We start from the raw sequence: 144,179 nt of genomic DNA, 5'->3' as shown, positions 1-144,179 counted from the left end.
ATTATTCCGTCCCTTTGGAACAAAATCCCATCGACTGCATATTTTGTGTTTAAAATGCATTTCCCTTAGTTTACAGCAATGATAGTGTGTTTTAAGGATTCCTATGAAATTATAGTCCCGAAAGAGGAAAACAGACCTATGGTATGATTTGTTTCCGATAACAAGGGTTGGGGTGATCAAAGGAAAAAAATCATGAAGCAGTCAGTCTAACAATAGATGACTGATACACCAGTTGAAGCAGAAGGAGAAATTCAATAAGAGTTAAAAGAAATTATATCAGGTTTTAGTCACTTGTCCATATTGCCTACACCCAGGCCACCATTACTGGTATCAGAACAACCTGTTGACACTGAATTGAATCTCAGAAGTAGGAGAAGGAAAGTTAATATGGCTTTCAGTTGGAAGAGGATGTGGACATGGTGGAAGAGGATAGCCTGTTGCAAATTTTGAAGTGATGGAATTTGTGCAACAGATGCAAGCTAGATTGGATGCATTAGCAACAGGGACAAATATAGATGATCAAGATGTTAGTGAGTCTGACTTTGAAGTTATAGAGGGGGAAGCTATAGCGATTACTCCTGAGATGAGATTCTTCCAGTCAGTGTTGAGATCCATAACTAGGCCAAAGACTGAGGTTTTAATATATGCAGGAGGACTGAATCTAGAACAATTGATAGACTGGATTAATGGCATGGAGAAATTCTTCGACTATGAAGAAACAAAAGATGAGAAGAAAGTAAATTTTGTTGTCACCTAGCTAAAAGGCCATGTAGCACTTTGGTGGGATGGTGTGCAGGTAGAAAGAAAGAGACTTGGCAAGCAACCTATCAAGAATTGGAGCAGGATGGTAGCAAAGCTAAGAGGTAAATTTCTACCAAGTATTTATCAGCAAACCTTGTTCACACAGATGCAAAATCTTAGACAGATATCTATGACAGTGAAAGAATACACAGAGGAATTCTATAAGGTAAGCATAAGAGTTGGAGAAACTCATGATACAGATGAGAAAGTGGCTAGATATGTGAATGGTCTTAGGATGGACATTCAAGATGAGATAAGTATACTGTCTCCTAAAACAATAGAGGAAGCTTATCAGATGGCACTAAGAGCTGAAGAAAAACTCATGAGGAAGCAGTCTGCTAGAGGGAGAGGTACTTTTCGAGGAAGGGCAAGTCAAGGTGGTAGAGGAATATCTACAACACCTAAATATGGAGCTAGCAGCAGCTCAACCAAGCATGCACCCACAAGGGGTGATGCAAGAGGCATAGGGAGTTTCTCTAGAGGAAGAGGAGGCAGAGGAAGAGAATGAGAAGTAAGATGTTACAGATGTAACAAACTCAGACACAAAGCTTTTGAGTGCCCAGAGAAAGCATAAACAAATTAGAGGAATGCCATTATTGCTCAAGTTTAGGGAGAAGCAACACCAACAGCAGTGACAGAAGAAGATAATATACCCGAGAGAGGAGAATCTTTGGTAGTTAATAAAGTTTTTCTCAAGAGAGAAAAGGTGAAAGTTGAACCATCACAAAGAAAGACTTTATTCAGAATAGTGTGTAAAGTTCAAGGGAAATGCTGTGAGATGATCATTGATAATTTGGTCTTGATAGAAGTGGTGGAGAAATTGAAGTTGAAGACAATGAAGCATCCAACACCTTACAAGGTGTCATGGTTACAAAAGGGACATCAACTATTAGTAAATGAAAAGTGTGAACTGGAGCTTCAGTTGGGTAAGTTTAAAGATAAAATTGTATGTGATGTGATGCCAATGGATGTGTGTCACATATTGCTTGGAAGACCTTGGCAATATGACAGAGGAGCTATGCATGATGGGAAAAGAAACACCTATAAGTTTAAAAAGGATGGTGTCAATCATATATTGTTGCCTCTGTAAGAAGAAGATGCATCAGGAAACAAGACTAATCCAAAAGCTTTGTTACTAGGAGTGTTATAGACATTTTTGTGCCTTACAGCATGAAGCATGAAATGTCCATAATCTAAGGGATCCAAAGTCCCTAAACATGTTGTTCCTACCCCTAGAGGAACAAGGTCAGCAAACCACAGCACTAAATATCAGTTCTCCACCTGAAAACACTAAAAAACAAGCTAATTCTGGATCATGTCAACTGCTCCACTGAGCATCTGCGCTGAATGTCAACTGCTCCACTGTGTACCTACGTTGAATGTCAACTGCAAAGAAGGCTACCTGCGCTGGGCGAGTTTGGCCAAGTGGCACAGTCATTCCTCAAGGTGTCAATGCCCAGGAAGCTTCCAAAATGACACTTGTATCAGAGAATTCGACTGGTGATGAGTAAGAGGGTCTAGATCTCCAAATGGAAGAAAGAACCTCCAAGTGGACTCAAGAACTGAAGAATAAATGAAGTGGGAGAGGACACTAGTCAGCTTCATGCCAGCCTCAAGCTGACTCATCCTTTCTCCAAAACTCTTATATATAGAGCTCTCTCATGAGGTCTAGGGAGGTTGGAATCTTGTGAATGTAAGGAAGTGCTGTTGGTTTGAGTATAGAACTATTGGGTGATTTTCTTGAAGGAGGTGAAGAGGAGATTTCTTTCTGCTGGGAGGTGATGCTGGATTCGGCCTTTTATGGTTGTATCACTTCCTGAACTTTACTTCTTCCATTAATAAAGCATTTGAGGTTCTTCTATATACATGTGTTCCAATGATGTGTTGTTATACTTGTGTATTTGATTTATTCTAATCCTTGAATCAATTATGAATGTATGCTTCTTGTAGTTTCGCTCTCTTGCCATTTTGCAGGATCTTGTTGTAGCTGGGCCAGTGAAAGAGCAAGGAGCTAGGAGCAAGCAGCAAAGAGAGAAGATTGGATCAATCATTAGCGGAAGACATCGGTTAGTGGATCTCTTTCTCCCCTCTCTTACATCTCATAAAGAAGTAATCTTGAATAGCTTTGCTTTGATTGTTGCTGAGGTACTATCACCCTTAGAGTGGGATAGGGTCATTCCGTATTGGATACTTTTCCCAACAACAAATTGGCGACTCCGCTGGGGACCGTATCTTGTTGGTTGTTTGTGTTTTTGCTATTCATTTCATAAACACAGGGAGTACCGAATCGAACTGCATTTGGATCTTTCAAATGCAAAGTAGAGGGCAGCTACTCTAGCTCAGTTTCTGGGCATGTTTATGATTTGAAGAGCTGATCCACAAGGACTCTGAACAGCTCTTAGTGATAGATTTTCATCCTCCTTTTCATCCCTTAGTGTGTACTTGACTGATAGCTTCTGATTTGGCCAAAAACTGTGAATTTTTTAGCAATCTGTGACCCGGAAACTGAGAAAAACGAAAGTTTATCTCTTCAGTGCAGGCACTGTGAAGGCAGTCTGCATTTTAGCGTAGTTCCCGAAGGGGCTACCTGCGCTGAAGGTCAAACTGACAGTGTACTACCTGCGCTGAACCAGTTTTGCCTTGTGCAACTGGAGTTCCCTGCTGTTTCTTGCCCTGTTTTCATCCTTGTTTTTGCAACCTGTTATCAGTCAATTTACCTATCTGAAACCAACTTTCCTTGCCACTATTCTGCCTCGGTTGTATAAAGAAACTGTATTTGTTCTTTGTGTATTTCTTATATCATTTGCAGTTTCCCATAATGAAAGTGAACTAGTCTTGCTGTGGCCTCTTAGATCTAGACCTGTGATAAAGTGTCGTTTTGATCTTAAGAGTTAGTTTGTTTGCTGTTCATAGCTGATTGAGCATTTGCTTTCGTCATATGGTTTGAATTTATGTATTTCTAGTGTCGAAACAAGTAAATCTTAAGGTGTCTTTTGATTTTGGACAAGCTTGTTAGCTTTCACTTGAAATTGAATTCAAAATTATACAACAGCTTTCTTTTTGTATTACATCAACATTAAGAAAGAGAAAAGAAATACCTGCATTGTGCATGTGCATTTTGACAGCTTGCATGTTGATTTAGGAAAAAGTGCATTAGTGTGTGCTCTATGATCTGTGTGAAAAGATGATGTCTTTCTTTTCCCTCAGTAGTTAAGATTTTCAAAGTTGAAAGATTGAAAAGCTTGCTTATCATCTTAGACTGCATTTACGAGTGTTATCATACATCTCGTGGTGATCCATAAAGGAAAACTGCTAAACAAGATCAACATTAAAATGAATTGAATTTACATAACAACGCATTGAAACATAATGCAAACACATAGAGGTCTAAGCTAGAGACGTGTTCCGGCGTCGTTAAACGTGATATCGTAGCGTTGAGTGGTTGGGTGATTCCTCCACGGTGAAGCGATAAGTATCAATACGGACTTGTGCTCCCACGTACCGTCGCGTATATATTGGGAGACCCCTATAGGAACAAAGCCTTTATCCATAGGAAGCCGTGTCGGCCGCCCTACTGATCGCAATGCAGTGAACACAGCATTCACGAAGATCGACCACTCGTACCGTAAAACGTATTCTGTGGTTTTGCGAAAAGTTTGGCACACCCTCTGCCTAGAACTCCAGAGTAGTTTCTTTTGGCCTTTTTCAAACTCTATAACTGAAAAAGTCCATCCGAGCATTTGTCACTTTGGGCTCGTTAAAACATCGAAGGAGACTAGAGTCATCTTTAGCTTTTTCTCGACTCTTAAAAAGTGAAAAAGCAAGTTGTGTCTAAAAGCATCGTTATAAAATTTATTTTAAACGGAACATAATCACCTCCTATTCCTGCGTTGATCTGTAGGTTGAGAACATGGAACGCCCCAACCAAGGAATTCCACATGATGGAAATCCTAGTCCTTTCTCCTCTTGGGGAGAAGTTGGTGCGCCCCACATGGCCACATTGTCGCTTCCAGGACTGACAATTGGCCTGCCAGTTTGGCTGTTTTCAACCAATGTAGTTCAGAACACCACGGTTCCTGAACAGTCGAGTCAACAGTTAGATCAGTCCAGAGCTACCCACCAGCCTTCTACTTCCTATAACTCTTCCTCCAATCCTTCATCTTCGCAAGGTAGAGCCGGCAAAAGCCAAGCTCCCATGGAGAAGAAGGAGAAGAAGAAGAAAGAGAAGAAGAAGAAGGAGCCTAAGGCGAGTGGGGGCAAGCAGAAGACATCTGACAAAAATCCACACACAGCACAGACCGGGCCTAAATCGCCATGTGTCATATGTAGAGGAGATCACTTCCATAGAGATTGTCCCTGTATTCCCCGGATACTAAGGGACTGGTCCCCTCAGTTGCACAATTCGGGAGCATCAACCTCTGATAGCAATGTTGAATGCTTACCGTCAACCAGCGAAAGTGAAGGTTCAAGACAAAGAGGGGGAACAAGATCCCCCTGCAGACTGTGTGAAGGCGATCACGCCATCCACCGTTGTCCCTTCTTAGACGAAGCGAAGAGAGTTTTGGAAGATCGTCCGGTTTCACCGTTGAGACTTCCTCCTGGATACAAAAAACTTGTTCCAAGTCCTTCGTTGGTTGAGAATACAGCTGGCCCGCTCAAGTGGTCAGCTGAAGCGTCAGTCATTGAAAATGAACCTACTGAATCCAGACCGGACGAAAGTCCAAAGGTCGAAACGACAGTTGACCCGGTTCCACCTTCAGAGGTTTCATCTTCAAATGACACCGTCAATGAAGATTCATCTTCAAATGACACCCCAACTGAAGAGAATAAGGATGACACCATCCAGATTCTTTTCATCAACACCGACTTTGATGAGCATCAGGGCAATGCGCCCATTCCTTTATCGCAGGAAGGAACATCGTCAGGGTCATATCCGGCCGTGTATTCGGTCCCACCACCAAGCAACCTGGTTGTATCCTTTGATTGGAATCAACTAGGCAGACCCCGGTTGCCAGCCAGTATACCATTCAGAATCATAGTCCAAATTTACAGAATGGTAATGGCTGGAACTATCATTGATGGAGGGGCATCTGTGAGTATCCTTTCCTCTATTGCTTGGAAAGCACTGGGTTCCCCGGCGCTTTTGCCTGAGATAAGAAATCTCTCGGGTTTTGATAAAGGAACCAGTCGACCATTAGGGATCCTCCCCAATGTGCCTGTTACATTGAAAGGGAAGACCGTTCAAATGAACGTGATGGTCGTTCAAGGACCCTTGGATTATAACCTACTCCTTGGACGAGACTATATATATTGCATGGGAGCTGTAGTCTCCTCACTCTTTAGAGTAATGTGTTTTCCACACGAAGGAAGAATGTTCAAGCTCGTAGACCAACTTTCATTTCCGGGATCACGCATCGCAAATAGTCACATACCAACCCTGAATGGTCTATTCAATCAAGAAATGTCTCCACCCCCAGTCCTCCTTCCCGATGAGCGCGAGTGATTCGGAAAGATGGGACTGGAACCCAAGGGGCATGCATCCTGGTCTGCTTCGGGCAGAAAGAACCCTGGGTATAAGGTAGAATTTCCGCGAGAGAATTTGACTAGTCCGTACCCCGTCCGTGGATGGAAGAGGGGTTGTTCTGGAATAGGATTCTTTTGTCAAGGTTACTTGTTTGACAAAGGTCATTCACCATTGTCTACTTCGGTAGACAGTGCCGAGGAAATGTTTTCGTTTGAAGAAGTTAACAAAACAATCTTTGGGTAACCAGAAAGAGGCAAGCCTCCCTCAATAACACATATGTTTTGTCTTTGAGTAGTGTTCTTCTCTTGTCGCAAGTAGTTGCTCTCTTGTCGCAAGTAGCTGTTCTCTTGCGATCTTGCAAAAGAGCTGTCAAAAGTTGGGCTGACGGGAAGACAAGTACCGCATAACACTCGTTAAAAATAACGAGAAGACAAGTATCGTTAACATTAGAACTGGCAAGACGACAAGTAGCTGTGAACACCCAAAGAAAAGCAGAGGTGGGGGAGAGGAGGGGCAGCCTTGAAATTGTATTTTATACCTGGGGGCATGCAAACCTTTTGGAGTGCAAGCTAAGAGCGGTTATTTATCTGTTTCTGGGATTAGCCGTTTCCGAACTTGCATGAAGAAAGGATGAGAGGGAGCATAGCTTTGGTAAGGCGCGAGCTCTATAAAAAATGGGATCTTACAGGAGACATTTCTTATCTTATGACTGGTATATCGAGCAGTTTTACCGCGGAATTTATGCTCGTTAAAAAATAGAAAAGCGAGATTCGAGCAGTTTTAGCACATAGTTCATGCTCGTTAAAAAATAAACATAAGATTGAGCAGTGTTTTGGTGCATTCAAGCTCGTTAAATAAAAAATGAGCCTACCCCGGTAAATAACCATTGTGATCGTAAATTTATTAGCCATAAAAAACCTTGGTCGTGTTTGCACCTGCCACCTCCATTCCATTTGGCCGATCGTTCACCTCCATATGATTGTTTACCCATTTTGAGGAACAGCTGCGAAGAGTGATTTCACCTAGCCATCCTTGTGACACTGCCGTGATTGGAAAATTCCAACCTGTACCTGGAATCTGTTGCTATCCCTGTTTATCACTCGTTCCTCAAAAGACGAGTCTTCTTTGAGCTCTTTTCTCTTGACTCGTAAAATATGAAAAGTTTGCCGAGTTTTGGCCTTCCAGCTCGTTAAAAGGACCGGAAGAGCTATCCCTGCTCTAGATTTTAATCTTTTTGGACCTGAGGGATTATTGCACAAAAAGGTCGAGCGCTTGTTTTATTCGGCTCGTTAAAGTTATCGAAAACTCATCCCTTCTGTATTGTTTTATACTTTTTCGGACTTAAGGGATTAGATGACGAAAAAGGAATTTTGGAGTTAACTTTCTGTACCTTTTCAGACTCTCTAAAAATGAAAAGGACCGAGTTTTCCTTGTCGTTAGACTCGTTAAAATGATTAAATAGCGACAAACTTGTCTTTAGACGAGAACGAGTTTCCCTATCGCTAGGCTTGTTAAAACATAGCGATGGGCTTGCCCGAAGGGCAGGTTATAGAACAGGCATATGTTATCCTCCTCAACCTTGACAAAAATAAAGAGGTACTGGTCAGAAATGACTGGGGAAAAATTGGGAGAACCTCAAAGCTTTAATGGTAGCAAGTCGCTCTTGAACATGACACTTTTCCTCCGCATCACATCGGGTTGGGTTGTTTCATTCACCGGTCTCATCACCATGGTCTCGCCAAACCATCCAAATTTGGGGTAATGCTACCGATCCATCGCATCAGTGTCGTTATATGTTCAAGAGATGTTGTTCAGAAAGAGTCAACCGTGTCCCATCCACTGCCATACATTATCCTTCATCCATCCATGATCGCCACCCTGAATCATATGTCACAGATTGTTTTCACCTCAATTAAAATCATTAGCTCCGTTCCGTGTCACTGATGTGGGATTCATTAAGGCCCTCCTTTGACGGATCGCTTCTTGTCGACTTCAGCTCATTATCCAAGAAGTTGATCTAGGAACACCCCCCTCAGTACTTTGAAGCTTGCATGCCTCAATGGCAAGTTTCTCACTTCCGGCGACAGGTATACATTAATGACCTTCGACCAGAAGATTTTGCGCGGTGTTCGATGCCAAGTCCTTTATTCACACCACGTGAATTGTACTGCAGTACCTTGAGGGTCATTATCATTATCGGTGATTCCTCTCGTGCTTGTTAACGGTTTACATCATTGACCGGTAATCAAGCGATGTCTTTCCATGTTCGACTTCAGCGCAATTCTCACATGGATCGACTTGTACTTAGAGTGAAGATCGAACGAGTTTAAAGACCCCGGATCTAGTTCCATCCATCCAGGCTGCGATATATATTCAGGAAATATAAAAACATTTGACATGTACATCATTGCAGCAGATGATCATCCTACTCAAAGGATGATAATTTTAGCAGAGAATTATCAGTCTACCATCAGACGATCGTCTGTTTTATGTACCAAAATGAATTTATAAAGCTGAGCATGGGAATGCCCGCCTCAGCTAGATCATGAAAGCAGAATGAAAAATAATGTATTGTATTGTATTTTATTACAGGTCACCTCTCAGCGATTGAATGAACTTCGGATCCTCCTGATAAAGAATTTCACCCGATAAACGACCTCATACTTTAGGGGGCAACTGTTATAGACATTTTTGTGCCTTACAGCATGAAGCATGAAATGTCCATAATCTAAGGGATCCAAAGTCCCTAAACATGTTGTTCCTACCCCTAGAGGAACAAGGTCAGCAAACCACAGCACTAAATATCAGTTCTCCACCTGAAAACACTCAAAAACAAGCTAATTCTGGATCATGTCAACTGCTCCACTGAGCATCTGCACTGAATGTCAACTGCTCCACTGTGTACCTGCGCTGAATGTCAACTGCAAAGAAGGCTACCTGCGCCGGGCGAGTTTGGCCAAGTGGCACAGTCATTCCTCAAGGTGTCAATGCCCAGGAAGCTTCCAAAATGACACTTGGATCAGAGAATTCGACTGGTGATGAGTAAGAGGGTCTAGATCTCCAAATGGAAGCAAGAACCTCCAAGTGGACTCAAGAACTGAAGAATAACTGAAGTGGGAGAGGACACTAGTCAGCTTCATGCCAGCCTCAAGCTGACTCATCCTTTCTCCAAAACTCCTATATATAGAGCTCTCTCATGAGGTCTAGGGAGGCTGGAATCTTGTGAATGTAAGGAAGTGTTGTTGGTTTGAGTATAGAACTATTGGGTGATTTGCTTGAAGGAGGTGAAGAGGAGATTTATTTCTGGTGGGAGGTGATGCTGGATTGGGCCTTTTATGGTTGTATCACTTCCTGAACTTTACTTCTTCCATTAATAAAGCATTTGAGGTTCTTCTATATACATGTGTTCCAATGATGTGTTTCTTACTTGTGTATTTGATTTATTCTAATCCTTGAATCAATTATGAATGTATGCTTCTTGTAGTTTCCCTCTCTTGCCATTTTGCAGGATCTTGTTGTAGCTGGGCCAGTGAAAGAGCAAGGAGCTAGGAGCAAGCAGCAAAGAGAGAAGATTGGATCAATCATTAGCGAAAGACATCGGTTAGTGGATCTCTTTCTCCCCTCTCTTACATCTCATAAAGAAGTAATCTTGAATAGCTTTGCTTTGATTGTTGCTGAGGTACTATCACCCTTAGAGTGGGATAGGGTCATTCCGTATTGGATACTTTTCCCAACAACAAGGAGGAAAGGAATACTTGAAGTAGATTGAAGAGAATGAAGTAAATTTTGTTGTAATTTGCAAGCCCAAGGTAATAATGACTTCTACTAAAATTTCTAATTTACCCATTGAAATTCAAGAAATCTTGGAGAACTGTTGTGAGATTATTATTGATGATTTGCCTATTGAGTTACCACCCGTTAGAAGAATTAACCATCATATAGATTTGATTACTGGAGCAAGTCTACCCAACAATGTAGCTTACAGAATGACTCCTACAGAAAATGAAGAGGTTAAGAAGCAGGTGCAAGAATTGCTTGACAAAGGGCTGATCAGAGAAAGCTTGAGTCCTTGTGTAGTACCAACAGTGTTGAGTCCAAAGAAAGATGGCAGCTAGAGAATGTGCCCAGATTCAAGAGCCATCAATAAAATCACAATCAGGTACAAATTTCCTTTACCTAGAATTGAAGATTTAATGGATTGCTTGAGTTGAGAAAAGTATTTTTCAAAACTAGATCTTAAAAGTGGGTATCATCAGATAAGGATAAGAGAAGGGGATGAGTGGAAAATTGCCTCTAAGACAAATGAGGGATTGTATGACTGAAGAGTAATGCCTTTTGGGTTGCCAAATGCACCAAGTACATTTATGAGACTCATGAATGAAGTTCTTAAATATTTTATTGGTAAATTTGTAATAGTATATCTGGACGATATATTAGTTTATAGCAGGTCTAAGGAGGAGCACATGAGACATCAGAATTATGTCTTAGAAAGGCTACAACAAGAGAAGTTATTGCTGAATTTGAAGAACTGTTCATTCATGAAAGAAGATCTAGTGTACTTGGGTTTTTTTATTTCTGTTGAAGGACTAAAGATGGATCTAGAGAATATTAAGGCAATCATGGAGTGCCCTTCACCTAAAAGTGTTTTTGAGGTAAGCAGCTTTCATGGTCTTGCTAGATTTTATAGGAAATATATAAATAATTTTAGTAATATCAATGCTCCTATTATTGAGACCATCAAGAAAGATAAGAAACCATTTAGATGGACTATTGAAGTAGGAAAAAAATTCAGCTGTTAAAGATCACTGAAAAGCCTATTTTGGTTGTACCTGATTTTAGTAAACCTTTCCAAGTGAAGTGTGATGCCAGCGAAGAAGCTATTCAAGGTGTATTAAGTCAGGAAGATAGACCTATAGCCTATTTCAGTGAAAAGCTGAATGATTCAAAGAAAAAGTATCCTTCTTATGATAAGGAGTTCTATGCAGTTGTGGAGTCATTGGAGAAATGGAGGCATTATCTAATGTCAAAGGAGTTCATACTTTATTCAGATAACCATGCACTACAGTATATTATGCAGTAGCTAAAGCTTAGTCAGAAACATGCCCAATGGGTAGAGTATCTTCAAGGTTTCCATTTTGTCTTGAAGCATATAAATGGCCAATCATACAAATTTGAAAATGCCTTAAGTAGGATAAGTGTACTATTTCAAGAGAGTAAAATCTAAGTGTTGGGTTTTGATTTTCTTAAAGAATTGTATGAAGCAGATATAGATTTTAAAGGGGCATTTGAAGCTTGTAAAAATCATGTTTTGGTGGATAGGAGTAAATGCTTAGATTACTTCTTACAAGATGGACTGTTTTTTAAGAGAAATCAACTGTGCATACCAAACTGTTCTATGAGGGAGAATTTAATCAAAGAGAAACATAATGGAGGACTTGCGGGACATTTTGTTGTAGAGAAGACTTATGAGCAGTTAAATAGGTTTTATTTTTGGCCGAAAATGAAATATGAAGTGGAAAAGTGTGTGAAAACTTGCAAAGTTTATCAATATGCAAATGGAAGGATCCAAAACACAGGTTTATATATTCCATTACGACTTCCATATAGGCCTTGGGATATGATAAATATGGATTTTGTTTTGGGCTTACCAAGTAATCAAAGAGGTCATGATTCAATTTTTGTTGTAGTGGACAGATTTTTGAAAATGGCACACTTTATTCCATGTTATAAAACTAGTGATGCTTCTCACATTGCTAACTTGCTTTTTAATGAGGTTGTAAGATTGCATGGGGTGGCTAAAAGTATTGTCTCAGATAGGAATTCCAAATCTGTTGGATATTTATGGAGGACATTATGGAAGAAGTTGAGAACTAAACTAAGTTTTAGTTTTTCCTATCATCCACAAACTGATGGATGGACTGAAGTTGTGAATAGGAGTTTGGGCAATATTTTAAGGAGTCTTATTGCAGAACATCCAAACCAATGGGATCAAGTGTTAGCACAAGCTGAATATGCATATAATGACTCACCTAATAGGATTACATGATAGAGTCCATTCCATATTGTTTATGGAATGCATCCAAGAGGAGTATCTGAGTTAAGAAACTTGGGAAAAGATGAGATAATAAGTGCAAAGGGAGAAGATTTTTCTTCAGAAATGCAAGAAATACATGAACAAGTAAAACATCAACTGTAGGATAGTAACATTAAGTACAAAACTAGAGCATACATGAGAAGAAGAGAGGTGAACTTTGAATTTGGAGATTTGGTCTTAGCACACCTCAGAAAGGAGAGGTTTCCAAAGAGGGAGTATAACAAATTGAAGTTCAAGAAAATTAGACCGTGCAAAGTATTGAGGAAATTTTCTACAAATGCCTATGAGATTGAGTTACCCCTTGATGTTGGAATATCACCAATTTTCAATGTTGCTGACCTGTCCTAGTATGAAGGTGAAACTGCAAATGATACAGAAAAGGATCAAGAGACGCAAGAGATTGACTGGGTAAAACAGTTACCCATAGTAAAGGAATTGCATCCAGAAAGAATTCTGGACAAGAAGGTGTTTAAGAAAACAAGGGGACGAGAGTACTTATAGTATTTGGTACAATGGAAGGAACAACCAATCACTGAAGCTACCTGGGTTACAGAAAACATGCTACAGAAACTGGGCAGTTCTGTAGATGAGCTAATGGACAGAAGCCCATGAAGAGTTTTGTCCTAAGGAGTCTAATGCAGGAGCATGCGACATGGAGGGAAAAATCTTCAAACTTATGCCAAAAATGAAAAAAAAAATCTACAGGCAAAGGAGTGGGGTCCTTTAGCCATCAATTTCCATGCTTTTCTAATCTAGTTGTAGTGGAGGTTCTCGATGGGGATGTCTTGCAGAACTCTTACTCATAATAACTAAGTTTCTGTTTTAAGAACTGGTTGCTAAAATGAACCAGTGGACATGTAATTGGCATGCTTTTGTAAAGGGATAAGGACTGACTGGGTTTCATCTATTATTTTCAAAAGCAAATAATGGGACTTCTCTGTGTTGGTTGATCCCAGAGACATTGTAATCTTCGAAGAACTCTCTCTATGCATCTTACGGTTCTCTGTTTACTCTTATTTATGCGTGTATCAGTTTCGGTTCATTTATTCTGAGTCTTATTAATGGTGATTTAGCCTTTGCTTTCCAATTAACATGTAGGTTTAAGCCTGTTGGGGTGTTTTCCTTTCATATCGGCATGCTTGTTCCTCTTACATGCATTATTAAGTTCTGCGGCAGAACCTCTAGTTTACACAGGAAAATGGTGAAAAACTTAACCATAATGAAGTTCTGAACTTAAAATTGTATTAAATCTAGCCCATACCCATACAAAGTCCAAACCATTATCGCATTGTAGAACCATTGTGGAGCGCAAAGGACCTTTGGAACCGCCGAAGTCCAAAACTCCGATAGCTCGGACCCGAAATACTATAGAGCAGGGTGGATAAGTTGTCGGGTTCATGAGGCTTATCGCATCACAAGATCGGAGCGGAAGAAGCCTAGCGTTTGGAATATTGGAATCATCGATTGCGATTTCTGATAACACTACGTGTTATCGCATCTGTTAGAGTCGGTATTTTCATCCCTTCGTCAAAGATCAACTCCTCTTATTGCATTTCATGTTAGGTGTCCCACCCATTCATTTGCATTCCATTAGGTGCATAGATCATTTCATGACAGTGGTGTTCCTCCAGTTTCCCTCATCTTATCTACCTGTTAGCTCATGTTTGTTCATTTAAAAAACATATACAGTATTTTTTATCTTGAAAATTGCAAAAGTTGTCTTTAGGGTTTCATGGTCAATTAGGTCTAGGGTTTCATTAGGGTTTCATCAGGAAATGTGTTAAAATGTCCAATAATTTCCAGCAGGCCATGAGGAGGTTGCAACAACAATAAATTTTATCACCAAGCATTTGAAAATGTGTTTTTCCTCAAAACTCTGTTTTGAGGAAAAAACAGAGTATTTAGTATTTATTGTACAAAATCATGAAAATTTTTCTTTTCACTTTGTAAATCCATTCATCTGTACCCTTGTTTCTTTCCTTAGCCTAAAAAGCTCCAACACTTACAAAGAAAGCAAAATCTCAGGTCATATGGTTCATTGCAAAGTTATAAAGAAGTGAAAAGTCCAAAAAATAGAGTTTGTAAATAAAGTGATTGGCAAAACATTATGAAAGTGGGTTTTGGAAAAATAAAATTGAAAATCTCATGTATAATTCATTCCTCCAAGTGTTTGAAACTCATTTACACTCCAAGAGCCAAGATAAAACAAAGAAAAGTGATTGTGGGAGTTTTGGGTGAAATTCGCTCCAAATCGACCAGCGCGGTGCAGTGCACAGGAGGCACGGTGCATTGGCCAGGTGCGGCGCACTGGGCCTTAGAACCCTTTGTTAAAAAGTATGGGAGCGGTGCATTGGGCGTGTTGCATGGCGCATATAGCCAGGAAGCCCGAAAAACACCAGGACGACCTCCAATTTCCAAAATTGCACGAATTTGCCTTGTTCCAAGTAGGTTGAGCTTAACCTCTGCTGTTTAGCCAAGTTTGGTGTTGATGTTATGATGGTTGATGTGGTGAGTGTTTTAAAAAATAATCAAACCCTACCATTACAAATTCCTCAAACAAAAGTTGATGCCTAGGGTTTGATCATCAAACAAGTTCATCTTCCCTCCATCATTCCCTTACCCCATTTTTCCCTGTTTCATGGTTCCCTAAGTTCCCCTACCCCCTAAACTCACTAATCCCTTATCCCAAGTTCCCTTTCCCAAATTTCCTATTATAAAATCCCAAATCCTAACCTTATACAAAGCCTCCCAAACATCCTATATTTTCTCTATCTAAATTTATCCCAACAGTCCCAAAAATTCCCACTATTTTTCCCTCTCCTAACAGTCCCTTGTTTCATTGTTTTCCCTTGGTAGCAGAGGTCAAACAATCTTCAAAGGCAGTCCAAGACAGTTTGACATATCAGCACCTATTTCTTCAAGACAGTTTGTCCACCAGCAGTTGTGGCATCAGATCCTTCATATGATTATGAAGAGGAGACCCAAAGTGACTCACCCACGGAGGGACATGCACCCAGGAGGCTTCATAGAGGTGGTAGACATATAAGAGAAGAACCTGCCACCCTTACCGAGTTGCAGGCCTGCCCTCTTGCCCTCTTTTGTTTCCAGCATCAGTCATGCTATGAATTTTGCGAGAAGGTCGCTCATATTCAGTTTCATCGTGAGTTGGCCCGCTTATTTGTGTTGCATTTGCATGGTGATCAAGCCACTCTTGCTAGTGTTGTTTTCACATTAACTCCAGAAACCATTTCATTGGCAACCGCCATACCGAAAATTGGAGAACCATGGAATAAGAGACAGAAGATTAGCCAGCAACATTATGAACCATATATCAAACTTGGTTTTCTGAGGCAACTTAAGAGAGTGTTTCCATTTTGGTTTCTCAAGGATGAGTATACTCCTTTAATGAAACTCATCATGAAGTATTTCACCTATGAGGGCCGGTTCTCCCGCTTGTATGCTTATCACATCAGGTTGTTGATGCATTTCACTCAGGTACGGATGATGAACATTCCTTATTTCATATGCCACAACATAGAAAGGATGTCCACCCTTGTGCAACACAAGACCCCTCAGCAACAACTTAACAATGCTTATCATTTTGCTCTCATCAAGATTGTGGTTGTTCATCAGCTTGGATTACAGGGCATCGCTTGGGATGACTTCATCTCACATGAGTTTTTCAAAGCTTCACAGGGACCATCAGAGGTTAAGCATGAGACAGGTGGACCTTCTCATCAGTATGAGGGCCATGAGACCGCTAGTGTGCTCGTATTCATCACATATCAGAGGGGCACTAGACATTTGTTCGTAGCAGCAATGCGAGTGTTATCTCCACCCAGGGTGGAAGGGGCCTTGCTTCCTCCATCAGCACAGCAGGTTCGGGACCGAGGCAAGAGGCCTCTACAAGACGAAGGACCATCAGGTGAGCGAGAGGCTGATTTCATCCTCATTGAGGGTGATGATATTGACATGGGCCCACAAAGTGCAAATCTTAAACAGATCATCAAGAAGCAACAGGCGGACATTGATGCCTTGTCCACCAACTTGGATAGAGCCCAGTGGACTATATAGTATTTGGAGCAAAGGAACAAGTAGCTTGAAGATTAGCAGGTGGTGATGGAGTTACAAAGCATTCAACAAAACCGCCAAAGTGCCCGAAGGAGGAGGATTGAGTTCACTTCATTGGAGCAAGAGATTAATGTAGATAGGGAGTCATTGCTTGAAAGAGCCGACATCCACTTGGAGAGGAAACTAGAGAAAGCCATCAATGAGAAGAATATTCTCAGAAACTTGTCATATCATTATTTGTCCCAAAACTTGGTGTGCAAAGCAAGAATCAAGAATTTGAAAGCAAAGCTAAAGAGAACATCAAAAAGGGAAAAAGAGGATGAAGGACTTCAAAGATTAGCTGAGGCTTCCTTGGCCCATCAAAGCACTTAATAGAGAAGACTCAGCCCAAATTTCAAAAAAATTGGAGCAATTTTTTCATTTTTGTAATTTTTTGGCACAAAAAATAGAGTTTTCCTCCCTATGCGTCGCGCCACGTGGTGCTCGCTTTTGCTAGAGGGCTCTAAATCACAAAAACTTTCCATTTCTGGATTTTTCATGGAAAGTTGTGCTTGCCTACCTATGGCCAATAAATTTGGGTAGGTTTTGAGCCCTCAAAAGGTAAAAAAACACTCAAAAAATGACCTCACTGCCCCTATTTTGACACACAAGAAGTAGTGTTGGGAGAATGGACGTTTGGAGGGGCAAATGGAGGCCAAATTGAAAAATTCCACTTGGGTTGGAAAGTAGACAGACAGTCCTTTCCAGAAAGTACACCTGGAGTGCATTTGGACATCGCGAGGGCCTCCAAAAGTGGGTCCAAACAGGTGCTATGCATAGAGAATCAGGCGCTACGCATAGAGGAAAATTTGCCAATTTGACCAAGTTTTGCTCTGTTTTTCACCCAGTTTTGCCTAGTTTGACTTTTTCACTTTCTTAATGGCAAATTTATGATGTAATTTGATGAAATTTGATGGATTATGATGTAAATATGTTGAATTTTCACTTGTAGAGGTAGATTCATCAGTTTAGAGGTTGTTTCAAACTAAATGGATCAGTTTCCTTGTTTTTAGAGGCATGTTGTTATGTTGCCTAGTTTCTAGTTTTCAGTTTAGAATCAGTTGGATCAGCTCCTAAACTCATGAGCTCGACCCCTAGAGGAAAGGATGAGATATGTTTGTCTATATTATGTCATTTTCCAGTCATTAGCATGGTTGGACTCTGGAGAAAGCCTTGAGCTTCATTGTACATTCATTTTCAGTATTTTTGGCTGAGGAATTGAGACCAGGATTTGCAACACTCCTTGGCATTCATGTGGAAATTTGTATTGGTACAGTGCTTCTCTTTGTAATTGTGAATTTTGTTTATGTATGTCATCATCTATCTTATTTCTTTTGAACTAAGCAAAGAAGAGTGTAAGTAGAATTCATTGAAAGTGCAATGCTCTACTTGAGGTTTGTTGTAGTTGTTTGATGTTTTCAGCTGTCTGAGGAGGATTCAAGATTGCCCTTGCCCTCTTCAACACCTCACCTATCCTTTCCATCCATCTCATTAAAATTTAAGTGCCAAAACGATTGCCTACCTTGCCCCATCGAGATCTTTGCAGAACTGAGCCTCAATCCCTGCACCCCAAAATTTGCTTTCCCCTTGATTCCAACAAAACCCCCAAAAAATAAAATCAAAGCCTTGTACTTCATACCTAGCCTAAAATTAGTTTTAATTTCAGTCATCTCAAGCCCCGTCGATTATCTTTTGCTGAGGTTGACCTGGAGAGAGCCCTCTCCTGTCCTCATAGGGCTAGCTACGAGGCTAAGCGTGGTTTGATGTTGGCCCTGGATCCTACCTTTTTAGCCTGAGGTAAATCTAGGCACTAACAACATCGGGGAAAAGAACATTGAAAGGCTTATAATAATCGTCGATAGTGTTATTTGCGTATAACACATTTCTTTGAAATCTTGCGCCGATAGTTAATTCTTTGGAAGTAAAACTATAGTGGTTTTAAAAGAACCGATAATATTATCTCGTTCCTTTGGAACAAAAGCCCTTCAACTGTGTATTTTTAGTTTAAAACGCATTTTCCTTAGCTTACAGCAATGATCGTTTGTTTTTAGGATTCCTATGAAATTATAGTCCTGAAAGAGGAAAACAGGCCTATGGTATGATTTGTGTCAAATAACAAGGGTTGGGGTGATCAAAGGAGAAACTCATGAAGTAGTCAGTCTAACAATAGATGACTGATACACCAGTTGAAGCAGAAGAAGAAATTTAGCCATAGTTAGAAGAAATTATATCAGGTTTTGGCCACTTGTCCATATTGCCTGCACCTAATCCACCACGATATTTCTCCCATGAGGTGTATTGAAAAAAGACTCATATTGAGCACTATCTTCATGCCAATTCCCACCATTTTCCTCCTCAGAAGATAGGTGTTCTCGGCATGTTAGCCACTCGTGCTGTGAGAATTTCTCATGAAGACCACTTTTCTAAAGAAAGGTCCCATCTCCTTAATGTCTTTGTCCAGAATGGCTATAGTAGGTAGCAAGGTGTCAAAGCTTTCCTCAAAGCGAGCAAAGGTCCCAAGGTCATGAAAGAACCCATTGATCGCAGTTCAGGAGTCCACCTCCCCTTCGTCCAAGGGACGATAGACAAGATTGCAAGAATCCTGACGAAGCATAATATTCCCTTGACCTTTAGGCCCCTCATGACCATTAGAAGTTCCCTTAAGTCTGTTGAAGACCACGTGAACCCTATGGATATGAAAGGTGTTTATATCATCCCTTGTTCCCATGCAACCTCATACATCGATGAAATGGGTTGTTCTATTAAACAGAGGATTAAGGAACATGTTGTTGATATCAAGCATGGGAGGACCAAATCTTCAACTTCGGCCAAACATGTAGAGAAGACCAAGCATCATATATGTATTGAGGAGGCTAGGGTTATCGTTAATATTCCTCATTTCCATCATCATAAGTTTAGGGAAGCCATTGAAATTGAGACGACGGCTGGAAAATTAGTAGATGTTAGATTCCCGCCCTCTGTTCTTAGTTTTCTCTGTCTTTGTCTAGGACTCCACACCACCTGCCCCTCCCCCCTATTTTTTGTAGGATTAGTATTAGTATTAGTACTATCATTATCATTATTATTATTAATATAAATATTAGTATTATTAATATTAATACTAGTGTTTAGTAATATTAAAATTACTTTATTATTAGTTTTTAATCTTTAGTTATATATATATATATATATATATATATATGATATTATATATATAAACATTATTTATTAGTATAGTATAATATAATATAATATAATATATATATTATTATATATTTAATATTTATTATTAGTTTTTAATCTTTGGTTATATCAATATATCTATAAGTAAAATAAAATAAATAAATTATTATTAAAACCCTAATCAAATATAGCTGTTGATTTAAATTAATAAGTTCCTATATATATAGTAATGAAATAGAAATATAATAAATAATTAATAAATTAATAAAATTTACCTAAATATTATTAAACATTTCCCCTTTCCCTCCCCGAGTCGAATATAGTTGTTTTCTTTTAGCTGTTAGGTTGATGTGTCTCCCTATTTAACCTTCTTCCTAGATCTATTTATTCATCATGTCGTGAATATGAACCACACTTGTTGGTTCAAAACGCGTCAACCAAAATCTTCAATGTGATTTCTTCCAAAAAATTATTTATACATTATTAATGTTTTTTTAATTACGCGGTTTTTTTGTAACTTAAAAAAATTGTTTTAGATGTATTTTTTTTTGGTTAATTTTATTTTATTTTTAAATTATGTGTTTTTCAAAATATTTTTCTCATTTATTTATTTTTCCTTTTTTTTATTCAAATGTTTTATTTTTATAAGTTAATGTTGTTTTCCTTTACATTTTTATGTTTTTCTATTTAAATATTTTTTTTTATATTTGAATTTTTTTGTCATTTTTTTTACCAACATGAAAATCACCAACATTTGAAAAAAATTATCCCCGCTTAATACATTAGAAAACTTAAAGTGTAAAAAATAAGTTCTCTAAACAAAAAGGGTTGATGTTGCATTAACACTTTTCAAAATCAGCATGAAAATCACACATTTTAAAAATAATGTTCATACTTGATATATAAAAAAATTTAACTTGTCAAAAATAAGCCATGTAAAAAAAATGGGTTAATGTTGCATGAACACTTTTCAAAATCAATGTGAAAATCACTAACATTAAAAAAAAGGTTACATAAGAAATTTGAAGTGTCAAAAATATGCTCAAAAAAAAAGTTGTGTTGTGAATAACTACTTTTCAAAATTTGGTAATTTTTTTTGCTACCTCAAGAAAAAGGGTAATTAGTGATTTTCTTGTTTGATCGGTAATTATGTTAAAAATGTAAACATAAATTTAAAACTCTAAGTCATAATAGTGAAGAAATTTTGGACTATATTCGTTCTGATCTTTGGGGACCATCTCGAACTATATGTTATGGAGGCGTGTCATTTGTCATAACATTTATTAATGATTTCTCGAGGAAAGTCTCGGTCTATACGTTGAAAAGAAAAGTTGATGTATTTAATTTTTTTAAACAATTTAAAGCTATGGTGGAAAAGAAAATAGGAAAATCAATTAAATGCTTGAAAATTGGCAATGGTGGTGAATTTACTTCCTTATAATTTGAACAATATTATAAGGATGAATGGACTATTAGACATAAAAATGCTGTCTATACCCCTCAGCAAAATGGCATTGCTAAACGTATAGATCAGAATCTTATGGAAAGAGTGAGAAGCATGATCAATAATGCTAACCTGTAGAAGGAGTTGTAGGAAGAAGCAATATCTATTGCTTGCTATTTGGTGAACAAATCACCTTTAGTTGCCATTAATTGTAAAATTCCTAAAGAAGTTTGATTGGGTTACTATTGTGATTATTCACATTTAAGAATTTTTGGTTGTGATGCCTGTGATCTTATTCCAAAGAGTCAACATTCAAATTTAGATGCAAAAGAAAAATGTTATGTCTTTGTTGGGTATGATTATGCAGTGAAAGGATACAGGTTGTGGGATCCTTCTTCATGTAAGATAGTCACTAGTAGATATGTAACATTTAATCAATATTCTATTCTAAAATCAGATGTTGTAAAAGTTGAATAGGAACAGGCATGGCCAAATCAACAAATTCAGTTGAAGGCTTAACCTTTTCCAAAAAGTCGAAAGGACGAAGAAACTTCTGAAGAAAAAGGTGAATATGATGCAAAAGAAACTATAGAACATCAAGAACCTGTTCAACAACTAGTCACTCTAAGGAGGTCTTTAAGGGAAAGAAGAACACCCAAAAGGTATGAATATTCTTCTTCATCTATTGCATTGATCATTGAAGATGGAGAACCTTCTTGTTATCATGAAGCAGTGGATGATGCAGACAGAAAAAAGTGGAAAAATACTATGGACAAAGAAACGGATTCCTTAGCAAAAATCAAAACTTGGGATCTTGTAGAACTTCTTGAAGGGAGAAATGCTGTCAGATGCAAATGGGTCTTCAAATTGCAGTGAAATGTTGATAGAAGTATTGAAAGGTATAAGGCAAGGTTGGTAGCGAAAGGGTATTCTGAGGTGTAAGGTACTGAATTTCATGAGATATTTTCACCAATAGTAAAACTTGTTTCTATTCATACTGTGTTAGATTTAACTGCATTACTTGACCTTGAGTTAGAACAGTTAGATATTAAAACAACTTTTCTTCAAGGTGATTTGGATGAAGATATTTATATGTAACAACGAAAGGGTTTTGTACAAGGTCGCAATAGAAGATTAATTTGCAAGCTCAAGAAATCATTGTATGGCCTAAGGATGTCTCTGAGGCAATGGTACAAGAATTTTGACTCCTTCATGATGAGCCAAAAATTTACTAGATGTGAGTATTATCATTGTGTATACTTTAAAATTTTCAATGGCATATTCATTATCTTGGTCTTGTATGTTAACGATGTGCTTATTGTGAGAAAAAACATAGAAGAGATGAACAAGTTAAATTTTGAGCTCTCTAAGACATTTGATATGAAGGATCTTGGAGTGGGAAAGCATATCTTGGGAATGGAGATACACAGAGATAGAAAAAGGGTAAAGCTATAGTTATCACAACAGAAGTATATGGAGAAACTACTTGAAAAGTTCTGTATGAACAATGTGAAACTTGTTAATGTTCCATTAGCTTCCCATTTTAATCCTTCTTCGGTTTTGAGTCCTATAATTGATGAAGAAAATAAGTATATGTCTCGTGTACCATATGCAAATGCGGTGGAAAAATTAATGTATCCGATGGTATCTACAAAACATGACATTTCACATGTAGTTGGAGCTGTCAATAGGTTCATGGAAAATCCAGACGAAGAACATTAGCGAGTAGTGAAATGGGTGCTTCGATATTTGAGAGGCCCAAGTGCCCATCGTATCATATTTAATGGTAGTGAATGTTCAACTTGCGGATATGTGGACACTGAGTATGTAGATGATTTGCATAAGAGGAGATCTACTATAGGATATGTTTTTACTTTTACAGGTGGAGAAATTAGCTGGATGTCAAAGCTTCAAGAAACAATTGCTTTGTCCACTACTGAAACATAGTATATACCTACTTCAGATGCCAATAAAGAAGCAATTTGGTTGAAACGTATGCTTGATGAGCTTAGAAGGACGCAAGAGAAAGTGGATGTGTTTTGTGATAGTTAGAGTGTTATTCATTTGGCCACGAATCGAGCTTATCACAACAAGACTAGGAACAATGATGTAAGGTATCATTTGATGAGACATATGATAGATGGTGGCAAAGTAGCAGTTAAGAACGTCCATACACAGGAAAATCGTATAGACATATTCACGAAGCCAATTTTAGTAGAGAAGATGTGATGGTGTTTGGGTTCCCTTGGTTTGTAGAAGAGAAAATGCATGGGCATGGGCAAGGGATTAGGGAAATTGTTGTCAATGTGGAGATTGTTAAAAAACGACAACAATTAATGCAAATGATGTAATTATTTGGGCAAACATATTTTATTGTTCAGTTAGTTTTTATAATGAAAGGATGCTATTTAACGAAATATCGCATATTAATTAGTGGTTGCTAGAGAGGCTCGATGTAACTTGGAGATTCATTTTGGGAAATACGAATTCCAATCCCTTGCACCGTGAAGGTTTCCTTGACACATTGTCAAGGTTTTACCACATAATTCCTTGTGTTAATTTTGTTTGATTCAATTTCTTTTCCTTGTGCATTTCTTTCTCAATTAAAAGCTAAATGGATCCAAAATACCAACAAGTTTCAGACACAAAGTTATGGCCTGGTAATTCTATCTTAATAATCATCAAAATCTATTAGTTGGGTAGCTAGAATCCACTGTGGAGAGTTCAAAATATCAGAATATCTAATATTGTGTTATGGACATTTTCTAATTATTTTGTGGTGTCTGCGTGATGTATTGTAAATTATGATAGCCCAAGTAACAAAAATTGTTTCCTTCAACAGATGGAATCTAGTGGCTTGAATGTGGTGGAGTAATGGTGAGAATATTGATGGAATCTTATGGTTGGTAAGATTTTTTTGTTTATTTATTCTGATTTCATATTAAATATTGCACACATATTATTGTATCTATATCATGATAATTAATGCCCCGTCGTATATTAGAATTTGAAACTCTAGAATGTTCAATAGGATGACGAGATGACAATGTATCTCTCTAATTTCATATTGGCATGGTTGTTCAACCACTTGGCATCTTTGTTAATTTAAACATGAAAAAGACCCAATGGCTATATAGCCCCCAAATGTAGAATATTAGACATACTATCAAAAATATCATGAAGCAATTGAGAATAAAATACATCTATTTAAAATTACAATTTGTTGTAAGGATGGAAAGAGATAACAATGAAAAAGCATTTTTCAGAACTTGAGAGGTTGGATTGAAGGCAGGAGAAGGTTTGTGCTATCACATTTCTTCCTTTAAATCTTTTGTATCATATGTTGGAAAGGAATAAGTAAACCTTGCCCACGATTGTCAAGGCCATAGAGTTTTTGGAAAGCCATTGATATCTAACATAGTTACTAATCAAATGAGAACTATTTCCTCAAAATGGGTACTCAAGCCCAAAAACCCAAAAAAAAAACATGAAAAGACAACCCAAAAATAAAAAGTGTTCATTGCATCACCATTTGTTTTTGAGAGTAGTTTTTCAATCTTTTTTAAAAATAACAATAAAAAATAATAAAAGTCATTTTGTTTGGTGCAAAAACACCTTGAAATCAAAAAGTGTTGATGCTCGAATAGTTTTTTGTTTTCAAGGTACATTTTTGACATTTTTTAATAATTATGTTAAAAATAAAATTTCACGACTCTTAAAAACTTTAAATTTCCAACAATTTTCAAGCATGACATTAAAGATAAAATATCACGTCTTTGAAAAGCCTTAAAATTTCAACGATTTTTAAGCATGACAATAAATTTAAAATATGACTTCTTTGAAAAACCTTAAAATTCCAACAATTTTCAAGCATGGTGCTAAGAAAAATTACTTATAATTGCTTTGAACCATAGCATTAAAGATAAAATATCACGACTTAAAAAAAACATTAAAATCTTACAATTTTTCAACCATGGAATTAAATCCAAAGATTATAACTACAAAACAGTCTTAATTTTTCAAAATATTTGAACCATGACATTATGGAAATAATGTATGACTAAAAACACTTTAAAAATGAACAACTCAATGAAAGAGTTATCATACCAAGAGTACTTTTAAAAAAGTGCTAAATGTATAACGATTTTAAAATGTTAGCCTAAGACAATTTGATACATTGCAAAAAAAATTAAAATTAACTATCGAATTGCACATAATGGGATCGAGTTTCTAGACAAGCAACGACACAGGCCCTACATAAAATAGAAAAGAGAGAATATATATATATATATATATATATATATATATATATATATATAAAATAAACTAAAAATAAAAATAAAAATAATAACAAGTAATAAAACATAAAAAACATGACCAAAAAATCAAATATATAAAAATGACAGAAGAAACTATAAAATGTAAAAATAAAAATAAAAAATAACCCAAACATCTAAAATTTAAAAAAAAAAAGAAAAAGAAAAAAAGAGAAATGAAATAAAAACCAAATAAAAAAATTAGAAATTAGAAAATAAAAAAAATAAAAAATATATATATAAAACTAAAATAAAACATTAAAAAAAATAAAAACTTAAAAAAAAAAATTCTTAGGCTACCCAGCCTCATTCATGACAAAAAATAAATCAAATATCAAAATATATAAAAATAAATAAAAAACAAAAGAAACATAAAAATATCAGAAAGAACAAAAGAAAAAAATAAAAATAAATAAAAGATAAATAAAAAACAAAACACTAATATATATATATAATTAAAAAAGAAAAAAAAAAACATTTTTTAAAATAAGAATAAAAATAAAAAATAAAATCATTTAAAAAAACTAAATAATTTTCATGAAATTTTAAATAAAAAAATAAAAGAAAGAAATCTAAATTTAAAACCATTAAAATTAAAAAATAATATAATAATAATAAAATAAAATTCAAAACAATTAAAATGATATATATATATATATATATATATATATATATATATATATATATATAAATAAAATAAAAATAAAAATATATAAAATAAAAATAAAAATAAAAACCTCCCACCCCTCCTCCCATCCATCCCCTCCTCCTTGCTACCTTGATAGCATAACAATCCATCCCCCTCCTCCTTGCTACCTTGATAGCATAACAAGCACCTGCACATGAAAGATTTGCATCGAACCAAATCTAATTGAGCCATGATGTGACTTGTATCGAATAATCATGTGAAAGATTTGCATCGAACCAAATCTAATTGAACCATGATGTGACTTGTATGGAATAATCATGTGGAATTTGTGGTGGATGGTATATGGTTGACCCTCGATTCTGCGTTACAACTTAGGTTATTATAAATCTGAACATTCCTCCTACCTTCCTTTATACTTAATAATACTATAGATGGGTCACCACCTAGTTTCTACGCTATAATAAAATTAAAATTAGAATTAAAATTTTCAATTAACTATTAAATTAAAAATAATTAAAAAAAAATACAATATTAATAATAAAAATAATAAATGATCTCCATTTGAATATAATAAAATTAAAATTAGAGTAAAATTGAATAGGAATATTTTTATAAAAAAAATTAATATATATAAAAATATAAATAGTAAGTAGATTTTTTTTGGCATTCAATTAGGTAAGTAAGTCATCTATGGTCATTTTCATGAAAGGTAGTTATAAGTAACTAATTTCTAATGATTTTTGAATAGTCCACTAAACACTCATTGTATAGGATGATGCTCACATGGCCATTTTCATGAAAGGTAGTTATAAGTGACTAATTTCTCATGATTTTTGAATAATCCACTTAAGACTCATTAAACAGGATGATGCTCACATAATTAATTATAAATTATAAAGTATCATATAAATTAAAATAATAATTATTAATAATTTTATATTTAATTTTAACTAATAAATATATAAAAATTTAATATATCTAAAAAAACTGATTTTTTTATAAATATAATAATAATAATAATAATATATATGAAAGAAAAATTATTATTAATTTATTGAACATATATATTTAATTATATATAGTATGAAAATTTTAATAAAATAAAAAATAAAATATACATATAAAATTTCAAAAAAATAATAAAAAGAATTCTAATTTAGATAAACATAAAAAAAATAATAAAAAGAATTCTAATTTAGATAAACATTAAAACTGACACTTTATTTTCTCAAAATATTTCCAAAAAACTTTCACATTTTAATAAATACCTAACAAATCCCACATTAAAATATACGTATACTTATATATATAATTAAAACCACAACATATACTTTAAAAGATTACAAAATTACACAGAACAACTCCCATAAACATGGGAAAAAAAAATATTCCACAAATTTGAAATCTCAAGTAAAAATTGTTAAGAGAAAATATGCGCCCGTGCATGAAGACTTACGAGAGGGCCCTGTAAGCACATAAACAGGATGCGCATCAGCGAAACATTATATTCCTCTAAATAAAATAAAATTGCCATTTCGCATCATTACTATGTTAATATATATTTTTTTAATTTTCAAAAAATTAAATTGATGAAGATGAAATTTTCAAATATATATATATATATATATAAAATGTCACGAGTTTGTCTGTTTTCTTGCGGAGGAGTGAAAATATGTTTTTTATAAAACAATTCACTTTTTAATAGTAACTCTTCGGTTTATATAATATTTTCATTATTGATTTGATCACTAAATTATCATAAATTTATTTATATATATATATATATATATATAAATATAAATATAAATATAATATTTTAATATTTATTTTAAAAAACTATTTTAATATTATCTTTTTATAACATGTTAAAAATGTATAATATTACTATATATATAACAATGTTCTAACTCAATTTTATTTAAAAAAATTGGAAAAAATTACTCATATTTTCAATTACTTTGTATTTATATATTCACTTAAACTAATTATAAGAATATTAAATTTAATTTATATTATTAATATTTTTTAAATGTCATTTTTAGGTATATATCAAACCCATAAAATTATTATTATTAGAGGTGCTACATAATTTAACATAAAAGGAACACTCCTATTTTAATATTACTTTGGCATTAAATTTTAATTTTAAAGAACTTATTATATTGTTTTCGTTAATAAAGTACAAATTTCTTTTCACGAAGGAAAGGAGGGTGCCATTTTAATATTACTTTGGTATTAAATTTTAATTTAAAAAATTTTATTATATGGTTTTCATTAATAAATTACAAATTTCTTTTTGATAAAGGAAATCATAAGGTGGGCGTCAATTGGAAAATTGAAATCTTAATGATTCTTAATTGTGATATTTGAGAATTTCTTTTTGTTAAATTTAATTAATAATTATTTCAAACTTTAATATTATTACAATAATTATTTTTGTTAATATATATATATATATATATATATATATATTTATTGTAAGTTTGGGAAGATTTTGTGGAGTGCCAAGTGGAGAGCACTGCGGACCGACGTATCAGAACTAAGTGCTTGCTTTTTTCTGTCCAATATCAGAAATACCTGAAGCTACAACAATCAAAGGGCGGATCCATGAAGGCTATGTGCATAGTAAGAGTTTGTAGTTTTGGTTTTTTTAGCCTCAGACGTGTCACCCTCTCAGAAACAGAGGAGCTTCAAGACGAAAGGCTACGTGCACAGACATGGTTGATGCTTGGTTTGTAGGCTCAGACGTGTTATCCTCTCAGAAAATGTGTTTTGTCCAAGGAAACACGGGGTGTGCAAGTTTCGGACATTCCCTTTCTCGCCATTTTTCACTGATGCTGTGAATTTCAGTTAGCTCAAATTCTTGACTTATCTTTTGTCTTTCTTGCTTAGCCAACTTTCCTTTGTCTTGAGTCTATAGTTTTCTCCCAGAACCTTTGGCTCGTTTTGTTGCATGTCCCTTGCTTAGTTTTCGTCCTATTTCATCCTTTGGCAAAGTGCTGGTGGGCTCCAGTATTGTAGCAATAATGCTCCAACTCCTGGGGCTCCCTATCTCTAATTTTATCAACCCGGTAGTTCGTACAAACTTGGAAGCGACGGTGTTGTATGCACAAGTACTAGCTCTTGTCGCAGCTGTCACTTGGTCAGCTGGCACAAGTCCGCTAGGGCTCAAGCCAACTTCTATATGCTCTCAGAAGAAGCTTTCTAAATGATGGACGAAGGCTATCTCAAGGGAAATTAACCTACTTTGCAACAATGAATTGAAAGCCAACCAAAACATGGAAACCCTAGTAAACCCTAATCTGACTAGCTTAACCTCTAGGATGCAATGGGTGGAGTGCAAGTGTCTGGAAATGATGCCATTACTTCTAATGATGTGAAATGCATGAACTTAAACTACTTTGATTGAAAAGAACATGTTTTTGGATTTTCGCTTAATTGGTTGGAGTGATGATGATTTTGTTTCTTATTAGGGTTTGGTCGTGCAGAGGTAGTGCGAAAGGAAGGAAAGCGTGGGAAAGGTCAGGGGGGCTAGGAGAGGTCCCAGAGGGTCCCTAGCATTAGTCCACAGAGGTCTACAACATTCGGATGCTCGGCAACCGAGTTTGCAGGCCTCTACAGGATGTCTGCAGGGGATCCTACAGGAAACTAAGGAATTCTACAGGAAGTCTGCTAACTTCTACAGGATGAGCTGTAAGTGGAATTTTTGGGTGATGGTGAAGTGATGGGATGGTTTGGGTGGATAGGTAAGGTGGAGATGGAACTTGTGATGACTCAGGGGCAGAGAAATAGGACAGAGAATGAGTGCACGAAGTTGGTTGGTGGATAGAAGGATGGCAACAACGAAAGGTCAAAAAGATGAAGCTACGTGGCAATGGATGAGTTGGAGGGTAAACGAGCTGGACAGAGGTCGAGTAGGTGGCTTGAGGAGAGGTCAAGAAGAAGAAGAAGGAAATGCAATGATGTGGAGTAGTGTAAATAAAACAAATTGCTTATGACTGTCACCAAAACGAGAATTCATTAACCTATGATACCTGTGCCATTAAACCTATGAACAGAAATGTAAAACCGAGAAAAGAAGTCGTGCATGGAATGAAAAATGTAGAAGTATGGTTCAATATCAAAAGTGCATGGATGGATCTTCAACGAAAATGACTATGTTGTAGCTTGCATGGAAGTAAAAGACTGCGTTTCTTTTTGGTGGTTGATATGGACTGCACCCCAATCCCTAAACAGAGATGGCAGTGATTTCTAACAACCTTTTTCTTGGAGCTCCTGTGTATTACAAACCTCCTATCGAATCTAAGCAGCTGAAAGCAAAGTAACCATAAGCTAATCCTACTCAATCACACGAAAACTAAATCAGCAGACTGTAAATTCGAATTGCATGTCAAAGTAAAGGAACAAAACGCTGGAACGAAAGGCAAATAACACTACAAAACAGAGGAGGTCTATTGCTCTCAGGTTGGGCCCTAACCTGAGAGCTATAGCTCCGTTAAAAACTCAGAATTAGATCCAAATCTGCTTGCCTTTATTCATAATCAAAAGTCTAATGTCATGCCAAAACTGGCTTACAAAATAACAAAAACCGAGTTGTAACTCGTGCTCAAAGATTACAATAGTAATTCCAAAAGTCAAAAAGCTTCTAACAAAGGCTACGGCCTCCATATTTATACAAAATGAGGATCAAGCTGGCTGCCTTCATTCGTGGAGCTTGGCTGTCTAACTGCAAGTCAAACTGCTGTAAAACTGTTGATCCTGTAGAACGTGTTGGCTACCTTTGAGCTCGGTGGGGAGAGCTGTTAGAGCTCGGAGTTAAGGTGAAAAGCACGAGGGAAGTCATTTAAAGCTGCAGACAACCTCCCTATAAACATGCAATGCCACCTTTGCTGTCTCCTTGTCTCCTTTTGCGTGGTCTTTTGCTCTCTTTAATGCCAAGAACCTGAAATCATCATGTATTAGTCACATAGATATAATGCATGCCCTTCTTCCTACAAACAACACGAATATACTAAGAAATGAATGCATAAGTGGTAAAAGATGAATGGTTGAACAAGGTAAGTAGGCCAATATGAGCCCAAATTGTACCAAAAATTGGGGCTCATCATCACCCCCCAGCTAAACTATTTGCTCATCCTTGAGCAACTTAGTCCAAATCTTCATCCTTCATTGCTTTCACTGCTTCCCTTACATCCCAAGGCTCTGTGGTAGTGTCCTCTTTGTGGATATGAAACCCTGCTTTCCTGTTCACCTCTTCCCATTGTTGACTGTCATCCTCCTCTGTATTGCCTTCAGTCAACCCTAGCAGTAGTGGTGGGCTGAGTTTAAGGCCAATCCAGCTGGCCTGGAGGCTTTGCATGGATTTCTTGTAAAGGTCAACCCTTGCCAAAGCTTCCCTCATCCGAATGGGGGTATGGTATTCTCGGATTTTCAAGCTGTGTGCCAAGGTATTCCATCTGCGTGTACATGCTTGGGCAGCACTTTCTCCTAACAACCTTTCCATGTCTTCGAAGTGAGCTATGGCTTGGGCCTGTTGATCCATAAATCTCAAGGAAGTTGTGGGATCAGTAGCCAACTGTTGGTGGGCTGAGATGAGTGCCACCGGATCCTCTGGTTCTGCTTAAATGAACAGTGGCTCGCTCACTTCTCGGTTCATGACCGATTTTGCTTCAGCTGCTCTTTGATCCTCATGGTTCAACCATGAAGCGAATGCCATCAATTGCATATCACCCAAGGCAATATTGGGATCCCAGGAGACTTCATTAGGCAAAGCCAAGTTGTGGAGGTAAAACTCTGCTAATTTGGCTTTGTCTTCTGACGAACTGGTACTGCACAATTCAGAAAATTGTTGTGGGTTTTGGATATGTGAAATACCTCTTTGTGCCAAGGTGTTTATTTGGAACTGCAGCCATTGATCTTTTAAGTACAATCCATAGGATTTTGCAGGTTGTCTGCACTGTATTGCCTCCATGGCCCAACTAGCCATGCAGGCCAATTGTGCTTCCTTTTGTTGCAGCTGTTCTTTTAGAGCTTGCACTTCAATTTTTGTTTGCTGTTCTGCTTCCTGTAGAAGTGTCATTGGCTCTTCAAGACCGGTGGTCAGCTCCTTTTTGTCTTGTTGTTCTTTTGTGATGTCTTTGGAGGATGTTCCTGCCCCTGCCCTTAGTTCCTGTAGCTGCAATCTCAGCTTTTGATTTTCTTCCTGTAGAAGCACACGTTGGCAATTAGCCACATGTTTAGCCATGGTGAATTCACTCCTAACCTCCTTGAGTTGCTCTTGTAAAGGGCCTATGTCCGCCACAACCTTTGATTTGGCGATCTGCATCCATGTGTGGGAACGGACTCTTTCTTCCTCTAATGCAAAAAATAAGGGTATAGTAAATTTCTGCGGTATGATTTTGCCTGCCTCTAGAAAGGTGTAGTATGAACTCAGATTAGGCGAAGGGCTAGGTTCTGGTATATGTTCTCTTTCTATCTCTTCAGGTGGTTCTACCTCACCCTCCCTTGGTGGTGATGAGGGTCCTTCTCCTTCCCTCTTTTCCGTTTCCTGTAGCCGGGCCAGAGTGTCCTGTAGAACATTTTCAGCTTCCTATAGCCGAGTTTTTTCAGTCAACAGGTCTAACCTTTCTTGCCACGTATTTTTCTTTGGACTCCCCTTCTCGTAGGTGACTGTGATCCTGGAGGGTGACTTTTCCTTGGGAGAAGCAGGTGTATCGTCGATGACAATCGGGCTGCTGGATGGAGGCTGTGGCTTACCCGTCTTTATCCTAACACTTCTTCGAGCTTTAAAGTATAGAGGGGTCTCCCTCTTCCTCTTTTCTTTTGGCTTAGGTGGCGTGCCGAGGCCAGCTAATACAGCTGCTGCCTCCCGTGCCAGAATATCCACCTTCTTCTCTTTGGGTTTCACCTTTTCGGGGCTTCCTGTAGAAGCCCCTGTTTTGGTAATTTTCGGGCTTCCTGTAGAAGACCCTTTCTCTGTCTTCGGGCTTCCTGTAGAAGCCTGTTTTTGCTTTCCTGTAGACACGGGTGTCACCACCTTTTCTTGCTTAGCCGCATGGGTTTTGCTTTTTGCTTTGGTTGCAGGTGCTGATGAGGTACTTGGGCTAACGTGGACCACCTCAGCTTTTTCCATTCTGCTCGTGTGAAGAGCTCTACCACTTCCTGGTTTTCCCTTAATTTGGCTGAATCAGTGGGTTCTCATCTAATAAACCCACCCGGCATGATAACACAGTTTTGTTAACCAGAGGTGGTGATTGTGGAAGAGGTTTTGGTTTACTGAGACAGAGCGTAGGATATCATGCACATAACCCACAAACTTATCCCTGAGGAACTTTGACACAATTTAATTACTCGACATCCTGTAGAATGACGGTATAGGCACAGCAGACAACAATTTCACCGTTTTTCTATGACTGGACTGTGGACGACAATCTTGCCACCTTTACTAACTAGTTGCATGAAGAGTTCAGGGTTACCTCTTTAATTGGTCACCTTTTTACGTGAGGCACCCGCTTTCCTGTAGAAAACTGTGTTCGTGTAGGATGACAGTGTTCCTGTAGAATGCAGCGTTCCTGTAGAATGACAGCGATCCTGTAGAATGCAGCGTGCGGATTTCGGGAGAGATTGCAGTCGGTCTGTGCCTTGAGCGTGCTTCTCAATCGCTCTGATAGCCAAAAGCTCGGCGTATCACCCTGCAGAAGGATCAGGATAGCCGCTCGAGTTCAAAACCGGTGGGTGATAAATGCATGAATGCGATCTAGCCGATTAGATTTCAAATTCGGAGGAATCCGTGGCGCGGGGGGTGAGCTGTCCCCGCCGGACCGTTGGGTGATGTCACCCCATCATTCAACTATGCGTTCACTTGTTGCCGCATCAATTCTCGCGGATCTGCCGCCGCCTCTCCTGTTGAACTCGTTTCCTCGACGGGATTTCTCTCACGTGCATGCTGCCCATTCTCTTTGTCATGGCCGCCACCCACACATCCAACTAGACCATTAACTGGCTGACGTGGCCGGCCAAATGGCCACACAGTCGCTCAACTAATTCACCTTTACACTTAGCAATCAATCAAAGTAACATTCATGCATTCTGATGGAAGGAAGGGTCGAGACACTTACCTGCGTGGCTGTACACGATGTTTCAGCTCTGTGGACGCTGATGAGTCGATTTACCTACTGCTGGCGGACTTACACAGGCCCGGAGGTCCATGTTCATGAGCTGCCGTCGATGGATGGGATGCTTCAGTTGCATGCGCCCACGTTTCCCTTCAGATGGCCTGCGCGGTGAATGGTATCCACTCTAGCAGGTTTAACTGTTACAGGACTCCCGCGGGATGTCTTGGAATAGTTCTTCCTCCTTGGGTGCATGCTGCACGACGATGGATGGCCTCACGATCATGCTCTCGGAGCCTCGGGCTGACTGTGATGAATATGGTGTGAGATCTCTAGCGCTTTTTCCATTTACAGGTTGCTTTTTTCCTCAAGACTCATCGATCTGCTTTGCTGGTGCAGGTACTTGGTTGCATGTCGACAAGGATGGTGGAGCAAGATAACAACAATGTGCATGGTTGACAACCGTGGCATGCATGCATCCAAACCGATCCTTAGCCGTTAGATCGCCTCATGAAATGAATTCTGGCCCGTTTTGAGCTTCTATAGGAAGCTTCCTGTAGAAATACAGCGTTTCCTGTAGAAAGGATGTGTTCCTGTAGAGAGTCTGCACCTTCCTGTAGAAACTCTGCATTTTCCTGTAGAAAATCTGCGTCTTCCTGTAGAAGATTGAAGCTGGAATAAAATTGCACATACCTTGGAGAAAATGAGGATTCTTGGAGGAGGTGCTGGTGAGGTGTCCTTGCTGCATGATGAGGACCCTTGGCTTTGAGTTGAGAGGCTTCCTCTCCTCCATAGAACACCTGCATGCAATTTTACATAAGGAATCTGCTGACTTTGTTTTTCTTTTGTTTTTTTTCTTTTTTTCTCTTTTTTTTTTTTTGAAAGATAACAGGGGCGCCTCATTGAGGTTTTCACCCTTGCCATCTGCCTTGAGCGCCTCAAAGAGGTTTTCACTCAAGGATCTTTTTCCAATCTCTTTTTTTTTTTTTTTGAAAAGACAATAGGGGCGCCTCAATGAGGTTTTCACCCCTATTACCTGCCTTGGGCGCCTCAGAAAGGTTTTCACCCAAGGATCTTTATTATTATTATTATTATTATTATTATTTTAGATCCATCAGGGTATGCCCAAAGCAGAGGCAGAACCCTTCTCTATGACCAACACTGCCTTCTCCATAGTTTTGATGAACTCTTGTCTTGAGGGAGGCTTCCTGTAGATCTTCAATCGATGCCCATTGACAAGCATGGGGATGGCTTCCTCATCAATGGTCCTAATAAGCACAGATCCATTGTCATGACATTTTTCTACTGAATATGGCCCTAGCCATCTGGTTCTCAGCTTCCCTTTGAAATCTTTGTATCTAGAGTCATACAACAAAGCCCAATCTCCCGGCTGAAATTGCTTGTCATGGAGATGTTGGTCATGCCACACCTTTCTCTGAAGTTGAACCACTTCTGAGTGAAGGAGGGCCTGCATTCGGTGCTCATCCAGGCCATTCAGCTGTAATAGCGTTTCTTGTTGTGCATGGCTGAGATCTAGGTCCAGCTGAGCTGCCATCCTCAAAGTGTTGTATTCAAACTCAATGGACAGCAAAGCTTTCTTCCCATAGACCAGCTCATAAGGTGTGAAGCCAGTGGTGGTCTTCCAAGTGGTGTTGTAAGCCCATGTGGCTTCAACCAGGCGATCTGCCCAGTCCTTTCTTCTGATGCTCACCACCTTAGTCAAGATCCCTTCTAATGCTCTATTGGTGACTTCCACCTGCCCATTTGCTTGAGGGTGATAGGGGGTGGAAGTCCTATGCTTGATCTTGTGATGAGCTAGTACATCTTCAACCAGGTTGGATGTGAACTGGCTCCCTTGATCGGTGACCAGCTCTCTTGGATAGCCAAACTTATAGAAGATGTTTTCTCTTAGGAACTCGGCCACCTTTTCTTCTGTTGCTGCTTTGATTGCTTTAGTCTCTGCCCACTTTGTCAAATAGTCAGTACACACAATGATGTAAGACCTTTGCCTCGAAGGAGGGTTGATTGGGCCCACAAAGTCCATGCCCCACTTCTCAAATGGCTCAAGAGTCACTTGAGGTTGGAGAGGCATCTCATCCCTTTGGGTCGGTTTCCCCATTCTTTAGCATTGGTCACACTGACTGACATATCTTCTGACATCTTGATGAAGTGTGGGCCAATAGTAGCCTGCCTGCAGGATTTTGAAGGCAGTTCTCTTTGCTGCAAAATGTCCTCCGCAAGGCCCATCATGACAAGTGAGGAGGATATCAAAGACTTCCTCCTCCCTTACACAACGCCTTAAGGTCTGATCGGGGCCAAGCTTGAATAGATTGCCCCCAATCCAAGTAAATGAGGCACTTTTTCTGATGATTCTGCTCTTCTCTCTGGAAGATAGGTGCGGAGGGAACTGTGCTGAAACAAGGTAGTTTGCTATATCAGCAAACCATGGAGAGAGCACTGAAATAGCAAACAGATGTTCATCAGGCATCTGGTCATCCACCGTTCCATCCTCATCTGCAGACAAATCCAATCTAAATAAAAAGTCAGCAACAACATTTTCTCTACCTGGTTTGTCAACAATGGTCAAATCAAACTGCTGCAATAACAGTAACCATCTAATAATACGGGCATTCACATCTGGTTTATTCATTAAATATCTAATTGCAGCATGGTCTGTATGTACAAAGGTCTGGTAACCAGTAATATAATGTCGGAACTTGTTCAGTGCATGGACCACAACCAAGAATTCTTTCTCGGTTACAGTGTAATTCAACTCAGCTTTGGACAAGTTTTTGCTAACAAAGTAAAAGGCATATGGAAGTTTTTGCTCAACTTGTCCTAAAGCTGCACCTATGGCTTTGTTCGAGGCATCAGTGTGGATGTGGAAAGGTAGGGCCCAGTTTGGACCTCTCAGGATTGGGGCTGACACAAACTTGTCCTTTAATTCATTTAAAGCCCTCTGACAATCGTCAGTCCATTTAAACTCCACATCTTTTGCCAACAGGCCAAACAATGGCGAGGCTAGCTTGCTGAAATATTTAATGAATCTCCGGTAATATCCTGCTAATGCCAAGAAACTCCGGACATCCCTTACCTTTTGAGGAGGTGGAACCTTCTTGATGAGAGCAATTTTGTTAGGATCCACTTGTAACCCTTGGCAAGAAATGGTATGGCCTAGCACAGTCCCTTCAGTCATTAGGAATTCACATTTTTCAGGACTAAGGGACAAATTCATCTCGATGCATTTGGTTAGGACTTTTCCCAGATTGGACAATGCTTCCTGGAAGTTGGCCCCATAAGGAGTAAAGTCATCCATATAGATTTCCACTGCATCATGGACCAGCTCCGAGAAGATGCTCAAGACAGCTCTCTGGAAGGTAGCAGGAGCATTGCATAGCCCAAAGGGAAGAACTCGGTAGGCAAAGGTACCCCAAGGACAAGTGAAGGTGGTCTTATCTTGGTCTTTCGGGCTGATTTGGATTTGGTTGTACCCGCTAAACCCATCCAGGAAAGAGAAGAACTTCTTTCCTGCCAGTCCATCCAACACTTGATCTATGAAAGGTAGAGGGAAATGGTCTTTCTTGGTAGCTTTTTTCAGTTCTCGGTAGTCCACACAGATTCTCCATTTCCCATTTTTCTTGGGAACCAACACCAGAGGGGACACCCATTCACTATCTGAGATGGGGTAGATGAATCCTGCATCCAACAGTTTTTACAATTCTTCCTTGACAATGTCCTTAAGATCTGGATTCATTCTCCTCTGGGGTTGCCTAACCAGTTTACAATCCTCTTTGATGTATATATGATGGGTACAGAACGAAGGATGGACTCCTTTCATTTCCTTATAGCTCCAAGCAAAAGCATCTAGGTGACTGGCCAACAGACTACACAGCTCCTTTTCCTCGGAAGGAGATAGGGAGGAGCTGATCTTCAATGCTTTCTCAGGGCCGAACTCCACATTCTTGACTCTGGGAGTAACAGGGTTGGTTGTACAAAGATCCACTAAGGTGCTAGCTTGGGCATCCTCCACCAATTCCTCTAAGGATAGTGCACTGGAAGGTGGATTCTGGATCAAGGTCTCAATCAAGTCATCCTCGGTTGGGGGGTCTCTTCTAGTGGTCTCTAAGGTGCACAGAGGTGCTGAGTACACCTCGTCTTCCTCTCCTTCTTCCAACCAGAGTGGTAAGTCATATTCTAAGGAGGGTTGGGCAGGAGGGTATAGGACTAGCTGCTTGGACATGGGACCATTTTTTATGGTCATGTTTCCTGCACGACAACTTATGTAAGCATCTGCAATAGCTAACCAAGGCCTTCCCAAAATGAGAGGATATCCAGTAAGCTTTGCCTTTGGTTGCAGAACCAGGAAGTCTGCAGGGTATTCCCAAGAGTCAATAGAGACCAAGACATCCTCCACAATCCCTTCGGGAGTCACGGTGGAGCGATCTGCTAATTGCAGCACTGTCAAGGTCTTCCTCAAGGAACCCTGAAGATTGAGTTTGAGCATGGTATCCCTGGTCATCACATTAATGGCAGCCCCCAGATCAATCAAGGTGTGAGGTATGATGGTGCCATTGATGTGGAAATCTACTACAGGACTTCCAGGATCTAGGTACTTTGGGCAGATGACTTGTCCTAGAATCAGGTCAGACAGTTGTCCTATGACATTAATGGTTGAAGCATCTTTCTTCCGCCTGCCTGGGTGTTTGAAGCACTTTTCCTTAACCATTTTGTTGTATATTGGCACATCCTTGATGGCTTGGAGAAGTGGTATTTTTACACACAACTGCTTGAGCTCACCCAGAAGCTCATCCTCCTCTGGGTTGGGTTGTGTGGTGGCTGTTAGTCTCTCAGGAAAGGGTGTAATAGCCTTTGGTTCACTTTCCTGTTTATCTTCCTCATCCTCTGGGGTAGGAGGTTGGCGATCTGGTAGAGTCTTTCCAGATCGAAGATTGATCTCCTGTATCTCCACAACATAGGTAGGGCATGAGGTTTCCCCAGTGTATACCTGCTGGGCCTGTCTATTGTTGGGGTTCGGGTTCAGTTGAGCAGGCATTTGAGGTTGCCTTGGAGGAGCAGGAGGTAATGGCTAAGGTTGAACTGGTGGTGGAGGCAAGATGGTAGGAGGAGTGCTGTATTGGGGCCTCCACCCTGACTGAGGTGCATTCCATTGAGGTTGTGGCTGGGCATGTGAATGATATCAATGAGAAGTAGGTTGAGTGGGGTACTGAGGTGGATAAGACCATGGAGGAGGCATGGACCATGAAGGATGAGCAGGGGGGCCCCAGGAAGGCATAGGAGTCGATTGGTTGGGGCTGTAATAAGCTTGAGGTGCCCCTTGCATCCCCTGCTGATAAGGTCTAGATCCTTGTGGCCTCCTTTGGTTGAGGTAATAGAGAGGTTCAGTGGGAGCTTCTGTCCCTTGGTACATGGCTTTAAACCCAGGTAAGGTTGGACACTGATTTGTGGGATGGTCCTCCTCACAAACGAAACATACTTCAACCGAATGCAATGGGCATTCGTTCTTAGGGTGTCTCCTTGTGCACCTAGGGCAGAAGACAGCCAAGGCTCTCTCAGCTTCTTCTTTCTTCTGCTGGATTCTGAATGTGTCCAGCTACATGGCAATGGTCTGTCTCACCTCACTCTTGAGATATTCTAATTGATTTGCAAGCTCATGTTTGGAGAAAGGGACACTAGTTGAGAGGAGATTTCCCCTACCTCGTTTCCTAGCTGCCCTGGAGTGGTTTCTAAACACAGCCTTGATGTCCTCATAAGGCAGTTGGTAAATGTCCCCCCCAGCTAACATGTGAAGGGTATCTAAGAGGTCTTCAGGGACTCCTCGGAGTAGGACCAACTTGAGGGATTCAAGGTCAAGTGTGAACCTGGCCCGCTTATAGCTTAGTTGGAACCTCTCCTCATAATCCTCTAAGGACTCATCATTTCCCATGGACATCTGAAAGATTTCTCCCTTGGTTTCCTTAGACCTACAATAATCCCTGTACTTGGTATTGAAAGCTTGCTGCATCTGAGCCAAAGTGGTGATACTATTCCCAGGTAATCCCATGAACCAGCGCAATGCTGCATCTTTAAGAGTTGAAGGGAAGAGTTTCAGCTTTTACTCATCTTCAGTATAGTCATAGGTTCTACAAAGGACAGCAAACTCAAACAGGAAGGTATCAGGATCTTCAGTAGTCAGTCCATGGAAGTGAGGTAAGGCGGAGGGGCTAATGTTCTTCATTTTCATTTCTCCATTGGTCTCTCGGATGGGGAAGGCACCTTCTATTCTCTCATCTTCTCTTCTATTGTCAGCCATAGCTTCAAATGGAGTGGTCTCTAACTCTTCTTCTACTATAGGATCTTTGTATATCTCTACATGTTCACCTATAGGTTCTTCTGGGTCACTGTCACCAAAGAAGAGAGAAGGGTGACTCAGTGATGTGGTGGGGGTGTTGGGTAGGAATTTGCCTGATTTATCTCGGTTCCTACGAGGCATGAAAGGGAAAAGACTTTCTTTTTGATTGTTTTTCCTTTTTCTTTTGTACCAGCAAAACTGAAACAGATTGATCTACAGCTAACTAGAAAGATGCAGAATTAAACTGAAAGCAGGAAAGAACTAATCTACTTTTCTCAAATGAAATTGTAGGAATGGAAATGCTAGTCTACGCTTGCAGAAAGGAAATGCTAATCTATGAAAGCAGGAAATGTCTATGCTACTTTTGCAGAATGGAAATGAAGTAAACTACTTAGCAGAAGGCAAGAGTAAGAAAATAGAAGAAAAGAAACAATTACTAATACTCTGACGCTTCCCCGGAAGCGGCGCCAAAAAGATGGTGGGCTCCAGTATTGTAGCAATAATGCTACAGCTCCTGGGGCTCCCTATCTCTAATTTTATCAACCCGGTAGTTCGTACAAACTTGGAAGCGACGGTGTTGTATGCACAAGTACTAGCTCTTGTCGCAGCTGTCACTTGGTCAGCAGGCACAAGTCCGCTAGGGCTAAAGCCAACTTCTATATGCTCTCAGAAGAAGCTTTCTAAATGATGGATGAAGGCTATCTCAAGGGAAATTAACCTACTTTGCAACAATGAACTGAAAGCCAACCAAAACATGGAAACCCTAGTAAACCCTAATCTGACTAGCTTAACCTCTAGGATGCAATGGGTGGAGTGCAAGTGTCTGGAAATGATGCCATTACTTCTAATGATGTGAAATGCATGAACTTAAACTACTTTGATTGAAAAGAACATGTTTTTGGATTTTTGCTTAATTGGTTGGAGTGATGATGATTTTGTTTCTTATTAGGGTTTGGTTGTGCAGAGGTAGTGCGAAAGGAAGGAAAGCGTGGGAAAGGTCAGGGGGGCTAGGAGAGGTCCCAGAGGGTCCCTAGCATTAGTCCACAGAGGTCTACAACATTCGGATGCTCGGAAACCAAGTTTGTAGGCCTCTACAGGATGTCTGCAGGGGATCCTACAGGAAACTAAGGAATTCTACAGGAAGTCTGCTAACTTCTACAGGATGAGCTGTAAGTGGAAGTTTTGGGTGATGGTGAAGTGATGGGATGGTTTGGGTGGATAGGTAAGGTGGAGATGGAACTTGTGATGACTCAGGGGCAGAGAAATAGGACAGAGAATGAGTGCACGAAGTTGGTTGGTGGATAGAAGGATGGCAACAACGAAAGGTCAAAAAGATGAAGCTACGTGGCAATGGATGAGTTGGAGGTAAAGGAGCTGGACAGAGGTCGAGTAGGTGGCTTGAGGAGAGGTCAAGAAGAAGAAGAAGGAAATGGAATGATGTGGAGCAGTGTAAATAAAACAAATTGCTTATGACTGTCACCAAAACGAGAATTCATTAACCTATGATACCTGTGCCATTAAACCTATGAACAGTAATGTAAAACCGAGAAAAGAAGTCGTTCATGGAATGAAAAATGTAGAAGTATGGTTCAATATCAAAAGTGCATGGATGGATCTTCAACGAAAATGACTATGTTGCAGCTTGCATGGAAGTAAAAGACTGCGTTTCTTTTTGGTGGTTGATATGGACTGCACCCCAATCCCTAAATAGAGATGGCAGTGATTTCTAACAACCTTTTTCTTGGAGCTGTTGTGTATTACAAACCTCCTATCGAATCTAAGCAGCTGAAAGCAAAGTAACCATAAGCTAATCCTACTCAATCACACGAAAACTAAATCAGCAGACTGTAAATTCGAATTGCATGTCAAAGTAAAGGAACAAAATGCTGGAACGAAAGGCAAATAACACTACAAAACAGAGGAGGTCTATTGCTCTCAGGTTGGGCCCTAACCTGAGAGCTATAGCTCCCTTAAAAACTCAGAATTAGATCCAAATCTGCTTGCCTTTATTCATAATCAAAAGTCTAATGTCATGCCAAAACTGGCTTACAAAATAACAAAAACCGAGCTGTAACTCGTGCTCAAAGATTACAATAGTAATTCCAAAAGTCAAAAAGCTTCTAACAAAGGCTACGGCCTCCATATTTATACAAAATGAGGATCAAGCTGGCTGCCTTCATTCGTGGAGCTTGGCTGTCTAACTGCAAGTCAAACTGCTGTAAAACTGTTGATCCTGTAGAACGTGTTGGCTGCCTTTGAGCTCGGTGGGGAGAGCTATTAGAGCTCGGAGTTAAGGTGAAAAGCACGAGGGAAGTCATTTAAAGCTGCAGACAACCTCCCTATAAACATGCAATGCCACCTTTGCTGTCTCCTTGTCTCCTTTTGCGTGGTATTTTGCTCTCTTTAATGCCAAGAACCTGAAATCATCATGTATTAGTCACGTAGATATAATGCATGCCCTTCTTCCTACAAACAACACGAATATACTAAGAAATGAATGCATAAGTGGTAAAAGATGAATGGTTGAACAACGTAAGTAGGCCAATATGAGCCCAAATTGTACCAAAAATTGGGGCTCATCAAGTGCTCTAGGAGAAAATCAGCATTTTGGTTGGCGAGGTCTATAGTTTTCTTTTTGAGCGATAGTAAATGGCCAGATAGTGCTGAAACTTTATGTTTTTTGTGGAGTATCGCTCCGCTGAGGCTTCCTGCTCGGTTTGGTGGTGCTCTTCACTTGGATAAACGCTCACTACTTTACAGGTCAGTCTTTTTTACCATAATATATCATAAAAGGATAGACTTTTTGTCTGTATGGAAGCTGTAAATTTAGGGAAAAAAAGGATTTTTAGACTTCATATGAGTTATGAACTCTGAATTACTGTTTCAATTTTCTGTCTGAATTCTGTTTCTTCTAGAAGTCTGAATTTACCTTCCCTCAGCCTGTTATTTTCCTGGTTTTATGCTCAAATCCTTATGTTAAGGTCTGTAAATTTGGTCTGGTCATGGTTTTCCATTGATAGATTAAAGAATTGTTTTGGAATATACAAACCCTGTCAAGACATCCATTTCAAATTTGGTTCATGGTGGTGTGTTTTTGAGATATATTGTTGTTGCACTAGATGCTCTGAGGTTTCGTTCTGAAACTTTCAAAAAACAAGGATAAGCCTGTTTTCTCCTGCCTCCTGGTTATTCCGGCCAGGCTTCATCTTTCCGAGAACCGGAAAAAATTTTGGTTTATTTTCCTTTCTTCCCTGAATCTGTCTCGGGCAGAGAGGTTCAGCCTCAAATCTTTTGGAGGAAAGAATTGGTACCTTTCGGGTTAATGTCTGACATCTTGGGTTGATAGAAGCTGTCGTTTTTTAAATCTTCCAGCCTTTCCGTTGCTTACTACCTCATGTAATCGTCACCTTTCCTTAAATTCAGAAGACAACTGGACTTTTGGGAATTTATTATCTTCTAGGAAATTAAAAATTCTAATTCCCGAGACTTCCTGTTGTCAGTCATCCAGTCAGCATAGTCCTTGTTTTCTGGTTTGGGTATTTACTCTCTGGGTATTTTAATCAGAAAGGGACAAGTGTACATTCACTGCATGATTTATTTCCCGATCTGGAAGATCCTAATAAGGACTCTCTCAGTACAACCTTTAGGACAGAAGGGGATTTTGAAATGATGGATCTCGCGTCAGATGCATCGGTCACAGAGGCAATGATCCTAGCTGCCATTCAAGCCGAAAACCGTCATAGTGTTGCCATGTTGTCAAACGACTGGAAAGACACATTGGATGACGTGGTTGTACATCCGTCCTTACCTTCTAAGGACGTGGATAGTGGTGGCCTATCAAAGGCTGGAAATTTTAGAAAAGGCAAACAAAAGGTTGTTCAGCAAAAAGACTTTCGGCAAAAGAAATATGCTGATTTCGAGGCCTCAAACTGCTATAATAAGAATACAAAACCTGTTAAAACCGCCCCTCCTCCAGCAGCGATCAAGCTGGATAGTATCCACCTGTCTGATCACATAGAAAGTTTGTAGGATTTAGCCCTCGTGGGCCGATGGCACTTTCCAGAAATGGACGACTCAGAGATGCGGAAGTGGATAGAAATTAAATGGAAACCTCTGATCGGATATTCCCCCATTATAGCGAAACTGATGAAAGAATGGTATTGTTTCCATTTTTTGAGTGCAAGCGACCTGGCAGCTATCCAAAACCGTCCATGGGTACAGGGAAGGAGTTTTCTTGCACTTTATAAGTGGTATATTGGCTACAACCCGCTAAAGAACACCCCCTCTAATAACTTAATTTGGGTCAAACTTCCTGGTCTACCACTGGAGCTGTGGTCGAAGGAGACCTTAACAGAAATAGGAAATGCAATAGGAAAATGTGTTTATGTCGATCCCAGATGTTTAGGGGAAAAAGACAAACGTGTAGCCTGGGTACTCATAGAGAAAGCCTACAGAGGAGGATTTCCTGACAATATAGAGATATCTTGGAGAGACTTAAAAATTAACCAGAGACTGGACTTCTGGGGAGTCCCATTTAGATGCTCAGCATGCCATAGGATGGGGCACCTAATCAAAAACTGCCCTCGGCACCCTGTTCTTTTGAATAATCTACATCATGGAAAATCCAAGTTTGGATTAAATAATCATAGGAAAGAGATTCCATCCCCTGCAATAAGCTTATCTTCATCAGAATATAGTGATCTGCAAGGAGCTATTAATCCAGAAGAAAACCTTTGTATAATTTCTCCATCTACACACCCTCAGAGTCAGAGCATCATCCCGGAAACCCCATCTGATAAAATGGCTGACTATCTCCCTTCCATGCCTCCCCAGGAACCCGCTATTGATAAAGAAGTCCCCTCCCCCCCTCCGGTTCCTCAGCCATGCAAAGTTGCAAACCTGGACCCTCATATCACCTTTATTCCTTCTTCCTCATCGTCTCCAAGAAAGGAAAGATACCTATCTGAAAAAGGAAAGGAACCTATGGTTTCGCCAACACCGCTAAATTCCCCTGCTTCATCCCCATCAAATTCAATTGGCAGTGATCTGGACTATCTCTTAAGTAAAAAATCGCTTGAATTTGAACCCTTAACCATTCATAAGCCTGGAAAACCATCCTCTCCTCATATAAGTCCAAATTCTACAAAAAACATTACAGTGAGAAGGAAAAACAATAGGGGAAGTAGACATTTCAGGGGAAGAGAAGATGTAGCTGGCAGAGCAGTCTAGAATCTTTCCCTCGTTGATGTACCCATAATTGATATGTCACAAGAAGGGCCTCTTAGAGCAAGCATGGCCGAAAAGACAACTAAATGACTTTCATTATATCCTTGAATGTAAGGGGTCTGGGGGCAGGCCGAAAATTTTTGGAACTAAAGAATTTTTTCTATTCAGAACAACCAAAAATAATTTTTATCCAAGAAACCATGCATAACTCTCATGTATCTATATCCTATTTCAGGAAAATGTTTCCCTCTTGGCATATGTCTGCTTTGAATGCAAATGGCCTTTCTGGGGGCCTGGTGGTCTTATGGAATCTGGATTGGGTCAGAGCAAAGGCGTACAGATGTTTTGCGGGCATTCTTATATCGGCTTCAATTAGAGGGAAAGAATGCCCAATCAACATTCTAAACATTTATGCTCCTTACAAAAATAGAATACCATTTTGGGAAAAACTTTTTGCATCAGAAATCTTAGAAATTGAGTTTCTAATGATTGCAGGAGATCTAAATGCTACTTTAAATGCTGATGAATCTTGGGGAATCAGCAGGAAGAAAGACCCTCTAGCAGACCATATAAGATTTGAATTATTACACAGAAATCTTGTTGACATTAGACCGTCCAAAATGCTCCCGACATGGGATAATGGAAGGAGTGATGGGGCATATATAGCAAAAAGACTTGACAGGTTCATTCTACATGTCAGCATAATAGATAAACTGGGCATGCCCTTCTCAACAATTGGAAATGTGTTTATCTCAGACCATAGGCCGATTCTATTAAGCTGGAGAGAAAAGGCATTCAGAAGGGGGTACTCTTTCAAATTTAATAGGTCTTGGCTAGAAGAAGCAGATTTCAATGATGTTGTGAAAGGAACTTGGAAAGAACTGGCTGCAACTGGTAATAGACCCCCGTTTTTGACCTTCAGGGAAAAACTTTGTCATATGCAAAAGGTTGTCAAAGAATGGCAGATCAAAAAGAGGATTCAAAATAGAATAAACCTTACGGAGATTCAAAGGGAGCTGAACAACTGTTCTGTGGAAATGGCTACACATTCACTTCCTTTCAATACAAGATGTCGCATGAGTGAGCTTAAAAGACAAAAACAAAAAATCCTGGAGCAGGAAGAAGCTTTTTGGAGACTAAAGAGCAGGGCTATCTGGTTAGAGGAAGGGGACAAGAACACAAAATTCTTCCACAGGTTTGCAAGCTCAAGGCGTGAAAAAAACTCAATTTGGAAGATCAGTGATGGAAAAGGGGGTTATCTATACTCTCAACAAGACATTTCAGATGAGGCTGTGAAATACTTTCAAAATCATTATAAGAGATCAGAGGATTGCAGAATCCAGGACATCTTATGGGGCATCGACTTATTTCCAAAAATGTTTGATGATGAAAAAAATGAGCATCTCTTTCAGCCAATCACAGAGGAAGAACTGCTAGAAACAATGAGATCTTTCAAGAGGGATAAATCTCCAGGCCCAGATGGCTGGACCATTGAGTTCTTCATCCACTTTTTTGATCTCATAAAACATGATTTGCTAAGGATGGTAGAAGGTACCAGAATATCAGGAAGTATTCACCAGAATATCTCCTCAACTCTAATTGCCCTCATCCCAAAAAAAGGGGAAGCAGAATCTTTTCAAGATTTCAGGCCGATATCCCTCTGTAACATTTCTTTCAAAATCATCTCGAAAATTATTGCTGAAAGAATCAAGGTGACTTTATCAAATTTTCTAACAAAGGATCAACATGGATTTTTAAAAGGAAGAAATATCTTGGACGCTGTTGCAAACACACAAGAAAGCTTATTTTCCATGCAGTCTAAAAAAAGTGAAGCAGTTATCCTCAAAATTGATCTTCGAAAGGCATACGATTGCCTGGATTGGGGCTTCATCAGATGCTTACTTGCAAAGATTGGTCTCAATGCAAAAATAATAGAGTGGATCATGGCATGTGTTGAGAGGGTGAACTATGCAGTCATTATAAATGGGATACCATCCTCTTATTTTCCAGCTGAAAGGGGACTGCGTCAAGGATGCCCACTTTCCCCTCTATTGTTTATATTGGCAATGAATACTCTTAGTCTCCATATAAACAGGGCAGTTAGTGAAAAAAGGTGCCAGCCTCTGAGGATCTGCAGAAGCAATTATATCTCACACAACCTTTTCGTGGATGATATACTCATTTTTGCAATGTTATGCAGACTCACCTGGACATGCTTATATGACATCTTAAGACGTTTTCAAAAGGCCACAGGAATGCAAATTAATGAACATAAGTCAGTCTTTCTCCATAATGATGTCTGCATGGATTTAGTAGATTGGTTATCTTCTCTCTTTGGAATAGAGGCGCGCTCCATAAGGCATGGAATAAAATATTTAGGTTTCCAGCTAAAAGCAAAAGGTTACTCAAAATTGGATTGGCAATGGCTAATAGATAGGTACTACAAAAGGATATCGTTATGGGAATTTAAATGCCTATCAATGGCTGGAAGAGTTGTTTTATCTCAGTCAGTTCTAACACAACTAGCTGTTTTTTGGGCCCATTTATTCTTTCTTCCTGCAAGCATTATAAAGAAGATGAACAAGTTAACTGCTAACTTCATATGGGGCGGCCAATCAGAAAAAAGGAAATTTCATTTATCTAAATTGTCTGATATTTCATGGCCGAAGAAATTAGGTGGATGGGGCTTGTTGGACCTGCGAGATTTTGGTAAGGTGCTGCTATGCAAATCACTATGGAGAGGGATTTATGGAGAAGGCCCCTGGAGCAACACAATAAAAAAGAAATACATGGCAAGCAAAGATATCTCTTACTGGTATAGACTGGGGAGGATTGGATCCAGTTATGGGTCAGCAATATGGCTGAGTTTTCGTAAGGTTGAAAAGTACTTTTTAAGCAACTTAACTTGGAGCTTTCAATCTGGTAGCCGGATTCTCATTGGAGTTGATCCATTCCTGGGTGGACAGGAGGAAATCATCCCGCCTGAATCCCTCCTAAATTTTTTCCATAGAAAAGGAATTTTCACTTGGGACAAACTGATAGCTGAATGGCAGGGCCCTCTCCCTCTTTGGAAAGAGGCGGACAGTATGGGGATGTCGGATCTCTTAGCTCGGCAATGGAGAAATCTCAGAACTTCTTTGAGGAACTGTGGCATATTCCATACGTGGGATGCTGATATCCTTATTTGGAAGGATTTTAAAGGAACCTCCCTGATTCGTGTTAAGGATATATATCAGAATCTGATTGGGATAAAGAATGATCCACCAAGGCCGATTTTCCCACCAGCCTTTTGGAAATCGGGATGTCCTTCCAAGGCGATTCTATTCTCCTGGCTCGTATTCCACAATAAAAATTTAACATGGGAGAATCTGAAAAAAAGGAGTTGGCATGGCCCGGGTCTCTGTTTTATATGCAAGTCAGATGAGGAAAGCAATTTCCACATGTTCTTCAACTGCTGTATAACTCAACAAATATGGAAAGATCTGGCAAAGTTATATAAATTTCCTCACATCTCTCATGTTTCTACTAAAGAAGCTTTCCTATGGTGGAATGGGCAAAAGGAATCCTGGAGGCCTCTTATTATCATTTCTCTATGGTGTATTTGGAAATGGAGAAACAAAGCTATCTTTAATGACAGTAAAGAGCCTTTTATGGGAACTCTTCAAAACATCATTGCTCTTTATGACTCTTTACCACAGAAACCACAAAAGCAAAAAAAGTGTAATCAGAAGGAGCAAGTACAAAATCACTCAATGCTTCCAAGAGCGTATTTCGATGGTGCTGCTCAGAATGGCACATGTGGTTGTGGCATTCACATTATCATAAATGAAAAAGATCAATTTCTCATTGCCTGGAATGGAGGAAAGGGCACGAATAGTAAAGCCGAGGCGATGGCCCTTGCAGGCCTTTTATCCTTTTGTCGTTTCTTTAACATTCAGTTTGTGTCAATTTTTGGAGATTCAAAAGTCATGGTTGATTTTGTAGCAGGAAAGAGCCACATCAACAGCCCTCTCCTTATAGGTTGGCTGGACAGAATCAGGTTCCTTTGGAAGAAATTGGATGGATGCTCCATCCAGCACATTTTCAGATCACAGAATCAGCAAGCAGATACCTTATCAAAGGAAGGTCTCCTTTTGGAGCAAGGTATATGGTACATGAAGGTAAAATTTGGCCAGGTTTTTAATTTCAAATCCTTTTGTTTTTAGTTTTGCATCTGGCTTTAGTTTTTTTCGGTCTTTTCTTCCATACAGCTCTGATTATGCCTGAAGCAATTTTGGAATCTCCTTGAACAAGTTTCTGAATACTGTTTCTCTCTTTGGAGAGATCTTTATGCTTCTATTTTAGCAATGTATCTGGTTATCATGCTTTTTTTGACAGCAACTTGTGTCAGCTCAATGGGCTGGTCAATTTCTGAAAATCCAAAGTCAGCTAAAATAGCCCCTATGAAGATCTATCTGTAAAATGTATCTGTCCATTATATATCTTATATAATACATCATGCTTTTTCTTTCTAAGAAAAAAATGGTTTGGGAAGATTCTATCTTCATCATATCTAATATATTATACAGATTGGGCTGAGAATTGAACCGGTGACTTCACGTCAAGGATACCATACAGATCGGGTGGGGAATTGAACCGGTGACTTCAAGTCAAGGATATGATACAGATTAGGTGCAGAATTGAATAGGTGACTTCACAATAAGGAGTGCCTTAACAGAGCACCCAATCACCATCTATCCAAGACCTTATAGGCATAGTATACTAAAATTATATTAAAAAGAAATAATATATATCTATATATATCTATATATATATATATATATATATATATAGATAGATAGATAGATAGATAGATAGATAGATATAATTTTAAAGTATTATAGATGTTGTATTTTAGTGAAAAGTATAAATTAGTTACTGCTAGAACGGAACATGAAGTAATCTTAGAGAGTAATATGTATCATACAAAAGAGACAGATAGACATAAAAGTAATAGAGAAAAGACAAAACCATGCTTGTATTAGATATATCTCAACATGTAACCAACCAATTGCAAGGAGCCAAGTACATACATATTTATATCCTTGTAGACAATTACAACCTTTTAATTGTCTCAACTAGTTATGTTGGTTGATTGAACAAAAGATCTAGTTGACTTATAATACATCTTTAATTTCTTGACTCCACTAGGCTAGTCAACTAGGTCGACTAGCTCCTCCAATATCTAACCCATCCTTTATGCTTTCTTTCGTTCAAAGAAGGGGGAGACTTGGATATATATAAAATTTTAGACTGAAATTTCAAAACTGATAAAGTGAGAGAATAAGAGAATGAGAATGAGTTGGTTGATTCTTTGTTTGATTGTTCAATATGGAGTCGCTGAGGATATAGATGACTTTGCTCGAGTATAGAACTCTGTTGTTGTAGTTTAATTGAACTAATTTGTTTCCCTCAACTTGACTGTGTTTTCCTCATTGTAAACATGTATGTACCTTCTCATTTTGAAATCGTCTTGGAATTCTTATCTACTAAAAGAGTTGAGGAGATAAGAATCTTAATTACCCAAGCTTGAGATGTGAGGGATTTTGGAGAACTTTGTACTTGCAATAGATAACAACTTAGGCACAAGAATGGGTAAATTTGGTGAGGCTCGCAATTTCATGTGCAGACTTGGTATGTGCACATTGTTATTAATTTCATCTATGATGTCAAGTTATGTTTATGCCATTGCATTTATGTTAATTGTTTCCTTTAATTTTGACTCTTTGGGGCACGTGGCTAGACTGCTTTGGTGTTTTTCATGGTAGGTGAACTTTTTTAATATGACAAGTCACCATATAAATTAATTGTGTTGAGTAAATTATGTCCATTGGTTTTAACATATAGGTTAGGTAAGGTCCTTTTTCTAGCTTGAGAGTTGAAGTCGAATTGTGGTCTCCCACTTGTGTTTTTGGTCGAATTGAATTGTCCATTTTTTTAGAACATTGTAAAAGCCTATATCGGTCAGCAATATTTTCTCTTCTCATGTTGATCCAATCAATTATTCCCTCCTATGTTTTGATGTGATCTTTTGCTAGGAATTTTTTTTTAATCTTTAACTCACTCCATTACTATGACATGCAGTTGGCATGTTGATCCTTTTGATGATACTTATTTAATAGCATGCTTGATCGAGATGGGATAATTATGTTTTTTGTCATCCATCTCGATGCATTCAAAGTGGAAAATTTGGAAGAATCAGATCATGGGACCTTTTTTACAATTTGGACCTACTTTGGCAAAACAGGGTCTGAAACTTTCCGAGAGCATTTTGAGACATCAAACAATGTTTTTTGGGGGTAAAAATTTGTTTATTTAGTGTTCCAACATTTCATGTTTTTCTATATAGAAGGTGTATGAAATGCGTCAATCAGAGTTTGTATGCAAAAGTTATGCCACTGAGGAGTTGACCTTCCTGTTTTCACTCCTATTGTTTGGGAGGATATCGCGTCAGCCCCCATTATTCATGGAAAAGGGCCTAGCCATGTGATTATGGCGTAAAATAATATAGAAGAGTTTATATTGCATCTCTAGTTAAGTGTTGATGTAGTCAAAATTAACCACTAGTAGACTATTGGGCTATGTTATGATCATACCACTAAGAGGAAGAGGCATTCCATTCTTTAGAAAGAATTTTGTTTTATAGTTGAGCAAAGATAGCATGGAGAGATAGGAGCTAGAGCACATAGAGAGGATCTATGCACTGTAGCCGTGCATGGGCCTCAAACATTACTTATTTCTACCTACAACCATACTTCTAGGCAGAGAAAGGGAGTGAAACGACCTCACCTTCCAGTTGGGTTTTCTCCCAAAAGGGTTTCCCAGAGAGTATATATTATGTCTTTTGTGTTTGTGTGTGATTATTTTCTCATTCTCTATTTTTCTGCATAATTTTCATTCACATTCATGCACTAATTATAGTTAAATATACAGATCTTAAATTTTAATAAAACTGTAATAATATAGAATCTCATATTTTTAATATAATATTATTAGATCTATTGTGATAAACCATCTAGTGGAATATCCACAGTATTTTACAGATCAATGCTTCTTACTATAACTAATTCTATAATTTCTTCATTTATTAATAATTTTTACTATTAACTTATGTTTAGTTACGAATTAAATTTAAACTACCATACATAAAGTCAAGAGGCTAGACTACCACAATGTGGTTCTTAGTGTAGCCCATGTTCACTAACACCTCGACAAGGTTTTCATAAATAGGCATGTCAAAGTTATGATATATATATATATATATATATATATATATATATATATATATATATATATATATATATATATATATATATATATATATATATATATATATTCAACTAAGAATTGTTTACTACATATTCAAATAGATTACCTTGAATTGTCTTCACCTGCACTACACCTAAAGGTCATATGTCTTCTACTACAAACACCCTTACCCATGCAATTTTTAGTTTTCTTTCTTTATGCATTACTTTACTATCATACAAAAGTGCTAAATATCCTACTTTAAGTGCTTTTATTTTAAATTCTAGTCAAGAAAAGCCTTTTGCTTTAGTTTCTTTGCTTCTTGTTGGTGGAATGCATATAATTTGTCTTCTTCTAGTTCATGAAGTTGTTCAAGCCATTCTCTTCTGACATTTTTGATGGAATATTCTAGAACAATTGACACTCTTCTTGAATTTGTTGTATAATACAATGGTATTATTGTTTATTGTCCATAGACCACCCATAGACTAGCTTAAAGGGGATGTGTCTAGTAGATTGTTTATATGTCATCTAATACTTCGATAAAGTTGATGGGATTTGATATGATCATCCTAGTTATCTCTCATGATAATACATATATTACTAAGTCTTTTATGTAACATTTTGTTAAATGACTCTAACGCGTTGTTATTCTATGGATGTGTTGATGTTGCTGGATGTCACAAACATTGTATGGGGATCTCCCCAATGTGAAGTCCCAAACATACCTCACAACATTTGGTGTAGGAGTCTAATTGAGTCATACAGTCTGAACACCATTGGAAATGTTTCAAAGATATGCCTTGGTTATGATTACGCACAAGAAAATACAACACCTCTTTGGGGCAGCAAGTATCTAAGCTTTGTGAGACACCTAATGTAAGATGCATGAAGGAACATCCATGAATGGTAAAGGAAAATGAGCCTCCGATTAAAAAAATAGTAGTACTATCCTTAAGGAAGACTAGAAAATTAAGAGAAAGACTTGTCGAATACCTGTAGATTAGTCCACATAATAAACAACAACCATTAAAACATAACGACACTCATCAAATAACAACCATAGCTAAGAAATGCATTAGTTCATTCACTTAGTATTTAATTAAAGAAACATAAATTGTAAACATAATAAGAATAGTCCTATTATATCTATGGTACATCTATGAAGTGTTGGCTCATAGAGATTCTAATTAAGAGTGAAATATCCCAAGTACATTATGACATGAATGAAACACTATATTCAGTAGTGGAGCATGAAGCCACAACTTGCTTCTCCAAAGAATGATATATCCCTATGCACTACAACAGAAGACAAGGCAAGACTCCTCCAATCCAAGCCCCTAGCTTGAGTTGTAAGGAGATATTGATAACAAATAACAATTACCTTTGAGATTCCTCATGACTCTTCCACTCCTATGACTATTCATTTTCTATTCATGAAATATTAAATTCCATATGTAACTATTCACATTCCACATGTGTCCCTTGGGCTTCATTACATACCATTTATTACATAAGACAAATGACATATGAGATGGTGGCTATATAATACAAAATTTATAATGGGACAAATTCTCATAAAAATAATAAATCATTTTCTTCCTCATAGAGCTCATTTGTAATGTATGTGTGACATGCTCTAAACTCCATTGAGATGGCTTTGCCATGAACTGGAAACTTACATCCATATCACATATTCACCTCCAGTGCCTCAGTTAATAGAGTCTTGGAGCTTGATTTTACATTATTCCATAAACATGAAAGATTCCTACGAGCTTTCACAGGTGCGATGACGTACTTTAAAATAGTTTTCTTGGCTACCTTCAAGCCTTCCTATTATGTTGCTTGCTTGATTGTCAATGTATTGTGCGTTCTCCTTGAATATTATCTCTCTGCCTTTGATTACTTCAAGTGTTCCTATTGTCGGCATCCCATGTTTTTGTGTGAGAGACTTGAAACCATTATACAGTTGATTATAGGAAACAATAGTACTAACTAATTGTTCTCCAAGAAGCATGTAATTCTGATGGTGGAGTGTCAATTGTAATTTTTTTATCTCTACGAAAATCCTGTCTTTCTTTACCAAATGTTGTGGAGCATATGGATACTCAGAAGCCCACTCCTAAATACGGACAACCACTTTGTTTTCTACTTTTAGAATTTTTACCACTCCTGCTTTCTTCTGAATGCCAATGAGAGGAGTCACCACCTCTTGTATAAGTATCATCTCATCATATATATATGCCATGGTTTCCTCCATTGTCCCTAGTTCCTCCTGCATGTATGATTGTCATTTTTTAGTGTTGAAACTTTGTGATGATGTGTGTTAATTCTCTACCACAAGATCTTTTGCTTGTTGCTTCACTACAACAAGTTATTTCTTCAATCTAGCATTCTCACTTAGTAGATATTTGGAGTTGTCCTTTGTTTTTGTGGTAAAAGCAAAATTTCCTGCCATGATTTCCCTAAGATTACTTCTATTTTTGGTATTTATCACATTCTTTGCAGAAACTAAGACTCATTTTGAGGATCCTTCAAAAACTATCGGTGCCTCTAGTACACGATCCTCTTCTTAGGTTGATCAAATTTGACATTGCAGAAATCCATGACTCTAATTTTTGGTGGAGGTGTTATTCCCATTTCTCCGAATGGAAGATGAACACCTGTGAGAGGAGGCTGCTATGGGGAACCTAGTTCATCATCCATGGGTTTTATGGTATCTTCCCCCTCTAACTCTTCCTCTTTTATGTCCTGAGTCAGTTGTTCTTCTTCCTATCTCTATGAAGCTTCTTCCTCCTAGAACTGACTTTGTTGTTCTTCTTACATTCTTCTCATCTCCTCTTCTTCCTCTTGTTGCTTCTCAAGAAACTCATATTACTTACTCTTTTCCTCTTCTTCTTCTTATCTCTTCCCCTTTTCTACTTGAATAGCTCTTGAGTTCTAAGGAAAATATTTCTATTTCCTACTACTCTCTCCTTTCGAATCATACTTGATCCTCTTCTTAGGATCTAATTTCCTAGATTGAGGGGTTATCTATTTTTCCTCCTGGACCTGCGTAAATTATGTTGGTGGTTCCTGGGGTGAACTAGTCTCTGCTACTAGATCTTTCTTTCTAACTGCATTGTACTAGTTCTTCAACTTTTCATCTTCTATCATGCACGTCGATGAATACCTTGTATTGAAGCTAATCCTTTCACAATTCTCATTGCATACTCTCTTGGGATCATATCCATGAAGGTATTTAGTGGTGAAGTGCAAGCAATCCGACTCTTGTATTTCTATTGTTGTCACTTTGTGGCTCTTCAACTCATATAATTTGATCCTCCAAGGGAAGTTGGGCCAAGGCGATTTATTCCTCTTATGAAGAACTCCTGACAATCCCTTGTCCAATTGATTGGCTACTTCTGACATGATCATCATATTGATCACATATCATGGCATGCGATGAGGGGAAATCCAAAAACCAAAACATCTTATGTATGTTCCCTCAGGTGTTGCAAGCTAATTCATGATATCTCATAGTTACTCCTTCACCTGATAAGTCATGCAAGGAGGATCGATCTCGAATATCATATGGAATATAATTGCAAAGAAGTGCTTAGCCAATCTGTGATATGCGCCAGTTCTAGTACATTTATGCGAACATATATTGTGCATAGATTCCATCTAGAAGAAATGGAGACATGTAGAATTATAGGGCCTAGTTCACCCTCAAGGATGCTTTTTCCTACCCCACATGATGTTGCAACTCAATGGCAATATATCTCCCCATATATATCCAGTTTCCCTCAAACACATCATTGTTCTTGCAACCATGCAACTAGAAACACACATAAATCAAACATTGATATACATCTATGAGGATCTTAGTCAGATAGACTACATATCCTAAGGGGTCCAATTCCAATAAATTCCTGGGAATGCATACTATGCACTGATTCCATCAAAAGAGAAATTTAGACATGTAGAATTCTGAGTCCCGGTTCACCCTCAAGGATGCTTTTTCCTACCCCACATGATGCTACAAATCAAAGGGCAATATATCTTCCCAACTAAAAACTCTTCCATGGGTCACCACCACATTGTTCATTTTTATCCTATTTTCCTCAAACACCTTAGCATTCTTGCACCCATGCACCTAAAAAAACATGGTTATCAAATGATTTATACATCTTTGAGGATATTAGTCAGATAGACTATGGATAGGTGATGGTGAAACTTAGCATGCTCTTGACACCATGATTTGATAATATCCCTTGTGTCAAGGTTGACCCATCAAATATGGAAGTCAACATTTGCATATTTTATGGGCTTAAGCATCTTGTAGTACATATACATGTCTTCTCTATAATAATTGGAAAGCTAACCACCACTCTCACTGCGAAGCACAAGATGAGTGTCATCCATATGTGTAATAATCCACTCAATCACTTATGCACAAGGGATGACCGGGAATATGCATGTGATCTTATGCATATGGGACTTCTTAATGTCGATGTACACTTCCAAGTCCTCCAAGTTCTCAAGAATTTTTTTATGTATGATTGTGTTGTATATACCACTTCATGTGACCTCAATAGACTTTCAATGAAGCATTATGTTTCAATGTAAATGGGAATGGTTGGCTTGGTAACTTCAATAGTTTCCTCAATGCTTGCTTCTAAGACTTCTTTGGAAGCCACTTTACGGGCAAGCATGGCTCCAACAAATGATGAAAAAGTGACAATACTTGTAGCTTGAACATTTGTTGGTGTAAAAGAACTCATAATGACAAGATTAGTTTAATTCAACCAACTATGCAACAATACCTCATAAATCATGTACAAGTAGCCATCAAATCTGACCAATCATGAAAATATGTCAATGATAGTGAAAAATCACTTGCATGCACAAGAAAATAGACATGCAAATTAGGAGGTCACACTTTGAAAGCATAAAGGAAAGTCAAAGGTCATTTGAGGCTTTTTAATGTGCTCATGCACTCAAGCAAGGGAAGGAGAGCATCAAGGGTGCACTAGCTCACTCCGAAGGGTTTAAGGGTGTGTTATCGGACCTTCAGGCCTTCACAGTGTGCTCATGTGCTCAAGGAGATAGAGAGGGCACACTGGCACACTCCTAAGGGACAAAGTTACATGCCTTCAATCCGTTAGCCCTTTAGGGTGCACTCATGCGCTCAAATATAAGGAGGGTGCATTAGCACATGCGAAAGGGATGAAGGAAAATCATTTGAGTCCTCAAGGTGCACTCATGCACTCAAAGGAAGGCACAATTCTACACGATGAAGGAGTGTGCTCAAGAGGGAAAATTGGTCATTCAAGGTGTAGATTTCAAGGTTGATTGATCTTTGAGTTCCAAAACTATGCTCTACCCAAGTAAACCTGAAGAATAAGTTTGAAAGCAATATTTTATGATATGAATGAGAAGAAGAAATATATGCAAGATTATATGTGTCTTGTTGCATTCATGGTTAAATGTGAAAGGTTAAGGAATGTGCGGAGTCTCTACATGTGACAGAAAATTAGAACACGAAAAATGAAGATTAAACAGAAATGCTAGTAAATAAACTGAAAAACAAAGAAACAAAAGAAATAAAAGCAAGATTGGAAGTGAAATCATGAATGACAATGAAAAAATTCGACATGAAAAACTTACCGGTAATGCAGGTTGATGAAGTGTTTCTTGATCCACATTTGTGTGCCGAACCTAGATGAGAGTCATTATGCAAATGAATGATTAACCAGGTTAATTTAAAACACACTAGTAGAAAATGATGAAATTAATGGCTAGGTAACTTAAAACGTTAGTCACTATATCTTTTCTAATGAAATAATACCAAAGTGAACAATATTAATTGATTAACTAAAAATGACTAGAATAAATGACTAATTTAGTCCCAGGTTAAAATATACGACTAGATAATAAGTAATACAACTAAAAAAGACTAGCGTGAATTACTAATTTAGTCTAGTAACATAAATATGACTACTTATTAAGTAATACAATAATACAAATCAATGGTCTATCTTAGCCATTTTAATTATGTCACTTCAGAAATCTAAACATGCAAGTGATAGGGGATTCAAAATTTGTTATCTATTAGCTAAAATGTTATACATCCTTAAACACTTATTTACTACATCAATGGACTATTAGAGTTATGAAGCTGACTAGAACCTTCATAGTTATACCTTTTAATCACATTCATAGGGAATTACATTAAAATATTTATAGATTCTCCAAAATTCAAGTGTTCTTATCGTTGGGTCAAATACATTATGAGGAATACCTACAAGGAGAAGTGTTGAGTAATTAGTAGAGGACACATTTCCTTTAGTTGAAAACTTAACTTTTCATGCATATCGACAATTTTTTATTATTAGGTTCATATCCATTGAAATTAGGATACTAGTTTTTAACTTGGATACCATGTTATTTATCTCGTTTGAACATACATTATGGACATAGAAGTACTAGGATTTTGATATTGCCTGAACATTAGATGTAGAACATATTACAATATCATTTCATTTAGGTAAAGAAAATTTAGTGTATGTTAGATGATGTAAATTACATCTTTGCATTAATATTAATACAAAATAATGTCGTTTTCTTATTGGAAAAACAAATTATGGCATTTCCCACCACCTAAGTTATTAGACATAATTCACGTAGGAATACATGCAACTACAAGATTTGTTTCTTAGCTGCTAAAGATGGTTTGATTTCATAATAGCGATGATCATTATTTGTTTTCTTGGTACCATATGTCAATTTTGGGCTTCCATGATGTCTCTATGATGGTTCAGATTCCTCTTAATATGCATGTGAACCCCTAGGTGTGCACACAAATTATTGAATGTGAATATGGGGTTTGAAACTGGGTAGGCACAATGTTGTCTATGTTGTATGAAAGATTGTTGAGGTTTTAAGACATTACCTTGAATCCTACAAGAACATTGTGCCACCCCTTAATCCCTATGTTAAACACTCCATGCTTTTGTATTGATGTGAAAAAATAAATTTCATGAAAAATATATATTTATAATTTATACAAAACCATATATCAAATACATGCAATTATGCTAAAATTATACAAAATGTCCAAGTATGATTTTCCTCATAAAAACTTGAAATACATATAACTAGCCTAGATCCATCTTAACCCCGGATCTATCAAGCATCGAGAGGGATCCAATCTCTCGAGGTGAAAACCTCTTTTTTTAGTGCAAAACTTGAGGAAGAGTGTGGACCTCGAGACATTTGATCCCTCTTAGTGCTTGATAGATCCAAGGTTAAGATGGATGTATGCAGGTTATATAATACTATATAATATCTATTTTTGTATTTATGTGTCTCTTTCTTATTAAATCTCCCTATTTCACCGCTAAACATGCATGCACTCTCTCAATATTTATATATCTCTCTCCTTCTCACTCTTCCTCTCTTCCCACCTCTCTCTCTCTCTCTTCCCTCCCACTCTCCTCTCTCTCTCTCTCCTTTCTCCCCTTATGCATTTCTTCTTCCTTCCCTCTCTCTCCCCCACCAACTCCATCTCTCTCTCCTGCTCTCTCTTCCTTCCAAAACTCTTTCTCTCTATCTATCTCCAACTCCATCACTATCTTCCTTTCTCTTCCCTTTTATCTCTCCCCTCCATATATTTGTCTCCCTCTTTATCTCTTCTCCTTCTCTCCATAACACTCTCTTCCCTCCTCTACTCTCTCCCTCGACCTCTCTCTCTCCCCCCCCCCGCCCTCTCTCTCTCCCCCTCTTCCCTCCAGATTTGTCACTATCTCCCTCCCCTTACCTCCCCCACCCTCTCCCCTTCACTTTTAGTTTTCTCATCCCTTGGATGCTTAGTTAAGATGCATCTGTGTTTGTGCTTACTAACACTATTTATATTATATAAATTTCACATCTTTAAATATAAAAGTTTTCTCATTTTTAATTTTATTAAAACCTTAATTTAATTTATATGCGAATATTTTTAGTAGTGGTGATGATAAAGATTTTAGATATATCTCAAAAGTAATTATAATATTTTTCCTTTTAGCTTCAATTTAAAAAATGTTATAAAATTAAAATAAAATCCATTATTTTTATTGTGAAATATGTTATGGTTTTTGGGCATGTGGTACTGATAACCCATGGTATTAGCACATAGTATTGTAACAATTCCTATTTACAAGTTAATAATATCCATGGTAAACTGGGGGTGAATATCCATGGTTAATAATCTTGTCATATTGTTGAAATATATTTTGATTTTGAAACAAATTATGATTTTTTGGCATGTGGTATTGATAAGCCTTAGTATTAGCTCCATACTATTATAACAAAGCCGATTCACAAGTTCATAATATCAATGGAAAAGTGAGGGTGAATGTTCATGATTAATAATCTTGTCATATTCTTATAAAATATTTTGATTGTGAAATAAGTTATGTCTTTTGGGCATGTGGTATTGATAGGAAATGGAATTGTTTCATGGTATTTTAACAAAACCTATTTACAAGTTAATAATATCCATGGTAAAGTGAAGGTGAATATACATGGTTAAAAATATTTTCATATTGCTTTAAAATATTTTGATTGTGAAATAAGTTATGTTTTTTTAGTATGTGGTATTGATAAGCCATGGTATTGGCCCATGATATTGAAATAGAGCCTAGTTTTTACAAGTTAATGATATCCATGGTAATGTGGGGGTGAATATCCATGGTTAACAATCTTGTGATATTATTATAAAATATTTTGGTCATGAAATAGGTTATGGTTTTTGGGCATGTGGTACTGATAAGCCATGGTATTGGCCCATGGTATTGTAAAAAAGCCTATTCACAAGGTAATAAAAAAATCAAAATAAAAAAATTTGATTTTTATTATTGTGAATTTTTATTATTAATTAACCCAACATTTAAATGTTTATAGTCATCCCCAATATCACTTTAATTTTTTTCTATTTTTAAATTAAGTTGATATTTAAAGTTGTTTAATATCTAACTTCTTTAGTAATTAGTCCTAACTTTCCAATGGGTGCTTCGTAGACAAGTCCAAATTATGTAATGGAACCTCTTTGGAATGATGACTTCAAAGCGAAACCAACCAACCATAGCCATCAAATTTGAATATAAACCACTTAAAAATTTAAATTAGTTTACCAATAAAAAATGGCATCATCTACCAAGAAGATGGCAAAAAACGTGTGGGAATGGCCCAAAATTGGCCTGGATCTTGCAAACACCCTATGCTACCTAAATTCTTGAAAATCCCAAAATTGTCTGGGATCTTGCAAATTATTTTTTTTTTCAGAGTAAAATTGTTTGAATTATATTTTTACCGGGGAAATTCTAAAACCGTATGTCACCTAAATTCTTGAAAATCCATAACTATAACCTAGATTTACAAATTATTCTACAAGAACCATAGGAAGTGTATATTATTCATAAAGTTACTTAAAATTGTGAATAATTTGAAAAACCACTTTACATTTTCAGCTACAAAAAATATACAAATCGATACAGAAAAGTTGTTGACACCTAATCATCAGGATTCAGTGAATATAATGTAAATAAATAAATAAGTAATATGAACAGTCATCGGGAGATGAAGTGAACAGTATCTCTCATTTATATAATGAAGACCTACCTGAAGGAATATGATATACGAATCAATTTTTCTTGAGGAGTTATTGCCTGGTCTCACATGGTATTAGAGCCAACACTCAAATAGTTGTAACTCCCTTCTGCTTACTACTCTCTATCCTCTACCCTGTGGAGTCTGCCTACTAAGCTCTCTATCCACTGTCTACAGTGCTCTCTGTCCTGTTTGTCTACTATTCACTATTCTTATTGCCTAAATTCAGAAAACGTTCCCATACCTACATCAAGGAATTCTGCTATGTTGAGAGAGGGAAAACTTGAGAACTAGAATATCGAGACCCTGAGAGTAAACCATTCTGCCCTCTGATCCAAAATTACTCTGAAGAACACTCTCCACTACGGAACTGTGGTGAACCCGTGAAGCATTATTTCCATTGAAGACGTGTGAGCTCTGCGTAAGCACACCTGCGTTGATGTCAAAGCACACCAAGTTTACTAAGTGCTAATGCGGAAGTGCTGGTATATATATATGCTGAGTTTTTTTGGATATACATTGTTTTGGCATTGTATTGAGCTGTTCATGGCATATGTTAAATGGTGTGTGTTGAATATTAAACTGTTTTGAACGCTTGTTCTTTGGTCAAATCACATGGTATGCATTGAACTGTTTTGAAGGGCGTTGAATATTGAATTGTTCATGGCATATGTTAAATGGTGTGCGTTGAATATTAAACCATTTTGAACACTGGTCCATTGGTCAAATCACATGGTGTGCATTTAACTATTTTGAACGGTGTTGAATATTGAACTATTCATGGCATATGTTAAATGGTATGCATTGAATAGTGAATTGTTTTGAATATGCTGGCTGCGTGTAAATTGAAATTTGCACTGTTCATTAGGGTGAATTGAAGTTGGGAGTGTTGCGTGAAGGACCACTATCACGCTGCTGGAATGCTATTCGAACTCTAATATATATCTTTGTTGTATGTGATGTAAAGCTTTGTCTCCAGTGTTGTACAATTTTTATATATTTATGGTATATTTAGGCTACCATATATATATATATATATATATATACATGGTCACTCACCATATATTTCGGATGTCGCACCCATATATTCTATACTTTAACACTGTCCAGATGAATGCCAATTAACATTTGAATATGTTGTCCTATATTATTTTTCCCATTAAAAGTAAAAGTTTTGTTGCAGAAGTTTTTTTGTTACAGTATGCATTCAATCATATCCATCGTGGGAGTAGTTCTCACTAGTAAAGAGAACTATCCTGAGTGGTCTCGGATGATAAAACACACACTCATTTTCAATGAGTTGTGGAAAGGAGTGTGTGTTGGAGATGGAGACAAAGAACCAGAATAGCATACCTCAGACAAAGAGCTTGTCATTTGGGAAAACAAGAACAGTAAAGCTTATGCATTAATCACAGCATTTGTAAATGAAGAGGTGAGTCACCATATTTCACCATTTTCCACTGCTTTTGATGCCTTACAAAAGCTGAAAGAACTTTATGACTCACATTCTGCACTTGAAGTTGTTCAACTCATGATTAAACTCTTCACTCTTGAACTGCAAAATAATGATCCTCTTGCTCTTGCAACTGAAGTAAAGTCTATAAAGCATGATATAAAATCCACTAAGGTTGAATTGGATATTCCTCTTATCGCTTTTCTCAAGACACTTTATTCTACTTACTCCAATTATCTTGAGTCATTGCAAGCAAATGGAAATCTAAAAGATATCACCTTTGACTCTCTTGTGAAAAAGTCTGCTGAAAGAGAGAAAGCTTTTGGAAAGAAGACAACCCCTGAATCTTCTAAAGAGGTTGTGTGCCTTGCTCATAAAGAAAACCATCCTGCTCAAGATTCTTCAAGAGGAAGAGGTGGACGAAGAGGAAGAGGAAGATATTTCAGAGGCAGGGGGGGCAGACAGTCTCAAGGAGAAAAGGTAGATTTACACTGCATACACATGCAAGCTACCACGGGACAAAATTGAGCAGCAAAAAAACCAACAGAAATGTAAAACTGATGATACAGACAAAGATAAAGCACCTAAATCTGCTCACTATGTTGTGGCACAATGTAATATTGGAGTAAATGAATATTTATTTAATGCTTCACTTGCTTCTTGGAAAAATGATTGGTTGCTTGATTCAGGAGCAACCCGCCACATGACTCATAGAAAATATTTTTTTGAAGAATTTACTGATAATGTTGATGGAGCAATATACTTTGGAGACCAATCAAAAATTAAGCCATCAGGGCTTGGCACAATCAGGCTTAAATTTCCTGGTCTTCTAGACTTTCTTCTGCATCATGTTCTATATCTCCCACAACTCAAGAGAAACTTGTTGTCCTTGGTTCACATCCACCAACAAGGTCACTCCATTCACATGATTGATGGCAAGCTTGAGGTAAGAAAAGCATCTGACCACTCACTTGTCATGAAGGGAATAGAAGAAGAAAGGATTCTCAAGCTGCAAGGTACCTCTACTCATGCACAATATTTCTCATACAATTCTCATCATGAAGAAGGTACACTTCCATCAAGTTTATTATGGCATGATAGACTTGGACATTTGAACTATGACAACCTCCGCTTATTGAAGAAAAATGGTGTTGATGGTTTTCCTACAATTCCTAAGAAATTTAAGCAATGTGATGCTTTCATTCTAGGAAAGCATAGCAAACAGTCTTTTCATGATTCACATTCAAGAGCACATAGAAAACTTGAACTCATTAATTCCGATTTATGTGGTCCAATGCCTGTTCCTTCTACAAATGGAAATAAATATATGATGATATCTATTTATGACTACACTAGAATGTGTTGGGTTTGTTTGTTGAAGAACAAATCTACTACTTTTCAAACATTGAAGAATTTAAATTTCATAAATGGATTGAAAATGATGCACAATCTCATATTGGGTCTATTCGCACTGATAATGGAAAAGAGTACACATCAAATGAATTTGAAAACTATCTTCGCCAACATCGGATCAAATATCAAACAATTGTGCCTTATAATCCCCAATAGAATGGTGTAGCTGAAATAATGAATAGGAAAATCTTAAATATGGTACGACCCATGCTCTTCTTCGAAAATGTAAAGATAATTTTTTGGGCTGATACTATTCTATGTGATGCATATATAAAGAATATATGTCCATCTAATGCTATTAGAAAGAAGACTCCATATGAAATGTGGTATGGACATGTTCCTTCGGTAAAGCATCTCAGGGTCTTTGGTTCCACCTGTTATGCCTTGATACCTAAGGTACATAGAAATAAAATTGGTGCTAGAAGTAGTAAATGTATCTTAATGGGGTATTCAAACACCTCCAAAGCATATAGTCTCTACAATGAAGTAAATAAAAATTTTGTTGTATCTAGAGATGTAATTTTTCTTGAATCATCCAAAACTGACAATGTTTTCAAGCGGCAACTTGATCGCTTCAATAGATTCGCAAAATCAAAATAATTTCAAGAGTTTGATAATCAAATTCCACATCTTTAAGGGGGGTATTCCTATACTAGATCAACATGTGGAATCTTCTTCTGAAGAACACTCTCCCCCGCATGAAACTCCAACAACGGATGATGCTTTAAGTGATGTGATTGATAGAATTGGGAGATTCAATCTTAATTCAGTCCCAACTCAATCAATGGAGCAGCCTGGACCATCTAAGAAAGGTCCCCCAAAGTGGTTGACAAAGACACTTGAAAGTGTTCATCCTGATGAGGTTGGAAAGACAAGAACTAGAAATTCAAACCGGCAAAATGGAGGTGATGTAGATGACTCTAATTCACCTGTTGATATGGATGTTTCTTATGATTGTGAATTGAACTTGTCTATAGATTTTGAACCAATTTCCTTCAAAGAAGCTACTTCTCATGATGAATGGAAAGAAACGATGTAAAAGGAGTATGATGCCCTCATAAAGAATGACACTTGGAAGCTGGTTGATCCTCCATTAGGAACCAAACGAATTGGCTGCAAGTGGGTCTACAAGAACAAGTATAAAACTGATGGTTCACTTGACAGGCACAAAACTAGGCTTGTGGCAAAAGTTTGCATAGGTGGAAGGGGTCGATTATGAGGATACTTTTTCCCTGACAGCAAAATGGGCTACCATCCGAACACTCTTTGCCCTAGCAGCTCAGAATGGTTGGAAAGTACGTCAAATGGATGTAAAAACGACTTTCTTGAATGGAGATCTAAAAGAGAATGTTTTTATGTCCCAGATTGAAGGATTTGCTATGAAAGGACATGAACATAAAGTATACAAGCTGGTGAAGTCCTTGTATGGCTTCAAGCAAGCACCATGAGCCTGGTATGAGAAACTAATTGAGCATCTTTTGAACCTCAATTTCAAACATTATGATGTTGACAATGCAACTTTATTTGTCATGAAATTTGGAAAAACAATTGTATATCTTGTGGTATATGTAGATGATCTTTTAATGATAGGGAATAATGAAAGATACATTGCATCCATAAAGAAGGAATTGGGGAAGAGTTTTGAAATGACTGATTTGGGCTATGTTCATTACTATCTTGGTATTGAAGTAACCCAACATCTGAAGTCCATATTATTTTTCAAAAGAAATACATTGGAGATCTATTGAACAGGTTTGGCATGACAAAATGCAATCCTCTTACTACTCCAATGGAACAAAACTTAAAGCTCACATCTATTGAAGGAAAAGAATTTGAGGATGCAACAAAGTACAGACAACTTGTAGGAAGTCTCAAGTACCTAACTACTACCAGACTAGACATTTCATTTGCAATTGGAATCCTCTCTAGATTTATGCAAAAGCATTATGAGGGACATTGGTCTACTACAAAAAGAGTTCTAAGGTACTTGAAGGGAACTCAAGACTTTGGAATCAAGTAAACATAGGTGGACAACTTCAACTTCATTGGATACTCTGATTCAGTCTTTGATGGAGACAAAGAAACTGGGGCATCTACTTCAGGATATGTTATGAGTCTTGGATCAGGAGCTGTCTCCTGGAGATCACGCAAACAATTAGTTCCAACAGATTCCACAATAGAAGCAGAATATGTGGCAGCAGCTGAAGCAACAAAAGAAATTGTGTGGCTCAAGAAAATTCTTGAAGATTTGCAGGTAAAACAAGTACAATCAACTCCACTCAGGATTGACAATACCTCTGCAATAAAGTTGGCCAAGAACCCAAAGTTCCATGATCGAACAAAGCAAATCAATACTAAATATCATCTGATTCAACATCATGTTGAGGCCAAAACAATCCATCTTCGTCATTGTTCCACTAATGAGCAAATTTCAGACATCTTCACCAAAGGGCTTGAAAGATAAAAGCTTGAACGATTCATAATGATGCTTGGACTCACCAACATCCCTTCAGATTAAGGGGGGGAATGTTGACACCTAATCATCAGGATTGGGTTAATATAATGTAAATAAATAAATAAGTGATATGAACAGTCATCAAGAGATGAAGTGAACAGTCCCTCCCTCATGTATATAATGAAGAACTACCTGAAGGAATATGATATACGAATCAATTTTGCTTGAGGAGTTATTGCTTGGTCTGAAAAAAGTCAAGTAATACTTGAGGAGGACTTGCATGAAGAAGATATTGCTTTGTGCGAAGACATAGTGCTCCAATATTTTCACTTTGAGTGCTCTGATAATTTCTTTATGATTACCTTCATCATTCACCAATGTCTACCAAGGTTTTTATGGACAAGAATGTTGCATTCAGAAAGATCTGAGTCAAACCCAAAAACAAGGTTCTATTCATATTTCCTGATGCTTTTTCTCTTCAAATTATTTATGGCTAATTTATTTCTTTAGTGGGAGAAAAATATTTTCGCAAGAGAAAAAAAGTTTCGTTGTGGTTTCATTGTTTTTTATCATTCACAACAAAATTTAATGTGATTTGCGTAATTTGAGATGAGATCTATATATGTATTTACGATTTCCTGTAGATATCATTTGATCTATTGATGCGATTTGTATTCATGGTTGATGTGCTTTCATTGTAATACAAGGAATCCCATATGGGCATTCGTCACTTATGGGATTTCCATTTTCTTGGATTATTCTTCATCTCACAGTAGTCTTGGTGTTCACATTAGCTTTTTTAGGTATGTATTTTAATCTTTACTACTCACATTGCAATATGTATTTCTTTGTTAGGCACTAAAATTGCTCAGGGGTGCTTTTCCACTTTGTGGTTCCTTCTTGTATTTGTTTTTGCAAGAAAATGAATTAAAAATAAAGTAACATATTTTGTTTTGGGGGTTTTGTTGACTTTGTGATGTCTTATTCATAACAAGTTTTTTAAATTAAAATTAATATGGAATATCGCTTTTCGAGGTTTTCGTTTAGCATGCATACCACTATCTCCTTGTAATGCATATTGAATGATACACTGTAAATTGCTCTGTTAAAAATTCACATTAGTGAAGATGTTGTTCTGATATTTAGTGTAGCACCATAGTATTTAGCATAGGAGTACCTTCATGACATATCTTCCCCTACTCTAGAATCAACTACATGAGAGATATGACTTGGTATTCTCATCATCTTAAGGTAGAGCTTTTAATTTTTTCTATAATTGTAATATATTATCCCTCATTTACACACTAACATTGCTTACAAGTACTTGTGTGTTTTATGTTTCCCTATTGTCTTTGTGATATCATTTTAGCTGGAAGCTAACTTAAAATAAAAATTTAAGTGACATATATTTCAACAAGGATTTTGATATGTATTAATGTCATTATCTCCTTGTGATTTATATTGGATGATACATTGTAAACTACTCTATTGAAGTGCATATTAGTGGAGGTTTCATTATCATACATAGCTTAACATAATAGTGATTAATATTGGATAGTCATGATAGATATGTTGATACAATTAATATCAATTAATAAACACAACACTGCATCATTTATGAGGCTACACATTGGGATAACACAATTGGATTTGGTGGTTTTCAACACCTCATGGTGCATATCCCTACATGTACGCTCATCAAATGTTGCAGTTCTAGGTGCATATTCGTTGTCTAAAATCAAATAGGTAAGTGCTCTATTTCATGTAGAAGTTTTTATATGGTAGGAGATATGTCACATTTTAATTATGATGTTTATGTGCTATAACTGGTTATTTCATATTTTACTTGGAGACAAAACAATATTGTCTACCACTAATCATCATCGAAAAATACCCCTTAAGACTTAATTTTGCTACGAGTGATGTACTATTTTACAAAAAATAATTGAATTTTATTGGATTGATGGGGCAACCATGAGAAGGTATTTCTGTTGATTCCACCACGAGATTACACCTAGGACTTTTACCCTATGTCATCCCTTCCAAATTTGTCCCAATTGGGTGGGGCAAAGAAAATTCAAAATGGAATCCTGGTGAACAAATTAATTACCTGTTGACCTGAATAGGTAACTAATGCTTCATTGCCAAGAAAAGAGGGTTTATGAATGACCCTATCATAGAAATGTGGTGCATGTAGTGGTAGGCAAGACATTATGGACCAGAGGTGTGAAGGCATCTACTCAAATGCATGACTATTTTTGGTAATGTGAATTCATGGATGGGATATTACATTGGTTATAATCTACAAAGAATAGGGGATGCACATGCGATTGGTTGATTAAGGCCACTTTATATTCTTTTTTTCTGTGTTTTGACATAAATTTAACTCTTTTCCTTGGTCACCTTTAGTTTTCTTGAATCTTTCCTAAACTACTTTGTGACTATTGTTTCTAAAATCCCTTTGAGTCACTTGTTTGTCTTATGGTTGGGCTAGAGTGAACATGGCTTAAGATATCAACAAATTCTCCTACTAAAAAAGTTCTTACTTGATTTTACTATATTTAGTTTATTTTTTTCTCTTTATTTCTCTGCTTTCTATGTTATTAGCTTTGTAATTAAACCATTGGAGAATATCCTCCCTTTTTAGTTTTTTAACTAAATATATTGACATTTGAAATTGGGTCGAGAGGTGCATTCTATAATCTACATCTTTGATATGCCAAAAACCATAAATATAAAGTTGATGTATTATCAATAAAATATAAACCAATGTAGATTCGTATTAACCATGTATCTATCATGTGTTGAGTCCATTCAAGCTGCAAACAGTTTTTAGAGTGTAGAAGCTTAAGGAAAGGTTCATACTTCAAAGGATTTTGTCTTTCTCGGTGCTTGACAGGTATAGGGTTAAGATAGACCTATGTAGGGTGAATTGAATTATGATACAAATAAATATAACTTTTTGATATATTCATATCCATCTCTCTCAACCATGTTTGAAATTTTTCTTATTTCCTGTTTTGGTCGGATTGCTCGATTATGACCACATTTGTGCTTATTTATTGCAATATACTCTTCATATTTATTGCAAATAATATCGTATTAATCAGCTTGGGCCTAGAGCATAAGAATCTACAAGACAATGAATTCATGGAAATAATTTAGTTATGTATTGCAGCTACGGATAGGAGCATACACAATAGAACAAAAGAAGAAATATTGAGATATAATGAATAGAGGGAATGTGTTGAATGTTGGAAAATACCACAAGTAAGTATCTCCACTACGAAGCATTACTAATTGAAATTCACACCTTGTTACGCAATGAAAATAAGGGTTAAGAACATTGATCATGGCTACTTGTAAAGAAAAAAAATTAAATTAGTGGGTCCAATTTTAGACCATTGACCAATCCTAGCTTCATTCTCTTAGGGACTTCCCAAATATCTCTAGGCAACAACCAACTACTCCTATATGCTATACCATTGATCCATAGACATCTATAATCATTAATTCCCTTTAGATTGTTGGGTATGATTTATATTATTTATACCAATAGCCTCATGCGTAGGTCATATATCTTAGGGGGGAATGAGATCATACACAATTGAGATGCAAAAAAAAGGATTATCTATGAAGATGCTAAAAAATCAGTTGGAAACAGTAAAATATAATGTAAGTATAAGTCACCACTCTTATAAAATTTAATAGCCCTTGCCACACACAAAGAAAACTTTATCCACACAAAGGAACAAGTTCATCTAGAAGAACTTCAAATGTCCACCAGGTTTGTTTTGGATAACATTAATGATGTTAGTTGAGCGTAGTTGACGAGTTATCTTGCAACAATATAGAAATATGGGTTAGCATCATATAATTAGTCATTATTTTGCATGATGAACATTTATTTTCATACCTAGCGTTTTCTTATCTAAAACTCCACTAAGGAAAACTCAAATAATGCACATGTAGGAAAACTCAAATAATTCACTTGCAGGAAAAAAGAATTGAGAGAATAAAAGTTGAGAAATCAGCTAATGTAGCAACTAATTCCTCCAATACTTGTTGTGATTGTTCATGGAAAAGAAATTGTGGAATATGAGAATGCAACATATATTCTTGCTAAAATATCCTTGTGAGATCCATGCAAGTTAGCTTCCACATCCAATAAAGATATGGGATATAAAGCTGGAAATGAAAACTTGTATGTATCTAGTTGGCTTCACTTAGAGTAATGAATCAACTATATTACAATTAGGATTTTGTTAGTTATACCTAGAGTTATATATCTACTCTATTGTTTTGTAATATTGACCATCTCTATTAAGATTCCTTTTCTATCCAAATATGCAGGTTTTCATTTTAACATGAGTCCTTTTAAGAAATATTGTACATAATTTTTTACTTTAATTATCTATCATATGGTCCAACTATATTTTTTCAGCATAACAAGCACTTTATGAAAATCAATGAAATTCACAGCTTCATTTGGCAAGGCCTTTGGGAAGCTTCTAGGACCTAAAATATTGAATGTGAATTATGTTTTGAGGATAGAAGAAAGCTTCATGGATAGAGCAAAGAATTTGGAAGATGAGCACTGCTGGTAGGATTTCTCTTTGAATAAGACCACTGGTTGTAGCTGATTGTCAATATAATTTATAGTTGTTTATTAAGATTCAACAAAAAGCTTATCCTTTTTTGATTGAGTATTAATTGATGGATTTTTTATTTCTACTTGTTTCTCTTTCTTGAAGCTTTTGCGCTAACTATTTTCAACTAATTGAGGATGAAACATTGGTGGTATTGTTGTAATATTTTAAATTCTTGTTTTTATTGCATCAAGTACTTGTTGTAAAAGATCAATTGATGTGTTATACCTTGGAAATTACGAGTATGGTAAATGTGGGAAAACTATTGGTGCTTTTTATGTAAATCTACAAAACATATCAAAACTACTCTTATTTTATCTTTTCATTATAATGATCACTGATGTTTTGAGTTTGAGTGATTGAGGATGGCCACAGGTGTTCCCTCAAATTGGAATTTTGGTGTTGGATTCAATGTGTATTTTCCATTCAAGAATCATATAGAAACTGGAATTCAAAAGTTACATTCCAAAATAATCCTATTTGGGGGATTACTAGTGGTGATTTCTACATATTTTCGATGTTGGAATTTTGTTCCAAATCACAACTAATATATTGTACTAGAAGTCAGGAATAGAGTGGGAAGGTATCTGTCTTTGAAATTTATCCACTTATATTGTAGTGATCCATAAATATAAGAAAAACATTAATAATCTGTGTTATGCCCCTATAATACTAGTGATTCCCCCTACTATTGTCATTGTATCCTTTATTCTTATTATTGTGCCCCTAGTGTCCCCATATTGTTATTAGTATGCCCCATAGAAACCCACTATTGTTATTTTTTCGCCCTTATGTTATTACTGTTATGTCTGCTAGATTATATTGTCACCCCTTAGACTCCTATATATAGAAGGGAGGTTTAGTCATTTGTATCATCTAAGAATCGTTCATTTGTGTAATGTAAAGGAGGTTTCCTCCTCGAAGAGGCTTATTTCTAAGATATTGATCTATCGTTTCTATCTTTTTGTGAGCTGGTTTCATAACATTTGGTATCAAAGCTTTGAATTCTAGGGTTTTGTTGCACCGAACAGGTCATCGTGGCAGTTTCCCTATAACTTTTTCTGTGACGTTTCACAAGCTAAAAAAAAACCCATTTGAGGTGATATCGTTCTAAACTTTGGATCTGAATATCATAGCTTTTCTCGCTATATTTGCAGAGATATGATCTAAGGAAGTTAGTGCTTTTGCAGACCCCCAAATTACATTCCAAACAGGTGACCTGGGTTAAATCGTCATAACTTTTGTTACGAGCATCAGATTAAAATTTCGTAAGAAGTTTTAGATAGAGGATAACATGTAGTTTTTTGTATCAGTTTCAGGTATCAAGGTCGAAACAATGACACATGGCACATCATACAAGCTCTCTCTACTGAAGTAGCCTATAATGAGGTCACCATGGGATATTTGGCATAATTCTTTCTGGGAGAATCCAATCTTGATTAGACTTGTGGGGTTAGAAAGAGGACTCAAAGGGCTACTTCAGGATGAGATTTCAGAAATCTGAGATTCATAGTTATAGAGATACAATAGATTCAATATCAAGCTCTTACAAAGTGAAAAAAGGTTTGTAGTTTTTTAAATTTTGCATAAGATTGGTTTCAAAAATTATTTTGAAGGAATTCAAAGGGAATAATGAATAATCATTAGCATTAATTAATGCCTCAAAGAAAGAGAATGGAAACACCTAGTAAGAAACCTGAAAGCTCTAGCATGACTCATGAAGAAGAGGAAGAAATGCAACATGATATATCAAAATTACAAGACCAAGTACAACAAATTTCACTCTCATTAAAGGTAAATGAAGCCAAGATGAATGATGTGAAAGCTAATGAATGGCATGCAAGTTAATATGAATGGCATGGAAGCTAAGATGGATGCCATGGAAGGTAATATGAATGGCATGGATGCTAAGATGGAAGCTAAGATGAATGGAATGGACGATAAGATGGAAGAATTGAAGATAAAATTGAATAAGTCACTACATGAAATGGTCACTAATGGTGAAAAGGTAGTAAAGGAAACGCATGATGAGAACAAAAGAAATGTTAATCATGATTTCATAGACTCTATTGTTCGATTGAAGACCCACCATGTTCCAAAAATCGATATGAGGAAGTTTGATGGCAAGGATCCCAGAACATGGATACTACAGATGGAGCAACTTTTTGATCTCCATAATGTGCAAAACACACAAAAGGTACGTATTGCAAATTTACATTTGGAACCAAATTAGTTTGTAGGGTATCAATTACTTTTCTCTCGTAAACAAATTTTCACTTGGGAAATTTTTACGAAAGAAATGATAGCACATTATGAGGATACAAAAAACAACACTTTTTTTAGCCAATTGATAAATCTCAAACAAAAGGCTTCAATGATGGAGCACATTGAGGACTTCCAAAAATTGACATAAGGGTAAAGGATATTCCAGAGGAGCATATGATTGATGTGTTCATAAGAAATTTAAAGGATAATATCCAACATGAGGTTTTCCTTTGGGAACCTGATTCATTGGAGAAGGCATTCAGGTTAGCAAGAAAAATGGAAAGAAAAATTATGACAACCAGGAAGCCTACCACTCATAGCTATAAAGATGGAAGTGTTGTTGCCCCTAGCCTTCCACAACATACAAGTTTGACACCACAACAATTGGAAGAAAAAAGAGAAAAAGGGCTTTGTTACAGTTGTGATAGAAAATACACTAAAGGTAACAAGTGTGCTGAGAAGAAATTATTCTACATAGATTGTGAAGAGGAGGAAGTATAGGAACAAGAAATGTCAAAAGAAGAGGATATACTCAAGCAAAAAACCCTAGATAAAGAAGAAATGAATCTGACCATATCTTGTAATGCATTGGCTGGAATTACCACTCCTCAAACTATCAAGATAGAAGGACATATCAAGAAGAAAAAGGTAATAGTGTTGATTGATTCAGGAAGTACCCATAATTTTATTCATTGTAAGATAGCAAAGGAATTGAATTGCTTCCTATATCCAGTGCCAGAGTGTCAAGTGATGGTTGCAAGTGGAGGAACCATAAATTTATCTAGAAAGTGCCATAATATCAAGCTATCAATGGGAGAATATGTATTGAATAGCCCAATGATTTCCATTCCAATGGGTGGTGTTGATGTTGTACTAGGAGTCCAATGGCTACAATCCTTGGGTATAATAGCTTTTATGCGGAAGGAAAGGAAGTTGAATTAAGGGGTATTGTAGGGAAACCAGGAGACATAATCAGCTCTAACGATATGACAAAGCTTCTAAAGAAGGAACAATGAGGTGTAATTGCACAATTATGTTCGCTAAAGATTCCCACATTGAAATCATCTATTTCTCCAGATCTTCGAAAAGTCTTGGACAATCATTCCAAGGTATTTGAGACTCGCAAAGGTCTCCCACCTATTCATGATCATGATCATGCTATTCATTTGATTCCAAGAAGTGTTTCTACAAACATCAGGAAGTACAAATATCCCTATGCCCAAAAGAGTGAAATTGAACGTATGGTTGCAAAAATGCTAGAGGCTGGTATAATTCAACCTAGTCGAAGTTATTTCTCCGGTCCAGTAGTATTGGTGCACAAAAATGATGGATCATACCGCATGTGTCCAGATTATAGGGAGTTCAACAAGCTCACTATTAAAGATAAATTTCCCATTCCTGTCATTGATGAATTATTGGATGAATTCCATGGATCAATTTACTTCACCAATTTGGATTTACGTTGAGGATATCATCAAATCAAAATGAATACTGAAGACATTCCGAAAAAAACATTTAGAACTCATGAGGGTCATTATGAATTTTTGGTCATGCCTTTTAGCCTTACCAATGCGCCTTCTACATTTCAAGGTTTGATGAATTCCATTTTCGAACCCACCCTTAGAAAATTTGTGTAAGTATTTTTTGATGATATACTAATCTACAACAAGTCTTGGAAGTATCATGTTGAACATGTTGACAGGGTGCTCAAATTATTGGAGGAGAAACAATTATATGAAAAAAGCTCCAAATGTATCTTTGGAGTACAAGAGGTGGAATATTTAGGTCATATTGTATCTCATTAAGGTGTTAAGGTAGACCTTAGCAAAATTCAAGCCATTAAGGAATGGAAAATCCCCACATCCATAAAGCATTTGCGAGAATTTCTCGGGTTGATATGGTATTATCTCAAGTTTGTTAAGAATTATGCGAGAATAATAGTACCTCTAACAACATTATTGAAGAAATATGCATTTCATGGACTCCAGAAGCAACAAAGGCCTTCGAACATCTTAAAGAGGAAATGTGTCAAGCACTGGTGTTAGCTACACTGGAATTCACAAAAACCTTTATTATGGAATGTCATGCTTCAGGAAATGGAATTGGTGTTGTTTTAATGAAATATGAAAGACCCATTGCTTTTGAAGTCGTCCAATCAAGGGAAAGTATTCACACAAAGCTATTTATGAGAAGGAAATGTTGGCAATGCTACATGCACTTAAGAAATGGTGACCCTACCTAATGGGAAGACACTTCAACATAAAAACGGATCATGATAGTCTTAAATACTCTTTAGAACAAATATTATCCTCTAAAGAGCAATAAAATGGGTCACAAGGATGTTGGGTTATGACTTTGAAATCATCTACAAAAAAGGGAAGCAAAATTTTGTTGCAGATGCACTCTCAAGCAAGGATGGCGATGTGGAAGCACTGTTTTGCGCCCTTGCTATTATCCAACCAGATTGGATAAACAAATCAAGGGAGGAATGGAAGAATGACAAAGAAGCATGGGAACTCATTCGAAAGTTACAACAAGATCCCAGTACATCTGATACATTTAGCTGGAAAAATGATTTGTTATGGTACAAAGATTGCTTATACCTATGTAAGAATTTTGAACTGAAACAAAAGATTCTTATGGAATTGCACACTTCTCCCTTAGGAGGGCAGTCAGGATTTTTAAAAACTTACCAGAGGGTTAAGAAGGAATTTTTTTGGGATGGCTTTAAATCGGATATTCAACATTTTATGGCAGAATGTTTGGTTTGCCAACAAAATAAAGTTGAAACAATTGAGACCCCAGGTCTATTACACCCTTTATCCATTCCAAGCCAACATTGGGAGGAGGTTTCAATGGATTTTATAACAGGTTTACCCAAGTCCAAACGAAAGAGTGTCAGCATGGTGGTAGTTGACAGAATTACCAAGTATGCACACTTTTCTGCATTATCACATCCATTTAAAGCTACTACAGTTTCTATTGCATTTATGGAAACAATTCAAAAGCTACATGGAAACCCAAAGATTATTGTAAGAGACCGAGATCCCATTTTCACTGGAAATTTTTCGACATAATTATTTTCTTGTCTCAGTACTCAATTAATTCATAGCTCATCTTATCATCCTCAATCTGATGCGAAAACTGAGATAGTAAATAAATGTTTGGAAGGATATCTTCATTGCTTTGTATATGATAAATAGACACAATGGGTCAAATGGTTGCCTTTGGTTGAATGGTGGTATAACACTTCCTTCCATATTACAGCAAAAATGACCCCATTTATGGCACTTTATGGATATCATCCACCATCCATCACATCATATTTAAGAGAAAATTCTAAGGTTCAAGCAGTGGAATATGACATTGAGCATCAACAAGAAGTTCTCCAACTCTTAAAGGATAACCTCAGATTGGCACAGAATAGAATGAAACAACAGGTAGATCAACATCGCAACGAAAGAAGTTTTGATGTAAGTGACTAGTTATTCCTACGGCTACAACCATATAAATAAATGTCCCTCAAGCAATCTAAGAAGGATAATAAATTATCACCAAATTATTATGGCCCAGAAAAGGTGTTGCAAAAGATTGGTACTATGGCTTACAAATTGGAGCTTCCTACAGCTTCTCGAGTGCACCCAATTTTCCATGTTTCATGTTTAAAGAAGGTTATAGGCGATAAGCTCATAGTTCAAAAAATATTTCCAGAACTTGACGACAAAGGAAAAATTATATTGGAACCAGAAGTAGTCACAGAAATAAGAACTTGACAGCTACGAAATCAATCAATTTTAGAGTATCTCATCAAGTGGAAGAACTTGTCTGCTGAAGACTCCACACAGGGGGGATGAAAATTTTATACAGAAGCATCCAGAACTACTCAAGCGTTGCGGAAAACAGTTTTCAGAAGGAGAGTGGCATGTTAGGCCCCTATTATACTATTGATTATCCCATTACTATTGTCATTGTATCTTTTATTCTTATTATTGTGCCCCTAGTGTCCCCATATTGTTATTAGTATGCCCCATAGAGACCCAATATTGTTATTTTTGTTCCCTTATGTTATTACTGTTATGTCGGCTTGATTATATTGTGACCCCTTAGACTCCTATATGTAGAAGGGAAGTTTATTCATTTGTATCATGTAAGAATTGTTCATTTATGTAATGTAAAGGAGGTGGCCCCCTCGAAGAGGCTTATTTCTAATGCATTGATCTATCTTTTTGTGAGCTGGTTCCACAACAATTTGATATAGACTAGCTGGCTTATTCATATGTGACAATGGACCCAAATAGTAGTTCTTATCTAAATAAATTCTCATTAGACTTGGGCATTCTTGACATCATTGACCTCCAGCCTTAGAATTATTCACGTAGCCTTCTACATTATACAATTATATACATATATGCAAGGTTATCCTATTATTTTTTCATTTTTACTTCATTTCATTTTATTCTAGACTTAGCTTTGAATTTTTCTATGAGTTTTGTTTTCACTCCCACAGTATGTAAGTAATCTACAACTTGAGAATTTTAGCATGCAACTTAGTTTGCATGATTGTGCCTAACATGACTTGAAGGTTGAATACTAAGTTTACTAAGTTGTTCTTTATATGGTGATGTTTTATTTTCTGTGTTTATATAGGTCATTTGGCCACATAATGGCCATTATTTCCCAAGTGAAGAAAGCTTGTTCGAGTTTATTGCTTTTATGGGGAAAAATGGCATTAACAATATTGTTGATGTTGAGATATATATCATATAAATCGTTTATAGTCTGCTTTATTTTATATTCCAGTGTTCATCGTCTTTCATGTCTTATACTCTGCATTGTATCTTCTTTATTTTTTAGAAAAGGAACTTAGTATCGATAGTAATAAGCAAGAATTGAAGAAGGAGGATAACAATAACACTAAAGTGAAAAAATGAAAATTAAAGAGAGAGAGAGAGAGAGAGAGAGAGAGAGAGAGAGAGAGAACAAAATTGGTCTAGTGGTACTTGTAGAGCCAATATCCCACATAAGACACACACAAAGACTGATGGTTAAGTCCCCATAGTTGGTGAATTCAACTGCAATGCCTTGACAACACAATCATAATGTTTTGAAGCGATGAAACAATATTTCCTGTGTAAATTTTACTCCAAAAAATATTAAGTTGGAAACTCATATTGTAATACTTGATATTTTATATAATATAATTTTTGTCGTTGAAATTATTTATAGTTGCACTTCATATTATTTGGTATTATAATTAACATTTGTAACTTTTCGTTTTCATATTAGATGAGCATGTACATTGTATGACATATTTTTATATAATTTAATTACAAAATCATACTAATTAATTTATGTTGATTAATAATGAATGCATAAAATCAATCTAAAACTACTAAATTAGTAGTTTATGTTGATTACTGATGATCACAAATAAAATGAATATACGACTAAATTAGTTTCTTTTAATGGTTGTTAATGAAAGTAAATGAAATGGCTATAAAATAATAAAGTAGTCATTTATATAATGAATATGAAACTACCAAAAAAATATAAATGACTACTGTAAATGATAAAATTGTGGTTACAAATGATGACTAAATTTGCATATATATGACTATTAGTAGCTACTTTGCAATATCTTATAACACGACCAACATTTTGGTTATATTTTTTTAGTCATTAATTGGTTTTCTCATGTGATCATTTAGTAATATATTTTGTTTTATATTTGGTCATTGATTGTGGCAATTAATGACTAAATAAATGACTAAATTAATGACCAAATTAATGACTAAGTATACTACTAGATAATAAAATTGAGACAACCAATTATTGACTAAGCTAAAAACAACTAAAAGTTGGTCGCATTATAAGATACTCAAAATTAGCTACTATTGGTCACTGATCGAAAAATAGTCATTTATATGCAACTTTTAGTCGTTTTTTTAGTAACTAATTAGACATTTCGTACTAGTGATAGTTTACATGGAAAATTGTTTCATGCATGATCACTACATATCTACAAGTGAAAGGATTATTTAAGGGAACTTAAGTGGTCTCCTATTTTCTAGGAGTGTGCCAACATGCAAAAATGAGGCACATTCATACATCCAAGAAGAGCACATGTCTTCAGCACGAAGGAGTGCGCTCAAGGGCGACACATTTTCTCTGTATGAAGGCGTGTGCTCAAGGAGGGTGCACTTTCTTAGCCCAAAGGAGTGCACTCGACTCAAGTGCATGTCTTCATCAACATGGAGTGTGATTTGCACTAAGGAGCACTTTTCTTTCTTTTGTTCGATTTTTGTATGCTTTTGAGTTCTTTCAAATATGTGCATGGTGTAAAGGCTAGTTTCTATGTCAAGATAAGTCATAAATTCACCTAACCATGGAGTAGATAACATAAGAACTTCTAAAGGTTATGCGATGACACTTAGGAAACATTGACTTAGGAGAATGCAATACTATGAGAAAACTGATTGGTAACAAATCAAACAATATGACAACACTACGGGGCTTGAAAAAATGGGTTCATGTAGGTTTCAAAATTGATTTAGGCAAAAAAATTCGGATGTTCATTGACGCATCGACAATAGGATGGTAAGTTGTTATCTTTATATGCTTAATAATAATTTTTTTAGCAATATTTTAATTGTATAACTAACAAAATGCATTCCCCTGTCAATAATTATAATTATGGGGCATCCAATTATTGTCACTATATTTTCATAAATAAACATGGATGTTATTTATTTTGTGTGGGAATCAATTGATTCAACTTCTTACCACTTTGGTAAATATCCCAAAGAAATAATAAAATAGCTTGTGCTATAATAATATATAGCATAATGTATGAGTTTTTACCAATGAAGTGTGGCGAGCCTAGGAAAATTTCTTCAAATGGATTTGGTTCCATGTTATCTTTGCCTTCCTGCAAAATTTCATATAATCTCCTTGTTTTTATGTCATCATCCTAGGGTATTCATTCACATGGGCTAAGAGGGATGATGAAATCCTCTTTAGAATGATCGCACAAACTACATATGTTACAAAAACACAAGTTGCTTTTATCCTTCAAAGGACATATAGGCCTAGTATAGATTTCTTTCCAACATGTGAAGAAATACATTCTTCCCTAACATCGATTATAGCCTCAACCTCGTCCATCGAATCTTCATCTTTTTCTTCCAAATCCTCCTCTTCCTCAGAATTTTTTTACTCTACCTCCTTTTATTTTTGAATCATTCAACTTGTTAGATGCTTGTGTTTGTTATACGATATGATAATTAGGGTTTATTCTTCTTCCATTCAATTGGAAATATTGGGTGGAATTCGTAATATCCCACTTTGACAAAAATCTGATTTTCTTTTGAAATTTATGAGTTTTTTATTTTTAGTTTCAGTGTGGAATTTCTTCAAATAGTTGGTCTACACTCTCTTATAGGTGTTCTCGGTGAATTTTGTTTGCTATACCATCTAATCACTATATCCTTTGAATCAGAAAATTCACCCAAACACATTTATATTCATTATAACATCTAATAAATTTATAAATTATTGATACATTCACTTCATTACAATGGAAATAGTAATAATAGTCCCTTTATTTCATTATTGTGCATATAAATTAGAAAAATAATGGACTAGAGGAACCTAGAGATGTAGATTTAGCTTAAATGTTCCCAAATGATCTTCTCCTTTGAAGGAAAAAATTATTACATAATAGCCTTTTAACTAGCCACATACAATAATGGAACTCTCTTTGTAACTTTTCCCGGTCATATAAAAAATGCACCAGCAACTTCCTTGTTCAACCAGCTAGCCAAGAGGACTAATATGTCACTCGATTTTAACTCCAATTTTTTTCTTGTCAACACCTCTAGGTAAACTTTTGACCCATAACTTCTCCTCATGTACTACCAAGGCTACACACATCAAAATGTGAAAATTCGACCCAGAACTAGATGAAGGTAAATGACGTAATTTTTTGATGAGAAAATCAGCTCTATAACCACCAGACCTGGCCTAGTAAAGAGAGGAGGTAACTCGACTCCTAATTATAGAGGATAATTGTACCCCAAGCTCTAGAACGCATGCTCACTTCTCTCCAATACTCAAACCCTTTTTTCCTTTTCTTTTCAATTGTATTTCAACCAACAGAAATAAGGAGGGATCCATTTCGCTTCCACTACTATGATGAATTTAAATTTGGCTAGGTTTTTCCTTGGAAATCTACCCTAGGTGGTAAACTATGTAGTGGCTTCTCCTCAAAGACTAAATCTACACTAACTATAATTGGAACTCATTATTCTTATGGGAATGTTCCAACCTGTCACAACTGGAGTAGGGAGTACCAAATAAGACTTTAAAATTAACTGATAAAACATCTCGTACCTCATTTTTTGTTGTAAATATCGTTCTCCACTAAATCTCAATGGTTTAATTTGATTGATTTCACTCTCAAACCTAAACTAGTGTATATAGTTTCAACACCAAAGTTTGTTATAGAGGCTACAGTTCCAAACCCCAATATTTTCCTCCAGAAACTCTCTAATATTTCTTTCTCCAGATACTTAAAAATGCATGAATGAGGATATTCTCTTTGTTTTACTTCTTTTATGAGTTTAGGGTTGACCTTCACTTGCCTAGGAAATATCACTCTTTCTCTTTTTGGACTTTATAATGCTTTCCTTAGGAAATTTAAGTCCCCTTTATTAAATATTTCCCCGCTTTAGCCTATGGGAAATAATTTACGCTACCAGACTCCACCATAAGCTTCCTAAGTGGTCAAGGACATTATAATCCTCCCTGCACAAAATTTCTTGTCCTCATGAAATTTTAGTTATGGATGTTTGAGCACTTGTTCACCCTCCAAAGTAACATATTATACAAATAAATCCTTGTACTTTACTAGGTACTCCTGTTATAGACATTTTTGTGCCTTACAGCTTTGAGCATGAAATGTCCATAATCCAAGGGATCCAAAGTCCATAAAGATGTTGTTACAACTCCTAAAGGAACAAGGTCAACCAATGACAGCTTCTCCCAGAAGTTCTCCACCAAAAACCACTCAGAACTAGTCAAATCAGGATCAATTCAGAAGCTCCACTAGCTGCCTGCGTTGCAAAGCACCCAAATACACTGGCTAGGTGTGTTGCAATGCACTTGAATGCACTACCCAGGTGCATTGAGTGGGAAATGACAAGTGGCAGAGTCATTCAACGAGGTGGAAAGACCATGGAAGCTTCCAGAATCTTCTCCAATGACACTTGCCTCACTGAATTCGACCAAGTGATGAGTAAGAGGCTCTCAGTCTCCAAGTGGAAGTAAGAACTGACAGAGAGAAGCCACAAGTCAAAACATAATCTGACTCATCCTCTCTTCTTACATCTATATATGGATCCCTCATCCCAGAGATCCAGGAGGCTGGAATTTTGTACTTTGCAGAGAATTGCTATTGGTTTGAGATTGAGATTAGTACATTTGGTGATTTATGCTTTGTTGGAGGAGAGGAAGGGATTCCTTTGCTGGGAGGAAGATGCTAGATCGGGACTCACTTGGTTGTATCTCCTCTTAGACTTTCTTATTCTATCAATAAACTATTTGAGTTTCTCCTACATGCTGTGTACCAATGATGTATTGTTATATTTGCATGTTTAGCTTAATCTGATCCTGAGCTTTTTATGAATGTATATCTATATCTTCGTGTAGCTTCTCTCTCTTGTGATCTTGCAGGAATTCGGTGAAGCTGGGCCAATAAGGGAGCAGGGAGCTGGGGGTTATTGAAGAGAGGAGTGATTGGATCAACAAACTAGTGAAAGACACAGGTTAGTTACATCCTTTCTCCTCATTTACATTTCATAAAGAATAATACTCAAGTAGTTTTCCTTGTTTGTTGCTAAGGCACTATCACACCTTAGAGTGGGATAGGGGCATTTTGAATAGATACTTTTCCCAACAACAAATTGGCGACTCCACTGGGGATCGTATCTAGTTAGTTTATTTGTGTTTCTATTGTTGTTCTTCTCATAAACTTAGGAGTGGCGAATCGAACTGCATTTGCCATTTACAAATGCAAAGTAGAGATCTGCTACTCTAGTCCATTCACTGGGCCTGTTTATGATCTGAACAGCTGATCCAAAAATGCTCTAACAACCCTTTGTGATAGCTCTTAGTCCTCCTTTAAATCATCCTCCTAATTGTACCTTATTGATAGCTTTTATCCGACCAAAAACCTTAGATCAAACTGCAAACCGTGACCCAGAACCCGGAGACAATTCTCGTTTCTGCTTCAGCGCAGGCTCTGTGAAGAGACTCTGCATTTCAACGCAGGTCCCGAGAGGGCTACCTGCGCTGCAATTCAGTTTCTCTGTGCAACAGGTGCGCTGATCAGCCTTTTCCCTATGCAGCTGTGGTTCTTTGCTTCATTTTGTTCAGTTTTATCTCTGATTTTTGCAGCCTGTTATCAGTGTGTGTACCTATCTGAAAACCCCTTTTCTCTGCCTTAATTCCACCTCAGTTGTATAAAAGAAACTGTATTTGTTTTTGTGTATTTGTTACATCATTTGCAGTTTCCCAATTACAGAAGTAAACTAGTCATACTGTCGCCCTTAGATCTAGACCTGTCGTAAGTGTCGTTTTGATCTTAGGAGTAAGTGTGTTTGCTATTGATAGTTGATTGCGCTTTTACTTTTGTCTTTTGGTTTGAATTTGTGAAGTTCTAGTGTCGAAACAAGTGTTTACTTCAAAATCATAAGTGTCGTAATCGTCTTTTTGATTTCAAAAAGAAACTTGTTTGTATTTTCACTTGAAATCAAATTCAAATTTGTACAACAACTTTCTTTTTAGGCATCAATATTAAGAAAGTGAAAACAAATACATGCATTTGTGCATTTGCATATTGATCGTTTGTATGGTTTGATTTAGGAAAAAGTGCATTTACAGTGTGCTCTATGCTCTTTGAGAAAAGATTGTGTCTTTCTTTTCCCCTTGTAGCTAAGATTTTCATTGTTGAAAAGAGATAAATGCTTGCGTATCATCTTTAGACTGCATTTAGGAATTGTATCTACATCTCGTGGTGATCCAAAAAGGAAAACTTCTAAGAAAGATCAACCTAAAATAAATTGAATGAACTTAACAACGCTTTGTAACTTAACGCACAACATAGAGGTATAGGCTAGAGACGTGTTCTGGCGTCGTAAAACCTGGTGACTGTCGATCTCACTGATGGTTGGGTGATTCCTCCTGAGAGACGATAAGTGCCAGTACGGATTGTGCTCCCACGTACCATCGAGTATATATTGGGAGACCCCTATAGGCATAAAACCTTTATCCATAGGAAGCCGTGTCGGCTGCCCTACTGATCGCAATGCACTGAACACAGCATTCACGAAGATTGACCACCCGTACCTTAAAAAGTATTCTGCGGTTTTGCGAAAAGTTTGGCACACCCTCTACCTAGAACTCCAGAGCAGTCCCTTTCGTTCCTTTTCAGACTCCTTAACGGAAAAGGTCCATCTGAGCACTTGTCACTTCAGGCTCATTAAAAATCGAAGGAGACTAAAGTCATCTTTTGCTTTTTCTCGACTCTTTAAAATTGAAAAAGCGAGTTGTGTCCAAGCGTCGTTAAAATTTATTTTAAACGGAATATTCATACCCTTTTTCCTGCGTTGATCTTTAGGTTGAGAAAATGGAGCCTACCAACCAAGGAATTTCCCTTGGTGGAAATCCTAGTCCCTTCTCCTCTTGGGGAGATGTTGGTGCGCCCCATATGGCCACATTGTCGCTTCCAGGACTGACAATTGGCTTGCCGATCTGGCTCTTCTCAACCAATGTCGTTCAGAACACCACTATTCCTGAACAGTCGAATCAGCAGTTAGACCAGTCTAGAGTTACCCACCAACCTTCCACTTCCTCTAATTCTTCCTCTCCTCCTTCCTCTTCGCTTGATGGGGCTGGCAAAGCCAAAAGTCTAGTTCCTAAGGAGAAGAAGGAAAAGAAGAAGAAAGAGAAGAAGAAGAAGGAGCCAAAAGCGACTGGGGGCAAACGAGTGTCGTCTAATGAAATCCACACACTGCACTGACTAGGCCTAAATCGCCATGTGTCATTTGCAAGGGAGACCACTTTCACAGAGATTGTCCCTGCATCCCTCGGATACTAAGGGACTGGTCTCCCCGTTTGTACAATCCGGTGGCGTCAACCTCTGATTGTCATGTTGAAAGCACACTGTCAACTAGCGAAAGCGAAGTCCCAGGACAAAAAGGGAGAGCTAGATCTCCTTGTAAACTATGCGAAGGCAACCACGCCATCCACCGTTGTCCCTTCTTAGACGAAGCTAAAAGAGTTTTGGATGATCGTCCGGTTTCACCGTTACGACTTCCTCCTGGATATAAAAAACTCTTGCCGAGTCCTTCGTTAGTTGAAAATCCAGCTGGCCCGCTCAAGTGGTCAACTGAAGCACCGGTCATTGAAGATGAACCAGCTGAATCCATACCAGACGAAAGTCAAAAGGTCGAGGCGGCAGTTGACCCGGTCTTGCCTTCAGAGGTTTTATCTTCGAATGATACAGTCACTGAGCAGAATAAGGATGACACCGTCCAAATTCTCTTCATCAACACAGACTCCGACGAACACGGGGGCAATCTACCCATTCCTTTATCGCAAGAAGGAAGTTCGTCAGAGCCGTACCCGGCCGTTTACTCGGTCCCACCACCAAGCAACCTAGTTGTATCCTTCGACTGGAACCAACTAGGCAGACCCCGTTTGCCAGCAAGCATACCATTCCAAATTATCGTCCAAATATACAGAATGGTCATGGCTGGCACCATCATTGATGAGGGGGCATCTGTGAGTATCCTTTCCTCTATTGCTTGGAAAGCGCTTGGTTCACCATCGCTTTGGCCTGAAATGAGAAATCTGACAGGCTTCGATAAAGGAACCAGTCGACCTTTAGGGATCCTCCCCAATGTGCCCATAACATTGAAAGGGAAGACCGTTCAAATGAACGTGATGGTCGTTCAAGGACCCTTGGATTATAACCTACTCCTTGGACGAGACTATATTTATTGCATGGGAGCCATCGTCTCCTCACTCTTTAGAGTAATATGTTTTCCGCACAAAGTAAGAGTGGTCAAGCTCGTAGACCAGCTTTCATTTCCCAGATCGCGCATCGCAAATAGTCATATACCATCCTTAAATGGTCTCTTCACGCAAGAAATGTCTCAACCCATGGTCCGTCCTCCCGATGAGCGCGAGTAATTCAGAAGGATATGACTAGAACCCAGGGGGCATGCATCCTGGTCTGCTTCGGCAGGAAAACTTCAGGTATAGGGTAGGTTTCCGCGGGAGAATATGACTAGTCTGTACCCTGTCTGTGATTGAGATAGGGGTTATTCTAGAATAAGATTCTTTTGTCAAAGTTATGTGAGTTGGCGGGCATCGTCGCTCACCTTTGTTTATCTCGATAGACATTGCCGAAGAAATGTTTTGTTTGAAAGATTAACAGAACAATCTTTGGGTGACCTGAAAGAGGTAGGCCTCTCTCGGTAAAACAATTGTTTTGGCGGAAGTGAAGTAGAGGTAACCTTGAAACTCTGTTTTATACCTGGGGGCATGCAAACCTTTTGGAGTGCAAGCAAGGGGCGGCTATTTATTTTTTAAATTTTTAGGTCCTCCCTTTAAACCCGTAGGTCTAACCCTTTAAACTCGTAGGATTAGTCGTTTCCGAACTTGCATAACGAAAGGATGCGGGGCATAGCTTTGTAAGGTGCAAGCTCCATAAAAAATGGCATCTTACATGAGACATTCTTATCATATGACTGGATTAATCGAGCAGTTTTAGCACATATTTCATGCTCGTTAAAAAATAAACATAAGATCGAGCAAGTGTTTCAACTCGCGTTTAAGCTCATTAAAAAATGAACTATCCTCCGGTAAATAACCACCGTGAATGTAACATTATCAGCCATTAAAGCCTTGGTCGTGTTTGCACTGTCACCTCCACTTTTCCATTGGCCGATCATTCACCACCATATGATTGTTTACCCATTTTGAGGAACAACTGCGAAGAGTGACTTCACTAGCCATCCTTGTGACACTGTCGTGCTTGTAAAATTCCAACCCTTACCTGGAATCAGCTGCTACCCGTTTTATCACTCGTTCCTCAAAAGACGAGTCTTCTTTAAGCTCTTTTCATTTGACTCGTAAAATATGAAAAGATTGCCGAGTTTTGGCCTTCCAGCTCATTAAAGCGATAGGAAGAGCTATCCCATCTCTAGATTTTAATCTTTTTGGACCTGAGGGATTATTGCACAAAAAGATCGAGCGCTTGTTTTGTTCGGCTCGTTAAAACTATCGAAAATTCATCCCCTCTGTATTGTTTTATACTTTTTTGGGCTTAAGGGATTAGATGACGAAAAAGGAACTCTGGAGTTAACTTTACGTACCTTTTCAGACTCTCTAAAAATGAAAAGGACAAAGTTATCCTTGTCGTTAAACTCGTTAAAAACATTAATAGCGACAAACTTGTCTTTAGACGAGAACGAGTTTCACTATCGCTAGGCTCGTTAAAACATAGCGATGGGTTTGCCCGAAGGGAAAATTATAGAACAAGCATATGTTATCCTCCTCAAGCTTGACAAAAATAAAGAGGTACTGGTCAGCAATGACTGGGGAAAAATTGGGAAGAAACTCAAAGAACCTTTATTGGTAGCAAGTCGCTCTTGAACATGACACTTCCACTCCGTGCCTGAGTCGGGTTGGGTTGTTTCATTCACCGGTCACATCACCATGGTCTCGCGATACCATCCACCTTTGGGGTAAATGCTACCAATCTATCACATAAGTGCCGCCGATATGTTCAAGAGAAGTCATCCAGAGAAGTCAACCGTGTCCCATCCACGACCATACATTATACTTCATTCTTTCATGACCGCCACCCTGAACCATATATCATCAGATCGTTTTCACCTCCATCAAAATCATTTGCTCCGTCCTGTGTCATTGATGTGGGATTCATCAAGGCCCTCCTTTGACGGATCGCTTCTTGTCGACATCAGCTCATTATCCAAGAAGTTGATCTAGGAGCACCCCCTTCAGTAGTTTGAAGCTTGCATGCCTCAATGGCAAGTTTCTCACTTCCGGCGACAGGTATACATCAATGACCTTCGACCGAAAGATTTTGCGCGGTGTTCGAAGCCAAGTCCTTTATTCACACCACGTGAATTGTACTGCAGTACCTTGAGGGTCGTTACCATTATCGGTGATTCCTCTCACGCCTGTTAACAGTTTACATCATTGACTGGTAATCAAGAGATGTTTTTCCATGTTCGACTTCAAAACATTTCTCACATGGATCGACTTATACTTAGAGTGAAGATCGAACGATATTGAAGACCCCAGATCTACTTTCATCCATCCGGGCTACGACATATATTCAGGAAAAATAAATACATTGACATGTACAGCATTGCAGAACAGATAATCATCCTACCAAAAGGATGATGATTTCATCAGGATCATCAGTCTACCATCAGACGATTGTCTGTCCTATGTACATAAAAATGAATTTATAAAACTGAGCATGGGAATGCCTGCCTCAGCTAGATCATGAAAACAGTATGAAAAATAATGTATTGTATTGTATCTTATTACAGGTCTCCTCCCAGCATTGAATGAACTTCGGATCCTCCTAATAAAGCATTTCACCCGGTAAACGGCCTCATACTTTAGGGGGCAACTGTTATAGACATTTTTGTGCCTTATAGCTTTGAGCATGAAATGTCCATAATCCAAGGGATCCAAAGTCCCTAAAGATGTTGTTAGAGCTCCTAAAGGAACAAGGTCAACCAATGACAGCTTCTCCCAGAAGTTCTCCACCAAAAACCACTCAGAACTAGTCAAATCAGGATCAATTCAGAAGCTCCACTAGCTGCCTGCATTGCAAAGCACCCAAATACACTGGCTAGGTGCGTTGCAATGCACTTGAATGCATTACCCAGGTGCGTTGAGTGGGAAATGACAAGTGGCAGAGTCATTCAACGAGGTGGAAAGACCATGGAAGCTTCCAGAATCTTCTCCAATGACACTTGCCTCACTGAATTCGACCAAGTGATGAGTAAGAGGCTCTCAGTCTCCAAGTGGAAGAAAGAACTGACAGAGAGAAGCCACAAGTCAAAACATAAGCTGAATCATCCTCTCTGCTTACATCTATATATGGATCCCTCATCCCAGAGATCCAGGAGGCTGGAATTTTGTACTTTGCAGAGAATTGTTGTTGGTTTGAGATTGATATTAGTACATTTGGTGATTTATGCTTTGTTGGAGGAGAGGAAGGGATTCCTTTGCTGGGAGGAAGATGCTGGATCGGGACTCACTTGGTTGTATCTCCTCTTGGACTTTCTTATTCTATCAATAAACTATTTGAGTTTCTCCTACATGCTGTGTACCAATGATGTTTTGTTATATTTGCATGTTTAGCTTAATCTGATCCTAAGCTTTTTATGAATGTATATCTATATCTTCGTGTAGTTTCTCTCTCTTGTGATCTTGCAAGAATTCGGTGAAGTTGGGCCGGTAAGGGAGCAGGGAGATGGGAGCTATTGAAGAGAGGAGTGATTGGATCAACAAACTAGAGAACGACACAGGTTAGTTACATCCTTTCTCCTCATTTACATTTCATAAAGAAGAATACTCAAGTAGTTTTCCTTGTTTGTTGCTAAGGCACTATCACACCTTAGAGTGGGATAGGGGCGTTCTGAATAGATACTTTTCCCAACAGCAACTCCCTTACTATTCCATTTCATAGCTTTCTTTCCCATGTTTTTATGTGGACAAATCATGTCTTCTTGATAAAACAAGATCTCCCTAGACTCAATTACTAGATATAGTAAAAAGAAAACAAGCCAATAAATATTTCTCTAGGTTCATTTTTGTTGAATTATAAAATAGAGTAATGGAGTATAGATTCCATAACTTTTAATTGAAATTCTTGTTCAATGTCCTTGCTATGGTTTGGTACAACCTTTTAAAGCTCAAAATCCATACTTAAAAACACACTAACAAACAAGGGATCAAAGAGATATGATATATAAATCATCTACCACAATCTATAGTAATGATGAAGAAGTCTAGTACCTAATAACATAACGAATGGGCAATGAACATAAACATACAACATATTAGATCCAATGCATAGTATAGTGAGAAATAAATACTATTGTGTATTATAAATGAATAGAAAGGAGAGATACAACCTAGTATTGATCTTGGAAAATCTCTTTCCAATAGACTCCAATCCTTCCTTTAATGACAAGCTTCCAGCCTCAAATTGACAGCATAGGTTTACAACAAAGTCAACCCCTTCCCCTCTAGTTTGTAGTAATTTTATAAGATAAGAAGAGAGGGTTAGAGATCATCCTTCTAAGGATTAGATCCAAAAATATGGGGATTAGGGTTCTATAATGAGAGGGAATGGATTCATGAACAACAGGATGGGTCTCAAATAGGTAGAGGCTTGAATCCTTCCTATTGGTATAATATTACCCAATAAATCTTCTATATTTTTTTTTATTTTTCCTACGTTGAAAGTTCGTCGCTCTTTTTAATGGAAATTATAGTCAAATATTGTGCATGTTACAATTCCTCGCACTGTGTTTGCGTAGAAATTTTCTATGAAAAGTGTGAAAATACATGAAATTAGGTTTTTTTAGAAATGTAATCATCGATTCTTGTTGTTTTGATATTTTTTTTTCTTCCAACATTGTGGAGGATTGCTTGCAAGATTTCATTAGATAATGATGGATTTATATTTGCAGTCATTTTCCTAATGGTAACAAAATGGCGTGTAACATATTCACCCCCAAAGTGCAATGTCAGAAAAGGTTTTTTGGGGACTAAAGTGCTTTATCATGTAGAAATTTGGATTAGAGACTAACTGGTTGGAGATCTGAAGCAAACAATCAAGGACTACAATATCATATTTTCATATAATCATCACTAAGGAAGGCATTCCCATAATGAAAGTACAAGTATCTCAAAGAAAAAGTATGGAAATGTACAAAGATCCATGTCAATAATAGACTTAGTATGGATGAAGCCATCAAATATGGATTTATATTTACAATCGTGAATATTTAAAAACTCCACAAAGCTTGGATTGATGAAACTAGATCGAGGGTCTTGGTTTCCATGTCTATTGATTCATGGTATGAATATAAGCATGTAAGTAAATGTTTTGAATTCGAAAATGGTAGAAACCACCCGATTAAGAACCAATTTTGTGAAATGTTAATAGGTGTGAGTGAAGCCATTAATAATCAAAATGGTTCTCAAGGTACTCTACTATAATCTATGAGGTGTGAATAAATGTCCTGAAGTTGAACACCCATCTAATCGTTCAATAACAGGTAAATAATGAAAACATGTCATTGAAAGTGATAAACCTACCATTGAGGCATGGAGGCTCAAAGTTACTAAAGGAGGTTTCTAGATCAACTTCATAGATAAAAAGATAAGGTTGGTAGAAAGTGAACTGTCGGAGGAGAACCTATGACACGAAACTCATGTCATGTTCTCAGGAACAAATTTGGAGTAATTTAGGCATGACTCAACAATGGTTGACATGATTGAAGACTATTATTTTCAAGTTAATTTTGACTGGGGTTGGATATCTCCTGAACATATTATCAACATGACATTTTTACTTGGCAGTATTTGACTAAAAAAAAAAGATCAAGAAGAATTCTAAATACTTTAAATGAGGTATGATCAACTTAGCAGAAAATGGATTTCCCCACCCAAACACAAAAGTGATAGAGTGTCACGTTCAAAAGTGACATATTGTCTCCTCAGAATATGAAAAAATATTTATTTCTGATCTGGAGATGAAAAAATAGGCTCAAAAATGAAAGTTCTTAGAATATCCTGAAACTAGCATCAAATTGCAGTGTTCATCATATTGATTACAATGACGATTGAATCACCTCAATTAGACATCATATGAAGAATTTATGGCATTTTGAATTTTTTCACCAACTAAAAAGTCACCAAGAGGGTTGACTGGGTTGTTGGAAAGGCTATCTGCATAGATCATGTCATTAGCTAATTGTGTAGGATATGGATGATGGTGGAAAAATCCCATCGTGAGACATGGCCTAATCATAAAGGTGGAGGGGGTGGATTTTGGTTGGTCATTTTGGTTTGAGGCAGCCCGATAAGTGGGCGCCATTGATGCAGGAGCATCAAAGCTTCCAAGTCAACAAGGTTTTTTTGGAGACAAAGCTCCAAAATGGGTCTTAACACGGAAAACGAATTTCTCTTCTGTATTATATATAGTTTTAATTTATTTATTTCATAGAGAACTATATATAGAGATAATATTTTTAAGAAGAAATTTTTCCTTTCAAGGCATGAAAAAATTAGGAAATAAATCATGAGAGGTCGCAGGGGAAAATTCTTCGTAGGAATTAGAAAGTTGTCAGGATAAGAGAAAGTTTAGAATTTTTAAAAACTATTGGGGGTGCTTTTAGGATTTAGAAAAGCTATGGATAGGAAAGATTTTGTCAATAAGGCAAAAGCAAGTCTACCTTGAAAAGCATGAGTGATTTGTGAATTGATTTATGGATCTAGTAAAATTTATTTTGTTTCTATATGTTATTATAAATATTGTAAGCCTAAACATAAAACAAATGGCCAATTGAATGTAGAAAAAAGCCAAGAGAGAAATGTATGATTATGAATTTATCCATGTATAGTTTTCCTTTGTTTAATGGAAATACAGATTTGCCAAAGCATGTAGGTATGACTCTTTCTATTATTATGTTTCCTATTTTAAATTCTTTGAGATGTGGTGAATAATATTTAATTGACTAAACAACAAAATATGTCCATGTAATCTAGATTGACAAGTTGAACTTTGGAGGAAAATTCAATTTTCCTCCATCAAGTGGTATTAGAGCCTCGATGCTCTATGGAGATTGGAGATGACTACAAAATATTGAAATATATGGTATGTTTTTTAGAGCGATTATTTTGAAAAAGTACAGAGAAATGTGATCCTGGAAAGGAATTGGTTCAGTGGAGTGAATCAAAGGAAGATTATTGAAGACAAGATCTTGGCACAGATCTTGTAAAGATGGATATAGTGTTTTTATTTTAATTCTGGTCATAAATAATTTGCATTTGTAGGTAGTAGAGAAGGAAAGTTGTAGATAACAACCATTGCCTAAATTAAAGTTGTAACAGAGGAAGAGGGAGCATGTAGAGCTCTCAAGTGAAAGAATTTGTGATAGAACTGAGTGGAAAATTAAATTGCTGAAATGAGGACAACATAAGTCATCTAAAGAGAAGGTGAGTAGGTGAAATTGCAGCATCCTAACCATTGGCATTATGACACGGGTTTGGTGCTATGACACAAGTGTTGTTCTTTATGGCAACTCACTCAAATGACAGATCATAGTTCAGGCTCTGAGAATGAAGGAAAAAGAGATATACGTAAGTTCCTCTTAACCAAGTCGCGTATACATGCAGGATCACCGATCAAAAGGTGCATATACATATGCACGCACTTTCAAGTAAGGCAAAGTGCGTACATGTGGGAAAAGTTATTTTTGGTCCATGGTATTTAGTCCTTGGTATTTGGACTTATGGTTTTGGACCATGGTATCCTGTCTGAAGCGTTGAACCTAGTTATTGAGTCTATGGTATTGATTCTCTATGGTTTTGGACCATGGTATTGAGTAAGGCCTATACTATAAAAGGGGAAGGAGATCATTAGGCAAAGTCACTCACTCAAGCATTGAATATCTTATGAGGAGCAAGATCTAGAATACTGGTCATTGGGTTATGGTGCATAGTTGGATTTGAATCAGGGAGGAATCTGAGCGCAGGAAGAAGGATAAGTTCTATTGATGGGTCAAGATCTTAATGCTTGAAGAGAAGTATCTTTGTGTGATTTTGATCTGTTAGTTTCTGGCACATGACTTGATCTATAAATCTGATGATCTAGGTATTACTGATGTCTGAATATGTGAAAATGGTAAGATTATATTTTATAGATTTGTAAGTAGGTTCGACACAGCAGAGGCATGTATACATGCTATTTTATTAACTCAAAACAACGTATATGTAGGTTGGCCTTAATACAGCATCATATGCATGCAGGTTCTACATATTGAAGTAGTGTACGTCTCATGAAATATGTTTTAGCTACTTCTATTTATTGTTGCAGTGTTCTGGGTTCAAGATTGGTTTTTGGTTACTGTTAATTTATTCTGGTTACATCATTTAGAGAAGTAATTGGTTGATTTAGTTTTGAATGAAGCAAAAGAGATTAGTTAATGTAGATACATTTGATGTTTGATTGGTGTTATTGATGGATCTAGTATGAAAATTTATGAAACGTGGTCCCTGGAAGAAAATAGAAGGTTGGAGCCTTCTGTAGGTCAGCACCTACTTACTAGTACATCAGATGTTACAAGAGCTAAAGGGGTTGTAGCTCCCTTCCAGGAGAAACTGGAGAATGAGAGAAGGTTGTAGCCTTCTATAGGTAGAAGCCTGCATATTGGTATAATACTGCACTAGTACATAAATATTGTAAAAAGAAGTTTCTTATGAAAGAAGACAAAGATGAATTCCAGCAGGTGGTTTTCACCCAAAATGCGGTTTCCACCTTATATCTTGTGTTCTTGTGTGTGGCTGTCTGATCTGTTTTACTATTCTTGGTTACTTTCTATATGATTCTAATGCACAGGTTAATGATCAACATCTGAAGAATAAATCAAACTATAAGTCTGCAGGTTATGCGTTAGTTTACTTACCTATAGTTGCGTATATACGCAGTTTTCACTATCTGAAGTAGCGTATACAAATCTGATTGTGAAATGAAAAATAATTGACTTGATAATACTGATTCACCCCCCCCCCCCTCTCAGTATTATTTCCAACAATTGGGATCAGAGCAGGTCCTTTAGAAGAAGCTTGATTGCTTGAAGGAAGATCTATCATCATGAGAAACTATGAAAAGGAGGCATCTATCAGGCCACCAATCTTTGATGCGAGCAGCTTTGTCTATTGGAAGGTAAGAATCACAACCTATCTTCAATCTCTTGGTACAAAAGTTTGGGATATCGTGGAAGGAGGATACGCATTTCCATCAGCAACTCCTACAGATACGTTGGCAAAAAGCAGTATGAAACAAATGCAAAGGCTGTCAATACTCTATTGGGGAGTCTATCTCAATCAGAATTCATCAAGGCTATGTAGCTCAAAACCACAAAATAAATATGATACAATATCGTTCTAAGCTATGAAGGAGACGATCAGGTAAAATGTGCAAAAGTACAATCCCTCAGAATTCAATATGAAACTCTCAGAATGCACAGTGATGAAAGTGTGGCTAATTATTTCCTACGTATAGTTGAGATTGTTAATCATATGAAAAACTTGGGTGTAGAGATAAAAGAAGTTACTTTAGTTGAAAAGGTTCTAAGATCTTTCTCTTCTAGGTTTGAATCAAAAGTTTCTGCCATAGAAGAAAAGCAAAATCTACAGAGTATTACCATGTCACAGCTACACGGAATCCTAACTGCTTTTGAAATGAGAAAAGGGGGACCATCAGACAGGAGAGAAGCTGCATTCAAAGCTTTAGGAAAAGGAGAATATAATGAGTCATGGCATGCATCAAAAGAAGAGGAAGAATCAAACTTTGTCAAGAACCTTCAATGGGGTTCTGGAAAATTCAGAGGTAAGCTACCTTTCAAATGCTTTTGTTGTGGAAGAGTCGGTCACTATGCAACCAAATGTCCTCATAAAGATAAGCTTTATAAAGGTAAGGAATCAGTTAGATGGAACATAAAACAAAATGTAAGTAATAAGAGCTATTATACACATGAAGACAATGATGGATTTTCAATTAGTGATGAAGATGAACAATGTAATGATTATAGACTTTTGATGGCTTTTGAAGATGGTGATTTCTTGGATGCTATAGATGAAGATGATCTCTATGAAGAAATTTCTAAACTTAAAATTTGTTTAGAAGAAAAGAGTATGATCATAGATACTCTGACATTCCAACTTGCTGAAAGGGAAAAACACAATGAAAATTTAGAATGTGAAATTGTGGAAATTAGAAAAGATATTGAGAAAACAAAAGCTCTTCATCTTAGATTTTCTAAAGGATCTGAAACTTTAGATGAGATTATCAAAGTGCAATGTTATCCTCTAATCAAGATAGTTCTTGGATATACTGAAGAAGCATCTCAAGCATAGAAGCCATCCACCTCAAAAAGTTATCTTCATGCAGCAAGGAGAAGTGAACATGTTGACAATCGGCAACAAAGGTATAAAGAAGATCACCAGGTAAATCAGGGTCAATCTACTTCAAGGATGAATAGAGATCACCAAGTAAATTGGGGGCAATATACTTCAAGGATGAACAAAAGCTACAACCAACCACAGGTAAATCATTCTCAATTTTCCTCAATAATGAATGTCTACGGAAACTACAATCACTTCGACGGTAGGCTCGATAATCGCAGGAATTTCTTCAATGCCAATGTTTCTCTTTTCATAACTTTGGACACAAAGCTACTCAATGTGTTGCCTACAAGAACATTATGACTAGAGAAGCACAAAAACAAAGTAGTATGAATGGGATCATGAAAAGCACCTACAATAATTTTTTTCCCTTGAAAATGAAATAGAATGTTCTATTTGTAATAACTTCGGTCATGAAGATTCTAAATGCCGGAGTAGGTTTCGGTAAACAACTCAAAAGGAGCAAGCTTCATTGAGTCCCGAAACATGGAGAAAGAAAGAACCGAAACGAAAAAAATGTGGTATAGCCTTATATGCGGAAGGATAGGAAAATCAGTGGTACATCGATAGTGGATGCTCGAAACATATGATAGGTGATAAAGAAAAACTTCAGTCATATAGTGCCTTAGAAAAGGAAAGGAAGGTCTCATTTGGAAATGACACCCCTGCACTCATAAAAGGTAAAGGTTCTGTTATTTTGAAAGAAAAAGTCAAAGATGGAAATGTTATGTATGTTGATGGCTTAGAGCATAATCTATTGAGTGTCAGTCTAATGTGTGATCAAGGAAATGAGGTAATATTTCGATCAAATGGATGTATTGTTCGTGACCTTCATAGAGGAGAAATAGTTATCAAAGGCATAAAAACTCCAAATAATTTATACATACTCAAGGGAGGACAACAACAATGTTATCTAAGCAAGAATGATGAACACTGGCTATGGCACCAAAGGTTGGGGCATCTAAGCTTCTCTCAGATAAGGAAAGCATGCAAATATCGGGCGGTTCATGATCTCCCTGACATCAGAATTCTTGACAATACTATATGCAAATCATGTTAGTTTGTTAAGCAAACCAGAACACATTTCCCTGAGAAGGAAGGATCAACTAGTAAGCCACTTGAACTTGTCCATACTGATTTATGTGGTCCATCAAGGGAAAGGTCACCTCGAAGAGAAGAATAATTCATATTATTCATTGATGAATTTTCCAGGATGTGTTGGGTAGGACTTCTGAAGCATAAAGATGAAGCTTTTCAAAAGTTCAAAGCATTCAAAGCCTTGGTTGAAAATGAATCAGATCACAGAATCAAATGCCTCAGGTCTAACCGAGGAGGGGAATTTACCTCGGATGAATTTTTCAATTTTTGTGAACAACATGGAATAATAATGGAATTCTCTACTGCAAGAACTCGTCAGAAAAATGGAGTAGTGGAAAGGATGAACATAATGGTTCAAAAAATGGCTCATGCTATGCTTGATGAGTCTAGAACTCCTGCAACCTTTTGGGGTGAAGCTGCATTTGCTGCCATTACTATTCTCAACAAAACAAACGCCTGGGTAAACAGCACTCAAACTCATCATGAACTTTGGTATGGTAAGACTCCTATAGTAAAATACTTCAAAATTTTGGGAAGCAAATGTTACATCAAAAGGAAAGAAGAAAAACTTGGCAAGTTTGAACCTAGAGCAGATGAAGGCATTCTCCTTGGTTACTCTTCTTGAAGTAAAGGATATAAGTGTTAGAATAAAAGACTTGGAAAAATTGTTGAAATTATTGATGTAGTGGTAGATGAAGCAAGAAACAATCCAAGGCAAGTAAAATCCGAAGATTTTGAAGATGATGAGGACTATCCTTCAACATCAAATCAGACTAATGATGAAGAAGAAACTTGTGAGGCACCAGAAGAACAAATAACGGTAGAAGAAAAGACTCCATCTAGATACGTCCAGGAGAATCATCCAGAGACTCAAATTTTGGGGCAGAAAGAGGCAAGTGTACAAACAAGAAGAACTATTTCAGAAGCTTCAAGCTATCTAGCATTACTCTCCTCCATTGAACCATGAAATTTAAGTGAACCATGCAAAGATGAATGCTGCGTCAAGGCCATGAATGAAGAACTTGAGTAGATTGAAAAGAATAACACTTGGGAGTTGGTTCCTAGACCAAATTATAAGAATGTCATAGGGACAAAATGGATATCCAAAAACAAGTTGAATGAAAATGGAGATGTTATTAGAAACAAGGCCGGACTTGTTTGTAAAGGGTATGCTCAACAAGAGGGCATAGACTTTGAAGAAAATTTTGCACCAGTTGCTAGAATTGATGCCATAAAAATGTTCCTTGCGCTTTCTAGCTTTCAGAAGTTCAAAGTATATCAAATGGATGTGAAATCTGCTTTTCTAAATGGAGACTTAGAAGAGGATGTATACATTGAGAAACCAGATGGATTCATCCTTGGGAATGATCCAAAACTTGTACGCAAACTCAAAAAGGCTCTCTATGGCCTTAAACAGGCTCCAAGGGCTTGGTATTTTCGTTTGGACAAATACCTCAATCAACAAGGTTTTTCAAAAGGATCAATAGATAGCAATCTATATATAAAAATTCACAATGATAAATTGCTAATACTTGTTGTGTATGTTGATGATATCATCTTTGGTAGCAATGAAGAAGCAATGAGTCAAAACTTCTCTTTGGTGATGTAGAAAGAATTTGAAATGTCCTTACTTGGTGAGCTCACATATTTTCTTGGTTTACAAGTCCAACAAAACAAAGACGGTATCTTTCTATCACAAACCAAATACCTCAAGCAGATCTTGAAGAAATATGGGATGGGGGATTTGAAACCAGTATGTACCCCTATGGTAACAGGATGTAGCCTCAGCGCAAATGATGAATCAATAGCAGTGCATCAACCAACCTATAGATCAATGATTGGTAGTCTACTGTATCTAACAGGTACCTGACCAGACATCATGCATGTAGTGGGAATAGTTGGAAGATTCCAAGCAAATCCAAAGGAACCACACCTTCAAGAAATTAAGAGAATTTTCAAATATCTTCAAGGAACACAAAACTATGGCTTATGGTATCCTAGAGATACAAATATCACACTTCACGCATATACAGATGCAGGTTGGGTAGGAAGCGTGGATGACAGAAAAACCACTAGTGGTGGTGCATTATTTATGGGTTCCAGATTAGTATCTTGGTTCAGCAAGAAAAAAAGTTCAATTGCATTATCAACAGCTGAAGTAGAATATGTGGTTGTTGCATCTTCTACACACAACTCCTTTGGATGATGCAAACATTGCAAGACATTCAAATCACTTGTACTCCACCTATCTCCATTTTTTGTGATAATACAAGTACAATCAGTATTTCAAAGAATCCTGTCATGCATTCGAAGACCAATCACATACCTATCAAATATCATTTTCTCCGGGAACAAGTGCTTGAACAAAAGGTCAAATTGGAGTATGTTCCCTCCAAGGAACAAGTTGTTGATATATTCACCAAAACATTTCCCAGGGAGACATTTGAATACCTCAAACAGAAGTTGGGAGTAGTCAATGCATCATCTTGCTGTTGAAATTATCTATTTCAGAGAACAATGGTTGTACGCGAGTTTCATGAAGTGTATCCACGTACATACGCAGGTGTTTGTGGACACAGTCGCGTATATTATGGTTTGAAGACAAACAGTGGGGCCTGACTCATGATGAAAAGAGTCTAATATGGTTCTGACAGAGACCACCTGGCATAGGTTCAGGGGGAGCATATAATTCTAATAATGTATTGTTGGCATTATCTTAGAAGATCTTGGTTCAATTTAACAACTGTTTTTGTTTTAGGTGAAACAGGTGCAGAGGGAGATTATGGTTGCCAGTTGGAATGATGATTGACAAATGTTGCTAATGATTGACAATTGCTGATTACTATTATAGTCTTGTATTAGATATTTAGTCTCTATGTCATGTATTTCTTTTATTATCAAGGTCATGTAACGGCCTATGTTGGTTTCCCCACTATGTCTGGGATGGATGATGTAATGTTCTTGTTTTATCATGTGTAAACTTTTGGTGTATCCCCACTTGGTTGGGAGATGGATGGATGTATGAGTCCTTGGTGATAGGAAGGTCATTTATGATGTATAGAGTCATGTTCATTCTTATAGAACATCCTTTTGCAGACCTTGCCTACAGTCAGGGGGATCATGGACAGCATAGCAAAGCAGAGATTTCAGCATGCACTCAGGGGGAGCATAACTGTTTGCACTTGATCACAAAGGGGGAGAATGACTTTGAGTGACTTGGGGTTACCATCAAGTCTAAAGGGGGAGATTGTTGGCATTATGACACAGGTTTGGCGCTATGACACAGGTGTTGTCCTTGATGCCAAGTCACTCAAATGATAGATCATAGTTCAGGCTCTCAGAATGAAGGAAAAAGAGATATACGTAGGTTCCTCTTAACCAAGTCGCGTATACATGCGAGATCACCGGTCAAAAGGCGCGTATACGTATGCATGCAATTTCATGTAAGGCAAAGCAGGTACATGTGGGAAAACTTATTTTTGGTCCATGGTATTTAGTACTTGGTATTTGGACCTATGGTTTTGGACCATGGTATCTCATCCGAAGTGTTGAACCCAGGTATTGAGTCCATGGTATTGATTCTCTATGGTTTTAGACCATGGTATTGAGTAAGGCCCAGACTATAAAAGGAGAAGGAGATCATTAGGCAAAGGAATTCACTCAAGCATTGAATATCTTATGAGGAGCAAGATCTAGAATACTGGTCATTGGGTTATGGTGCATAGCTAGATCTAAATCAAGGAGGAATCTGAGCACAAGAAGAAGGATAAGTTCTATTGATAGGTCAATATCTTAAGGCTTGAAGAGAAGTATCTTTGTGTGATTTTGATCTGTTATTTTTGGCACATGACTTGATCTATAAATCTGATGATCTGGGTATTACTGATGTCTAAATATCTGAAAAGGGTAAGATTATCTTTTATAGATCTGTATGCAGGTTCGACATAGCAGAGGCGCGTATGAACGTTGGTTCATTAATTCAAAACAACGTATATGCAGGTTGTACTTAATACAACAGCGTATGCACTTAGGTTATGCATATTGAAGTAGCATACATCTCATGAAATATGTTTTAGCTACTTCTGTTTATTGCTACAATGTTCTGGATTCAAGATTGGTTTCTGGTTATTGTTAATTTATTCTGGTTATAGCATTCAGAGAAGTAATTGGTTGATTCAATTTTGAATGAAGAAAAAGAGATTGGTTAATGTAGATACATTTGATGTTTGATTGGTGTTATTGATGGATCCAGTTTGAAAATTTATGAAACGTGGTCCCTCAAAGAAAAGAGAAGGTTGGAGCCTTCCGTAGGTCAGCACCTACGTACTAGTACATGAGCTGGTACAAGAGCTAAGGGGGTTGTAGCTCCCTTCTAGGAGAAGCTAGAGAACGAGAGAAGGTTGTATCCTTCTGTAGGTAGAAACCTGTGTACTGGTATAAGATTGCACCAGTACATAAATATTGTAAAAAGAAGTTTCTTATTAAAAGAAGATAGAGACAAATTGCAGCAGGTGGTTTTCACCCACATTGGGTTTCCACCTTATATCTTGTGTTCTTGTGTCACTGTCTGATTTGTTTTACTGTTCTTGGTTACTATATATATGACTCTGATGCACAGATTAATGATCGAAATCTGAAGAATAAATCAAATTATAAGTCTGTAGGTTATATGCTAGTTTACTTAACTATAGTTGTGTATATACGTAGTTTTCACTAACTGAAGTAGCGTATACAAATCTGATTGTGAAATGAAAAATAATTGACTTGATAATACTGATTCACCCCCCCCCTCTCAGTATTATTTCCAACACTAACAGATTTTGAATAGGAGGATCAAACATGCTCTTAACAATGTAAACTTTGAAACCGGAACTATAGACTCAAAATGGGAACTCTAGCCAAAAAACCCTGGAAAAACATCAAAAACAGTGTTAAAAACGAAAAGTGTTTATATTGGAATGATGATTTTTGTTTTTTAGGGTCAATTTTGAACATGTTTTAAAAATGGCAGTGACTACAAAATTTTCGTGCAAAATATAGCTTGAAAATGAAAAAGTGACGATACTGAACGATGATTTTTTTTTAGGGTCAATTTTCTAACTTTTTAAAAAATGCTAGTAAAACAAAATTTTTATGTGCCAAACAAAGTTATTTATGAGGAGAAAAACACATTAATGTTTTTGGTAGAATATCATTTTTCTTTCCTAAGTATAAATTCAACATGTTCTCAACCATAATATGCTAGATACAAAAGAAATGGAAAATCTTTCAACTATAAAATTAAAAAACCATGACATTATGAACAAATTACATCACTAAATGAATTAAAGAGTCATTATTTGTATATTGAATAAAACATACATTATATCTCTAATTTAATATTACATTGTAGATATTTTAAACAATAAAATTTATCATAATTAAGACATATAATCCAACAACATAAAAATGCCTTGTAACTTCTCATTTAACACCATATGGAAATCATAAATTTTATTTCAAGATACGATGCATACATCAGTTATATAAACTCTCCTAAACAATTATTCAAAATCACTCATATTTCCTTGCACACCATCAAAATTCACATCTTCAGATGAGTGACTGGATGCTGACGAAGATGTTCCATATTCTTCTCTTTCATCAACTAGTGCCCCATCTGAGTCCACATGCATGCCCATCATTTCAGGTTTCAAAATTATTCCAGATCTGCGACTGGTTTCAATAGACTCCCATCTCAACACTGTTCCTTCTCGTAACAACCTTTTCAGAATCTCTATCATCTTGAAGCGAAGAGTTCCTCCCTTTTTTAAATTGAATTCATAAACAAGTATGTCAACATCCTCCAATTTTAATATGTCTGTGCGGCGGTGATTTATATTTGTACCCTTTCTTTTTCTCTTTCTGCCATTTTTTTTGTCAACTACCATCACTAGCTTATAAACACCATTGAATGGGTGTGTATTTGTGGCATACCAATGTACTTCAACACTTGTAACATCCTCATTTTCTGTAAAGACCATTATAACTTTAGCAACCCAGAATGGATAGCAATTGGGATCTCCATCTGCTAGCATTGCGATCATGCAACCATCCTTAATATCCTGTACTGAACCCTTGTAAAGGTCTTCCATGGCTTCATGTTGTGCACGAGATCTTCTGGAACCAATATACATCTCTCTTTCCTCTACCTGTGAAGAATTAATAATACCTTGAGATTGTTGCTATTCAACAATGTTTATTTCCTCGTGTTCATTCAACACATTTTGTGGCCAAATAAATGGATTTTTAAAAGGTATATCTTCATTTTTTGTTGTTGAAATGATATCACTTTGATTATTGAAAAATGACTCCCACCAAACTGAATCAACAATGTCAATGTACTCATATGTATATCTAAAACATTGTTTAATTTCTTCTAGGCAATCAGAATTATTTATACCTCTATTTTGTCTGTGTGCATTATGAACTTCACCAACTGATTATAATAACAATATTTTTTATGCAAATATTGGATGATCTGGAATGGACTTCAAAAAATGCAAACCTGATGACGGTGCCCATTTTGTAGTAGTTGAATACTTCTTGCCCCATATTAGTGTTTTCGCATCAATTTTTTTGATACAAAATTGATGTTGGAAGCCAATGTCATTAAGTTGTTCAATGCATTTCCCATCACCATATGATCCCAGAATAGACCTTCGCATGTCAACAGTTTCTTCCAACACATCAAAAGTAGGCTCTGGCATGTATGATTTCTTAATACGTTCAATTAGTGATGGCAAGCTCCCAACTTCCTTCCTGCTCAATGTGACTGAAAAACGACTGAACATCTAATCAATATGGTCATGGGTTTGCCCAACAAGAAGGAAACCAACCTTTAGCTTTCGAAAAATTCTTAATTCAACAAGCATGTTTAGATATCGAAAAACAACCTGATTTTTGTTTTCACGGCAAGTGTTGTCCAATTGTAGATACAAAACTTCAGGAAGATTACCAGACCAATGAGAAATCACATCATGAATTATGGTTATGTTCAGATTTGCATCATTATGAATATCTGGAGTTGTGCGGTACACCCTTGGCAACATTTTCCCATTAAAGACCATACAACTAACCAAGTGAAACTCAATAAAATTTTCCTCCTATAAATATTTTGGTGTGCGAACAAAATGTGGTAAAAGTGTTTTCTTCTAGTCCATACCATCAATTATCAAACCCAAATATTTATTCGGATTATCATAACACTTCATTCGATGCTTGTACAACTTATTCCTTTCGTTTTTTTGTTGTTCGAGATGCTCCTGATGTTCTTTGACAATTAAATCTACACAACATAAAAGAAAGTCATTAAGAAATACGTTTTCATAGTTGATGACTCTACAATTTTAAAAGTTAAAGTTATGAATGCTTACCTCTTTTTGGCCCTTCACATTTGTCCCTTTTTTATTGAAGAGAAGCACATGTACTGCAAATCCCCATCCTTGTCTTCTTAGGAATATGGACATTGTTGAATTCTTTCTTCCATACCTTCATAAAATATTGATATGTAATAAACCAGCCATGTCCCTCAAGACCTTCTACATATTCTTTGTATAAGTTGTAGATTTCGTGTCTTGAAAAATTATCTGGAAGATGTATTATCTCTCTATTTGGCATACACTCTTCATGCTTTGAAAAGAAATCTTTCATCCATGACATTGCAATATTTGATAATGGCCCAAACTATCTTTTATGACATACTTCTAAATAAAATGTGGGATCCTTTTCCAAATTTTCTTGAATTGTCGAGAGACGAAAATTCCCAATCGAATGAAACATTTTGAAAGCTTTTCTATAGATAAATAAAGTCCTAATATTATAATTATAACCTGACAATGTAGATTGCATGCACCCAACTAAATATGAATTTTGCATGCTTTTATTCATTGAAAAATATCTCTTCCGGCTCTCTAATGCAAATTTGAAATCCATATGGTTCAAGCAATCTTTTTGGAAACATTCACTTGAAATGAGAGCACTGATAGAACTTCTTCTTGTCATGTATTCTACTCCACCCCTTGTATAACTACAACAACATGCATTGATATGAAAAGGTATGCTCCTACTCCTCGATACAATATTTCTTGGCAACATCTCCATCATTGGATCATCATTTGTATAAGGATTTTCATCATCACTAAGAGGAATGTTATCCACACTATGATCAGCTGTGCTTTTCAAATATTGACTTGGTGGATATTCTTCATCATCCCCTTCTTCAGTGCTGCTATCATAGTCCTTAGAATTCAGACTGAATGGAAAATTTGACTCGATGCTTAATGGATATTCTTCCTCATGTGCATTGTCAGTGCTACTCTCATAGTCCATAGAATTAGGACTACGTAAAAAATGTGACTATTTACTTATTGAAGATGCTACATCATGTCCTTTGTCACTGCTACCTTTATACTAATCAGAATTAGGACTAAGTGCATCATCCTGTCCTTCATCACTGCTGCTCTCATAGTCCTTAGAATTAGGACTAAGAGGACACTGTGACACTCCATTCTTTTGAAATCCATCATCATGCTCTTCATGATTGTTGCTCTCGTAGTCCTTAGAATTAGGACTAAGTGGACACCGTGACACTCCAATATTTTCAAATTCATCATCCTGCTCTTCATCATTGTTGCTCTCATAGTCCTTAGAATTAGGACTAACTGGACACTGTGACACTCCATACTCTTGAAATTCACCATCATGCTCTTCATCACTACTACTCTCATAGTCCTTAGAATTAGGACTAAGTGGACACTTTGACACTCCATTCTTTTTAAATTCGTTATCACGCTCTTCATCACTGCTGCTCTCATAGTCCTTAGAATTAGAACTAAGTGGACACCGTGACGCTCCATTATTTTGAAATTCGCCATCATGCTCTTCAAAACTACTACTCTCCTAGTCCTTAGAACTAGGACTAAGTGGACACCATGACACTCCATTATTTTGAACTTCACCATCATACTCTTCACCATTGTTGCTCTTATAGTCCTTAGAATTAGGACTAACTGGACACCGTGATAATCTATTCTTTTGAAATTTGTCATCAAGCTCATCATAGCTGATGCTCTCATAGTCCTTAGAATTAGGACTAAGTGGAATATGTGACTCCTTATTTATTTGAAATTCTCCATCGCCTCTTTCATCAGTGCTGCTCTCATAGTCCTTAGAATTAGGACTAGGTGGAAGAATTGACTTTCTGTTCATGGTGGAAGAATTCCCGCTATATTCATCAATATGAATAGAGTTGTTACGCGATGAAGATGTTGATGGTGTATAAATAGAAACTTCACTATCAAAATAATCCATCCCTTTCAAATAGAAGATGTTGAATGATACAAATGGAGAGTCTCCTAAAGATATTATATAGCTTAGAGAATGAAATTTTCCCTCCAAAAATTTTCCCTCCAAAAAGTTTCGCGAAAATATTTCCCTCCAAATAGTTTGTTAGATTTATTAACCTTCATTATTTTACTCTACAATTTATTGAAAAATGTAAACTAAATTTTTTATCAAATAAATCATTAAAATTAAAATTGTAAGCTACAACTTCTACATTAATTATTTTAATAGTTAAAGTATATAATACTTACTAAATAATTGAATGTTTTTTTTTAATTTTTGTAATATATTCTAAAACAAATTAATCCCACATTCACCCCACTGCAAAACAATTCTACAGTATTCTCTTTATCATATTTTAAAACAAATTATCCCACATTAACCATACAGTAAAACATCCCCGTAATTTCACTTATATAATAAATTACATTATCACTATTACTCACATCACATCTACGTTTTCTGAAGTTCGTTGAAAGACTTGTGAATTTGTGAAGTAGCTACATTGCTATCAACAACATATTCAACGAATAATTCTCACAATTGAAAGGTAAGTTAAATTTTTTCCTCGAAAATTTTCATATTAAATTAGTTTAATGAAGAAGATTTTTTTTTTAAATTAATACTTTTTCTGAGCCAAAATAAAAATTACGTAAGTCGTGAGCATGGTGAGCCCAACCAAACTCAATTGCCCAACAGCTGTGGGTGAACTGTCGTGGTGTCGCCGGGGTGGGCGGGTAGGGCGGGTGGGCGGGCAGGGTGTGAGGGCGCAAATGGGGCGGTAGGGGGTGTGGGGGCAGGTGGGGTTGTGTCACCCACCCCTGCGGCCTGCCTGCCCACCACAGGGGTTGGGCAATTCTCAAAATCACCCAACCACCCTGGCGGGCAGGCGGGCCGCTGCAACCCCACCCACCCCCACACCCCCTACCGCCCCCCCGCCCCACCACACCCTCAACCCCTACACCCACAACCCGCCCCCCTACCTCCCCCCCCAACATCCTGCCCCCTCAATGCCACCGTCACGCCCTAGCACCACCCCCCCAGACTCCTCACCCCCACATCCCCACACGATCCCTGTACCCTTCCATGGCCACCCGCACCCGCCCCCCTTACACCCCAACCCGCCCACGCGTCCCCTCCACCCACACTGGCCCCCTCACCCATAACTCCATCCCCAACTACCGTCTCCCCACACAACCCCTCACACCCACCCACCCCCCCCCACACCCACCCCCACACTCACCCACCCCCCCGCCCCTTCAAACCCACCGCCCCCCCCCTCCCGCCCCCTCACACCCACCCGTCCCTGCCCCTCACACCCACCTACCCCCCCTCCACCCCCTCACAGGCACCCACCCTACCTCCTGCCCCCTCACACACCCACTCACACATAGCCCTCACACTCTCGCCCACATACCCCACCCCACCCCCACCTACCCTCCCCCACCCTCCCGCATGTCCCACCCGGCCTCCCCCGGCCTCCTCGCCCACACCCACAACCTCACCTACCGTCCCCCCCATGCCCCACATAACCACCCTCCCCACCTGCCCTCACCCACCCCGCCCATCCCTTCACCCGCCCTCCCCACCCCCACTCGCCCACCCCGCCCACCCCTTCACCCACCCTTTCTCCCTACCCACGCCTGCCGCCTCCCCCACACTCCCTCCCCCCCCACGCCCGCCCCCTCACCCGCCCTCCCTCCCTGCCCATGCCCACCCCCTCACCCGCCCGCCCTCACACCCCACATGCCCTCCCTCACAACCCACCCATGCCTGAACCCGTGCTACCCACCTGCGCCCACCCCCACCCTCCCCACCTACTCGAACCCACTCTCCCCACCAGCCCGCAACACCCATCCTTGCCTGCGCTTGCCCGCCCTCGGCCGTGCCCACCCGTGCCACCAACTCCACCCGCCCTTGCACCCATCCCATTTGCCCTCCCTCTCCCACCTACCCTCACTCACTTTCCCACCTTCCTTACCTCGCCTGCATGCCCTCCCTACCCTCACCCGCTCTCCCTGCCCCCACTCATGCCACCCTGGCGGCCCGCCGGCCAGACCACGTAGTGGCTTGGCGATTCTAGGAATCACCAAGCCACCGTGCGAGCGAGCTGCCTGGGTGGCACGAGGTGGGCGGCGTAGCCCCACCCCGTGCCACCATGTCGGTCCGCCCACTCGACTGTGGGGGTTGGGCGATTCCCAGAATCGCCCAAACCACCGCGGTCGTACGAGCGGGCGGTCAAGGTCGCGTTGGGTGGGGCTACAGTGCCCACCTTGCGGCACCCCGGCGGCCCGCCCGCTTGGCCGTAGTGGTTGGGCGATTCCCACCCATCCATCCTCCCCCTCCCCGATTGCCCACCCACTCTGCCCTCCCCGCCTACCTGGCCTGCCCCTCTTCGCCCACCCACCCTGCCCTCCCCGCCCTCCCTACCGGCCTAGCCTCTCCCACCCCGCCCGCCGACCCACCCCGGCCTCCCCCACCCCGCCAACCCACCCTACCGTGCCTCCCCCTCCCCACCCACCCACCCACTCCACCCTCCCCATCCACCCGACCCCCCCCCACCACGCCCACCCACCCTGCCCTCCTTGCCCGCCTACCCAGCCCGCCCGCCGGCCACCCACACTTGCCCGACCTTCCCCTCCCTGCCCGTCCTCGCCCGCCCTCCCCATCCGCCCTCGCCCACCCCACCTAGGTTCGCCCCACCCACCCACCCTCACCCACCCCGCCCACTGGCCTACCCGCCCTCACCTGCCATCGCCCATGCCCACCCACCCGCTCGCGCGCCCATGCCTGCCCGATCGCCCACCCTCACCCCGCCCACCCACCCACCTACCCGCCCTCACTAGCCCCACCCTCGCCCACCCGGCCCGCCTACCCTCGCTCGCCCGCCCTCAACCGCTCACCCCACCTGCACCCACCCACTCACCCGCACCCGCCCTCACCCGCCACCCTCCGCCCCCCCTCAACCTGCCTGCCCCACCCCCCACTGCCAACCCCGTGCGCCCGCCTGCCCACACCTGTGCACCCCGACTACCCACACCCGCCCGGCCCACCCTCTCGCCCTCACCCGCCTAGCCTACCCTCTTGCCCTCACCCACCCGGCCTGCCTTCCCTCAACCACCCGCCGACCTCACCTACGCTCCCCACCCCGCCATCCCTCACCGCCCTCCTGCCCGCCGACCCACCCGCCCAGCACCGACCCGCCCGCCCGCCTGTTAATGGTTGTTGGGCAATTCCAAGAATTGCCTAGCCACCCCTAAGGGGCAAGCGAGCTGCCTAGGTGGTGCAGTGTGGAGCGGCTGCAACCCCATCCTGCGCCACCCTAGCGGTCCGCCCGTCCGCCCCTAGAGGTCGCGTGATTCTCGGAATTGCTTGCCACATCCTCGAATGGCCAGGGTGGTGTCGGTGGGCTTCTACCATTTCTTCTGATATTGATTTCCTTCTTCTTCTTCTTCAATATACCCCTCAAGGGGGACGCTGAGGGGTAAATTAAATATGGAGAGGGAGATCTATATCAAGAGAAATGGTAGAAATTGTCGCAGCCCCCCTCATGCAACCCTGCCTGGCAGGCAGCCTAGGTGGTGCAAGGGGAAAGCTGTGGCAACCCCCCGTACCAGCCTGGTGGCCTCCACGCAGGCGAGTGGGCCACTGGTGTGGCATGGTGGAGGTTATGGCAACAACTCCTACAATTTCTCTCCCCATTGATCTCCTTCTCCATCTTCAATCTACCCCTCAGCCTCTCCCCTAAGGGGTGGATTGAAAACAGAGAAGGAGATCAATGTGGGGAGAAATGGTAGAAGTTGTTGCCACTGCCTCCCCCCCCCGCCACCTCGGCGGCCCGCCTGCCCGTGGGGTGGCAGACAATTTTCTTAGTGTTAATATTTTTTAATTTCAATTATTTGATTATAAAAATAAAAAAATTTATGATATATTTTTGTTGTTAATTTAAGTTAATATGTTTTTGTTATTTACTGATTTATGTGTTTCTATTTTTCAGGAAATGGCATCAAAGAAGATTTCTATGAATCTTTTTGGACCAAAGACTCTTAAAGGTTCATCTTCAAAAAAACATTGGTGAACGAACTCCACCTAAGCTCATGGCTATAATCTCTCAAGTGCCTCAAATGATAAGAAGATGATTTTAGACTGGAAGAATTCAAAAGAGGTGAAATTTCCATCAAGAATCTGGTATGTGAAAGAAAGAGAAAGCCAAAATGTGAATATATATATATATATATATATATATATTGATATACTGAATGATAATGGAATTTATGAGGTGATGGGAAGAGTCATAGATATGTGTTTGGTACCAGACACTGAAGTTGTTTACATACTTACAAAAGCTCCCAAGTCACATGAAAGGATTAAATACCAATTATCATATTCATTGTATGACATGAGAGAGGTATCTACAAAGTTGTGTAAACAAATCGTAAATGAGATGAAACAAAACATCGTATGTATTGTTATTTATATTTGTATTTTGTATTCTTGAAAGTGTCTCGCTATATTTTTTAACTTTGTTTTTATTGACATATGATATTTTGTTTGGCATAATTTTGTTGAAAGTTGTTCAATTAGGTTGGGAGGCATTCATTTCATAGAGCATGATATCATGAAAGTTGTCAGCAGTTTTTACTCAGTGTTAGAAGAAGATATGGAAAACAAGCAAAATGTAGTAATTGATGATGGTACAAAACTACATCCAAAGAATAAGAAAAAAAAGGCCTCTGGTGGATAAATCTACCAAGGGTAGACAAGTTACTTTTGAGGACGATGAAGTTGAAACTGATAGTAAAGCATATGTTGCCATTACTGAAGATGACATTGAGACTGAGAAGAGTCGTAAAAGACCAAAAGTAACAATGTCCAAAAATAAATCCATTGAGAATGTTATGATGAAGAAAAGTAAAGTTGAAGATTTTGAAGTAGTCATTACCAACAGTCAAGAACCTAGTGAAACATTAAAAGAAAGTAGAGAAATCATTACACTAGGAGCTAATTTAGAGGACGGCATTATCAAAACAAAATAAAATGTCATTTGACAGAATTTGACATGGAGAAACTTAATTGATGCTAGTCATACATTTCAGATTAATGTGAGACAAACCTATAAGGCAAGTGAAGGACAATGTCAATATCAAGTCAGAAAGCCACATCATCTACATGTTCACAACTTGAAGACATTGATGAGGTACACTCCATATGCTTATGTGGTTAGTTATGTGCTTCTTGTTGATCCACTTCAAGTTCCCAACAAAGAAGCATTTGATAAGTCAAAATGTTTTGAATACAATTATTATGTGCTTGGGGGGAACCATTCTATAGAAGCTCAAAGATAATTGATGGATGAATATCCTAATAACCCACATTTTGAAACAATGAAATGCATCATTTATGCTAGTTTATCAAATATAGAAGCAAAGTTAGTGGCATGGGATCATAATTCAGATAATGAATATAGGATGTCTATGATTTTCATCCAAAGGGTTAGATTTATTCATAGTGAATTTCAAGAAAAATGTGGTGGGGATAGGATAAATGTTACTGTAGATTTTCGAAAGGAATTTTGTATGGAAATATGCTATCAAATTGAAGAGAAAACCAATTCAAAAGGTGGAAAATGCAACAAATTTAGTGATTTATTCAGAGGTGTTGATAACATTTTCCAATTGGCTTTTAGAACTGGAGATGTTTGGAAGTTGATTGATGAGATTTTTAGCATGTGGGAAGACATTGGCATTAAAAACCAGAGGGTCAAAAATTCTAAGCCATTGATATGTAGCAACAGTAAATCAACTCATGAAATGAAGCATCTTCTAGATGATATGACTATCACACCTTAGAGAGTGATGCAAGGAGTGAAAGATGGAAAAATTTTCAAAACAATATTATCTCTGTGAGGTCAGGGGAATTACCATTGGAGGAAATGTCTTAAGAATTTCAAAAGTAAGTTTGTTGAATTATTTTTATTTATTTCTAGATTATAATTATCTTTTATATAAAACATGTTGTTCTTGGTAGTATTTGTTATACATATCATTATATTAAGTTTTGTTACTTTATCTATGCAGTCACAAAGTTTATATGAAAATTCAAGAACAAATGGTTAGATTGTTGAATGAAGATAGTTGGGATGATGTTATACGCAACTATCCAGATTCAATTTCTACATCAACATTAAAAACTTTTTATCTTGCATTTAAAAAGGTATCTTGATTTATACATTCATTTTTATTCATCTGTGTAATATTTTTAATTTATAACTTACACGTATATTTGTTTATTTTATAAAATATGAGGAAGGATGATAATGGAGCACTAGATAGTTTCAAAACCTTTATTGAAAAAATAAAGATCAAAAGACTAAGGAAGCAATGTATTAAGAATGTTGAACTTGATCCAACTCTTAATCACTTCATTTGGAATGGGCTAGACACTATTCAATATCAAGTAATACAAGGTGACTGTGAAGACATTGCTAAACTCATACCTAAAAGGGATTATGCCCTAGTTATTGCAGATATTCCCCATGGTTTCAATATTCCAAACATTGACTATGATAGTGACCCTTATACTTATCAAGCTCTTAGTAAAGTGGTTGCGGGATTTGTAGAAGTCACATCATCACCATTATGGAGATTTACGACATTTCTTTCAGACACACAATTGGCAATTATATTGTCAAGCTTCAAGGGGAAAACAAATTCAAGGATGCAACTTACATGGTAAGACATTTAAAATGTATATTTGATTAATGTTGAAAAATTCATTTTTGTACAAGTTAGTTGAACTTTTACTATTTCATGTTACAGGCAAAAGTCAAATCTTCTTAATAATGAATATCAACAATTTATAAATGATTGTGAGTTCATTCATATTGATAGTTAGGCAAAAGATGATAGCAATATGTCTATGATTTTTAATTGGGTAGACAGAAAGAGTTATAGCCAAATACTGAATTATGATGTTGTTCTGAGAAAACTAGCATATGAAGACAAAGAAGCAAAAGGAGAGATAGTTAGCATTTATCAAAAACCACAATTGAGGTCAATAAGCTCTCATCATCGGATCTCGCATGCTCTAGCGTGGAGGAGAGTGGCCAACGGTCCAATCTATTCGCGACTGGAGATCTGATCTCTTCCAAACCTAACCGTAATTTTCTTTCTCCTCTTATCTCTGATGGTAAGCTGCCTGAAGATAATCTCCATTCGAATCTGAAGGTTATGGTAGACAGTTTAAAGAACAGTGATGTCTGCAATTTGCGTCCAGGGCATGGTTATGATACGCAGGTTTCTACTGCTGAATGTCCTAGACGTGGTTGTGAGACGCAGATTTCCTGTATTGTTGGTTATAAAACATAGGTTCCCTCTATTGCTGGTCCACCGAAATGTGCTTCCTTCTGCTGTCTGGGTAAGGAATACCGTTGCGCCGATCTACAGGCTCCCTTACATAATCTCGGTGACAGTGCTATATGCAGCTCTTCCTCAGGGCACGGGGATGGTTCACCGTCACCCCCTCCATGTTCTTCCCTGCTAGTTATCTCTAATCCGGCTATAAAAACTGGTTTTGAGTCATCTGAGCAGGTGATTGATGGTTTGGCTGTAGCCGCGGCTGATAAATCTGTTCATGAGCCATCCGATCAACTGAGTGATGACTTGGCTCCCGTCGTTGGATCTACCTCTCAGTTGTCTGATCAGCAGATTGGTGACTTGGCTCCGCTCGTTAATACAACCCGCCCAGGTGATAGCGCAGTCCTCCCCCTTTCTCATTTCAACTCGTTTCGTTTTGATTCTCATTCTCATTATAATTATAATTATAAATATAATAAGGGGAGTGATTATAATTATAAAGATATGAATTGTTATAAAAACATCAACGATTATAACAATGACTTTAAGTTTGATGATCATGATATTAACAATTATAAAAATGATAATGTGAATGAATATAGGAATTTTAATAAAAACATCAACCGGTTTGATAATGACTTTAAGCATGATAATAATTATAATAACGATTTTATCAATTATAATATTAGTAATAATGATATTTATATTAACAACAATAATAATAATAATAACTATAATAATATTATAATAATAACAATAACAATATTAATATTAATATTAATAATTACTATTATAATAATGATATTAATAACAATAATAATAATAGTAATAATTATATTAATAATGAGTTGGATGGTTCTACTGATGGTAACTTTAGGGGTAGAATAAATTGTAATATAAATAATAAGGTTATTAATTTGTCCAGTTTTTCTTTTCCCCCTGCTGTGTTTAATGTTTTATGTAAGGGGTTAAATTTTGCCTTAGCCCCTAAGAAGATTCCTATGGAGTATATTATTTGTGACATAGAGTTCGGGAATAAGGGTTTACCTGATAATATTAAAAACACTATCAGGCAGGATTGTGCAGTAATCTTGAGGAAGGCAAAGCCCCCTAAGAGCAACCTTAGCAAGGAGGAATTGGTAGCTCTTAGATCCTTAAACCAGAACAATGATATCGTTGTTCTGAAAGTCGACAAAGGTGGGGTTGTTGTCATTCTCAACAAAGTCGATTACCGCAGTAAGATGTTGGATCATCTTTATAACAGTGGAAGCTATAAAAAGCTTCCCAAAAACACTTTAAAGAAGATTTCTAAGAATGTGGCACTTACCATTAAATCCTGTAAATCTTTGTGTGACTTGCACTATAAGCTCATTGAGAGCAGTCCCATAACTCCTAGGATTTATGGACTTCCTAAGATCCACAAAGAAGGAGCTCCCCTTAGGCCCATTGTCAACACCATTGGTGGGCCTACCTATCTTCTTGCTAAGTTCCTTGCCTTCAAGCTTAAGCCCCTAGTTGGTCGTACAGAGTCCTTCGTCAAAGACTCTGCTTCCTTTATTAAGGAGCTCAAGGATGTTAAGCTTGACCCCGAGGACATCCTTGTTAGTTTTGATGTTGTTTCCCTGTACACCTGCATCCCTATAAATGAGGCTATGGAGGTGGTCAACCGCCTAACTGATCCTGATACTGCTCGATTAGTGGATATCTTCCTAACCTCCACCTTCTTTAGTTTTGAAGGAGAGTTCTTTAAGCAAACCTGTGGTGTTGCCATGGGCTCCCCCCTTTCCCCTGTGGTTGCTAATCATTTTATGGAAGATTTTGAATCCAAGGCCATTAGCTCGGCATGCTTCCTGCCAAAGCTTTGGAAGAGATATGTAGATGACACTAATGTCATCTGGTCTCATGGCCAAGAGGAATTGGATCTCTTCTTTGATCATCTCAACTGTCAATCGTCAGCCATTAAGTTCACCAAAGAACAGGAAGTCAATGGTTGCCTCCCATTCCTTGATATTCTTATTTCTAAGAATAGTGATGGTTCCCTCTCCCACCAAGTGTTTCGAAAGAAAACACATACGGAGCAGTATCTTCATGCCAATTCCCACCATTTCCCGGCCCAGAAGTTGGGTGTTCTTAACACCCTAGCTACTCGGGCCCTTAGGATCTCTGATGAAAAAAGCTTTGAGAAAGAGAAATCCCACCTCCTTAATGTTTTTGTTGAGAATGGTTACAGCAAGTACCTGGGTCGGAAAGCTTTCCTCAAAGCTGCCAAAAATTCATTGGCTAAAAGAGAACCGAAAGAGCGGGTCCCAGGTGTCCATCTTCCTTATGTACAGGGGACCACGGATAAGATTGCTAGGATTCTTAAGAGGCATAATGTCCCCTCGACCTTTAGACCCCTCAACACCATCCGTAAATCCCTCAGATCTGTGAAGGATCCTATCAACCTTAAGGACATGAAAGGGGTTTATATTATTCCTTGTTCCTGTGGGGCACCCTATATTCGTGAGACTGGTCGCTCCATTAGTCAAAGGATTATTGAGCATGCAGCTGACCTCAGGCATAGGAGAACCAAGTCTTCCGCTTTAGCTGAGCATGCAGAGAGCACCAATCATCATGTCTGCATAGAGGAGGCGAGTGTTATCGCTAGGGTTTCGCAATTCCATCACCGAAAATTTTGGGAAGCCCTTGAAATTGAGAAAGGACTGAACAATCTCAATAGAGAGGACGGATGGAAGATAAGCAACTGCTGGATCCCAGCCCTCTCTTCCTAATTGAAGGATTATGATTTTTATTAGTTAACTTATTTAACTTGATAATCTTTTCTTGTTACGTATTATTATTATTATTATTATTATTATTATTATTATTATTATTGATTTATTTATTTTTATTTTTATTTTATTTATTTATTTATTTTTTATTTATTTTTATTTATTATTATTATTTATTTATTATTATGGTTATTTGTTACGTTCTAATTAATTAAATAATTTATTTTTATTTAATTTTTATTTATTTATTTATTTATTTTAGTACCTTTTTTAACCAGCTTCTTTAATTTACATACATTAATATTTATTTATGTATTTTTATTTTTTATTACCACGTTCCAATTATTTTTATTTTTTTAAGTTACCTCGTTCCTATATTTTTATTAATTCTAACTAACTTTTATTAACAATCTATTATTATAATCTTTATAATTATTAATTATTAAATAAATAAATGAATTAGTTTTTTAACTAACCATTAACACCAATTAAAATTATTTTATTTATTAAAAATTGAATAATAATAATAATAATAATAAATAAATAATATTAATAATAATATTAATAATTTGACCCTAGTCCCAAGGTCAAAATTAGTCATTGGTCGAATTAGCCATTGGAGACTCTTCTCAGACTATTTAACATGCTAAGCTGGATCTGTTTCTTCAACTTGTCTTGACCGTGAACCACACTAGTTGGTTCGAAACGCGTCGACAAATGATATTCTATGTGATTTACGTTGAAGAATCTCTCATAAATTGATATGGATCACAGAAGCCTCAATTCGACAATCGAATCCCTGCACGGAAAAGCCATCGCAACCAAGGTTCATCAATTTGAACGGGCACGCTTGCAGGTTTCAAAGTTGAAGACAGATCTAGCATTTCTTAAAAGATGTAGGGACTCCTCCGTCATCCCTGTTTTCGCTCATATTAATCATCGCCTTCACACTCCTCAGAACCATCAGGTTTTCCTGAGGGCTAGTCTGGCTCTATTAAGGGTTGAAATCAACAAGATTAGAAGATCCCTTAATCAACTCTCTCTTAATCTCTTGGGTTTACATCTGATGCTTGCGAATTTAATTCCCGCCTCCCTTTGGGCCAGAATAGATGCGTGTTCGGCATTAAAATCTCTACGGTTAGAAGAGATTCGGAAGCAGAAGCAGGCCTCTAAGTTTCAAAGGTTAGCGCTGAAATCTTCGGACGTTGTTTCACATAGCCGTATTTCTGCGTTTCAGAAGTCTGCGTTGAAAGAGTGGGTATCTGGTGGGTCTTCCGATTTGGTCCCTCATGAGGATAACTCTGCAATCACTAACATTGAGGCCAATCCGCTCTCATCATCAGATCTCACATGCTCCAGCATGGAGGAGAGTGGCCAACAGTCCAATCTATTCGTGGCTGGAGATCTGATCTCTTCCAAACCTAACTGTAATTTTCTTTCTCCTCTTATCTCTGATGGTAAGCTGCTTGAAGATAATCTCCATTCGGATCTGAAGGTTATGGTAGATGGTTTAAAGAACAGCGTTGTCTGCAATTTGTGTCTAGGGCATGGTTGTGATACGCAGGTTTCCACTGCTGAATGTCCTGGACGTGGTTGTGAGACGCAGATTTCCTGTATTGCTGGTTATAAAACGCAGGTTCCCTCTATTGCTGGTCCACCGGAATGTGCTTCCTTCTGCTGTCTGGGTAAGGAATACCGTTGCGCCGATCTACGGGCTCCCTTACATAATCTCGGCGACAGTGCTGTATGCAGCTCTTCCTCAGGGCGCGGGGATGGTTCACCGTCACCCCCTCCATGTTCTTCCCTGCTGGTTATCTCTAATCCGGCTATCAAAACTGGTTTTGAGTCATCCGAGCAGGTGATTGATGGTTTGGCTCTAGTCGCGGCTGATAAATCTGTTCATGAGCCATCCGATCAGCTGAGTGATGACTTGGCTCCCGTCGTTGGATCTGCCTCTCAGTTGTCTGATCAGCAGATTGGTGACTTGGCTCCGCTCGTTAATACAGCCCGCCCAGGTGATAGCGCAGTCCTCCCCCTTTCTCATTTCAACTCGTTTCGTTTTGATTCTCATTATAATTTTAATTATAATTATAAATATAATAAGGGGAGTGATTATAATTATAAAGATACGAATTGTAATAAAAACATCAACGGTTATAACAATGACTTTAAGTTTGATGATCATGATATTAACGATTATAAAAATGATAATGGGAATGACTATAGGAATTTTAATAAAAACATCAACTGGTTTGATAATGACTTTAAGCATGATAATAATTATAATAACGATTTTATCAATTATAATATTAGTAATAATGATATTTATATTAACAATAATAATAATAATGATAAATATAATATTAATAATAATTATAATAATAACAATAATATTAATATTAATATTAATAATTACTATTATAATAATGATATTAATAACAATAATAATAATAGTAATAATTATATTAATAATGAGTTGGATGGTTCTACTGATGGTAACTTTAGGGGTAGAATAAATTGTAATATAAATAATAAGGTTATTAATTTGTCCAGTTTTTCTTTTCCCCCTGCTGTGTTTAATGTTTTAAGTAAGGGGTTAAATTTTGCCTTAGCCCCTAAGAAGATTCCCGTGGAGGATATTATTTGTGACATAGAGTTCGGGATTAAGGGTTTACCTGATAATATTAAAAACACTATCAGGCAGGATTGTGCAGTAATCTTGAGGAAGGCAAAGCCCCCTAAGAGCAACCTTAGCAAGGAGGAATTGGTAGCTCTTAGATCCTTAAACCAGAACAATGATATCGTTGTTCTGAAAGCCGACAAAGGTGGGGATGTTGTCATTCTCAACAAAGTCGATTACCGCAGTAAGATGTTGGATCATCTTTATAATAGTGGAAGCTATAAAAAGCTTCCCAAAATCCCTTTAAAGAAGAATTCTAAGAATGTGGTGCTTACCATTAAATCCTCTAAATCTTTGTGTGACTTGCACCATAAACTCATTGAGAGCAGTCCCATAACTCCTAGGATTTATGGACTTCCTAAGATCCACAAAGAAGGAGCTCCCCTTAGGCCCATTGTCAACACCATTAGTGGGCCTACCTATCTTCTTGCTAAGTTCCTTGCCTTCAAGCTTAAGCCCCTAGTTTGCCGTACAAAGTCCTTCGTCAAAGACTCTGCTTCCTTTATTAAGGAGCTCAAGGACGTTAAGCTTGACCTCGAGGACATCCTTGTTAGTTTTGATGTTGTTTCCCTATACACCTGCATCCCTATAAATGAGGCTATGGAGGTGGTCAACTGCCTAACTGATCCTGATACTACTCGATTAGTGGAGATCTGCCTAACCTCCACCTTCCTTAGTTTTGAAGGAGAGTTCTTTGAGAAAACCTGTGGTGTTGCCATGGGCTCCCCCCTTTCCCCTGTGGTTGCTAATATTTTTATGGAAGATTTTGAATCCAAGGCCCTTAGCTCGGTACGCTTCCTGCCAAAGCTTTGGAAGAGATATGTAGATGACACTAATGTCATCTGGTCTCATGGCCAAGAGGAATTGGATCTCTTCTCTGATCATCTCAACTGTCAATCATCAGCCATTAAGTTCACCAAAGAACAGGAAGTCAATGGTTGCCTCCCATTCCTTGATATTATTATTTCTAAGAATAGTGATGGTTCCCTCTCCCACCAAGTGTTTCGAAAGAAAACACATACGGAGCAGTATCTTCATGCCAATTCCCACCATGTCCTGACCCAAAAGTTGGGTGTTATTAACACCCTAGCTACTCGGGCCCTTAGGATCTCTGATGAAAAAAGCATTGAGAAAGAGAAATCCCACCTCCTTAATGTTTTCGTTGAGAATGGTTACATCAAGTACCTGGGTTGGAAAGCTTTCCTCAAAGCTACCAAAAATTCATTAGCTAAAAGAGAACCGAAAGAGCGGGTCCCAGGTGTCCATCTTCCTTATGTACAGGGGACCACGGATAAGATTGCTAGGATTCTTAAGAGGCATAATGTCCCCTCGACCTTTAGACCCCTCAACTCCATCCATAAATCCATTAGATCTGTGAAGGATCCTATCAACCCTAAGGACATGAAAGGGGTTTATATTATTCCTTGTTCCTGTGGGGCACCCTATATTGGTGAGACTGGTCGCTCCATTAGTCAAAGGACTAGTGAGCATGCAGCTGACCTCAGGCATAGGAGAACCAGGTCTTCCGCTTTAGCTAAGCATGCAGAGAGTACCAATCATCATGTCTGCATAGAGGAGGCGAGTGTTATCACTAGGGTTTCGCAATTCCATCACCGAAAATTTAGGGAAGACATTGAAATTGAGAAAAGACCGAACAATCTCAATAGAGAGGACGGATGGAAGATAAGCAGCTGCTGGATCCCAGCCCTCTCTTCCTAATTGAAGGATTATGATTTTTATTAGTTAACTTATTTAACCCCATAATCTTTTCTTGTTACGTATTATTATTATTATTATTATTATTATTGATTTATTTATTTTTATTTTTATTTTATTTATTTATTTATCTATTTATTTATTTTTATTTTTTATTATTCTTTTTTTATTATTATGGTTATTTGTTACGTTCTAATTAATTAACTAATTTATTTTTATTTATTTATTTTAGTACCTTTTTTAACCAGTTTCTTTAATTTACATACATTAATATTTATTTATGTATTTTTATTTTTATTTTTTATTACCACGTTCCAATTATTTTTATTTTTCTAAGTTACCTCGTTCCTATATTTTTATTAATTCTAACTAAATTTTATTAACAACCTATTATTATAATCTTTATAATTATTAATTATTAAATAAACCCCGGATGCGGGTGATTAAATGTTCGAAGGACATTCGGGCGGCGTTTCATGTGGGCATCTGTCAGCTCGCATACGCCACGAGTAAGTTCACTTGGGAAGGGGAACGGGCCTGCATAACCACATTAATGCGGCCATTATGGTGTTCATCTGCCGTCATTATCGCCGCGTCTTGCTGCTCCTTAAACGCTCATCGCATTCCAGCTCCAATTCGTTCTGCCATCGAGGTTTCACCTGCAGTTCTGGGCGTTTCTCTGCATCCCGTTGCAGGGGTTGACAGCACTGTTAGTGTCTAGAGATTGTATGGTTATTGGGAGGTTCTACAATTACCCAGCACACAGCAAGCCAACATGCGGCACGAAAGAGTCAGGCTACTGAGCAGAAGGGGGGGCTCTGGTGTTCGAGCTGTCTCGCAGCGCTCCTCTGACACTCTGGAACCTGAACAGCGAAGTCCTTCGTCAACGAGGAGTGGCAGAGGAAGGGGTCGCGGTAGATCGGGAGAGGTGGTAAGTGAGCTTGTCGCTCACCAGACAGCGCGGTATCGCTTCCCTTGCTCGTTCGACAATGCCATTTTTATTATTTCTGTCTCTATTGAAAAGCTTGAAGACAACAGCAATTTGGGAGCGGCCCAAGCTATTGAACCTATGGAGAAGAGAATTGCAAACCCGGAGGAGCACCTGCGCTCAGTCTCGGAGGATGCTTCGTCTCCAATTCTGGCAAACCCCGCTGGCCCAGGTGTGTCCGTGTGTGGCGATCCCACCGGCTCGGTTGCTCCTCATTCGGACTCGGAGGACCTTCTTCGGTACAGGTGTCTGGTTGTTGAGGAGCCCTATACCACAGATGATGACTAGCCTAGCTTATTCTGGTTTTGTTGCTATGTTTTGGCTCCGGTTCTTGCAAGTTAATGTGTCGTTTCTACATATATCAGCTGTTTCTGTCTGTCTCTGGGCAGGGTCTGTCCATGTTTCTGTCAGTCTCAGGGTGCTGTCTGTCAAAATGTATTGGTCTGGTCACTATGGAAAACTGTAATGTGTCAGAGAACTGCACTGATCTTATGTGTTTTTGTAAAACGCCATCGTCAGGCTGAACTCTCAAGGCCACTGCCTAGTTGTAACTTTTTGTATCCATAATAGAATTAGTCTTATTGAGAAAAAAAAATTATTAAATAAATAAATGAATTAGTTTTTTAACTAACCATTAACACCAATTAAAATTATTTTATTTATTAAAAATTGAATAATAATAATAATAATAATAAATAAATAATAGTAATAATAATATTAATAATTTGACCCTGGTCCCAAGGTCAAAATTAGTCGTTGGTCGAATTAGCCGTTGGAGACTCTGCTCATACTATTTAACATGCTAAGCTGGATCTGTTTCTTCAACTTGTCCTGACGATGAACCACACTGGTTGGTTCGAAACGCGTCGACAAATGATATTCTATGTGATTTACGCTGAAGAATCTCTCATAAAACCACAATTATTGATTAACTATCTTATACACATATGTTCAAATGAAGGAGATTGGGTTCTGGATTTATTTTCTGGCTCGGATAAGTTTTATTATATGGAATTGAATTTCAATATATTATTTTTTAATTAATATGTCATTGTACTAATTTAGTTCATTATTTCTTTTGTGCTTGATAATTAGGTACAACACTAGCATTTTGCCTTCAAAAAGGAAGAAATTGCATTTCAATTGAAAAAGATCCAATACAGTGCAATTTCATTCAGCAAAGAATTAATTCTCTTCAATTTCTTTCAGATGGAATGCAAGAAATTGGGTTGAAGAAAGGGGACTTTAGTGAATCACGTGTGGCAAAAAAGGCAAAGGAACCCCAACCACCATTACATGGAATGTTTGGAAAGACATACATTGGGAGATTCACAGACATCAAAGATCCATTAGAAGAGGAAAATGAGCAAAAGGAAGCAGAAAATATTGTGGAAGAAGACAATGATGAAACTCTAGAGGATGAAGAGTTTGGATTACATGATATTGTTGATTAAATTTAAGTTATGCTTGGAAATCAAGCTTTATAATGTTTTGACTTTGACAATTTATGAGAAGAATAAACACTCAATTAAGGTTGTTATGCGTTCAATATTTGTAATATGTGATTTTCGTATTAATTTTTAAGTTAATCATTATTTTTTGAGAAAAAAAGTGATTATTATTATTTGTTTGACATGAAATTCATAAAAAAACTATTATTTAACCATTTTTAGTTAAAATTTTCATATTAAATTTGTGATTTTGACATGCCAATTCTAGCAAAAAATCATGAAAACATGTAGTTTTCTAGTTATATTTATGTTAAAAATGGTTATTTTTATGTCCATTGTTAAAAAATATTGTTTTTAGAAACAATTCTTTCATGTGGATTGAAAAATTAATTAAGGATGTAGAATATCGAAAATCTAAAATATCGACCTTCTAATTTAAAAATGCAAAACAACAAAAATCTCACTACAAAAAAATTAAAATTAAAATAAAAAACAAGAAAATATGAAAAAAATGACCACTTCAAAAATTATTAAATTTACAAAATAATTATTTACATTTCATAAATTAGAAAATTTAAAGTCAAAAAATAGGTCTTTTAAAAAAAGGGTCTAATGCAGAATTACCACTTTTTTAAATCAGCATGAATATCACTACCATTCTAAAACGCAATGTATATATAAAAAATTAAAGTGCCAAAAACTATGCTCTAAAAAAAACATGTGTGTTCTCAATCACCCCTTTTCAAAATCAGGTCACTTTTTTTGCTATCTCTATGAAACGGGTAACAGTATCTGTTGCCATTTCAAAGTTTACTATGTTTCTTAAAGGAGAAATATTCTACTAGAGAGAACAAGGAGAAGGACAACCTCCAACGAGCAGAATTTGGGTAGAAGTTGCCATGGGAAGTTCCATAAGGAGTGTGGGTAGAATTGCCAAGGAAATGGAGAAGAGAGGAGTTACCAAGAGGATATCTTGGTACCGTGACAAGTAGTGTACTTGTTACAAGATGAAAATGGCTTGTTGTAGCTCATAGTTGAACAAGGAGTGTTCACAAAAGCAAAAGGTAAATATGGCTACTAATATCCATATAGTGGGTTCAGAGAGAAGTCATAATCATATGAAAACATGTGTTAGGATAGTTGGCATGAATAAGATGAGTTATGAGGAATTTGAGAGGGGAATGGCTGAATTGAAAGTACATCTTAGTGTACTAGTGGAGTTGCTACAGGGATATGAGGAAGATTAGAGATATGGTTGGAAAATGAAGAATAAGAAGGTAAGATGGAATTCATTGCAAATGAAGCAAAGACAAAGGTTGTTTTCCATATTGAATGAGGTATTCAAAACAACTAAATATGGAATTTGTGTTTTTGAACAAGGATTATTCCTTGATGAAGAGGAATCTATAGATGTTGAGGAAGAAATTATTGATAGTTTGATGAACTATTTAACTAATTTAGTTTAGCATGGAGATGTGGTGCCGAGGAATCAAATGAGAAACCTCATATTTTTTAATCTAACACTGTATGTATGGTTGCAGGTGATAAATGGAACTTAGAATATATCCTTATGTAGGTTGATGAATAAATGAAGTTGTTGGAGAAGATTGCTAAGATTGAAGAGTTTTTTCTTAAGCATGTGTTCACAGATATTAGATATGGAAAGTTATTGGAAGCTTCCATGAATAATGATGATGATATAGAAATTATTCAAGAATATAACATTGAGAAGATTATAGGGGTTGAAGAGATACATCATGAAGATGTACTCAGGGAGATTCTAATCATTGGAATACTAAATGAAAGCCTTATTCCAGAGGAAGAAAACATAGAAGAAGAGATGGAACTTTTGGAATAGTGGTTCGAAAAATACCCAAGTGATGGATATTGCATCGATGTTACAAATAAAATTCAAGATTGTTTTGTTGAATTGTATGAGGACCTTAATTTTTTTTTTAATAGGATAATAAGCCAAAGACTACATATTCATTATGAAAAATTAGAACTAGAAGAATACAGAATAGTCTTGAAAGGTAATGAGGGGAACACTACAATGTATGACCATTGGGTTGTAAAGGATGTATGTATAACAAAATTGAACAACTTTTTTATAACTTTGATGACAAATGAGGATATGCAGAAGCATGTGGAAAACAAGTGTGAAGTTCAACTAAGGATAGATTTTGATGATGGGATTGATGGAATGTGGATGCTGGTGAGGAGAAGATCTAAGAGAATATGCAATAGAAAAAGGAAAACCAACAAGAATGTTTAGGTAATTAAAATACCTTGCATCAGGAAAGCAAGTGAACAACAACATGAAAAGATGAAAGGACAACTACAACACCAATTTTGGGATCCTAGAGGATTCAAAAATTGATAACACATGACCAAGAGGCCATGAACCCTTTCTACCTTGTGAGTCTGACGTAGGAGAATTAGAGCTTCCAAGTTGTTAAGCTTTTTTGGAGACAAAGCTCCAAACTGGGTCTTAACATGGAAAATGAAATTTATTTCCTTATTATAAATAATTTCAATTTCTTTATTTCTTAGAGAACTATAGATTGAGATAAAATTTATGAGATAAAATTTCTAAGAAGAAATTTTTCCTTTTAAGGCATGAAAAAATTAGCAAATAAATCACGAGAGGTTGTGGTAGAAAAAATCTTGGTAGAAATTAGCAACTTGTTAGGATAAGAAAAAGTTTAGAAATTTTAGAAATTATTGGGGGTGCTTTTAGGATTTAGAAAAGATATGGATAGGCAAGATTTTGTCAATAAGGAAAAAGTGAGTCTACCTTGAAAATTATGAGTGATTTGTGGATTTATTTATGGATCTAGAAAAAATTATTTTATTTGTATATATTATTATAAATATTTTAAGCCTAAAGGTAGAACAAATGGCCAAATGAATGTAGAATCAAGACAAGAGAGAAATGTATGATTATGAGTTTAGCCATGTATAATTTTCCTTTATTTAATAGAAATGCAAATTCACCAAAGCCTCTATGTATGACTCTTTGTATTAATTTTTTTGTTATTTTACATTCTTTGAGATGTGGTGAATAATAATTAATTGACTAAATAAAAGAATCTAAGCATGTAATCTAGATTGAGAAGTTGAACTTTGCAGGAATATTCAATTTTTCTTGCATCATCAACCTTGCGCAATCAGAGGCTGCCACATGGTCCTCAATGAATGGCTAACATTTTTATAATGGGCCCAAGGGCCTCAGTGAGGTTTGACACCTATACCTCCCACAAGAAAGTTCAACGCTCCACCATTGCATAGCATGGTTGGTTATGAACCATGTAGAGTGGTGGTTAAATTTAAATTCAAATGGTTTGATGGTTTTGGAGGAGGGGGCAAGTGGAGAGTCCTGACCACTAGTAATGTTTGACACCACATAAACGTAGGTGGATTGGAAAGGCATGAGTGGGAAGCTCAAACAGTTGGTTTCAATGCTCACTGCAAGACACTTGCGAGGCAAGCACGAGATCTTAAGCGAAGGGGGTGCCCACATGTCCCTAGCCTTGGTTCCACCGACACCCATACGACCTACTTTTTGGTGGAGGGAGCGGACTAGGTGGCATGTGGCCCATGCTAGCCCCTAGTCCCATGACTGTTATATGACCACCAGTGGACAGTTAGCAGCCAAAGTCAAGGAGGGCGGGTGGTTAGACCTGACCCCCGGTGTTATGAAACCAGCTCACAAAAATATAGAAAAGATAGATCAACACCTTAGAATTCAGCCTCTTCGAGGGGGAAACCTCCTTTTCATTACATAAATGAACAATTCTTGGATGAATCAAATGACAAAACCTCTTTTCTATATATAGGAGTCTAAGGAGTCACAATATAACCCAGCCGACCTAACAATAATAATATAAAGCCACAAAAATAATAATAGAGGGATTCTATGGGGCATAGTAATAACAATATGGGGACAATAGGGGCACAACAATATTAATAAGGGATACAACTATAATAGTAATGGGGTAATCACTAGTATTATAGGGACCCAACATGCCCCTCTCCTTCAAAAAAGTGTTGTCCTCAATGCTTGAGTAGTTCTAGATGCTTCTGTGTAAAATTCTCATCCTCCCATGTGGAATATTCAGCTGATAAGTTCTTCCACTTGATAAGATACTTTGAAATTGATCGACTTCATAGCTGTCGAGTTCTTGTTTCTGTGACTGCTTCTGGTTCTAATATAATTTTTCCTTCCTTGTCAAGTTCTAGCAATATTGTTTGAACTGGGAGCTTGTCACCTATAACCTTCTTCAAACATGAAACATGGAAAACTGGGTGCAATCGAGAAGCTGCAGGAAGCTCCAATTTGTATTCCATAGTACCAATCTTTTACAACACCTTGTACGGACCATAATACTTTGGTGATAATTTATTATCCTTCTTAGCACGCTTGAGGGACATTTGCTTATATGGTTGTAGCCGTAGGAATACCCAATCACCTACATCAAAACTTCTTTCATTGCGATGTTGATCTGCCCGTTGTTTCATTCTATTCTGTGCCAACAAGAGGTTATCCTTTAAGAGTTGGAGGACTTGTTGTTGATGTTCGATGTGATGTTCCACTGCTTTAACCTTAGAATTTTCTCTTAAATATGATGTGATGGATGGTGGCTGATATCCATAAAGTTCCATAAATGGGGTCATTTTTGTTGCTGTATGGAAGGAAGTGTTATACCACCATTCAGCTAGAGGCAACCATTTGACCCATTGTGTCTGTTTATCAGATACAAAGCAACGAAGATATCCTTACAAACATTTGTTTACTATCCAAGTTTGCCCATCAGATTGAGGATGATAAGATGAGCTATGAGCTAACTAAGTACCAAGACAAGAAAATAATTCTGTCCAAAAATTTCCAGTGAAAATGGGATCTCTATCACTTACAATAATCTTTGGGTTTCCATGTAGCTTTTGAATTGTTTCCATAAATGCAGTAGAAACTGTACTAGCTTTAAATGGATGTGATAATGCACAAAAGTGTGCATACTTGGTAACTCTATCAACTACCACCATGATGACACTCTTTCCCTTAGACTTGGGTAAACCTGTGATGAAATCCATCGAAACCTCCTCCCAACGTTGGCTTGGAATGGATAAAGGTTGTAATAGACCCGGTGTCTTAATTGTTTCAACTTTATTTTGTTGGAAAACAAAACATTTGGCCACAAACTTTTGAATATCCGATTTAAGGCCATCCAAAAAAAATTCCTTCTTAACCCTGTGGTAAGTTTTTAAAAATCCCGAGTGCCTTCCTAAGGGAGAAGTGTGCAATTCCATAAGAATATTTTGTTTTAGTTGGGAATTCTTACAGAGGTATAAGCAATCTTTGTACCATAACGAATCATTTTTCCAGCTAAATGTATCAGATGTACTAGAATCTTGTTATAACTTTTGAGTAAGTGCCCACACTTCTTCGTCATTCTTCCATTTCTCCCTTGCTTCGTTTATCCAATCTGGTTGGATAATAGAAATGGTGCACAACAATGCTTCCACATCCTCATCCTTTCTTGAGAGTGCATCTGCCACCACATTTTGCTTCCCTTTTTTGTAGATGATTTCAAAGTCATAACCCAACATCTTTGTGACCCACTTTTGTTGTTCTTCAGAGGATAATCTTTGTTCTAAAAAGTATTTAAGGCTATCATGATATGTTTTTACCTTGAAGTGTCTTCCCATTAGGTAGGGTCGCCATTTCTTAAGTGCATGGAGTATTGCCAACATTTACTTCTCATAAATAACTTTTTGTAAAAACTTTCCCTTGATTGGATGACTTTCAAAAGCAATGGGTCTTTCATCTTGAATTAAAACAGCACCAATTGCATTTCCTGAATAATCACATTCCACACTAAAGGTTTTTGTGAAGTCCGGTGTAGCTAAGACCGGTGCTTGGCACATTGCCTCTTTAAGATGTTCGAAGGACTCTGTTGCTTCTGGAGTCCATGAAAATGCATCTTTCTTCAATAATGTTGTTAGAGGTGCTGCTATTCTCCCATAATTCTTAACAAACTTGTGATAATACCCTGTCAACCCGAGAAATCCTCGCAGATTCTTTATGGATGTGGCAATTTTCCATTCCTTAATGGCTTTAATTTTGCTAGGGTCTACCTTAACTCCTTCATGAGATAACATATGACCTAGATATTCCACCTCTTGTACTCCTGTTATCATCCCAAGAAACTCTCCTAGGTTGTATATCAGAGATGCTCGGGAACATTACAAAATCAACAAAAATGTTGGATAAATGGTGAATGAATGAAAGAAATGCTGCACATTCATGCCAGATAACCACTTCTACTATGCTTGACCCTAGACATGGGTGAACACCCCCAAACTACGAGGCTTTAGACCACCAATTACTCACAGTTTTAAGAAAATGTGATAATGGAGAATAATGATCACACCAGCAGATGCATAGGACCCTATGATGGCCAACTACAACCAGTTAAAGGGTCTGTAAATCTATCTCCTAATACACAGACAGGATGACAACTCTCTGGCATTAAAATAACAGAAACCTGCATACAAATTCAATGATACATGCTAGATCCAAACATAGAGGTGGAATGGTAGCCCCTCTAATGCTAAACATCTACAACACATGAATAAATGCATAATAGGCATAGCCTGGAACAAAGAAGAAGAAGTGGAAAGTGAGGAATTAACAGCAAAAGAAGCTTGCATTAACTGAAAATGAAGACAAGACGCTGCAGGTATCATAGTAGTTACAGTCTCCAGAAGTTGAAGCTTACAACAAAATAACATTCATCAGCCTATTACATTCTGTTTCTGGATATATATAAAGGTTCGTTACAAAATTTCTCTCCTGTGTTATACGAGGAAGCATAATAATTGGCCAACAACCATATTAACTCTTTGGAATGGGCCTCTGCCATGATCTGACTGTGTCTGTGCATGAATTCAACCTTCTCTGGTGTTTTGCAATCCTTCTTGGGTAGATGGAGTACCGAATGATACAAGCTCCATAACTAATAACTACGTTAACTGCTCGAGGTTGTCCTGTTTCCTTCTTTGGCCATAATGCTCTTGAATGCAGGTAGTTGAAGCTTTAATCCGCAGGGTACAGCTAGCTACTGGTTTCTTCCTTCAGGAGCTCCAGATAGTCAAAGGAGTTAAGAATCATGGTGGAAGCATGAGCAGGCAGGGGATAAAACTCAGCCGTTAGATTGCATGGATCAATGGTGAGGATCTATCGGAAGGGGAAATCTTGGTAGAAGTGTGCGGGCCGTCAGATCATGAGGATTGAATGGCCTAGATTGTATCAAAGGAATCTATCGAGAGGTGGACAGGTGAAGACAACGTCATCCATCGGATCGCAGTCTGGCAGATCCGACGACAATTGGGCGCGAAAGGTGCACGAGGTTTAAACAACGGGGAAAGGCAGTTTTTCGTGGCAGTAGGTTCCTCGCACCACCTATCAGAGGTGGGCAGTTTTCGTATAAGAGCATGAGATCAAATACAAATATGCCATGTGGCGGACAAAACCACCACCCCTGTAAGTTAACACATGTGCAAGTCACGCGATCGGGGGAAGCGTCCACCGTTTTATATGCAACAGACGGTCAGATGGTGAGGAACATACACAAAGTTTAACGTTGGACGATAAACATGGCGAAGACTGTAGGATCGTGGGCGATCGACAGTGGAGATCCGAGAATGATGAAGGGCTGAGCAAGGCGGAGGGTTAACGGAAAGCGCCAAATCACATGGTTTGGTGATATAACCATTCGAACATGGCGCTCGGGGTTATAGAAATATGGACTACGCAGAGCTTTGGAGGGTTAAAACAAAGGCAGCGGAGTAAAAGAAACTAAGTAGGGAAATAGGGAGAGGCGAGGAATAAAGAAGTTGATAGAAGAAAAACAAAGACCAAGGGGTTAAGAGGGTATGAGGAAAATTGAAGGAGGAAAGCAATAAAACTACAGTGCACTCCTTTCTCTGCACAAACCAGCCACCAAACCTGAATTTAACCTTTAAACACTGAAGTTTATAGCAAAGCTAACACTGGCTCCTTCTGGGGATGAGATCCTCCCTGTGAGGTCTCAAGAACTGTAGACTAATGCCTTGATACAAAACTCAGTTAAGAACATTTGCCTAGTATCCATTGGGCATGGAGTCAAACCAAGTCTACTCTAAAACCTGAAAAAGAAACTGCTTACAGTCATTAAGGCCTGAAAAAATAAAACTTTTAAAAAACTAGCCATCTGCTGGGCCACCCAAAATTGTTTCTCCTACTCTCGGCCCCTTCATCATAGAGCTGCAAAATAGGATTTATTTGATCCTCTACCTCAAACAGTTTAGGACATTTGAGCTTAATAGGTAAAAATGGATCAACTTTCATCTCCCTTTTGTGTATTTTCCTCCTTGGATGTTCTTTACAGGAGCCTTTGTACACCTGCTGAATAATCATGGCTGTTGTGTACTTATCTTTGTCACCTATGGCCTGCACAATAAATATGAATGGTGTACCAATGTGTTCATGTGTGGAGGACACAAAGACATTATCTGCTCTTGAATCTTTGTTTGAACAATCCTCATCCAAGGAGGAATTCCAAGACTACATATCCTCTTCCTCTGTCATCTGATAAGCTGCCCTTTCAATCTGTGTGGAGGCCACCTGAGCAGGTTTCAGAAAATCAAAACTGAGGTGATCAGTCTCAGTCTGGAGCATTGAATTTTGTTCTGCCTCAATGTTTAGGGGGAAACTTTGAGGGATTGTTTTTTGAGCAGATAGAGGGACAAAAGATGATAGGGATCTTTCTTCTTCCTTCTTGATTACTGGGTTGGTGTTGATAGGAGGCTGACTAATTTGCAGATCTGTATAGCCATGTGAAGATGAGCTGGCTTCGGGCACAGGTTCTTGGAGCATGAAGGGACCTTCTGCTGATTGTTGTTGTTGATAAGCTTGTTGTTCTGCAGGTACAAAAAACTAACAAGCAGGGCCTCTCGATAATGCTTCTTCATAGGCAGCTCTTTGTAGGAAAGGAGCACCTTTCAAACCGTGGACCTCCTCTTCTTCTTCAAACAGCTCTTCTTCCATGACATAATTCTACAAAAGGGTCTTGACCCCTTTATCTTCATTTGTAACTTTATTTCTTTGCAGAATCTGCAAATACTCATGTGTTCCTCTACATGGATTTAGAGCTAGAAAAGAAATGGAACAATGAGCTCCCGCCTCCTTAGAATTCTACTCAGCTTTTAGTTTGGAAACTTCAGAGGCCAAAAACTCAATCATTCCAGCTAATTCATTAATTGCAGGCTCTGAGGATGATGAGGATTCACCTCCCTGACTTCTCCTCTTGGCATCACCTTCAAGTCTCTCTGCAGCAATGATGTTTTCTTCTACTTCAAAGGCTGCAATTTTCATATCAGCTAAAGAAGTACATCTTCTTTCTCTTAACAGTAGGTAGAATTGAGAATCAAAAGTGTTATCATAAGTGGGCATAGCAGGAGTAGGGGTAGGTCTTACTTCATCTGGAATTATGTTGTACATATGATTGAATCTGATGTTAAATTCAGATAGCAGCTCACCATCTTCTCTTTGCAAGTTCCCAAATTCGTCATGATAAAAGAGCAGATCTTTATTATTCTTCCAGTGCTTTAGGAACACATCATCTAGGGCCTGGATGTCTGCAATGTACCTAGGGGGTAAATTTATAAACCATTTTCTAGCCTCCCCATCTAGGCTTTGGAAAAAAACCCTCATCTAGACATCCTCTTCATTGATATCCAAATTATTAGCATAGCTATAAAAATATTTGAGGTGCTCTTCAGCTGATACTCCTTCTGTACCAGTAAACTTAGGCATAAACTCTTGATAATCTCCTGCAGGCATGTCATTCAAAGGGGTAGGCAAGACTAAGGGCCCATACCTAGCAACAACTATTCTTTCTATCTTTGTGAGGGCTTGCTGGCCTGCCATGACTGAGGTATACGAAAGGGATACTAGTGGACTGAGTGGAATGAATCAATGAAAATAATGATAGAAACAGAGGAATACGATGGACAACACGGATGCTTCTTTGAACTGAGGTCCGAAAGGGAAATGAATCACTAAGGAGTTGTATGAATCTTTGAAGGTATTTCTACACTAGCAGAGATACATAAAAATCCCAAGGCTTACCTGATCCTGATGCTCCTTAGTGCGATATTTTCTTCTGCTGAATGATCTTCTCAGGATTAGGCAATGGTTCAGCTGATGGCTTCTAAGGATTTCTCTGAGCATGCCTCACCAACTGCACCAGAACTTTAATGTGGAGTCGCCAAAGCTTGGTCTTCCTCCAATGGAGTCACCAGATAGATGATTACAACCAAATTATGTGTCGAGACCTTGTCAATCATCAAAATCTGGAACTGTGTCATTCTCCTAGGGAAGCTGAGCTTCAATCTCCCCTCCCCAGCAACGGTGCCAATTAATGTTATCACGCCAAGAAACTCTCCTAGGTTGTATATGAAAGATGCTTAGGAACATTACAAACTCAACAAAAATGTTGGATAAATGGTGGATGAATGAAATAAATGATGCATATTCATGCCAGATAACCACTTCTACTATGCTTGACCCCAGACATGGGTGAACACCCCAAGAATACAAGGATTTAGACCACCAATTACTCATAGTTTTAAAGAAAATGTGAAGATGGAGAATACTGATCACACTAGCAGATGCACAGGACCCTATGATGGCCAGCTTCAATCAGTTAAAAGGTCTGTAAATGTATTCTCTAATGCATAGACAAGATGACAACTCTCTGGCATTAAAATAATAGAAGCCTGCATACAAATTCAATGATACATGGTAGATTCAAACATAGAGGTGGGATGACATCCCCTCTAATGCTAAAACATCTACAGCACATGAATAAATACATAACAGGCATAGCCTAGAAGAAAGAAGAAGAAGTGGAAAGTGAGCTATTAACAACAAAAGAATCTTGCATTCGCTAAAGATGAAGACCAGACGCTGCAGGTATCATAGTAGTTACAGTATCCAGAAGTTGAAGCTTACAACAAAATAACATTCATCAACCTATTACATTCTATCTCTGGATATATATAGAGGTTGGTTACAAAATTGCTCTGCTATGTTATACAAGGAAGGATAATAATGGGCCAACAACCATGTTAAATCTTTGGAATGGGCCTTTGCCATGATCTGACTGTGTCTGCGCATGAATTCAACCTTCTTTGGTGTTCTGCAGTCCTTCTCAGGTAGATGGAGTACCGACTGGTACAAGCTCCATAACTAATAACTGCATTAACTGCTCGAGGTTGTCCTGTTTCCTTCTTTGGCCATAATGCTCTTGAATGCAAGTAGTTGAAGCTTTAATCCGCAAGGTACAGGTAATTGTTGGCTTCATCCTTACAGAGCTCCAGATAGTCAAAGGAGTTAAGAATCATGGTGGAAGCATGAGCAGGCAGGGGATAAAGCTCAGCTATTGGATCGCGTGGATCAATGGTCAGGATCTATCTGAAGGGGAAATCTTGGTAGAAGTGGGTCAAATAGATGCGGGCCATCGGATCGCGAGGATTGAATGGCCTAGATTGCATTGGAGGAAGCTATCGGGAGGCAGACAGGCGAAGACAATCGTCAGCTGTCAGATCGCAGTCGGGTAGATCCAACAGGGATCGAGCATAAAAGGTGTGCGAGGTTCAAACGGCAGGGAAAGGTGGTTTTGCGTGGTGGGTGGTTTCCCTGCACTGCCTATCAGAGGCGGGTGGTTCCATATAATAGCGTGTGATAAAATAAAAATACGCCACGTGGCGGACGAAAATGCCACCCTTGAAGGTTAATGCACACGCAAGTCGCGCAATCAGGGGAATCGTCCACTGTTAGATCTGCGACAGACGGTCAAATGACAAGGAACATACACAAATTTTAACGTGAGGTGGTAAACATGGTGGAGACCGTCTGATCGTGGGTGATTGATGGTGGAGATCAGAGAATGATGAAGGGCCGAGTAGGGTGGAGGGTTAACTAAGAGCATCGAATCACATGGTTTGGTGATATAACCATTCAAACATGGCACTCAGGGTTACAGAAATATGGACTACGCAGAGCTTTGGAGGGTTAAAACAAAGGAAACAAAGTAGAAGAAACTAAGCAGGGAAATAGGGAGAGGCGAGGAATAAAGAAGTTAACAGAAGCAAAACAGAGACCGAGGGGTTAAGAGGGTATGAGGAAACTTGAAGGAGGAAAGCAATAAGACTGTAGCGCACTCCTTTCTCAGCACAAACCAGCCACCAAACCTAAATTTAACCTTTAAACATTGAAGTTTATAGCAAAGCTAACAACTCCAAAGAAACATTTGGATCTTTTTGCATATAATTATTTTTCCTCCAATAGTTGTAGCACCCTGTCAACATGTTCAACATGATCCTTCCAAGACTTTCTATAGATTAGTCTATCATCAAAAAATACTAACACAAATTTTCTAAGAAATGGTTTGAAAATGGAATTCATCAAACCTTGAAATGTTGAAGGTCCATTGGTAAGGCCAAAAGGCATGACCAAAAATTCATAATGACCCTCATGAGTTCTAAATGTTGTTTTCAGAATTTCTTCAGTCTTCATTATGATTTGATGATATCCTGAACGAAGATCCAACTTGGTGAAGTAAATTGATCCATGCAATTCATCTAGTAATTCATCAATGATAGGAATGGGAAAATTATCTTTAATAGTGAGCTTGTTGAGCTCCCTATAATCCAGACACATGCGCCATCATCCATCCTTCTTGTGCACCAATACTACTGGAGTAGAGAAATAACTTTGACTCTGTTGAATTATACTAGCCTCTAGCATTTCTGTAACCGTACATTCAATTTCACTGTTTTGGGCATAGGGATATCTATATGGCCTGATGTTTGGAGGAACACTTCCTGGAATCAGATGAATAGCACGTTCATGATCATGAATAGATGGGAGACCTTTGGGAGTCTCAAATACCTTGGAATGATTGTCCAAGACTTTTTGGAGATCTGCAGAAATAGATGACTCCAATGTGGAAACATCTAGCGAACATAATTTTGAAATTACACCTCTTTTTTCCCTTTTTAGAAGCTTTGTCATACCGTTAGAGTTGATTATCTTTCTCGGTTTCCCTACAATACCCCTTAATTCAACCTCCTTTCCTTCCACAGAAAATTTCATGAAAAGTTCTTGAAAATTAAAAGTTATTGTACCCAAGGATTCTAGCCATTGGACTCCTAGTACAACATTAGCACCTCCCATTGGAATGGAAAGCATTGGGCTAGTCAATACATATTATCCCATGGATAGCTTGATATTATGGCACTTCCCAGAGAAATTTATTGTTCCTCCATTCACAACCATCACTTGACACTCTGGTGTTGGATATAAGAAGCAATTCAATTCTTTTGCTACCTTACAATGAATAAAATTATGGGTACTTCCTGAATCAATCAAATCTATTACCTTTTTCTTCTTGATTTGTCCTTCTATCTTGATGGTTTGGGGAGTGGTAATTCCCGCCAATGCATTACAAGATATGGTTGGATTCATTTCTTCTTTATCTAGGCTTTGTTCCTCGAGTATATCCTCTTCTTTTGACCTTTCTTGCTCCCTTTCTTCTTCCTCTTCACAATCTATGCAGAATAATTTCTTCTTAATACACTTATGACCTTTAGTGTATTTGCTATCACAACTATAAAAAAGCCCTTTTGCTCTTTTTTCTTCCAATTGTTGTGGTGTCAACCTTATAGGTTGTGGAAGAGTAGCAGCAACAACACTTCCATCTTTATAGTTGTGAGTGGTATGCTTCCTGTTTGCCATAATTTTTCTTTCCATTTCTTGCTAACCTAAATGCCTTCTCTAATGAATCAGGTTCCCAGAGGCAAACATCATGTTGGATATTATCCTTTAAATTCCCTATGAACACATCAATCCTATACTCCTCTGGAATATTTTTTACCCTTATGTTCAATTTTTGGAACTCCTCAATGTGCTCCATTATTGAACCCTTTTGTTTGAGACTTATCAATTGGCTAAAAAAATTGTTTCTTTTTGTATCATCATAATGTGCTGTCAATTCTTCTATAAAAATTGCCCAAGTGATAATTTTTTTATGAGAGCAAAGCCATTGATACCATACAAAATGATTTGGTTCCAAATATAAAGTTGCAATATGTACCTTTTGTGTGTTTTTCACATTATTGAGATCGAAAAATTGCTCCATCTGTAATATCCATGTTACAGGATCCTTGCCATCAAACTTCCTCATATCGATTTTTGGAATATGGTGGGTCTTCGATCCCACATTAGAGTCTATGAAATCATGATAAACATTTCTTTTGTTTGCATCATGAGTTTCCTTTACTACCTTTTCACCATTAGTAAGTATTTCTTGTAGAAAATTTGTCAAATCAGTCTTCAAATCTGCCATGTCTGTCTTCAAATCAGTCTTCAAATATATCTTCAAATCATCCATCTTAGCTTCCATGCCCTTTATCTTATATTCCACGCCGTTTATCTTAGCTTCTGTTAGCTTTTGTGAGAGTGACATTTGTTGCACTTGGTCTTGTAATTTTTATATATCATGTAGCATTTCTTCCTCTTCTTCATGAGTCATGCTAGATCTTTCAGGTTGCTTACTAGGTGTTTGAATTTTCTTTCCTCGGGGCATCAGTTACCAATAATAATGCTCTAATATGCCCTTTGAATTCCTCTAAAATAAATTTTCAAACCAAGATTAAGCAAAAATTTAAAAAAATCTGCACATTTTTTTTCACTTTGTAGGAGCTTGATATTGCCTCTGATGCATCTCTTTACTTTCAGATCATCCAGTTCTTAAATTGCCACCTGCAGTAACCCTCTGTGTCCTCTTTCCAATGACACCAGTCTAATCCAAATTGGATTCTCCAAGGAAGAGTTATGCGAAATCTCCCACGGTGACCTGATTATAGACTAGTTCAGTAGAGCGAACTTGTACAAAGTGCGACGAGTCACTGTTTCAACCTTTGGCTCTAAAAAATATATAAAAGAAACAACAGTATGTTCTTCTTGTGTACCATCTTATGAAATTTCAATCCGATGCTCAGAGAGAAAGTTATAACGATTTTTCCCAAGTCACCTGTTTGGAATGTAATTCAGGAGTTTACAGAAAGACAAACTTCCTCAGATCATATCTCCGCAAATATAGCGCGAAAGGTTCTGAAATTTGGACCTAACGTTTAGTGCAATTTCTTCCCAAATGGGTTTTTTTTCGCTTCTGAAACATCACAAAAACAAAAGTTATAGCTAAAATGCCATGATGACCTATTTGGAGGAGCGAAACCCTAGAATCCAAAGCTCTGATACGAAATGTTATGAAACCAGTACAAAAAAAGATAGAAAAGATAGATAAACGCCTTAGAATTTAGCCTCTTCAAGGGGGAAACCTCCGTTTCATTACATAAATGAACAATTCTTGGATGAATGAAATGACAAAAACTCCTTTCTATATATAAGAGTCTAAGGAGTCACAATATAACCCAACTGACCAAACAATAATAATATAAAGCCACAAAAATAACAATAGAGGGATTCTATGTGGCACAGTAATAACAATATGGGGACAATAGGGGCACAAAAATATCAATAAGGGATACAACTACAATAGTAATGGGGTAATCACTAGTATTATAGGGACCCAATGCCCAGCCATATCAATGTCCACATGACCTTATCCCGAAGTGGAAGGAGATAAACCAGCGAGGGTGGGCGGTTAGCCCCGACCCTCGACCAAATGGCACAATCTGATTCTATTTTGGCACTTTATGGATTATTGGTGAAATTAAAGTGGTGAAAAATTTCCTCTTTTATGGTAGGAATATCACTATTCTTAGGTGAAATTTTCTCTCGACGGATAATGTAAAAGGAAAATTCATCGTGCAATTAGTAGTTTTTGCCAATTTGTAGGACATTTAGTAGAGCTTGGCTCCAAGATGCATAACTTTCTCATATTTTAACCTTTTTGAACTCAAAGGAGCCTAAATGGGGGTTTTTGAGTGTCCTGCACTCAATGGAAACCTAAGATTTCTGATTTGAGCATTATGTAATGGGAGTTTTGCATAATTAAGTCCTTTAGTGATAAATAAAAGGAGTTTTTACAGCAAGATAGAGGCATATATGAGCATGGAAATAGCTTACCTAGAGGTTTTCTAGACTTCCAGTTTCATTTGCAGCAGCTGTTACTTCATTAGAGCATCTATTTTCAGTCTTTTATTAAATTACTTATGGGAGAAGCCATTTTCAACACTTCATTTTGGGGTAGTTGTATGTTTATGTTTTATGATTCTAGGTGGAGTACAAGGACCTGTTCTGAGATAGTCATTTTTCTGTCGACCATTAAGACTGGTCATAGGGAGTAGTATTTTGAAGTGAGATCTAGCCATCGGAACAAGGCCTGAAGACGTAGCCTAAGAGGGATGAACTCCGTTATCAATTTTTAGTTTTTGCTCTTCATGTTTATCATCATGCGTTGCATATGATTTTGTTTCTGTTTTAAGTTCATATCAAACCTAAACTCATCATATTGTAGAGGTTGTGAAACTAATTTTTACATTTAAAGACCCATTTTTTTAACTTGCAAACTGTTAGAGGATGATCAAGGGATTTTTCCTCCTTTTTCTAATCAATTTCCCATTTCCCCCCACCATTATTGGAAAGTACCTCTTTATTTTTACACAAGTTTGAGGACGATTATGATTATTTTCATGTAAGCTCATCCTTCAAATGAGTCCTAGTATTTTTAACAAAACCTAGGAAGAAGTGGTTCAATCTCATCATGATTGACTAGTCCTATATTATTTAATTTTGAAAATCTAATATAGTGGTAACTCATCTCCTTTTCATGTTTTAAGAGTTTAAAAGGATGTGAAAATAAAGCCCATGCAATTATTCCAATTTAAAGTTCTAACGAGCTGAGATAAAGTGAAGCTCAATGTCTTTCAAGTTTAGGGGGTTAGGGAAAAAACTTAAGTAAACTCTAAAATGTTCGTTTTTGTAAATTTAGTCTCTCAAGCCCAGAAAAGGGTAGAATAATGTAGGAGAGAACTTTTTTAGCCATGATTGACTAAAGTATACCTTTTTCGTAACTAGTCTACTTAGTCTTTAAAAAGGGTAAATTTATACCAGATAGACATCCTTTCATTTACTTTTAATAGTTCGAAAGAAACAAGTGTACCTAGTAATCTTTTCATGTTTCAAGAGTCAGAAAAGATCTTAAATATAACTATAGGATGTAACTTTTTCGTAAGTATAAAGAGTCCAAAAAAGTGATAAGTATACTCATTTCCAAAATGATATGTTTTCAAAAAATAAGCCTGTAATCTACCCATTCAGTCTCAAAATCATAATAGTTTGTCAAAAATAGTGAAAAATATTTTAGATATTTTAAATTTATAGGAAAAAATATTATTTTAATAGACCTAATTTGCTCATAGAAAGTTAAAAAGCAAATAATTTTTACCAGTTCAGAGCTCTTAAATGTTCATTTTCTCCCAAATATTCAACAAAATATTGTGACCAATCCATTGGAGTATTTTGAGTATCGTATTCTCCAGTTCAGACATATTTCCCTGTTCTTGATATGTACTGTTTTATTTTGCATCTTGATGGTTTTTTTAGTGTTTTAAAATCTTAAAAATGCACTTGTAGGCTGTCACACTTCTCCTATATCGGGAGGTGAACAATCCCTAATATACCAACATGGGTGAGTGTGACTTGTGCGCCATTGTTTGAGAAAAAGTGTGCAAATGCCCTCTATTTCCCAGAGCAAAGTGCGCAGGGTGGTGAGGACATTCAAAAAATCATTAAAACGCTCAAAATTGTCTCCTAATATTTTGATGCTTCTTATATAACATATTTTTCTCATTCATTGCAGACATTTTTCTTGTCAAAATGGAATGGAGATAGAAATACCATGAAGGCAAAGATGTTGGTGCAGCTAATAACCCAATAATAATGCAGGCACTCGGGAATTATGGTTTGGAAAAAAATATTTTGATTTGAAGAATAAGGGCCCAAATAGATTTATTGACATTATTAGCGAGAGCCTAGAATGTCGAGGAACAATGAATTTAAATTGGTGACTGCACACTTGCTATCAATGTTGAGGATATTTATTTTTGGACAGGGCTCTCACATCGAGAAGCTAATATTTTACTACTAGGCCCTAGAGCAGGCAACAAACCAAAAAATTATTACATAAGAGAGTATTGTATCCCTGCATTTGAACTACCCAGTGGAAGGATTGAAATTAAGGACGCAAGATATCTTCCACTGAGGACCATTGCATTAACCATTTATCATTTATGAAAAAGTGCAACACTTCCCCTAGCTACAAAAGCGCAAATGCAGACTACATTAGAGTTCATGCAACTTACCATATTCAATTGGTGTGAAGGGA

The 144,179-nt window shown here is 37.7% G+C and overlaps 1 protein-coding gene across 1 annotated transcript; it reads left to right on the top strand.

The window, feature by feature from the left end:
- The first annotated feature begins 46,064 nt into the window (after positions 1-46,064).
- LOC149157682 (uncharacterized) lies at positions 46,065-120,995 on the top strand. The gene is made up of 4 exons (XM_089433759.1): positions 46,065-49,967; positions 116,125-116,503; positions 119,993-120,898; positions 120,988-120,995. The coding sequence occupies exons 1-4, from the start codon at positions 46,065-46,067 to the stop codon at positions 120,993-120,995; spliced, it is 5,196 nt and encodes a 1,731-aa protein (XP_089289885.1).
- The last annotated feature ends 23,184 nt before the right edge of the window (positions 120,996-144,179 follow it).

The sequence above is a fragment of the Pinus tabuliformis genome, chromosome 5_2 (assembly GCF_031772625.1).
Source record: "Pinus tabuliformis cultivar Carrire ecotype Pingquan chromosome 5_2, CPIR1, whole genome shotgun sequence".
Lineage (NCBI taxonomy): Eukaryota > Viridiplantae > Streptophyta > Pinopsida > Pinales > Pinaceae > Pinus > Pinus tabuliformis.
This window is presented reverse-complemented; position numbering and strand designations above follow the sequence as displayed.

What these genes read in the sequence shown, in the direction of transcription:
- LOC149157682 (XM_089433759.1), top strand. Translation starts at nt 46,065, where the DNA reads ATGTCTGCTTTGAATGCAAATGGCCTTTCTGGGGGCCTGGTGGTCTTA. An exon ending in AAGGTATATGGTACATGAAG is followed by an intron (nt 49,968 to 116,124) that starts GTAAAATTTGGC and finishes TATAAAACATAG; the next exon opens with GTTCCCTCTATTGCTGGTCC. An exon ending in CGTTAATACAACCCGCCCAG is followed by an intron (nt 116,504 to 119,992) that starts GTGATAGCGCAG and finishes GGGCCAGAATAG; the next exon opens with ATGCGTGTTCGGCATTAAAA.